We start from the raw sequence: 144179 nt of genomic DNA, 5'->3' as shown, positions 1-144179 counted from the left end.
ACTGGGCCCATCTCCATACAAACGGCACCAGCCGATAACACAGCGGGACTCCAGTATCCATCGGATTTGAGCTTAATAAACACTCCGCAACCTGAATAATACTCTGATGTATTTAAAAGAATGCCTGACCCATGGCAGATTATATAATCAATTATATCCAACGCATCAAAGTACTGTATGATGCTAAGATTTTAACATTGCTGGAGTCAAAGGCCTTGGAGCTGTTGGTTGGCTTTGTGCATGGGTCTTGATACTGTTTTGACAGGTGGTGGAAACTAGGATTTACACTTTGACACAAACTTGTACCTTGGATCCTGCTTTTACTATCTTACTGATCCTGTCATGTAAATTTAGTAAAATAAAAAAATGTTAAGTTTTTTTTCTTTAAGCCTGCTTAGTTACCCGCTCACAAGCATCCGACAAGCCCAATGGGACTCATCATAAAATATTAAGCCTTCCAGCCAATCGAGATATCTTTTTTTTTTTTTCCAGATGAATCAAGTCCCTCCCAAGATAGCAAAAGAACACTTAGTGATGCCATTTGCATGATAAAACTTCCTACTAATTAGTGTCATGGCTCCGGCATTTGCCGGTTCATTCTGTTGTTTGTTTGTTCTCTCCCTCGTGTTTCACAGGTGAAGTCAGTGAGTGTAATCGGCATTTCCATGGGAACGCTGATTGCTCCAGGGGAGGCGTCGATTACGGTAATGATTTTCTCACACGCTCCACCTGTCTTCCTCTGATTGCACACCCTATTTTATCCCATGTGTTTCCTCAGTTTGCTTGTTGTTTGCTGTACCACTCATGTTTGTCTCCTGTTTAGAGTTGGTTGTGCTGTTCTCAAGGTGGTGTTTACCCCACAGATTGCCGTTGGTCACTCCTGAGGAGGATTCCTTGGATTACCTATCCCACGTGTCAGGGAAATTGTGACTTGGGCGTTGCTTCGCATCTCACCTATCATCAGCGGATCTTTCCAGACTTCCACTACAACACCTACTGACAAACACTCTCCTCGCCCTCCTGGCTTTATTTTGAGCTTGACCGAGCTGGCGCTGAGCACTTTGTTTAATAAAACTGCCATTTATCTCTGCTCTTGGGTCCTGTTTTCCCTAGCGTACTGACAAATTAGTTTGTTAGTTTTAACACAGAAAATGCATTACACATTATGAAAAACATAATTGTCAGGGTTATCATCTGTATAGGATGCATTTGTCCATATTTTTTGTATAATCCTACACATGGCTGTGTATTTGGATTATAGTGAAATAAAAGTCTGTCAAATGTTTATGAATTAAGCTTCATGTGAGCTAGAAACATGCTTCATGATTAGTATAATAATTTCGAGTGTAGAGAGTTTGTTATATTGAACAACAATGGATTTAATGAAGTTAACTTTTTAATTATCAATTTGTTTCTTACAAAAACCTATCGATTTGCTTCAGAAGACATTACTTGATCGACTGGGGTCATGTGGATTACTTTTATGCTGCCTAAATTTGCCTTTTGGACCGTCACGCAGCCTGATGGCACACGTTTACTTGCATTATATGGACAAACAGAGCTGAAATGGGCTTCTAAAATTCTTCATTTCGGTTCTGCTGAAGGAAAGTCATACACATCTGGGATGGCTTAAAGGTAAGTAAATCATGAAAATTTTCATTTTTGGGTGAACTATCCCTCTAACTTGTACTGAACACAAAACATTCCTTTAAAAGATGATTAACAAAGTGATATAAAATTTACCTCAGAAAATTCACAAAACTAATTTGTGAACTTGTGGTTCTAAGTAGGGCCCTATGAAATCCGTTATGTATTCTTTCCAAATTTGATTTTATTTTTTCCCAAATTCTGTTTTCCTTATTTAATTTTTCTAAATTCTGTGTTTTAAAGTTTAATTACATGTTATAATCTAAAAATGGTCTAATCAAATGAATTAATAGAATTTTAATCAAATGAAACGCAATATTTCTTTTGTCAAATACAGTGCTGCAGAGCATCACAGTATCATTGAAAGCATTGATGAAAACGTTTATTCTGTACAACAACAATCTTACTAGTGAGATATTGCTTAAATATAAATATTAGTTAATATATTATTGTTACATTGAATATTACATATGACTATATAGTAGTAATATATTTCTGTCTTTTTTATTTTATTTTATTTAAAAAAAATTATTTCACACGTCTAGTTTAATTTTTTGGTGGAAAACCAGATGAAGCACTTTTAGTTTGTATGTTTTTAACGACAGATTCTAACCTTCGGATAAGCAGTTCGCTATATGGCCTAATGTGCTCGTTAAACTGCAAAAGGCTGCAATTTAATTATATGATCTGCATGTGCAACGCGCTTCATGGTTAGTGAGCTCTCTGCTCTCATCTGTTACAGACAGAGAGCACGATATGTTCATAATGGGGTGTTATCAGCGTATAAGTGGCCTGCTTCACACATTCACTTTGAAGCATGCAGCACATGTAGACTGTTTATTTATTTAATAAAATCTCAGCCTTTTGTGGTATAATCATTACACTAGGACAAATCACAATTGTAATTTTATTTATTGTGTATTTATATATCATATTATCCCAATGTCAAATGTCAAATTCCGTGACATTCCACATTTCATAGATTTTAGTAGTTTCATAGTTCAGTTTTTATGACTGGATTCCATGATTTCATCAGTTTATTACACATTGCGGAAATCATAGGGCCCTAGGTTTTAAGTCAAAACCATTCTCTGACTTTCTCCTATCACTCCTTAATATGCAGCTATAAGACAGTGATTTACACAGGACATCAGCATGTTGTTTTTCGAGAGTTTCAGTACCCAGGATTGGCCAAATTTTGCTGACTCAGTGACAAGCAGCAACAACACTTACCGCTTTGGCCACTGGGTTCAGTGTTTTGAATTTCGGCAAACCCAGTCCAATTTTAGCTAAAAAAAAAAAAGTTAACCTACTGTTTTTGAGTACACTGTAGATCAGTCTCGCCAGACACAGCTTTAAAAAATGATTAGCAGTATTATCTAGATTTTTTTTTTTTTTTTTTGCTCTAGCAAGCACCATTAATGAGAGAAAACTTCACCTTTCTCCTGAAAGGCAGTCTTAAAATCTCAGCAAAAACAGCAAATTCAGGATATTAAAGGTTGAAAACAGAAGGGATATGCTCTTCTTTTGGACCGTTGTCTCCAATTAAAGCCTCCCTATGATTAATTGCATCTGCAGGGTAAAGTTTCATACCAGCATGGTAGTTCCAATGCCAGTCATATCCTGAGCTCAGAGGGTGGGTATGCTGACTCCAACCTGACCTGACACAAGATATATAGAGCCCAACAACAACTGCTCCCTATACCCTCTAACATTATTAATAGTTTCCACTTTCAACACAAGCCCTTTTCAAAGCAGTATAACACTGATAATGGATTTCCTATTTGACTTCTTTAGGCTGTGATACAACAAGAAAAGAGCAAAATCAGCCACATTAATATGATTGTTCTACTGTACTTCATTTCATACAAATGTAATATAAAAGCAATGGCATAATCCTTCTAAAAAAAAATCAACTAACTATAAATTACAATGAGCAATACTAATTTTCAGCTGCTTAGAGTGATTAGTCTCTTCATGATAAAGTGTCAAAGATAAGACAGGGAAGATGCTATGCAAATGAGCTATTATGTAAAAGCCACTTAGAATTGCCTAAATGACATTAAACTGTAACATTATGTTGTGTGATTACAAAGACAAAGCACAGATTCTTTTTTAGAAATCAAATTAAATCAACAGAGTGGATGGGGTTGGTGAAATAAATCTCGTCTCCTGGCAAGCGCGGAGGCTCTGAGCGCAGACACATTTTTCAAATGTGGATAAATCCACTGCTGGCAGCAGGCGCTTTACAGGGCTTCGCATGCCTTCACAGATGGCACTGCCACTTTCATTTGTGTTGTTAGTTTTTCTTTTATATCAGGGTTTGTTGTTGTTATACATACTGGTTGTGTGTGGTTTCATGAAGTATGTAATGCAATACAAAATGATAACTGATAACTGCAATGTTTGGTAAAAAGATAAAGAGCTAAAGTTTTCGTCTTAAGAATCAGAATCAGAATCAGCTTTATTGCAAAGTATGCTTACACTACAAGGAATCTGTCTTGGTGACGAGCTTCCAGTGTACAACAATACAAAAACAATACAAAAACAGCAGCAAGACATAGAAAATAATAAAAAATAAAAAATAAAACGAATTATACACATACGTACAGACACACGCATACATACACACATACACATGGGTAGTGCAAATCTAATACAATCTGTTATGTACAGTGTAAATACAAATCTGTTATGTACAGTGCAAATGTTTTTTTTTTGTTTTTTTTCAAAGGAATTAAATGGCAGAAGAGGTTGGATGTTTTGGATAAATATAAAAAAGTCTAAACTGTGTATTGCACATAGTTATTGCTCAATGGGGCAATGGGGAAAAAACTCTTCCTGTGCCTGACGGTTCTGGTGCTCAGAGCTCTGAAGCGTCGGCCAGAAGGCAACAGTTCGAAAAGGTAGTGGGCAGGGTGAGTGGGGTCCAGAGTGATTTTTCCAGCCTTTTCCCTCACTCTGGAAGTGTATAGTTCTTGAAGGGGGGGCAGGGGGCAACCAATAATCCTCTCAGCAGCCCGAACTGTCCTTTGTAGTCTTCTGATTTCATAGCTGAACCAAACCAGACAGTTATTGAAGTGCAGAGGACAGACTCAATGACTGCTGAGTAAAACTGTATCAGCAACTCCTGTGGCAGGTTGAACTTCCTCAGCTGGCGAAGGAAGTACAACCTCTGCTGGGCCTTTTTCACAATGGAGTCAATGTGGGTCTCCCACTTCAGGTCCTGTGAGATGGTAGTGCCCAGGAACCTGAATGACTCCACTGCTGCCACAGTGCTGTTTAGAATGGTGAGGGGGGTCAGTGTTGGGGTGTTTCTCCTAAAGTCCACAATGATCTCCACATTTTTGAGCGTGTTCAGCTCAAGGTTGTTTTGACTGCACCAGACAGCCAGCTGTTCAACTTCCCTTCTGTATGCAGACTCATCGTAATCTCGGATGAGGCCGATGACAGTGGTGTCGTCTGCAAACTTCAGGAGCTTGACAGAGGGGTCCTTGGCGATGCAGTCATTGGTGTAGAGAGAGAAGAGTAGTGGGGAGAGCACACATCCCTGGGGGGCACCAGTGCTGATTATAGAGGTGCTAGATAAAAAGATGGCGCCGAGTATGGCTGCTGTGTTGCGAGCTCCGACACAACATAGTAATGTTTTGTTTGTTTTGTTCACAATTATTATGTTTTTTGTTTTTTTTTGTCTTGGATGTTGTCTGCCTTATTGTCTACGACAGACAAACACTTTTGGACATTGGTTCAGCAATCTCACACCATAAACCGGACTTCACATTCCTCAATGCCGACCCGCTGTTTACAAACACGCAAGCGGAGCCCTTTGTCTGGGCAGCACGGCCGCGGAAACGCAGGAGGAAAAGGGGAAACAGAGCCGGCGTTCTCATCAGAGTAAGATGCCGCACAAATCGACCCCCGCTACCCACTATTCTACTGGCAAATGTTCAGTCTCTGGATAACAAGCTCTGCGAGCTGAAAGCGCAGATCTCTTTCCAACGAGATACAAGGGACTGCTGCATTATCTGCCTAACAGAAACTTGGATGTCTGCGGAGATTCCAGACTCAGCCATTGAACCCGCGGGGTTCTCCGTGCACCGAGCGGACAGAGCGAAAGACCTCTCAGGTAAAACTAGAGGAGGTGGTGTATGTTTTATGATCAACAAATCCTGGTGTGATCAGAGGAACGTACATTCTGTCAAGTCTTTCTGCTCTCCTGATCTGGAATTTCTTATGCTTCTGTGTCGACCATTCTGGCTACTGAGGGAATTCACAGCGGTCATTATCACTGCTGTGTACATCCCCCCACAAGCCGACATAGACCGGGCACTCAAGGAACTGTATGGGATTATAAGTGAGCAGGAAACCACGCACCCTGAGGCCACGTTCATTGTGACCGGGGACTTTAATAAAGCCAGTTTAAAATCAGTCGCACCAAAATACCACCAGCACATTAGTTTCAACACATGAGGGGACCGGGTTTTTGGTTTTGGACCATTGCTACTCTCCGTTCCGGGATGGCTACAAATCCCTCCCCCGCCCACCATTTGGCAAATCGGACCACTCTTCCATTCTGCTTCTGCCCGCTTACAGGCAGAAATTGAAACATGAAGCACCCACCCTCAGAACAATCCAGTGCTGGTCGGACCAATCAGATTCTACGCTACAAAACTGTTTTGATCACACGGACTGGGAGATGTTCCGGTCCGCCTCTGAAGATGACATCGAGCTTTACGCTGATAGCGTAATGTGTTTCATCAGAACGTGCGTAGAGGACATCGTTCTGACCAGAACTGTACGAATCTATCCGAATCAGAAACCTTGGATCAATAGCGATGTTCGCGCGGCACTTAATGTGCGGACCTCCGCTTTTAATTCCGGGAACGTGGAGGAGCATAAACAAGCCAGTTATGCCCTCCGAAAAAACTATCAGAACCGCAAAACGCCAGTACAAGAGTAAGATTGAAGGACAGTTTAACACCACCAACTCTAGAAGCATGTGGCAGGGAATTAACATCATCACGGACTTTAAAGGGAATAAAAACTCCGCCATGAACACCGCTGCCTCTCTCCCGGATGAGCTAAATACTTTTTATGCTCGTTTCGAGGGAAATAACACCGCCCTCGCGGAGAGAGCTCTCGCGGCTGAAGCTACAGAGGTTAGTTCACTCTCCGTCTCTGTAGCGGATGTAACCCGATCCTTCCGACGGGTGAATATCCGCAAAGCCGCTGGCCCAGACGGCATTCCGGGCCGCGTCATCAGAGCGTGCGCAAACCAGCTGGCTGGTGTTTTTACGGACATTTTCAACCTTTCCCTCTCTTTGTCTGTAGTCCCCACATGCTTTAAAACATCCACCATTGTGCCTGTTCCAAAGCAATCAAAAATAACTTGTTTAAATGACTGGCGTCCTGTTGCTCTGACCCCCATCATCAGCAAATGCTTTGAGAGACTAATCAGAGATTACATCTGCTCTGTGCTGCCTCTCTCTCTTGACCCGCTGCAGTTTGCTTACCGCAACAACCGCTCCACTGATGATGCCATTGCATCTACAATACACACTGCTCTCTCCCACCTGGAAAAAAGGAACACTTATGTGAGAATGCTGTTTGTAGACTACAGCTCAGCATTCAACATCATAGTGCCCTCCAAGCTAGATGAGAAACTCCGGGCTCTGGGCTTAAACAGCTCGCTGTGCAGCTGGATCCTGGACTTCCTGTCAAGCAGATGCTAGGTGGTTAGAATAGGCAGCAACATCTCCTCATCACTGACCCTCAACACTGGAGCCCCGCAGGGCTGTGTTTTCAGCCCACTACTGTATTCCTTGTACACACATGACTGTGTGGCAACACATAGCTCCAATGCCATCATTAAGTTTGCTGATGACACGACGGTGGTAGGTCTGATCATTGACAATGATGAAACAGCCTACAGAGAGGAGGTACACACTCTGACACACTGGTGTCAGGAGCACAACCTCTCCCTCAACATCAGTAAGACAAAGGAGCAACTGACTATCAACCGACAGCCTGAATGTCAATACAGTACAATACTGTACATTCTATATATATATATATACTTTTTTATATATTTTTATTTTTATTGAATAATGTGTCTCTATATAGTGCGTATTGTATACTGTACAGTGTATGTTATTATTTGTATACTGTTGAGTGTAATTATGTGTATAACAGATGTTTAAATTGTGTTGTGTTAATTTGATGTTATTGTAAATTGGTATATGTCTCATCACTGTCACGACTGCTATGTTGATCGGAACTGCACCCAAGAATTTCACACACCATTGCACTTGTGTATATGGCTGTGTGACAATAAAGTGATTTGATTTTGATTTGATTTGATTTGAGAAGTGAGTTTCTCCTGTCTCACAAACTGCTGCCTGTCTGTCAGAAAGCTGGTAATCCACTGACAGATAGATGTGGGAACAGAGAGTTGGTGTAATTTAGTCTGGAGAATAGCTGGGATGATGGTGTTGAAGTCCACAAAAAGGATCCTTGCATATGTCCCTGGTCTGTCCAGATGTTGCAGGATATGATGCAATCCTATGTTGACTGCATCATCCACAGACCTGTTTGCTCAATAAACAAATTGAAGGGGATATAGAAAGGGTCCAGTGATGTTCTTCAGGTGGGCCAACACCAGTCTCTCAAATGATTTCATGACCACAGATGTCAGGGCGACAGGTCTGTAGTCATTAAGTCCTGTGATTTTTGGTTTCTTTGGGACAGGAATAATGATTGAGCATTTGAAGCAGCATGGGACTTCAAACTGCTCCAGTGATCTATTGAAGATCTGTGTGAAGATGGGGGCCAGCTGGTTAGCACAGGATCGAAGACATGCAGGTGAGACGCAATCTGGGCCTGAAGCCTTCCTTGACATTTGTTTCTGAAAGACGCAGCTCACATCATCTTCACAGATCTTAAGTGCAGGTTGAGTAGCAGGAGGGGGGAGGAGGGGGGTTGCAGGAGGTGTTGGTGTTTGTGTGAAGTGAAGGTCAGAGTGGGTGTGGGGTGTGAGATTGGGCCTTTCAAATCTGCAGTAGAACACATTCAGGTCGTCAGCCAGTTGTTGGTTCCCTACAGGGTTGGGGGTAGGAGTCCTGTAATTTGTGAGTTGTTTCATGCCACTCCACACTGATGCAAGGTCGTTAGCTGAAAACTTGTTTTTCAGCTTATCAGAGTATCTTCTTTTAGCCACTCTGATTTCCCTGTTCAGTGTGTTCCTGGCCTGATTGTACAAGACTTTATCCCCACTCCTGTAAGCATCTTCTTTGGCCTGACAAAGCTGCCTGAGCTCTGCTGTAAACCACGGTTTGTCATTGTTGGACTTTAAATAAGTCCTAATAGGAATGCACATATCCTCACAGAAACTGATATATGATGTAACAGTATCTGTGAGTTCGTCCAGGTCTGTGGCTGCAGCCTCAAAAACACTCCAATCCGTGCAATCGAAGCAGGCTTGTAGTTCCCGCTCTGCTTCATTGGTCCATCTCTTTACAGTCCTTACTACTGGCTTGGTTGATTTTAATTTCTACCTGTAGGTTGGAAGAAGATGAACCAGACAGTGATCAGAGAGTACCAAAGCTGCTCTAGGGACAGAGCGATATGCATCCTTTATTGTTGTGTAGCAATGATCCAGTATGTTCATGTCTCTGGTGGGGCATGTAATGTGCTGTTTGTATTTGGGCAGTTCACGTGTGAGATTTGCTTTGTTAAAATCCCCAAGAATAATAATAACTGAGTCCGGGTATTGCTGTTCCGTGTCTGTGATTTGATCTGTCAGCTGTTGCAGCGTTGTGTTCAAACACGCGTTTGGCGCGATATGCACATACACCAGAATAAACGAGGAAAACTCCCGCGGCGAGCAGAAAGGCTTACAGTTAATAAAGAGCGCTTCCAAATTAGGACAGCACATCCTCTTTAATGTTGTTACATCTGTACACCAACTTTCATTGATATAAAAGCATGTTCCACCGCCTCTCGTTTTCCCCGTTAACTCCGTGATGCGATCCGCTCTGAACAGCTGAAAGCCCAGCAGATATAACGCGCTGTCCGGAATAGCTTCACTCAGCCAGGTTTCTGTGAAGCACAAGGCAGCAGAGGTTGAAAAGTCCTTGTTTGTGCAGGTGAGGAGATGTAGTTCGTCCGTTTTGTTAGGAAGAGAGCAGAGATTCACTAAGTGAATACTCAGCAGCGTTGTTCGAAAGCCCCGCCGACGGAGTTTGACCAACGCACCGGCTCGTCTTCCTCGCCTGCGTCTCCTGAAGAACAAAGCCGTGTCTCCAACTAAAATGTCTAGCAAAACGTCTGAATATTCAAAAACCGGGAAAAGACTGTCTGGTACATGCTGTTGAATGTTCAGCAGTTCGTCTCTGGGAAAACTGACTGGAAAAAGATTACTGAACAAACAAACAAAAACAACAAAACAACTGAGGAGCTCCATACTGAGGCAGCCATCCGCGGCGCCATCGTGATGATATTAAAGGTGCACGTCAGATTAGGGATTTAACCATGCAGGGTCTTAAGAATGAAGATAACAAAAAGAAAGTTTATTCTGAACCAAAACCTAAAAGAATATTAAGATACATATTTCTGGAGTTATAGGCACTACATAAAGTGTCCAGCAACCCCCATTTCATTTTTATCTATTATTTTAAGCATTATTAAAGGAAATCATAAGAGTGAAAACAAGAAATTGGATGGGAAAAAGAGTGGGACAATCCATGGTCGCTAAGACAACAGTACACATTCACACACCGACTTTACACCCCACGCCACTGCAGAGACACCTGTTGTTTGGTTTGTCATATATTTCTCTGGTTCCACCAGACTATTGGGGTGCAAATAGCTGCCCTGTGTGGCAGATGCTATTTACACCAGGGTGCAAATAGACACTCCAAAAATGAAAAAGAGCGATGTTCTGTTAGTGCTACAGATTTTACAATTTTTGGGGGAAATCATCCTAGGAATTACTTAAAGTTATCTGCCCAAAATTAAAACTTAGTTGTCAAACTTTATTTTTCGCAAACTTTAATTCAGTGAGATGCTTATCTTATGTTCTTAGCAAAAAGTTGTAGATCACTTCCAACCATTTCTAAAGTTAAGAAACATCATATTAAAGATAATTTTAGGATAAGTATCACATTTCAAACAAAACATGTTTTAAATGTGAGTGCTAGAATAAACCAGTCTGCTTGGTTTCCTTTCATGTCGAGATGCGCACCCTTTCTGGAGCACCAGAAACATTATTGAATATTATTGAGGGTACATAGACAGACAAAGACCTTTGATATGTCTTCCTGTTTCTCCGCTGTCAAGAAAGTACAGAGCCTCTATCTGAAACAAACACTTTCTGTTTTGACTGTTTCTTCATTGGGAAAACACTTCTCCAATGATTTTATTGCTCTGACTATCTTTTTCATTTCTTCACACTGTGTACCTTCCATTCCTGGCAGGATTTCAGATACTGTAACATTGCAAAAAGTGAAAATGTGCAGTTGTTATCTTAAGGAGCCATGCCTCTACCTGATCTGACCCTTATAAATTACTTTCATTTGGTCTAACACAATGTATTAATGTTTATCCAGTAGGTAACATTAAATAACTTATTTGACTTGAAACCAGTTGATTTATATGTTACCACAAAACATACATAAAGTCTTCTTTCTAAAGCCAAGTCCATACCTGTTGGTTTTGGTTGACATCTCTGTTTTCATGGTCATCGTTTTCCAAAGTGTGTAGTATAAGAGAGCATTTTCGAAAGTCTCTATTCTCAGTGGAGGAAAATGTAGAAACTTGTTAGAAAACAGTCACTATTTTTGTAATACTATTTGGTGCAGTTTCTGGTGCAGAATTTTACACTCTACATTTTAGAGCATTTTATCCAGTACGTTGCTATTGTTTGAACAGCATGTTTAAATGCACACATACAGATGTACTGAGACAGATGTTTATATACAGAGACAGATGTTTAAGGCTGACAAAAAGTGTTCTTTTCGGTCATCAAAATCCACTTTAGGCATATGCTCACTTTTTTCTTTTTCCCTTGTGGACTGTGAATGTTAAAAAATTCTTGCAAAACAAGAATAATAATTTTTCTTTGCAAAACAAAAAATGTTAAGCTGTCATTAAAACACTAAAAAAAAAATTTTTTTCCCCATCTGATTGTTTCTGTGATAAACACAAGAAGATGCTTTCATTTAAATTTGCATTTGATTTAACAGATACATTTATCCAAAATGACATACAATCCAATCAAACTATTCATTTTATCACTAAATCAAACCTGTGATTGTGGTATGTAGTACCATGCCAAGTCACGTTTCAAAGACACGTTTACTTCAGTGATGAAAGTTCCTAAAGCCCCGAAGGACTCAGTTTCATGGTAAGGGCAGGATTTCCAGACTCATGAATATTAATTTGTATTAACAAACCAGAGAGAAGCCATTTCTATCTTGGATGTGTGTGTAGCTTGTTCCCCTGTCAGATTCTATGGCTTTAGGGTTCGTTTTGCTTTAAAACTTAATTTGCTTAAGCCCAGCATGTCATTTATCCTACTTGGACGGCTTGTTCCTGAACATCAAAGGTGCTTCCATTGAAGGTGCTTGCACACGCGCACGCACGCACGCACGAACACACACACACCCACACACCCACACACAGGACACAATTCTACAAAATGTCCATCTTTATCTTTGAATGCAAAAACACATTTCATAACAACTTGCACGTAATTGATTGTCCACTATTTAAAAAAAATTCAGGAATTTCCACATCTACACACTGTAAAAATGCAACATGTAACATAAACATGCAGTTGTTACCATAAGAAGCTATTACTACCTGAATTATTAAATAATAATTTAATATGACCGAATCTTAAGTACAATACTGTACATTCTATATATATATATATATATATATATATATATATATATATATATATATATATATATCTTTTTTATATATTTTTATTTTTAATTTTTATTGAATGATGTGTATCTATATAGTAAAAAAAAAAAAAAAACAGCGTATTGTATACTGTACAGTGTATGTTATTATTTGTATATTGTTGAGTGTAATTATGTGTATAACAGATGTTTAAATTGTGTTGTGTTAATTTGATGTTATTGTAAATTGGTATATGTCTCATCACTGTCACGACTGCTATGTTGATCGGAACTGCACCCAAGAATTTCACACACCATTGCACTTGTGTATATGGCTGTGTGACAATAAAGTGATTTGATTTTGATTTGATTTGATTTGATCTACTTTAAGATTTTCTATGTTAAAATACTTTCTCCTATTGCAGCTTATTATATCAAGAAAGCCATTTCTAGGTTGAGTCCCCGGAAAGTGTTAACATGCACTATTAAAACAATGCTCTGTTTGATTGAGCATTCAGACCAGCCCCACACAGCTACACTGGCTCAACAAATGGCGTGAGTTTAGGGCGGTGCTATTTCTTTGTCCAACAATTGACAAACGGGGGATTGTTCGGGAAACCTATTCGGCATTATTGCTGGTGATTGAAGTAGTGCAGAAATTACACATTTCATCTAGGGCTACACAATTAACTGAAAAAATAATCCAGGTTATGCAGGTGTCACAATAGCTAATAGTGAAAAGTGTTAATTATATCAGTCCATGTAGGTTTACTCATGCTGCGACAAAATTTTCTATTTCATTTTAAACTCATGTTTTTGCAATGGTTGATCATTTTAACCAATCAGAGACATGTTCATTACTCGCTTCTGTGTATGATTTATTCAAAATTTAACAGCTTTGCTTTTTATGCTTCAAAGGGGGCCAATGTAAATTCCCTAATTTCACCATTTATTTGAGGCGCAACAAATAAATTATTTTTATAGCATACAAAGTAGGGGTTTCCTGCACTGAAAAGCATATTTAATAATATTCATCTTGTGTTCGGCGCTTTACAAGCACTAAATATGCTTCACATGTGAAACACCCATCTGTGCGGGGCGATTGAAGCCTAGGAAAAAATGGGCCTGTCTGATATGGAGTAGGCAACAAACATTTTTCACTGTTCACTGTTTCACTTCACTCTCACAGTTTGATTTCCCATTGCAGCGGTTGAAAAAAAAAACAAAAAACTGTTGAATTAAAAAGGTTCCAGATGCTAAGATGATCAAACTTAACTCTAATCCAATACAAACATGAAATGCAACTATATAACTTATTAGGTTAAATAATAATTAATTGTAATAATGTGTTAAACTTTGTGCTTTTGGATGACCGTGTACAGCAGCCTCCATCAAATACCCGGGAAAAACCCTGGTAGAGCTTTGAAAGTTCTCTTTTTTTCAAAGAAAAAAGACACAATGGTGTAACAAGTTCATAATACTAATTCATTTTCTCTCAATAAACTGTGCCGTCAGTCCTGAGCTTGTTTTTAGCCATGACAGAGTGCCCAGAAGCACAGTCTAAATTTGGCAGGTCTATCCTCAGTAGTGTGTTTAATCTCACAGAATCATCCCTCAACATCAACCTGACAGCAGCCAGTCAGCAGGGGCTAAACACAAATGAAGGTTAACTTTAGCCGGCGTAAATTAAACGTCCCTGAGCAATTTTGTGTTACTATTCATTTGACCTGTTTCATAGAACTGTTGTTCTATGAACTCTGTCTTAACCCTGTTCAAAAACATCATGAACATGTGCATGCTCAGTATACTTCTGCTCTGATTTGGACCTATTGATCCATTTCTCTTCCATTTTTCAATTATCTTGCTGCTCACTAAGGAAAAGTTTCCTCTGTTTAAAATGCATTGACCTATTTAGAAATCATGTGCGAGTTAATTATTCAGATTGGTTTTCCTTCACTGTGCCAGCTAAATGGCAGACATAAGTCATATATTTCACACAGTTATGTTTAAATTACATTTGTATTCAAAACTGCAGACTATCTAGAAGGGAACTGCTTTCTGTGTGGCACAGAGATCAGCCTTTGTAGCACACTATGAATTTTGATCAGTTTGTAAGTAAATCTGATTAAAAGGAATGTTTCAGATTCCAACCAAGTTCTACCAACAGATTCTGTGGGATGCTATCAGTTACAACAGACAACAATTTCGACTCATCTTGTGGCTAAACCTTCAAAACGGTGTTTATTTTAAAAAATGTTCTAGTGCAATACATTGCCCCATAGACTTCCACTTTAAGCTTTAATGTAAACACGATTTATGCTTGTTTTTATAATATGAGAGATTAGTCAAAATTATATTCACTATGTCCTGGTAAATTTTTTCTAGTAAATTTGTCCTTGGAAAAAAATAGCTTGATCTCATGAAAATTCTGTGACTGTGGCAACATTTTTGCAAAATGATATTATATGATTGCTTACACTTATCTCGGCAGTTCTGAGGTGATATATCCACTGTGTGGCGCTAAAACTGTAAATTTTAACTTAAACAGATGACGTTTTTTTTAAGGTTAATGATCTATGTGTCGACTTGCATACTTTTCAGGACTCGTACCCCTGTCCTTTGCATCACAAGCGCAAAAGTCAATCAGTTGAGCTACTGCACAATTTGATCACACTGAAAAAATTGTTTTTAAATGTAATTGGTTATGTAATGCAAATATTAAAATTTATCACCATAGGGCATTCCAAATTGGGGAGAAAAAGGGGATAAAATAAAAAAATTTAAAAAAGTGATTGTTGTTGTAGTGCCTCTAGTGTTCATTTCACCAGGAAAGAGATGAGAAAGTGTAAGCAAGCACTTAAAGGTGCAATATGTAATAAATGTACTGTACTAAAGCATAAAATTCTCATAATATTTTATCAGAGATTTAGGAAACATGCTAAATTGAAATACTGGCTTCTCCGAAAACAATGCTACAGCCAGTATATTCTACTTTGAAATGTCTGCTCTGGGCCGGAATTTCTGTTTGTGTTTTGGCCTGTGTGATCCTGCCCACTGCCCATTTCCCAATAGTATTTTGACATCCCGGGTTGCCAGATTTGAAACAAGTTAGCGGGCAAACACAGTGCGCTGCCGCCATGGAAGCCAGCATTACATCTAGCTAACATTGACAGAGTTATAAAAATCCACATGAGCTGGTTTATAATTTGCAAACAATAAAAACACTGCAAACGTATACATTAGCTGATCAACTAACAGTGTAAGGCTCGTCGCTTACCATTGTCATTTTGCTCGTCCTCAACCTGGCAACCCACGTGAGCTTCGGGGAGGAGGGGGCGGGGGAGACAACTCTCTCCAGTATTTTGAATTTTTGACCCAATTTTTTTTTTTATGTTGGATTTTTCCCCTTTTTCTCCCAATTTGGAATGCCCAATTCCCAATGTGCTTTTTAAGTCCTCGTGGTCGTGTAGTGATTCGCCTCAGTCCGGGTGGCGGAGGACAAATCCCAGTTGCCTCCGCATCTGAGATCGTCAACCCATGCATCTTATCACGCATTGCCATGGAGACTTAGCGCATGTGGAGGCTTAACGCCATCCACCGCAGCAACCACGCTCAACTCACCACGTGCCCCACCGGGAACGAACCACATTATAGCGATCATGAGGAGGTTACCCCATGTGACTCTACCCTCCCTAGCGATCATTTAAGTTAACAGTCACAAAGAATATACAACTTGTAAGATATAAATATAGACTACACGATACAACCTATGTTATTCCTCTTGTAGTAGTAAATCAAAATACGTAAAGTATGTTCCTTACAATAGGTGCATAGAAACATATTTTGTACTCTAATTATAGCAAATCCCTCACTGGTGCTCTTATTAATTTTATGTTTGGCCATCTGCCATTGATTTACTTTGTGATGAACTGATGAACAGCAGGCTGCCTGTTTCCTGGGACCTCTGATTAAAATGATGACAGTAAGAATACACTAAACACTGACCGTGGGCAGGTGAGAGAGTGCAGCATTAGTGTTTTCATGGGTGCAGATTCTATTCATTGAGATGGAAGGAAATATTTTAATGAATGTATAATATGTTGCTCTGAGGTCAGCAGCTTGAAGTTTTCAGGTGTAATTACTGGTAGGCAGGGAATGTGTTCATAAGCACAGCGGTAGGAAATACAAATGTACCTAGTGATCCTATTTGCATAAAATTTAAATGCTGGGAGTGTTTGCACTCTATCAAGCTTTTTTTTTCTACACGCGTCTTGACCGTGAATAGCTCTTATACAGACAAAGTATCCAAGTGATAATTATGAGAATGCAGTAGCAAAGGTGTAATCAATCATTAGAGAAATTTTAGGTCTGTAGTTTATGTAATTAACACTGTAACATAATTACATCACTGACATCTTGTACCGAAAATAGCTCATGTAGCTAAACAAATGTAGAGTGAAATACAATGATCGTTGTCAAACTTGATACAAGTGTAGCTCTATTACAAACTAGAAAAGGAAAATGGATCAAGATATACTTTGAACGTTGGCTTACCAAAAAATAAAAAATAAAAATTGAAACGTTGTTAAGTCTGAAGGTTAGGCTATCTCTCAGACGCTCCAACTGACATGCACTGCACAGGTATTTTCTCTGCATTGTGAATCAGTCCATTTTAATAATATAAGTAGGCCTATGTACAAATAAAATATTAATAATATACATACTTAAAATATCATCCTATTAACTATCTTAAATAGCCTATACAAATTAATATCTATTTTCCATAAACATCTTAAGTAATTTAGCAGAAAGATCCCCTCTTTCAGGATTGCATCTATTAATGTTCATTGCATTTTAGCAACTTTATTCTGGTAAACATTGACCTAAACTCTTAAAAGGATATCCTAAAATTAAAATTCTTCATAACTTACTCACCTAATGTTTTAGACCACAAAAGGAGATTTTAGGCAGAATGTTAGTTTCGGTCATCTTTCACTTTGATTGTATGGGAAATAGATAAATGAAAGTGAATGGTGACTGGGACTAACATTCTGCCTAACATTGTGTTCCATTTGAATTTCTCTCATCTATGGGCTTGGAACACCATGAGGTCTGGTAATCATAACAGAATTTTTGGATGAACTGTTATTTTAACTACCTGTTTATGTATTTGTTAAAGGTTTGCCAAGAGCAACAATATAAATGTATGTCGGTACACAATTGCATCATGTCTTCCTGGGAAACGAGTGACTAATTAAGAATATTGATGAGAATATTGCTTGAGAATAAATGATATTTGCAACACAATTAAAAAAAAAATTATAATTTTTTTCTCTCTGGACAATTAAAGTTTTTACTCTATGGACAAGTGAATGACCAATGTATTGCCCAAAGGACAAGCACATGACAATGCTTAATGTCATTAAATCTGAATAAAACTAGAGGTAAAAATTGAGAAATGTTAACATCATTCCTCATTATGCTCTGCATCCAAAGAACTCCAGAGGACAAGATTGAGTTCTGCTTCCTCTGAGCGTAAACAGTTCAGATGAGTTTTCCCTCTGTAATCTATGGCAGAATTTACTGACCCCAATCAATGAACTTTGTACAACTAGGCAAAATTTTTGCGTGTGACAAAAGCAGCAAATTTGCGGTTAATCTCCTTCATTGCAAGCTAGCGGAATTTTCATTAACCTGACATTGTGTCCACAGCAGGAAGCAAATGAGATGTCATGCAACCTGGAGCACAGAGTCCTAAATGGTCCAGTGACAAATTAATCATTAAAGGAGAAAAAAAAAAAAAAGTGACTGAGCATTTCTGAACAAGAGTAGCAAGTGTTTAAAGAATGTTCTTGCCACCAGAGCGGAAAAAGATGCAATGAATGTGAATGGTGACTAAGACTAACATACTATGAAAATGATGACAGACTTTTCATTTTTGGGTGTACTATCCCAACAATGTTACCAAATGAAGCAAATTTTTAAAGTTGCCTGACAAAAAGTTTTACAGTGTAGAAGCATAAAATATGTGCTACACATGAATGACATCTCAAATTATGCGGCTTGTTGAGAAAAGGTGTGCTGTTACTTTTCTAAGCAATCAGACTTATGCTTTTCACATAAAAGATGTCCCATAGACTTTAAGGCACTGAAGGAGGGACTCAAGCTCTATGGTCAGTGGATCTATGGATCAGAATAAAGACTTGGGGGTGGACTCTTTTGAATTGGTCCAGTGGGTAATCATCTAGAAACCACCTATATACCCTAGCAACCTCATAACAGCACACTAAAAACTACTCTGAACAACTTAGCAATGCCCTGGCAACTTTGGAAATTTTTTTTTCATGCTGTCCTTAATGAGGGTCACATTTTAAAAACAAAGTTCTTATTAGGACTTTTATTACAAAGACAATCAGACATCACTCATGTCTTTACAACAGTAGCCATGCGATAATACATGCATGCCAGTATGCAAGTTCAAATACAAGCAGTGTATGGAGGAAAAGTCCTTGCTGAGCATTGTTAATATGCAAAGTCCTGCTGTGGCTATTTCATAGACATTGCACTGCAGCATATTCTTTTCTCTGACCTTAATCTCACTGTGCCTTTCTGTATTACCATAGTAACAGACTGAGACCAAGTTCAGGCCTGAATTACATTCATCCAAAGAATAATGAGAGAACTGGCTAAGCCAGTAAGTGTTACCAGACAATGGATTTGTTTTCGATCAAACCTAGTCTCACGGAATGAACGTTAATATAAATTCTTTCAAACTGAGATTTTTGTTCTGCATTCTACATTTCGCCATAGTTTCCTGGTGAAATTAACACTAGAGGTGAAACAAAAACTGTGCGTTTTATTCACTTTCACACAAATCACGAGTACAATGGCTGATTATAAACACACAGTATTTTTCACTCTATTACTCACACACTGCTACTATATGTTATGACATCAAAACACTTTTAATCTAATGCATCATTTGAAAAACAATACATTTTAATGCTTGTATTACAGACAAACCTATATTTACACACTTATTCCTACTTGATTAGCTTGTGCGGTAGCTCACCTGATAGACTCTTGGACTTTGGAGACCGAGGCTCGAGCCCAACCAAGCATACAAGCTGACACTTGAGACGAAAGTTTCATAGAAGTGACACAAAATGATGTGACTGCTTCATAAAATGTGTTTTTCATGTCACATTTGCTTTTAAGACACTGTCACGGTTTAGGTTTTGTCTCATTTGTTCACATAACGGTTAGGTATAGGGTAAAGTTTTGGGTTAGGGAGGTACGTTTTACTCTTTAAAACCTCCATCTAACATGCACCTTAAAAATCTCATCTGATTACAACACCATTTCACTCAATATAATGTTTAAAATGACATGAGGGTGAGTAAATCATGACTGATGAATTTTACATTTTTGGTGAACTAACCCCTGAATGCAATGATTATAATCATGAGATCGGGTGTACAGCAAATTTACCTGGGTTATCCTAGGTGATTTGAAATTCCTGGAGTTCAAATTGCTCTGGGCTCTGAAAAATGAAACTTAAGTACTTAAGAAGTAAATAAATATTGTATTTATTTCTATCATATCATAAAGAGGCATAGTGGTACCTATTTTCAAAGACAACAATAAATCTCTCCACAAACTAAAGTTCTGAAGGACCATAGAAACTTACAGTAGATGGCATTTCACTGACAAATGCTTAATTTTAAGACAATGGGGTGCATCTAAAGAGCATTAAAAATGAATTGAAAAACACAATTTGATACAAAACATTTAATTTGCATTTCATATTAACAACCTGTCAAGTTTTTCTGCAACAAACTTGTAAATCTGTCCAATAACCAACAACAAAATGCATCAGTAAGACATAAAACTCAAGATAGTCCCAGTAAACTCATGAAGCAGAGAGGAGGAAGAAATTTTACAACCACTGTTCTTGTTTATAGTAGGCCTTAAAGCTTTCAGCTGTATCTTGCCTGCATCTCTAGAGCTATTCATCACTGCAGGCATAACGGTTGCCTTAAAGGAATATTCTGGGTTCAAAACAAGTTAAGCTCAATCAACTGCATCTGTGGCATAAAATTGATTACCACAAAAATTTATTTTGACATGCCCCTCCTTTTCTTTGAAAAAAAAAAAGCAAAAATCTGGGTTCCAGTGAGGCACTTACAATGGAAGTGAATGAGGGCCATTTTTTTTTACGTTAACACTGTTTCAAAAGTATATCCACAAGACATTATCAACGTGTGCAAACATGATTTTAGTGCGATAAAATCACTTACTAACCTTTTATGTGTAAAGTTATAGCCAATTTTACCACTTCGTTGCCATGACGATGTAATGTCAACAAACTCTAATACCCAAAAATAACTGTAAAAATTACCATTTAAACAACTTAAAATTTGGCCACATTTACTTCCACTGTAAGTGCCTCACTGTAACCTCGATTTTTGCCTTTTTTAAAGAAAAGGAGGGACGAGCTGAAATAAATTTTTGTGGTAATCAACATTATGCCACAAATGCTGTCGATTGAACTTAATTTGTATTGAACCCAGAACATTCTTTTAAGACTGGGTTGTGTACTGAAACTATTCTCTATGATGCTGTTTACATGGGTAATGAAAATAAGCATTAGTAATACAGCATAATTAATATTAGCTATCTGTATGATTATGAATGTGTATGTGTTCTTAGATCGTATTGTTTTTTTCTGTTTATGTATTTATATATTTAAGCTTCACTAATATTATACAACAATAATTAGACACCTTTTACCTTCTGCAGAAACAAATCTCATGATGTCATGCTGAAGAAACAGTGAACTTCAAAAAATCTTCTTGTTGTGACAGTGGTAATCTTTTGACACAGACACGTGTGTCACAGACGTCCACAGAGACGAGCTATGATCCTGTAAAGCTCATAAATCTGCAAATACTACATCCATAAAACTGTACATTATTGTGGCTGATCTCTGTGTATTTAATAGACAACCCTGACACCTGGTGGAATACACGATAAGTCACAAGCTGTGTCCCAAACGACACACTATACACTATGCACTTACAAAATATACTATGCACTCAGCCATGTCCAAATGAAACACAACATTTTTACTACATGGAAGCATTTGCAGTTAGCTGACAGAAGTGACGTTTCAAACACATTTGGAGGTAGTTTGAATTATTTTAGCGCTCCTTGGTTTGAATGGGAGAAACAAGCCACCATGTTTTCTAAATTAGTATTTTATTCTAAAATATTTAGAGTTTTTCTCAAATCAAATTTGAGAGACGTTCCATGAGCAATGTGTGTCAACAGTGAGGAAATCAAAACTAATCGTTCTCTAGCTATCGTTAGCTAGATCGCTAGCTAGCAACCTAAAATGGAAATCATTCAGATTTGCCGTCAGTTAACATGAAGGAATAAAAGAACACTGGCAAGGAGAAAATAGCATTTGCATTAGCACTGGACATTAGTGCTAGCTATTCAGTCTTGCTAGTTAATCGGTTGTTGGGGTTAGCAACTGCTTGTTTATTTACTAGCTAGCTAATCAAGTGTGTAAAGCATGTGATTTATTTAAAGGGGTCATGAAAAGTTATTTCTTTTTTTATTATTATTATTTTTTTTATAATTTAATAATTTTATTATCTTCCCTGGGGTCCACTGATAATATCAGTAAAGTATATGCACCAAAACTGTCATAGTTTAGTAATAAATGATAATTTTTTTACCCTGTCTCTGGTCCTATGACTGAAATGCTCAGTTTTGGAGCATTTCAGCATCTCCTTAAACTTCAATGTAAACACCCACCCATGTTCTGATTTGCTAACATTGTGCAACCCCTCAAATTCAGCCATATTTGAACCTCAGTTGGAAGAGAATAAACAAGCTCTCCACAACATTATAAAACTAAATTTCCACACATCCAACACATTACATCCGAATAATTTAAACTTCACTCAAGCACATCAGCAGCATAACTATCAAACAATCATATGAAATAGTTTACTCACAGTTTTGCTGTCAAGTCCAAGTGTTTTTAACTGCCCCGTTCTTCAATAACAGTTCCTTTGCAAAGCTTGAATTGTATTATGACTGGTTTACAAGCAGTCCATGCTGATATTACTCACACATTCACAGTCCATACCACGGTGAAACACGATGCTCACACATAGGTTTACAAAATGAGACATTTCAAAAAGGTGGGAACTATAAATGCTCATTTTAGACTGGGGAGGAAGTTTTGAGTTCCAAAATTTTCAGTATGTTTTTATAGTACAGTTACCTCTTATACTATATGTCTAAATATCAAGGAAAATGTATTTTCCATTTCATGACCCCTTTAATAGGGTTCGTCACAAGTATAGCAGACTGCAGTGTACCTAACTTTTACAAAAAAGTACTGTGGCAGTGTCATGGTACATTGATGGCATTAGATGTTACTTTGATATAAACCATTACCATAGTTTATATCAGGTGCTATGGCCAGATAAAATAATACATACGTAACATATACAAAAAAATAAATAAAAATAAATAGTGCTACTTCATTGAATAGCCAATTTTACATGTATTTTGTGTATTTTCAAGATACAAAATACTGTATTTTATTTTGATTTTTTTTTTTTCCACACAGTATTTGGAATTTTATTTTGATACATTTAAACTGACATATTTTGTATTTTTATTTTAAATATATTTTCATGTATTTGTGCCCATCACTGTACACATCGGAACTGAAGAATCGACTGCCAGCCCTACCTGGGATACCGGCGAACATTAAAGAAAAATACTAATTCATACATTATATGCACCTAAGTTATGCATTAAAGTAGATTAAAACAGGTATAACAGTTAATTTTAGCACTTTAGTTGTTAGGTTAATTTTTAATACATTTTAAGAGGTTCAAACTCCCTTCGCTTTCTTTTACAAACTGCCACTGAAAATGAGTCCAAAAGCACGAATGAAGTATTGTTTGTACATATGTCATAACTGCTTTTAGACTGTTTGGTGGCTGCTCTTTGGTTAGGCCAATAACAAAAGTACTCTGACAAAGGTCATAAATATTAATAGGCCACGCTGACTTTGTTTGGTAACTTCTTGTAGCTTCAAGTCACGTAAAAGTATTCTTTGTCAAGCCTTCACCATAGTAGAATTCATTGATTACAATTTTTTGTCTTTCTTTTTTCCCTTTTTTATATTATTTTAGTTTTTACACAGTTTTATACATAATTTATATAACTTTTCATGTTTATAATTATGCAATGTAATGTTGATGTTTACTGAATAAAAAACAATCGTTGTTTCCAGTGCAGATTCAGCATTAAGCTGTTAAATAGCGCCACCTGCCGAACACCCGGAAATTCACTATGCGCCCGTTCTGTGTCTCTCTCTCTCTCTCTCTCTCTCTCTCTCTCTCTCTCTCTCTCTCTCTCTGTGTGTGTGTGTGTGTGTGGGTGGGTGGGTACTAAGAGACTTGTTCAAGAATTTGAAAATCTTTATATAGCCATATATTAAATAATGATATTACAAAAGCAAAATCATTTTGTGTGCATAAGAACAGCTTAAAAACAATAATCTAGCCTGGGTGCAAATAGTCACTCTGAAAAGAAAATCTAATAACATTGTTAAGCTTTCATGCAAACACTTTTTATAGGTTAGTTTCATTTAAACAAAATAACATTATAATAGTATGTGGACGTTAAACAACAGCAAAGTAAAAACACTAAGATGTTTTTGTGTACCTACTCTGAGAAATTAAGTATAAATATACAGTATTCTGTACAATTTGATGTTCTTGCACAGTTGCTGAATGAGCAATACACTTGCCTACAATAGACTGTTTAATAAAAAATAAGAGCATTGCAATTTATTGAGTAGTATAATCTTGGCAAATGAATACAAAGTTTTATACGTAATAATGTAAAAAAAAAAAAAAAAAAAATCATAAAAATAAAAGCCAAGCAAAGGATTTTTAATATATTTAACTTGATACATGAGCCACAAATCCATCTTATCTACTGTAACTTCCATTGACTGAGCAGTCAGGCTGTTAGATCACCTGGGGAAATAGTTCAAGTAGGATAGTGTGACGCTCTTGTTCTACCCACTCCGTACGGGACTTGAACCAGCATCTCCAGCATGGGAGGCAGTGTGCTAACAAGGAGGCTAAAGGCTACAGCCTCTAGCATTAGTCGCTAGTGCACCTCTTGAGGTCAGGAGAGTGAGGTTATACACATTGCACAGCTATCTATCAGCTGGCCACCGTTACACAAGCCATATATGCAAATACATATCCTGCTTGTTTGACTTTAAGGCTTTTCCATTACATAAATGACAAAACATGCAAACTTGTTGCCTTCTAGTCTGTTTGTTGTGTTTATGGCAAAGATGTACAGAGAGCTGAGAGGTGTGGGGGAAAATGCAGGAAGAACATGAGGAGGATTCTCCACAGATATAGTTCCAGCAAGCATATTTACAGCCCTGTGCTATACCAAATTACAATTAGCAAAGTCTTTGTGGAGTTATAATAGCACATTCCTGCCATCTGCTGTGTGTATGGGTTAGCAGCAAAAAGGGAAGTCTTGGTATTTCCAGAACTCTATAAATAGTACTTACGTCCCACATGCTGTACTACACTCTGCCACACTCTGCCTGAACACAGCACCAATTCAGACTCCTCCAAAACAGGATGTGATGTCATATCCTCTCACCCATACTGGGCTTTTGTCTCCTAGGGAACAGGTTTTTGGGGGAAATGTTGTAGTTTCAAGACTTGTGAAGAAGATGACTCACTAAAACAAGAACATAACATGACACTCAGACATTCTGCCTAACATCTCCTTTTGTGTTATATCAAAGAACATAAATAATACATGGTTGGAACAATATGAGTGGGTAAATAACAAGTCATGAATTGTTTTTTTTTATTTTATTTTTTTATTTTATTTTTTTTGGGCGCACAAATCCATTTAATATCAGTTCCTTAATAGTTTCAGAAGGAACGTTGCAATTTCTCACAGATCAGAAGTTCTGCTTCCTATTTCTTTATTCGCCTTAGTCTTTCCATTCACTCTTTTACAGTGTTTCTTTCCCTTATGTAAAGAGCGTCACACAGAGGAATGTGTGTCTCAGCACTCTGAGCGTGTGGTTAACGCTCCACACATGTGCAGGCCTGCTCTCACTGAAGCTCTGCTGACTTATCCTGTGAATAAAAGACCCACATGAATACAATTCATTCAGTCACGGGAAACAAACCAACTGGATAATGCTTTAAATGAGAAAATTAAACAATTTGCTTTTTATGACACTTTCAGTTAGGTTTTGGCGTAAAGGGTTAGTTCAATCAAAAATGTAAATTCTCTCATCGTTTTCTCATCCTCATGCCACACCAGATGTGTATGACTGTTTTCTTTAGTAGAACACAAAGTTTTTTTAGAAGAACATCTCTGTAGGTCTATACAATGCAAGTGAATGGTGGCCAGAACTTTGAAGGTCCAAAATGCAAATTGAAGGAATAGTTCACCCTAAAATGAAAATTCTCTCATCATTTATTCACCCTTATGCCATCCCAGATGTGTATGACTTTCCTTCTGCTGAACTCAAATGAAGATTTTTAGAAGAATTTCTCAGCTCTTTTGGTCCATGCAATGCAAGTGAATGGGTGCCAAAATTTTGAAGCACCAAAAACCTCATAAGTCAGCATAAAATTAATCTACAAGACTCCAGTGATAGGTGTGGGTGGGAAACAGATCACTTTTACATTCTTCTTATTGTGTTTTTGATGATTCACATTATTCATGCACATCGCCCCCTACTGGGCAAGGAGAAGAATTTCAAGCAAATTACTTAAATATTGATCTGTTTCTCACCCACATCTATCATATCACTTCTGAAAATATGGATGAAAAGACTGGAGTCATATGGATTACTTTTATGATGCCTTTATGTGCATTTTGGAGTGTCAACATTTTGGCACCCATTCACTTACATTGTATGGACCTACAGAGCTGAGAAATTCTTCTAAAAATCATACTTTGTGTTCTGCAGGAGAAAGAAAGTCATACACATCTGGGATGAAATGAGTGTGAGTAAATGATAGAATTTTCATTTTTGGGTGAACTATTCCTTTAATGCAACATAAAAGTAATCCATACACCTCCAGTGGTTAAATCCATGTCTTTAGAAGTAATATGATAGGTGTAAGTGAGAAACAGATTAATATTTAAGTCCTTTGTTACTCTAAATCTCCTCTTTTACTTTTACATTCTTCTTTTGTTTTTGGCATTTGCATTCTTTGTGCATATCTCCATCTATTGGGCAGGGAGGAACAATTATAGTATAAAAGGACTTAAATATTGATCTGTTTCTCACCTCCACCTATCATATATATCGCTTCTGAAGACATGGATTTAACCACTAGAGTCATATGGATTACTTTCATACTGCCTTTATGTCTTTTGTGGAGCTTCAAATTTCTGGCCATCATCGTTCTTCTAAAAATCTTCCTTTGTGTTCAGCAGAAGAAAGAAAGACATACACATCTGGGATGGCATGAGTGTGAGTAAATGATGAGAGAAATTTATTTTGGGGTGAACTATCACTTTAAGGATTAGGGTAGGAAGGTTGTTTTTGTTGATTTAAAACTTTTTAGAGCATTAACCTTAAAAACCTGTTAGGGAGACAATTTAACTTGCTTTAAGCACCAAAACTGCCGCGATATGAGTAATGAACCACTTAATACAATTTGGCAAAAATGTCACCACTGTCACGTACTACAGCCATATCTATAAAACTAAATAAAGCCATAAGTCTTGGCCTGCATATTATAATATGCAACATGGTTTTCATCAGTTAAAGAAATCCATGTGTTTCTGTAAACAAATTTGAATGAGTCTCATGAAAGGCTTTACCCCACTCAACGTTACCATGGGGGAATCACACTGCTTCCTGTGCTCACCATATGTCACTATCAGTCCATAATAATGAAATCTAAGCTAGTATTGAATGTAATATAAATGAGTCCATGCATTCTCATTTTACTAAAGCTCTCATAGTTGCAGCCAGAATGAGTTAAGGGCTTAATCAGATCGATAAATTCAGTTCACATTGTTTGGCTCTCTCTCCACCAGATTTTAGACATTTGGTGACATCTTAGAGCAGTAGCATAAATAAAGGGGGAAAATTTTGTTGATTTACTTCCAAAAGGAAAACATTTTACAGCGAGTAGAGAGTAAATCTTGTTGCATGTGATGTTAATAAGCATCAATGATTTTCTTCTCTGTGGTTTATCTTCATGCTGAATGTACTGTACATGCAGATTAGTTTTCAGCAGAGATGTGCCCACCATTTATGTGAATTCCCATCAGTTATGACAACTTAAGAAACACTTTAAAACATTCACTCACAATTAGTTTCCTTGCTTTTTGCACTCACTTGGTATCCCTCCTAAAAACTGCACTAAAAATGGACCACAAGCAGCCAATATATTTTCAGTTCATTGTAATTGACCCACCAATAACCAAGACAAAAGTGCATTATATTGTGGTTTGAGTGGTGTGGTATGGCCTCTGTCCCTCATAATTAAAATTATTTATGAAACCTCTCATTTTAAGGTGAAGTGTGTTATTTATGTGACACTAGGGCACTAACAAATTATTGTTTTCAAACAGGTTTCCCCAAACACCCCCTTTGTCTTCCATTGGACTCATACAGATAGCCTCACCCCACAATTGATTGAGCCAAAGTAACTTGGTCAGGATGCTCAAACAAACAGAGCAATTTTTTAATAGTGCAACATAGCCATAGTGTTTTCACTTTTTGGGGAAATCAGCCCTCAAATGGCTTACTAATAGTTGTCTTTTCATATTAAGCTGGGATAGAAAAAAGTATTATTACTTAAAAAACATTAAATACTTCAGCTTTGAACATAATAGAAATACAAACACAGAGATTAAATTTTTATGTGCTCCTTGTTTTGTCTTTTTTATTACCTGTTTGATGGCTACACATTACACTCTGTACATCAAAACTGTATTATACTGTATATTTTACCTCTTTTAAATGCTAATCAAGTGGAGATATTTGATGTGATTCATATTAGGATTGCCAAACAGTAATGTACACCAACATGGTTTATGAAACACACTGATGAGTCAATAAAGCAGGCACTGTTTTATGTCTACATCATCAAAAGCTAAAATAACAAAACATGATGCTACAAAGTTGCAAGGTATAAAATACAAAAAATAAAACTTTACATTGATTAGTATATAAAACCCCGAAAGCACAAAAAACATACAAAAAGTGTAAAATAGACTTCTATGCATGACTTCAGAAGGTAAAAAGCTCTTTAAATTATCTAAAACTGTATAAAAAGCAACAAACCCTGAAAGCCTGAGATAAGGGATCAAACACTCTGCTTCAAGAGAAAACACTTACAAAAAATTCCTTGTCTTGCTTTCCAGTAAACATATCTAAACATCCTTGAGAAACTAAATTGTTTAAGATTTTAAGAGATCTTCAATTAAGCACATTTTCTTACCCCATTGGCAAATAGTTTTTCTCTTGCTTTAAGCATAAATCTAATGAAATTACAGTATGTGAGGTTTATGTTCAAGATTGAAGATAATTTGAGATACCTTCTTTGAAAACAAGTCTTATTATCTGACTCAGTTTTATTTCTCAAGTGAACTGATCTTGTATTAAGGATGTGTAGATATCTTTACTGGAACATAAGATAGTTGTTAAGAAATTTCTTGCTTTGAAGAAATGTTTTTCTAATCTCCAAACGCTTGCCGAGTTCAACCAGAGCAAAAGACCCCACCATCTCTCAGTGACAAGGTTTCCTGTGAGGAATGCTGCTGTCTCTAACTGTCTGCCGCCTGGGATTTTCACGTTCACACGACAGTCTGTTCACCTCGACATTTCCTGCAGCAGCCGTAGATAGCCGAGGGCAGATAGACACTGGCAGAGAGGCAGGCGAAGACCGAGGCGGTGAGGTAGACCTTGTACAAGCAGTGATGTTTGTAGACGTCTAGGTTACAGTAGGAGTTCTTGTCGGTTTTGTAGATCATGATTCCAATCGCTGACAGATACAGCAGAAAAGCAGCAACATCATGTATCACGTTGCTTAACAACCAGCGTTCTCCTCCTACGATAGGAACAAGGTCTTGTTTGTCCAGTAGAGTAATGAGGAAGATGGCTAACGTCAGGAGCCAGAAGAACACAGCCACGAAGAGTACAAAGTGAATGGAGCCCTCATACTTGTTGGCTGCGATGGTGACCCAAAGCCCAGCTCCAAGCAGGATCTGGAGGACCCGTACAATCCCGACAAAGCTCTTGAGGAATTCCAGGAAACTTCTCTTCACCTGTGGCTGTGGGGGCATCTCCTCTTTGTTGAAGAGATCTTCTCCTGGTGGTTAGGGTGGTGGCTGCTTGCCACAAAGGGAGAAAGGATAACAAAGAGCAAACAGGAGGGAAACAAGCAGCTGACAGGGGTTCTAAAGAAAGATAGCGTGGCTGAAAACACACAGAGAGTGGAGCTTCAGCACGGCCCCGGGGTTTTGAAATTACTTTAGTCTGTTTCGTCTATTCCGTTTCCTCTGTGGTAGCTGTAACGTTGTGTCTCCCTCCCCCTCTTTTGCAGCAGAGACCAGGAGGAGGGACTGGACAGGGGGCTGGACTGAAACTCTAACCCCTTCCTTCTCCTTCTCCTCCAGTCAGTTAGTGAAAGAATTCCTGTGTGTACATATAACATTCTCTCCACACAGTTCAAATGGTTTAGCACAGTGGTTCTCAGCTGGTTTTGCTCACAGATTTTACATTGGACACCATCACAGTACCAAAATTGTTTAGCGTACAAAAGTAAAGGAAAATAACATCTCCTTTTGTGTTCCAAGAAAGAAAGATACACAGGTTTGGAACAAAATTAGGGAAAGTAAATGTTATTTTTTGGGGTTAACTATCCATTTAATATTACCATGTGTACAGGCCCAACAATATGCAAAATTGTTAACATGACATGCTGAACTGGAGAAATTACTTTGTAGTTTACATTGTGTTCTAAATGTATCTTAAATTTTGATGGTTTTATGCTCTCATTCCTATTTATTTGGCTAGCCTAACTACAGTATGCACATGTACAGTATATGGTTGGTTGCAAGCAATATTTGTATTTAACCTGATCAGAACAGACCTGCGACCCATTTTTGGGTCGTGACCCATCGGTTGAGAACCACTGACCTAACAGACAAATATACAGGCAGGTGGCACATGCAACAATTACTTTTAGACTTTCAAAGTAAAACAAGCTTAAAAATCTATAATTTCCCTAATAAGCCAAAATATTGTGAAGTTTTCAATCTCATGTTTTAATGACTTCAATTTGTGACTAACAGTGTTAGGGTATTTTTAGATTTAAAGGTGCACTCATTTATTTTTCCCCATTAAAAAAGATTTATTCCTAAAGAAATGAATTGTAATTTTGAAACATATGTATAAAATCATGGTCACTCACATGAGATGAGGACACTAATCATATCAGTAACCTTATAAAAGCTGTTTTATTCTGCATGGGGCCGGGGTGTTCTCATGCGGGCTGCCATTTTGCATCACATGACCAGCTGAATGCTACTCGCTTAATCTCAGTAACCGTCTTGTTATTGGACAATTTCACTCTTGGATGAAATTAATCATGGCTGATTGTGAATAGTGAATTTCTACAATGGTGAATTTAAACAAGTCCAAGATGACATGAGCAAAAAGTTACTGAGTGTACCTTTAAAAAAAGTCTCTCAAATTTTTCCTATGTTTCCTAAACTCTCTCATCCAAAAATAGACTTTATTCCATCTTTTGCATGGAAATGCATGTGTAAGGGAATCAATGCAGCATTAACATTCTCCATATTTGGGCTATAAATGTGACAAACACAGCATCAAATTTGAATTGTGTACTCCATGTGACAGAGCAGAGGCAAGAATGTGGAAAATGTTAGTCTTTTAGAGCTTTATCACTGCTGGTGTGCGCTTCTGTCCATGAAACCAATGTTTTTTTTTTTTGTTTTTTGTTTTTTTTCTGACCATGACCAAAGTCTGACAGCTGAGATCAGAGGCTGGATGTTGTGATGTCAATGCAAACAGATATAGCCTGCGAACTACGTGACCTAATATGCACAGCCCCTTTAAAGATTCTGGCCACACAGGAACCTAGTGGGTGGGGTTAATATATATATATATATATATATATATATATATATATGTATTCTCATTAGGTGATTTATGTTTCCTGTGGGGGCCAAAATACAGCCATACAGCTGGGTTGCATCAACATGTGTGATTTATAGAGATCAGACAGATGCATAGTCGAGTAAGTGTGGAAGTGTGGTGTGAAGCTACTCTGGTTCTGTATTTTGAGATGTTAGTTGAGTTGTAAACCACTGCACAGTGTCTTTTGTACATCTGTATAGTCATTTTTGTCTTTATTTATTTTTTTATTTTATTTTTTTCACTTGATAAAAAATGGTTGATTTGAAAACTGTTATTCATATACATGTCATATAAAGGTCATTGGCAGTGTTGTATAAAGTATCCATTTGTCATACTTGAGTAAAAGTAAAGATACCTTCATGGAAATTGACTCAAGTAAAAGTTAAAGTAGCTCATGAGAAAATGACTTAAGTAAAAGTATTAAAGTAACTGATTTTAAAGTATCAAAAGTAAATCGCATAAATAATGGAACAATTCATTAAACCTATGTCAACTTATTTGATTGGTGGTGCTCATCATTTACTCACCCTCAGTCTTGCCATCCCAGATGTGTGACTTTCTTTCATTTGCAGAACACAAACACAAATTTTTATAAGAACGTTCAGCTCTACAGATCAATTCAATGCAAGTGAATGGTGGCCAGACATTTCAAGCTACAAAAAGCACATTAAGGGAGCATATAGTTATCCATACTACTACACTGGTTAAATCCATGTCCTCTGAAGCGATTCAGTTGGTTTTGGGTGAGAACAAACCAAATTGTAACTCATTTTCACTGTATATCTTGCCATTGCAATCTCTAGGCACGATCATGATTTCAAGCTCAATTTCACTTTCTAGTGCTTGATGCATTTGCAGAGCCCTAGATGGTGCTATAGGAAGTGTAATCGAGCTTGAAATCCTGATTGCCAAGGAGACTGCTAATGTCAAGATTTATAGTAAAAAAAGGAGTAATTTTGGTCTATTCTCACCCAAAACCAATTGGATCCATTCAGAAGACATTGATGAACATCTCATTTGGATTACTCATATGCTGCATTTATGTGCTTTTTGGAGTTTCAAAGGTCTGGTCACTGTTCACTTACATTGAATTGACCTACATAACAGCGATATTCCTCTGAAAATCTTTTCTTGTTTGTGTTCTGTAGAAAAAAAAAAAAAGAAAGTCATACACATCTGGATCAAATGAGGGTGTGAAAATTATGAGAGAATTTTCCTTTTAAAATGAACTATCCCTTTAATGGTGCATTCAAGTCACATCTGAATGATCATTTTTATGGGATGAGTGTAAATGGACACCACAGTTCATAAATACTGGAACACTGAAGGAGGCAGTTGAGTCATATTAGTGACCAGAACAGAGACTTGTGGGGGTGGGCTCTTTTCATTTGGGCCAATAAGCAACCACCCAGCAACCACCCAGAACACCCTGGCAACTGCATAGCAATTTCCTAAAAAACAGAATAAAAACAGCTTAACAACAGCATAGCAACAACCTGACAACCTCCAATAACACCCTGGCAACTGCAGAGCAATATGCAAAAAACACAGAAAACAACTTAGCAACAGCATAATAACAACCTGGCTACAACATAGTGAAGCAATGCGCTAAAACACAGAGCAGATCACCTTGACAACTGCATAGCATGTCCTAGCAACCATCCAGAAAACCCTAGTAAGCACATACTGTAGCATAAATGTGCTCCAAAGCAAATATAACCTTAGCAACCACAAGAAAACTAGTTTTGCTTAGGCAAAGACCATTCACATAAAATACAACAAAATAAATATTGTTGGACATTTTCATGAGCGCTGGTAATTATTCATACACATCATACCTTGTTTAAATGTAAAATGTGAACGCATGTGATTGACTTTTATATGAACAGGTCTCCTGGAAAGGCAGCAGACTGATCGCACATAACTTCATTATTTCACAGTCAAAAAAATAAAAAAAATAAAAATAAAAATAAACTTACATTAGCAGTTTCTTGTCTTCCCCAGTGCAGGGAACACGTAATCTGGCGCGCTTCGCTTGTGATTTTGATTCAGATTCACGATTCGCAAAACGAATCATTCAGACCGCGTTTTGAATCGTTTTGTTCAGTTCAAAAGAATCAAATGTAAAAGATTCGAATCAAATGATTTTTTTTTAACGAATCACACATCACTGTCGCTGACCTGCACCATTTTTGTACATACAGCTGTTACTTTTTTGCGATGTTATGTGGGGTAAAAGTATCCATTTTCTCTTCAAAATGTAGTGAAGTGAAAGTGAAAGTCCAAAGAAATATTTATACTCAAGTAAAGTACAAATATGAAAAAAACTGTACTTAAGTACAGTAACGATTAGTATACACCTCTGGTCATTGGTAAAAAAGCTTTCCTGAAGGTCCAGGAAGATGGCTGGATCAGTTCATTTAAGTTCAAGTTCTGAATTTCTTGAGAAAAAAAAGCTAGGCCAGCACATGCATGGATGTGCTGCAAGAAAAGGACAAAAAAAAAAAAAAAAAAAAAAAACAATTCAAGAATGAAGAGTTTTACAATTCCCCCACATTTCTGTGATCAGGTTTGTGTTTATCATGGATCTTGCCACTAGATGGCATTCCAAGCAAATGTAAACTAGCTGTTTTCCAAATAGCACCTGTGATGATCTACTAAATTTGTCTCAAATTTGCCCCTCAGCTGTTAGTGTAAGTGTTTCAATACAATAAATTGATGCAAATGCAAATTTGATACTGTCCCCCAAACCTTAAAAAAAAAAAAAAAAAGAAAAAAAAGAAAAAAAAATTGCACATGTAAGTATTGATCGTATGTCTTGTTATGCATAGATCAATTATTTTGGTAGGCTATCATCAAGTTCAGATTAACCTATCACCAACCGTCATGTAAAACCAAAATGTAACTGTGGATTTCGGTCAGACAGTCTCCTCCTGTCTAAGTGGGTGGTTCTTGGCCAGAATAAATTGCTAAATCTATCAGACTTTAGGCCAACAGTCAAAAATCTGCCTATGCGAGACTATTTTTTTTAATTATTTTTTTTTATTAGTAAACAGTAACATTTACAACTGTGTAAATATAACAATAAATATTATTCAATAAGATTTGCATTTTATAATATAAATATACAGAAGTATATAAAAAGGAAACAATAACAAAAAATAAGTGAATAACTGAACAGAAAAAGCCAGGGATGAAAGAAAACTATACATAAAAGTGTCATAAGAAAATTTAAATAAATATATTGTAAAGCTCGTAAATGCTCATAGTTTTTAATGCTTTCTTATTGAAAGAGTCTCTAATATTGTTAATGTACATCTTGATTTCATTTAGGAAAACCATAAAGTTGCGACTATGGGAGAGTTATCAACGGTAATGATTACCTGCAAAATTATTTGATGGGGAGATACTGACCTCTGGTGGGGAACTTGGGAAGTTGCTAGTGTAAATGTAATCGACTAGAGCCCAGGGCTCTTTGGTGGCTCCAAGCACCTACTTTCACTGACTTCTTGATCAGCCCCTGAGCCTGAGAATCAGGCAGTCTGGATGAGTCATTTTGATGGAAATGAGATATAAAAGATCTAATATATCTTCAGGTTGAACCCATGGCTGCACTTCTGGTCTGTAGCACTTCTAGTCCACCAATTAGACTGATAGATGCTTTAGTGGTGCTTTGAGTGAAATTGAAGATATGCTGTACTGACTACCTCATTTCAACACAAATAATGTATTGTATAGCATTTATTGGTGTGTAATAAATATTATACACTGTCACCAGTGGTGGCTCAGCAGTTAAGGCTCTGGGTTACTGATCAGAAGGTCAGGGGTTCAAGCCCCAGTTCTGCCAAGATGCCACTGTTGGGCCCTTGAGCAAGGCCCTTGAACCTATCTGCTCCAGGGGTGCCATATCATGGCTGACCCTGCATTCTAACCCCAGCTTAACTGGGGTATGTGGAAAAAAAAGTATTTCAGTGTTAACTTATTATTATCAGGTCAATGAACAAGCACTTCTAAAAATACAATTTGCTTTTAAGAAATGTTCTCTTTCTGGTTGAAATCAGGATGCACATTTCTCTTCATTATATTTGTAGATGTTTAGTAGCCCAGTTTTACATCCATGTAAAAAATGCACACCACACATATAATTTAAACAGACAGAGAGAAACAGTACATATTGAGTAACAATGAAAGATATCTAACTTTTAAGATACCCAACTTGTCCCTTCTTTTCTTAAAAAAATAAATAAAAAAAGTTACAGTGAGGCGCTTACAATGGAAGTGAATTGGTAGACATGTGAAGCTTATAATTTTATTAAAGCACTTACATCAATTGTTAGAACTCAAAAGTTGTTAAAAATTTGATATAACCAAAGTCTTTCTAGCAAGTCAGTCCTCTGTCGGCCATCTTTGGAATGCTCTCAGGCAGCTATTTCCAGTCATGACAGTGCAGCTCCTATCTACTTGAATGGAGAAAGACCAAAGTCTCAAATACGGTTTGTCAAGATTACGATCAAAGAACATATTTCAAATCAGCAATAAAATCTGATACCAGTATTGGTATCATAAATTGTGATTCTTTAACTCATATTACACTAAAAAAAGCAATTTTCCCGGTTTGTATTGCTAATGCGCATGCGCGTTCTAGAGTTGATTGACAGGTGATGTCTGTATCTAAAAGGTGATTGGCTCTTTTAACTGTAAGGCAGGACTTCCTTTCTCTTCATCAGTTGACCGTTGGGCTTGGTGAACGTTCCAGTTTCTCCCATTTATTTGAATAGAAGTGGCCCATCTCTGATATAACTTTACACAGAAAGTGTATCAAACTCAAATCACATTAAAACACATATTCTTTACATCTTGTGGCTATACTTTTGAAACAGTGAGTATAAACGTATTGGCCCACATTCACTTCCATTGTAAGTGCCTCACTGTAACTGGGATTTTTGCTTTTTTGAAAGAAAGGCAGGGACAAGTCAAAATACATTATTGTGGTAATCAGCATTAGGCTATGCTACAAATGCTGTCGATTGAACTTACTTGTATTTAATCTGGACTAAATCCAATTTATTATTTTAAGTTTCTGTGCCAGTATACAGTATGTGTGAAAGGAAATACAGTGAATAAGATGGGAACCTACACTTCAAAGACATCGTCTAGAAAGCCCATTAAACATTTACTCCCTAATGGTCGACTGATCTCTGATCTACCAGAGGCTGGTATAGACCCCATAAGGTGCTTTCCCTCTCTCGCTCACTCTCTCTCTTTTAGTTTCCCTCTGTTGGTGGTAGAGGAGGTCTGTATTTAGCCTATCCTAAGAGAGAAAGAAAACAAATAAAAGAGAGAGAGAGAGAGAGAGAGGAAACTGCAGGAGGCCTGCAGTGCTAAATACATCCCTCCAGTTACTTTATGCCAATGTCCTGATTTCCTTACAGGAACAGAGAAGGGCAGAATGAGGAAGAATAATTAACGTTTTCAAGTCACACGATTTAAATGTCCAAGCAAGGACCCTGTGTGTAATATCTCTTATCGACTTTTCCAAATATGTCATCTAATACAGTATGTGTATTGCTCAGGGAATAAAGCATTTATAAAAACGGGGAATGAGAAATGTAAGTCAAAATTAGGCTTTGTGGATTTACGGAGGTGCTGTGCTGGCTGGGTAAAAGATTAATTTACACATGTGTGCATACATATTTCCACCACATAGCCACGCATGCACACACACACACACACACACACACACACACACACACACACACACACACACACACACACACATGTTGGTGCAGCTATCATTATGAGGACTCTCCATAGACATAATGATTTTTATACTGTACGAACTATAGATTCTATCCCCTACCCCTAACCCTACCCCTAAACCTAACCCTCACAAAAAAACTTTCTGCATTTATACATTTTCAATAAAACATCATTTAGTATGTTTTTTAAGTGATTTGAATTATGAGGACACTAGAAATGTCCTCATAAACCACATTTATAGCATAATACCCTTGTAATTACCAATTTGTAACCTTAAAAAAAATCCTTGTAAACCACTTAAACCTGCCCACACACACACACACACACACACATACATTCTTGTGCCTCTAGTATCTCGGAGAGGAGAGGACAGGAGAGAAGAGAAGAGAAGAGAAGAGGAGAGGAGAGAAGAGGAGAGGAGAGGAGAGGAGAGGAGACAGATGAAGACATCCTGAGCTGAGTGCCATGTGGTACCATACTGTACTATGAGCCTTTCAGGGAGACAAACACTAAATCTTGGGTTAACTCATGTTACCATAGCAACATCAGCACACCGAAAAAGTAGCGTGCAAATCTGCTGCAGAGGAAAAATATTTAGTCAAAATAATTTGATGTGATGCTCAGACTTCACAAAAATACAATAATAATAATAAAAAAAAACAATCATCTCCCTGATAGTTTTCTGTCTGTCTGTCTGTCTGTCTGTCTGTCTATCTATCTATCTATCTCTCTATCTCTCTATCTACCTGTCTATCATTTGTCTTGACAAACTTTCCTTTTCTAGTTCTCTTTGATTTATCTTTTGATCTACATGCATTTTGGCTCTGGTACCAAATTACATGATAAAAATATGACTGTTTAGTAGGTGATGTAATTCATTTTTTCTTTTTACTTGAGTCTTTGCAACGTTTGAAAGCTTTTACTTAAAGGCGTAGATTGGTCAAAAATGAAAATGCTGTCATAATGAACTCCCCTTCATTTTGTTCCAAAACCATGTAACTTTCTATCTTCTGTGAAACATTCACTACAATATCATATAGAGTAAAGGAAATACACTCACAGTTATTTCACTTTCAGTGCCCAGACTGTGAAACTCCACGGTTCAAAGGTAATTTTCTCTTCTGAGTCGCCACTCAAACCTCTCACACAATTATGCCCAAACACCCAAATACATACTCATTTGCTTTTCATACACACCACAACTCTCTTGTCACAGAGCACAACTCACCTCTCCCCTCTCTTTGGTACACACACACACACACACACACACACTGTCAAACGTGAGCACATAATTTTCGCCAAAATGTAAAGTGCTGTCTGTGAAATTGGACGATGTCAGCACAGGGAGAGCATTTGGACACGCAGAGCTCAAGGCTCGGAGCAGGGAGTCCAATTATCCCCCAGCCGTCCCTGACATATCAGTATAAGACTATGCAAAACAGAACTTTGTGACGTTTTGGCTAAATTCCCACTGCTGAGAGCACCATGTTACCTCATGTCTGTCAAATCTTGTACTCAGATAGAGTTCTGAATATACATTTTCCTATAACTAAAGGCATCATTAAATGAAGTTCAATTGACATATCTACAGTAAGTACTGTATATCCATATCACTTGTTAATTTCCATGCATATACACTAATTTTTTAATGCAATTTACTTAAAGTAGTGTGAGTGATCACTTTCGAAAAGACATTTAATCCTCTAGAGTCAATATGCTATCAAGAAGGACATAGGTTTCTGAAACTTACTGTCTAACAGAGAACAAGTAGTACTTGAGAAACACTTGAGAAAAGGTGTTGTAAGCAGTGTTTTTTTATACCACACATAAAATGAATTTACAACCTCTCTTTGTGACAGTACGTCATCTGCTGTGCTTAGCTTAGCATCGCTGACACTTGTGAATCTCACAGGGGGGAATCAGTAGTGCAGTGATACCTATCGGCTCTGATACCCACTATTCTGCTCTCAATTTTTTACATTCATCAGTCTCTCGAAGAGAGTTAAGAGGCCTGTCACTGTACCTCTATCCTTGCATTAAATATTACAAATTAAATATTCACACAAGTTAAGTGTTTACATTATGCTCCTGAAATATGTGGAGTCCTCTGGAGAAAAAACATTGCTTGAAACATGCAAGGCATTGTTTATACCCAATGATATGTGTATGAAATGTGGGAAAGATTTTTATTTTATTTTATTCAAAGCAATAGTTCACTGAAAAATGAAAATTCTGTCAATATTTACATTATTAAAAGAAAATATGTATATATGCATAGTTCTTAAAGTTCAGGGCTTTACTTGTCAGTGTTCAGCAATGTGAAAGTCTCATTATGGTTGCTCTCAGTGATTGCCACAAGCATTAGAGTTGAACTTTAAATTATTTCAGTCAGAGTAGTTGTGCAGTTGTATATATGATGCATGTTTCCATTGCCTCAGAGCTGAACACGGTCTTAGACTCAAGGGCTAACTGAAAGCCCACCTGCAGACAGTGTCTTTGGTTACATGGCAACAGGGAAGCTGCTGACCTAAATACAAGACAGACCAGCCACATCAAGAAATGTTGGACGAAAACACTTTTCTATCTTTAAACATGATTATAAGGTTCTGAAAAGGGGTCTGCTGTGATGAATTTTCAATTGAAGAGAGCAAAAAAATAAAAAAAATAATGAAACAGTACATAGAATATGAATAATGAAAGCTCAAGTTACTGTGTAGTTGTAAGTGTACAATGTTTCTAGTTCTGCTTACCAGAAGCTGCCTCTATAAACTTAGATAAGGTATTTTTGCTTTTTACTGATTGGATAGCTATCCTATCATGAAGAGACCCAGAATAAATGCCCCAAAGGAGCACACAAGGAACTCTTAGGCAGAATTTTAGCCTCAGTCAGCATTCATTTCCATTTTAGAAGAAAAAGATGCAGTGGAAGTGAATGGTTACTGAGGTTATATTCTGCATAACATCTCCTTTTATGTTCCACAGAAAAAAAAAAAAAAAGAAAAAAAAAAGTCATAATGGTTTGAAACAACATGAGGATAAGTAAATGATGACATACATTTCATTTTTGGGTGAACTACCCCTTTAAAATAAGAATGAGGTTGATAGGCTACTTTATTACTTTATTGTATTTTTCTACAATGTATTGCCAGAGCTAAATTGACCACAAACAGAAGCAATGTTACTATACTGGATAACAGTCACATTTCTGAAAAGTGCATGTTCATTTTTTGATATACAGTATCAGAGGATTAGAACTTCAATTACATCTGTAAATTTGGTTTTTGGTAGGTCAGAGGGACATACTATATATATACAGTATATATATATACAGTAGAAGCAGATCTATAATTAGAATTATACTGTTTTATTCTATGCTAATCACACAGGTGAGGTGACAGAAATTTTGCATATTTTGGTGAGGCAAGTGGCTTATTGTATACGATAGACAAACACTTTTGGACATTGGTTCTGCAATAGCACACCGAAAACCGGACTTTAAATACCTCAATGCCGACCCTCTGTTTTCAAACGTGCCAGCGGAGCCCTTTGTCTGGGCAGCCGGAAAAGGGGAAGGAGAGCCAACATTCTCATCAGACTAAGACGCCGCGTAAATCGACCCCCGCTATCCTGTATTCTATATATGTTCAGTCTCTGGACAACAAGCTCTGCGAGCTGAGAGCGTGGATCTCTTTCCAATGAGAGACGAGAGACTGCTGCATTATCTGCCTTACAGAAACTTGGATGTCTGCAGAGATTCCAGACTCAACCATCGAACCCGTGGGGTTCTCCGTGCACCGAGCGGACAGAGCGAAATACCTCTCAGGTAAAAGCAGAGGTGGTGGCGTATGTTTTATGATCAACAAATCCTACTGTGATCAGAGGAATGTACATTCTATCAAGTCTTTCTGCTCTCCTGATCTGGAATTTCTCATGTTTCTGTGTCGACCATTCTGGCTACTGAGGGAATTCACAGCAGTCATTATCACTGCTGTGTACATCCCACCACAAGCCGACACAGACTGGGCACTAAAGGAACTGTATGAAAGTATAAGCAAGCGGAAACCACGCACCTTGAGGCCGCATTCATTGTGACCGGGGACTTTAACAAAGCCAACCTCAAGTCAATAGCACCAAAATACTACCAACACTTCAGTTTCAGCCCATGAGGGAACCGGGTTTTGGACCATTGCTACTTTCCCTTCAGGGATGGCTACAAATCCCTCCCCCACCCACCTTTTGGCAAATCGGACCACTCTTCCGTTCTGCTTCTGTCCACTTACAGGCAGAAACTGAAGCAGGAAGCACCCGCCCTCAGAACGATCCAGTGCTGGTCGGACCAATCAGATTCTATGCTACAAGACTGTTTTGATCGCGCGGACTGGGAGATGTTCCAGTCCGCCTCTGATGATGACATCAAGGTCTACGCTGATGTGCGTAGATGACGTAGTACCAACCAAAACTATATGGATCTACCTGAACCAAAAAACATGGATTAATAGCGATGTTCATGTTGCACTTAATGCGCGGACCACCGCTTTTAATTCCGGGAATGCAGAGGAGCATAAACAAGCAAGTTATGCCCTCTGCAAAACTATCAGAGCAGCCAAATGCCAGTACAGGGACAAGGTTGAAGGACAGTTCAACACCACCGACTCTAGAAGCATGTGGCAGGGAATTAATATCATCACGGACTTCAAAAGGAATAAAAACTGCACCGTGAACACCGCTGCCTCTCTCCCGGATGAGCTAAATACTTTTCATGCTCATTTTGAGGGAAATGACACCGCCCTCGTGGAGAGAGCTCTTGTGGCCGAAGCTACAGAGGATAGTTCACTCTCCGTCTCTGTAGTGGATGTAACCCGATCCTTCCGACGGGTGAATATCAGTAAAGCCGCGGGTCCAGACGGCATTCCGCGCCACGTCATCATTGCATGCACGAACCAACTGGCTGGTGTTTTTACGGACATTTTCAACCTTTTGCTCTCCTAGTCTGTGGTCCCCACATGCTTTAAAATGTCCACCATTGTGCCTTTACCAAAGCAATCCAAAATCACTTGCTTAAATGACTGGCGTCCTGTTGCTCTTACCCACATCATCAGCAAATGCTTTGAGAGACTAATCAGAGATTACATCTGCTCTGTGCTGCCTGCCTCACTGGACTCACTGCAGTTTGCATACCGCAACAACTGCTCCACTGATGATGCCATTGCATCTACACTTCACACTGCTCTCTCCCACCTGGAAAAAGGAACACATATGTGAGAATGCTGTTTGTAGACTACAGCTCAGCATTCAACACCATAATGCCCTCCTATCTTGATGTGAAACTCCGGGCTCTGGGCTTAAACAGCTCGCTGTGCAGCTGGATCCTGGACTTCTTGTCAAGCAGATACCAGGTGGTTAGAATGGGCAGCAACATCTCATCACTGACCCTCAACACTGGAGCCCTGCAGGGCTGTGTTCTTAGCCCACTCCTGTGTTCCCTGTACAAACATGACTGTGTGGCAAACCATAGCTCCAATGCCATCATTAAGTTTGCTGATGATACGACAGTGGTAGGTCTGATCACTGACAATGATGAAACAGAGAGGAGGTGCACACACTGACATGCTGGTGTCAGGAGCACAACCTCTCCCTCAGTGTCAGTAAGACCAAGGAGCTTGTGGTGGACTTCAGGAGAAAAGACAGAGAACACAGCCCCATCACCATCAATGGAGCACCAGTGGAGAGAGTCAGCAGCTTCAAGTTCCTCGGTGAACACATCACTGAGGAACTCACATGGTCCGTCCACACTGAGGCCATTGTGAAGAAGGCTCACCAGCGCCTCTTCTTCCGGAGATGGCTGAGGAAGTTTAGAATGAACCACCACATCCTCACACGGTTCTACACCAGCACTGTAGAGAGCATCCTGAATGGCTGCATCACCGCCTGGTACGGCAACAGCACCGCCCTCAAAGCCCTGAAAAGGGTGGTACGAACTGCCAGACACATCATCGGATGTGAGCTTCCCTCCCTCCAGGACATCTATACCAGGAGGTGTGTGAAAAAAGCTTGGAGGATCATCAGAGACACCAGCCACCCGAGCCTTGGGCTACTCTCACTGCTACCATCACGCAGGCGGTATTGCTGCATCAGGACCTGCACCAGCTGACTCCATGACAGCTTCTTCCCCCAAGCAATCAGACTTTTGAACTCTTGATCTCTCATGATCAATATACATCAGCACTGCACTTTATTAATCTTATGCTGGTCTGTCATAAATTACATTCTCTCTTAACAACACACTGGCAACTGACTATCAGCCGACCGCCTGAATGTCAATACAGCACAATACAACCTACTGTGTATTTTATATATACTATTTTTTTATTGTATACTGTGTATTCTATATTGTGTGTATTGTATACTGTACATTATTATTTGCATATTGTGTTGTGTGTAATAATTGTTACATTAGATATGTAAATTAAGTTGTGTAAATCTGATGTTTATTGTAAATTGGTATATGTCTCATCACTGTCATGACTGCTATGTTGCTCGGAATTGCACCCAAGACTTTCACCCAATGTTGCACTTGTGTATATGTTTGAGTGACAGTAAAGGAATTTGATTTATTTTGGGTTTGTTTTTCCAGACCAGGTTGCTTGTTTCTCATGCAAGACCTGGAAACACTGCAATTGGTATCTCACCCACCCCTTAGTGCAGAGTACTGTCATTTAAAAAACAACATTATTAACTATTCATTTATTTTGTTCTAACTAAAACCAAGTCAAGTCAAGTCATTTTTATTTGTATCGCACTTTCCACAACACACATTATTTCAAAGCAGCTTTACAGAAAAGTATGCTTCAACAGAAAAAACTGTAATATAGTAATATCTTCGAGTCATAATAGTGCGGTTTAAAAAAAAAGAAAAAAGACATGATTATAATTTGTGCCTTAAAATAAATAATAGAAAATAATTATATTTATGTTTCGACCCCCAGTGAGTAAGCTTAAGGCGATTGTGGCAAGGAACACAAAACTCCATAAGATGTTGGTTAAAGGAGAAAAATAAACTTGGGGGAAACCAGGCTCACTATGGGGGCCAGTTCACCTCTGGCTAAACAGCATGAATATAATGCCAGTATTAGTTATTTATGTATAGTACAAGTCAAGATTTAAAATTAGTAAACTAAGTAAGTTTTAGGGGCCAATGTTTATTGTATTAACTGTAAGATTAATGCCTAAAGTCTTAGAATTTACATTCTTAATTAATTGCAGAAGTGCAAACAGATGAATTGTCTATTGTTATTTGGCTGTTGAAGGCTGCAATTAATTTATTATCTACGTTTTCCATTTTAAGAGTGTAGTCCATCCTTTGACCAAGGTGATGCAGGCAGAGGTCAGTAAGGTGCACTGGAGTTCGACTGTAAGCTTGTGGCAGATTAATTTCCGGTGGAGTCCATCTTAAGTCCAAGTTTCAGGCAGTGTCCAGTGAAGTGTCCCAGGTCTGACGGTTGGTGCTGGCATCAGTTCATCCTTTGTGAAGTCCATCGTAGTAGACTGAAGTGATATCTGGCTGGCACAGACTACAGTTAGTTGTCATCACTCAGCAACACATAGAAGTGGGAGTCGGACATCATGCAGGACCAGAGCTGGATCTGGCAGGCTCTGGTAACCTCAGGATATGTAACCCGAGGTTAAGACAGGGAAACAAATAGAATAATATTAGCGTAGATGCCATTCACTTTAAAACAGGATTATAGAATATGAGATGTGTTTCCGGTTCTGGCAGACCTAACTAAGGCAGGTGTACACCTGGCTGAAAAGATGAGTCTTTAGTCTAGACTTAAACTGAGAGAGTATGTCTGAGTCCCGAACCATATACGGAAGACTATTCCATAGTTTAGGAGCCAAACAGGAAAAGGATCTACCTCCTTTTGTGGATTTTGATAATTTAGGTATTATTAAAAGGCCATAATTTTGCGATCTTAGTGAACGTGATGTAATATAGCGTGATAGAAGGTCACATTTCCCATTTGTAAAGGAGGCTGTGGAACTTCTGAACCGGAACTAAAAAACACAGTTTTTGCTCAGAACGATGCGAAATTAAAAACATTTCGTTTTATTCCCTTGATGCAACTATTGTGCAAGTTCTGTAATCATGCAACTGATACTTCATAATCATTACCAACCAAAAACAAATAACGTTATTTAAAACGTTGGTTTATGGCTTATTTCGATAAATACCCTAAACGATTGATTATTTAATGCGAACATGAATCAATTTCCCACAAACTCAACAGCTCAGATAACCCTGCAGCACCAGACTGCATCCACCGTTAGATGGAGCTCTGTTTCTGAAAACTGCTGGAGCCCAAACTATCTTGGTACAAATCTGTCAAATGCCACGGCGAGAGTGAGTGTGGGAGAGAGAAGGACCATTCCAGTCCGTATGACTTTCTTTGTGTGTAAGCAGTGATCTGCTGTCATTCATGGGGATCATGTATGGAGATGGAGACCGGCTCGGACCCCCCCGAAGGGATTGCATTTGTTACCTGGGACCACCGACCACCTTGATGCCCATGTAAGAACTTAAAACACAACATATGCATGAGCAGAATGTGTGTTGCAATGAAACGCAGCTTCACTCAGCGTCACTTTTGAGTTAACAGCACTTATGAGTCGTGACAGATAACAGTAAAGTTGTATAGTGTAAAACTAACATATTCAGAGGAATGAGAATTTATTGCTATATTGTAAAAACCGTCTCTCTCTCTTTTGTTTTTTTTTTTTTTTTTTTGTAGTTGCGCGTAATGCGATACACGTGCGTAAAACGCATTCAAAAGAATCCGGTGTTTAAAACTGTATACTAACGTAAGGTTGTCACGATTCCTCATGAGACAGGAGTTGGTGCGTAAAACCGAAATATAAACGCCTCCCGGTGGCCATGTAGACTGCAGAATGAAAACTACCTCAACTAATTTGTCATACGCAGTCAAGTCTTTTGCATTTACATTAGTTCATGCCACTCTTGCGCATGTAGCCTAAGTGCCAGTCTATGGCATTGTGCGCATCTATGCATGCATAAAGGTGCTTTGGGGTGGACAGGCTAGAACACTAAAAAAGATTTTCTCTCTTTTTCGAGGCAGGTTTAAGCAGTTAAATTGCGCATTCATATACTGTATCTATTCTTTGCCCCCAATTGAATCGTGGCCTACTGTACCAGTAGAATGTTATGCTGTTGTGTTACTGTACTGGGCGCAAGTCGTGTCTGGTTATCATCTCTACGTCGCTCTGCCTCCTCCGCGCGTAACGCCAGTGGAGGGTGAATATTCGCGCATCTACCCTCCGAAACGAGCCATACCGCGGGGCTGCGCGCTTGGAAAGACGTTTTAAGCGTATTGTTTGTTGAGATGTGTTTAACAAGCACCAATTTCTCTCTCTGCCCACGGAAATAGGCTATCACAATCCCCATGTAATGCTTGTTTGTGTGCCACGCTCTCACTGGCACACCTCGCCCTCAGTGCCAAGCCCTCGAAGCCAACGCGATTCCAACTTTGTGTTCTTGTCTCCAGCGGGATGCGCAGATCCCCCGAGGTGAGTCCCAGAAGGCTCTCCGACATCAGCCCGCAACTCCGCCAGCTCAAGTGCCTAGTGGTGGATGAATCGATTAAAGAGGACCTGAAGTCGTCTCGATCTGTGGAGGACATAAACAGCGCGTCCATCGAAGAGAGAATCTTGAGAATCACAGGCTATTATGGTTACCAGCCGTGGAATGCCGTTTATAAGAGTAAGCAAATCATTTTTACGTTTGGATTTATTACTGTGTTGAACAGCTGTGGCATGTTGAGGATCTCCTAGAAAATGTATTTCTCAGAGATTGCTCCTGGAATGCTCAGGAGATTATCAGTTATGTTTCTTTTACGTTTCAACTTTGTCTCATATATGTCTCCTAAAATCCCTTTGGAGAAATTATAATACACATAAAAGAGACAATTGATGATGTACAGTAAAAGAGCTATAAATTAATGTGGATATCATAGCTCGGATAATTTGGTCAATTTGATGAGAAATGAGTTCTTACTGACAGTGGCGGACTGACCATTGGGAGAACCGGGAATTTTCCGGGCCCGCCACGAAATGGGGCCGCATGGGCCGCCGCGTTATGCAGAAGGCGCCACAAAACGCCGCCGCGATATGCAGAAAAGGACAGCAACTTTTGGGCAAGTTTCTGTGTAAAATCCCGGGGCGAATTTTCTTCCCAGTCCGCCCCTGCTTACTGAGATCTTTGACTTGGATTGCAGACATAAAGAGCTCAGCACATCTGAGAATAGTTTGACATTGTTGAGATCTCCTCTGAAACTCTAGAGGAGACACATGTGAGATAATTTTTTCTTAAGAGATAAATCGGAGAAGCAGGAGACTTAAAGGAATAGTTCAAAAAAAGATCTCCTTAATATTCCAATTGTTTCTCCAAGACAGCAATGAGACAAAGTGGAGAGCAGATGGAGACTTTTGCTTTTAAACCCAAAAATAAAAAAAAATCTCTCATCATCTACTCACCCTGCTACCCCACCCCCCGATCAACAAATTTTGGGCTGGATTTTATTTCAAATCCATGGCCGATTTTTCTACCCAGTCCGCCCCTGGGGTTGGGGGATGATACGGTAGTGGTTAAAGATTTTGGTGGGTCACCAAAGTCACTAACTTCCATTATCACTATTGTGCCCTTGAGCAAAACACTGCAACCTTAGGCTGCTCTAAGAAGTCTCTGAATTAAGTGTACTGGAACTCACTTTGGATTAAATGTCTCCCAAATAATCAGTGTTTATTGAGTGGTGCTGTTATTGCTAAGCGATATATGTATATGCAGAATCCAGAGTCCACATTTTCTTGTGTGTCATTCAGTTGGCTTTCTGTGTTGTGTATTTACTGCCCAGGCAGGCGTGAAATGAGTCCTTTGATTTAAGTGGATGTGAATTATGATTGCTAAGAAAGGCTTTAGGACATTAGAGTCTGATCTACTGTCTATTACACTGTAGAAACTTGTGAAATGCTTCTGTTTTATTATATTTTCTACTTTAATTTTTTTCCAATACCAGTTATATTGCATGAAAAGTTCCAATTAAAATTTTCCAGATTTTTCCTGAAAACCTGATGATTACATATATGATTATTCCAACATGATCTGAGAACATTACAAAGAGCATCTTTTGTCAATGGGAGCACTTTAGACCTTTTGTACAAAGAAGTTAACATGATCAATGTCACAAATTTGCTTGCATTTTATTCGTGACCTACTGCAAAATTTTAAGTCATACCTTTTCTTTATTTTAAATTATTTAAAATCCTAAACTTTCTGTTTATGTTCAGGCTTAAATAAAAAATATATCAGGTTTATTAACTGATTGCTAAATATATATATATATATATTCTTTATATAAATATATCCTGTATATTCTTATATTAAGAATATATATATATACAGTATGTATATATATATATATATATATATATATATATATATATATATATATATATATACATACACACACACACACACACACTACTTTCTTGTTTAGCACATAGTTAGCAAGCTACTGAGTAAAGGAACACAGTTTGCTTGCCTTGGTTGATTTGATGGAGCTCAGAGTTTTTCCACTCTTGACAGCCTTGACTATGATAAATGCTTTCCAAACTCACAAAACACAGTGGAATGTCCCTGTTCCCAATCAGCACTCTGGAGTAACACTATCTCTGCTCTCATAAAGTCAGTTTCTGTAAACACTTGCTGCCTGTTACCAGTTACTTGTGTACTGCAGGGCTTTAACTTTGTGTTAATAGTGGCTGGAGTGTGCGTGAGCACAGGACCAAGGCATCAAACCACGTTTTAGTCTTTACTTTTTAATGTGCGTTTTAGGCCACTTCTGTGTGTTCTAAAAATAAATAAAATTGAAGTGAAATATAACACCCTAGCAACCACACCAGGACACCCTAGAAACACAGAACACCTTAGCAATGGATCAGCAGATACAGGGAAAGTCATAAGGACAACTCCAAGTTTTGCACGGGCAAATGTTTAGATGTGGGCTACTTTACATTGTAAGTAATTTTAATATGTTGCCAATTTTCTTTACTTAAAAGGTTAGTTCACCTAAAATGGAAATTCTGTTCCATTCGGTCCTATCGTTCCAAATCTGTATAACTTTCTTTCTTCTTTGGAACACAAGAGGAGAAATGTTGAAGAATGTGGACGCTGCTCTTTTTTCAATACAATGAAAGTGAATGGTGAGGTTTGGAACAACATGAGGATGAGTAAATGTGGCAACATTTTGGGTGAACTATCCCTCTAAGCCTATACATTTTGTTATAATGCACCATAGTACACATTTTATTAGGGCTTTAATATTGAACTCTTCAGATGGAGTGTGTGAAAATACGACAGTACTTTTTAGTTGTAAGTGATATCCTTGACCAACATCTGTCACATATGTCATTCTCACCCATCAATCAAACAGAATTTCAGGGAATGAGAATAAAATTGGCTACACTCTGCTCCAGGGAGAAAGGCCTTAATGGTCCTTATTTAGAAGGGCACATCTGGCACAATATGACAGCAACTCAAAGTGAAAATACAGACTTTCAATTCCTATTTAGCCCCTGTCAAAATCATACAGGGGTTGGAGAAAATGACAACGCCACAAGAAAAAATTCTGAAGCAGCTACATCACAATTACAAAAACACCAGCAAAAAAGTAGAGACTGACCAATATTGCTTTTTATATATATATATATATATATATATATATATATATATATATATATATATATATATATATATATATATATATGTATATATATATGGTGTATCGAATATTGGTCATTTTAACGTCTAAGTCCTGATAAAAGGTATGTAGAATATGTTTTTAATTCTTGTTTTATTTCTACTTTTGTTTTTGCACATTGTTAACTAAATAATCATTATACTACAACAATGAAGATATAATATGCATAAATTTATAATTTTTTTAATAATTGTTTTACACTCCCAAAATAATTTTAAGATTTATGCATTTCAATTTAATACAATTCCATCCAATTGAATTTAGCAATCTTTAACAAATTAAAAGAAAAATGAAATACTTTAAGTTTATTAATTTAATTTAGATAAAAATTACAAAATTAAATTTGATGGAATTTTTTTTATGAATTTAAATCTTTAAATTTGGCTGAAACAATATTTTGAATGTAACCATAAGCATTTTATTTATGATGAGAATCAATTATGACAAAATGGAATGTTTCAAAACAAAGATTTGGAACACAGTTTTTTTCATTAATCTCTACAACAGCTGAAAATGTTTGCGATTACAAGACTGTGTGCTTGATTTTCTTCACCTGTTTGTAATGGGCGTAGCAGAAATTGATAGTCCAGTTAAATAGGAGGAGGTGTCCAAAGACTTTTTGGCCATAAACCGTTAAGTCACATCGGGTATGTTACTGTTTCTTTGTGAGCTGTAAATGAGGTCTAAAAAACAGCACTTCTCTTCAGTTTTCAAAGCAACTCATGGCAACAGAGTTTCAAAGAGGCCAAACAGTCCGTGTCTGAAGCGCAGGTACATCAGTCAGCAGGAATATAGAGGGAGTGTTTTGATGTAGGTTCTGAGACAAGTTTTGTGAGTGTGAAGCCCATGAGATCATTACCTTTGTACTGTACAGGAAAACTTGTTTAACTCCAACAGTCGGCTCTGCTTTATCCTCCTTGACTGTTGCTCTTGGGTCTGGCTTGCACTGCCATGAAGAACTGGTATTCCAGAATTATATTATTATCATTCTTAAGTATTAAAGGTGCACAGAGTAATTTTTTCCTTATTAAAAAATATTGTATTTTTAAAACGTATGTAAAAAATCATGATCACTTACGTGAGATGAAGATTCACACATAGCATGCATGCCGTAAAGAAGCCGTGCCATTCTTGTTAACTCCTGTTAATATGCGCTCAACTAAAACATATCCATGTACGGTACATAAACAGTATAAACTGTATAAATGTATATAGATATAGATCATTTCAAGGTCTGTTCGCTGATTTAAGGAAGTGATGTCTTTGCTATGCATGCAGTCATATCAGTAACCTTATAAAAGCTGTTTTATTCAACATGGAGAAGGTCTCCTCATGGAGGCTGCCATATTAGAATCACATGACCCGCTGAATACTATTGCTTCATCTCAGTAATAGAGCGCAACAGTCTGTTTCCAGAAATAAAAATCCCATTAATTTATTCAATAGACAAATTGATTAATAATGATAACTTATAGGGGCCTGGGTAGCTCTGTGAGTAAAGACGCTGACTACCACCCCTGGAGTCACGAGTTTGAATCCAGGATGTGCTGAGTGACTCCAGCCAGGTCTCCTAAGCAACCAAATTGGCCTAGTTGCTAGGGAGGTTAGAGTCACATGGGGTAACCTCCTCATGGTCGCTATAATGTGGTTCTCGCTCTCGGTGGGGCGCGTTGTGAGCATGGATGCCGCAGAGAATAGCGTGAAGCCTCCACATGCGCTATGTCTCCATGGTAATGCGCTCAACAAGCCACGTGATAAGATGTGTGGATTGACGGTCTCAGACACGGAGGCAACTGAGATTCGTCCTTCACTATCCGGATTGAGGCGAGTCACTATGCCACCTAGATCTTATTGGGAATTGGGCATTCCAAATTGGGGTAAAAAAAAAAAAGTAAAATAAAAAAAAATTACGATACTTTATAAACCTTTAAACTCAGCTCAACTCAGCTTTATTTATATAGCACTTTTTAAACATTTACGTTATCCAAAGTGCTTCACAATGTTTGGGGAACAACAATAAAAAGGAAGAAAACAACAGAACATCAGAGACATACCTTTACAAGACACTTGAATATTTCTTCACTCACTTAAATATTCATTCATTACTCAGACTTAAAAGCTCATTCAAAAAGATAAACTTCAACTTTGATTTAAATATCTCAGATGAAGAGGAGGACCAGATGTGAGTAGGGTGATCATTCCATAACTTGGGGGCAACCACAGAAAAGGCTCGATCACCTTTAGATTTATGTCTAGATTTTGGAACTGCTAACAGCATTTGGTTGCATGATCTCAATAGCCTAGGGGGATTATAGGGCCTAAGAAGGTCATTGATGTACTGTGGATACTGGCCATGTAGTGCTTTAAAAACAAACAATAAAATGTTAAAGTCGACTCTGTATTTAACTGGCAACCAGTGAAGGGAAGGCAAGATGGGAGTAATATGTTCCCTTTTCCTGGTGCCAGTCAGTAACCTGGCTACTGTATTCTGCACCAGTTGTAGAGGGGATAACTGCTTATGACCAATAATCCCGAGTAGAGGGACTTACAGTGGTCGAGGCGGGATGAAATAAAAGCACGAATTATCACCTCCGGGTCTTTAAATCGAAGAGAAGGCTTTATTTTAGAAATAACTCTCTGATAGTAGCTGCTTTTAACTATTGAATTTATCTGCTTATTTAAAGTAAGAGCTGAAACTAGTATTGCATCCATTGTTTTATATTTGATTATGTCATTCACAATGCTTAATGGGATTGTAGTTCGTGCTCTTGAAAAAAATGGTAAATCCACAGTCTTGTACCTTTGTCTTTTTGTCCGATTTTCAAATATTTTTTTGCTTCAAAACAATGTTTGTAGTGTTGTGATTCACATTGGGGCTGATTGGTTTGGTTCATGGTTTAGAACTCTTTAAAGACAGAACTACAGTGAGCTCCGATGGCATATGCTTCAGTTGAAGCCATCAGTCTGCATTATTTCAACTTCATTGTTTAATAATTGTGTTTAATAATGGAGTTCCTGGCGAACAACTACACTACCCACGGTCCAGCAGAGAAAGATCCACCAATCAGAGAACTGCGGCGAAGAAAGGCCACCAAACAAGCCAAAATAAACATAAACTATATATATATATATATATATTTTAAATCAACAACCTAAAATCAATAGTTTTATACATATCCATTGTTTTATATTTTATTATGTCATTTGCAATGCTTAATGGAATTGTAGTTCGTGCCATTGTAAAATACGGTAATTCCACAGTCTTGTATCTTTGTCTTTTTGTCCGATTTTCAAATTCTTTTTGGCTTCAAAACAATTTTTGTAGTGGCAGGATTCACATCGTGGCTGATTGGTTTGGTTCATGGTTTAGAGCCCTTTATGAAGGATTTTATGAAAAGTCTGTGGAAGAAATGAATGGGAAAAATACTTCTGGAACCCTGCCGGCTGAAAAAGTGGGCGGGCACTGTTGCGCCCTATTGCCCTGTTACTGAACACTTACTTTCATGGATTAAATTAATCATAGCTGACTATGAATGGTGATTTTTACAGTGGCATTGGAAAGCTGCATTCATGACCCTATGTGTGAGTGTAAGTTCACGACAATTTACATAAAAAATTACTGAGTGCACCTCTAAAGTGTAGTTCTAGCATATGTACATTTCCTTATGTTTGGATAAACACTGATACATACAATATGAATGCATTACCAGAATCTAAAACATAAATCTTTTTAGGTGAGCACAACTTTAGGGACAAACAAATGTTTACGAATCCTCATCAGAATAGGTAGTTCATGGAATTCGTAGGATAATTTTATTGTATTTATCATAAATGAGGTTAATTAAATATGTTTAATGACATTACATTTATTTAGCGTATTAATGTATTTACATACATGTGGTGATGGGGGCGTGGTCAAGCAACGTCTGTGGAAAGCGAGGCCTAGAGAGTGAGTATGGTAAGGATTGACACCTGTGGGAAATCACCTCTAACAGCTGTTTTGTGTTTGCAGTGAGAGCGGAGAGGGATTTAAAGGGCAATCCAGACCGCTGGAGGGGAGGAGAGCCGAGCCTGAATTTGTGTGTGTGTGCATTTTTGTGTGGGCTGAAAAGCAAATCGTTTGACTTATGCTGAAAAGCATTGTAAAAATAAAGTATTATGAGAAGTGTTCACCTGGCCCCCGCTTCCTCCTTGAGAGAGAACAAGAACCTTGCCACACTGGTGCTGAAGCCCAGGACAGAGGAAGGATACGCTGCTATGGAATCCTCACCGCTGGGAGAAATCATAAGGTCCCTCACCCTCATCCAACAGGCCCAATACCAGGCCCTCATGGAGCTACGGAAGGAGCAGGAACACTGCTTTGAGGCACTCCTTCAGGCCCAAGCGGAGGACCGGCAGGCGTTGCGGAGCTTGTTGCCCCAGGAGGATGCTTCCGTCGTGACCCCGGTAGCAGCGGGCCCACACGTGATGCTCGCTAAGATGGGAGCTCAGAACGACGTGGAAGCATTCCTGAAGCTGTTTGAGCACACGGCCAGAGCCCAGAAATGGCTACGAATGCAATGGACGGTCCATCTCTTGCCGCTGCTGACCGGGGAGGCACAACATGCGGCCCAACAACTGCTGGTCACCAACCTCCTGGACTTTGCTGACTTTACTCGGCCGCAGCTGCCAGCAGTTCTGCACCCTGACGCTGAGCAAGGTTGGCCGCCCGTTCGCCTTTGCACAACAGCACCGCAACGCCTGCCGACAGTGGTTGCTGACCGAGGAGGAAGGCGACGGCGATGACATCATCAACCTCATGGTGCAGGAACAGTTTGACTCTCGGCTGCTGAGGGGAATGGCGGAGTGGGTCCAGTGCCACCGTCTGGCATTTGCTGGATAAAGCGATCCAGCTGGCCAAGGACAATATTGCGGCATATCCTCTTCTCCTTTCTCTCACTCTCTCTCTCTTCCTTCCCCCTCCCCTTCCCCTCATCCTGTTTCCTGGAAATGGGGAACTCCCTTACCAAAACCGGTTCCCTGGTCCTGTGGCCTGTTCATCACATTGGCTTCCCCTAACCCTCTCCATTCTCCCCCACAGGCTGGTGAATCCACTGCTGCGGTTGTAGGCATGAAGTCTGGGCCGGTCTGCTGGAGCTGCGGGGAACCTGGGCATTTCCAGGACTGATGCCCCACGATGGAGGTGGAGAAATTGGTCCGGGACCTGATGCGTCACAGGCTGCCCCCAATCGAGCAGGAGCGTACCAGATAACTGAGTGTAAAGGGGGGTACATATCAAGACTTGGTGGATTCAGGTTGTATTCAAACCTCCATTTACCAAAGCTTGATTCAATCCGAGGCTTTGGATACAAGCCGGCGGGTGAAGGTAAGGTGTGTGCACGGGGATACTCACGATTCACGATTAAGGTATCTGGGCTTCCACTTGGGTCATGTATAGGTGTGGCCCCAAATTGATAAGACTGCAGCGATTGCAGCCTGTCCAAAACCTAAGACCAAAAACAAGGTGAGACAGTTCCTGGGGCTGGCTGGCTTTTTTTTAAGGTTTGTGCATAATTATTCGACCGTCACCAGCCTGCTAACTGATCTTACTAAAAAGGGGGCATCAGATCCAGTCCAGTGGACAGAGCCATGTCAACAGGCATTCATGCAAGTGAAAGCTGCACTTTGCGGCGGACCGTTATTGCACTCTCCTGACTTCTCTCCCTTTTATCTTGCAAATGGATGCATTGGACAGGGGGTTGAGAGCAGTACTGTACCAGATGGTGGAGGCCAAGGAACACCCTGTGCTGTACATTAGTCACAAGCTCTTGATGAGAGAGACTAAGTACAGCACAAGTGAGAAGGATTGTTTGGATGGATTGGGTGGTCCTCACCCCCTTGTACTATCTGTTGGGACATGCTTTCACCCTCTGTTTGGACCACACCCTGCTCCAGTGGCTGCATTGGATGAAGGATGTGGATCACCCATTGGTATCTAGCTCTTCATCCATTTAAGTTCGAGGTGGTCCAAAGGCCGGGGGCGCAGGTGGCTGTTGCGGATTTCCTCTCCGGGGGGGGGGGGGGTGGGGTGGTATAAGTGACCGGCCAGATGGCTCCCCAGCCTGAATCGGGCGATGGGGGAATGTAGTGATGGTGGTGTGGCCAAGCGACGTCTGTGGAGAGCGAGGCCAAGAGAGTAAGGATTGACATCACCTCTAACAGCTGTTTTGTGTTTGCAGTGAGAGTGAAGAGGGATTTAAGGGGCAATCCAGACCGCCAGAGGGGAGGAGAGCCGAGCCTGAACTTGTGTGTGTATGTGTGCATTTTTGTGTGGGCTGAAAAGCAAATCGTTTCACTGAAAAGCATTGTAAAAATAAAGTATTACAAGAACTGTTCACTGGGTTCCCTTTATTCCTGAGAGAGTACAAGAACCTTGTCACAATACATAAATCAGTAAATGAGTGAAACACATATTGGCGTTACATTGTAACATTGGCAGTGCTTCACATGTATTTCATACTTGTTGTATTTTAATGATAATTATAATCAGCTATTCAAGGGTGTAAATTACTTTACTTTAATTAGTCCCATCAGGATTTCAATTTCAGTTCTGACCAGTCTTGACTGAGGATTCCTCAAGATTTGTATATCCCTTAAATTGAACATACCCATAAGCGCTTATGTTTTAGATGGTGTCAATGCGGTGATATTGTGTGTTTTAGTGTCTATGCAAATGTACAAAAAAGTATATGTGTATACGTATGAATCCTTATGAAAATGAATGAACTCATCTTAGGTATTGACAGTATAAACTATGAAAAACTAAGAAGAAAGGTTCTGCTCATGTCTAGATTATAAGCAAATTGCACACAAGCCCACCAGAAACTAAGCCCTATCTAGCACTACACTGCAATTATATGTAAAAAGCATCTACAGGTAAAAAACAAAGTAAAAAGTTCTCCTCACAAACATAATATGCAAATCAGAGAGAGAAGAAGAGAAACATTCTTCTTACAGTTCTGCTTTACCTTTTTTAAAAGTGATCTTATTGGGTATTTTTGGCTATCTATTTTGCTTTTGGTTGTGTAGTAGTGTCAAAATGATTTATCAGCTGATTTTCTACCTGTATTCTGCAGTCAAAGATCGGCAAGAAGGTGAACACTTTCATTAACCTCAATAGAGTCTCAGAGGAAGAGGAGGTACATTTGTCTCTGTAAGGGTGGGTTACGTAAGGTGAGCTCAATGAATTATTTGCAACATGCATCTGCCACTTTGCATTACCCATGCAGCATACATGAGCCTTTGAACTTTATATTGAAATTCTAGCTTTTGCTATACCTCACCAAACTTTCTTTCTTTACTTTAGAAGAGCTTTTGAGACAAACAGGACAAAGAAACAGTTCCACATTGGTTTGGTTTTGATGTGTGGTGCTGGCTTGTGTTGTAAGTAACACAAACCACATCATCCAATTAAATTTGACCATGTTACACAAACCAAGTATTGATCTCTGTTTAATTGTTTTTGTCAGTTGAACAACTGATATAGTATTACTTGCTCAGGCTGCTCTTACTTAGTATTCTTAGAAATTAAGTGATAAACTTTGATGCATAATTTGTCCATTACCACTTGTGCTACAGACATAAATGATACCTCAAATCAAGCTGGTTGAGGAGATTTGTGCTGTTACTTTTCTGTGACTTTTAGCCTGGTGGATGATAAAACAGGAGATAAAATCCCATAAAATTACATTAAAGGAGGAACCCAAGCCGTATAGGTTCCAGAATGTCACAGAGACTCGAGTTTCACCCCTGGAGCGCCATAAAGGTACGGTGGCTGGTGGTCGCAATAACGACGGCCATGAGCACTGGATATGTGACCCAGGGAATGAGGAAACCACTCCTTTTCTGAACGTGTAGGTGCCACAGCCCTTCGGCCATGCAGCGAATCAACGTAAAGGCAAAGAATTCTCCTCCCGGCCCTCCACCAGGGAATGGAGTGGTCTGCTTACCATCTCTAGGCCTGCAGCAGGTCTCGACGTGCCTGGGTCGCCCGTTTCAGGTGCGCTTCGAAGCCTTCCTCGGGTTCTTGGCGGCTGGCCGTGAGACGGGTGGCGTTTGCTTCCTGCGGGTGGCTCCACACTGGGGCCGGGCCGCGTGGGCGGGCTGCGGCAGAGCCGGTGTTGTTGCAGCAGGAGGACGCCCTTGGCGATGAGCAGACGAGGTGTGAGGTCTTGAACCACGCTGATGCAGGATGTGCTGCATAGCCTCCGTCTGCTGTTTCACCACCGAGAACTGCTGAGCAAAGTCCTCGACAGTGTCGCTGAACAGGCTGACCTTGGAGATGGGGGTGTCAAGGAACCGTACCTTGTCAGCTTCCCACATCTCGACCAAGTAGAGCCATAGATGGCGCTCCTGGACCACCAGGGTGGACATCAACTGCCCGAGAGTCCGCGCCGTGACCTTTGTCGCCCGGAGAGCGAGGTTGGTTGCCGAGCGCAGCTCCTGCATCAATCCCGGGTCAGAACTATCCTCGTGCAGTTCTCTTAGCACCTTGGCTTGGTGCACTTGCAGGGAGAGCCATGGCATGCAGGGCAGAGGCGGCCTGTCCAGGGACACCGCAGGCCTGGGCAAGCATGGCTGCCAGCTGCGCATTAGGCTGCAACTGGGCAATTGCACCCGAAGGTGGGAGCCCAGTCGAGTCCTCAGCGTCAGACTTGACAGTCCGCTCTCCGATGCTGCAATCGAGAGCTCATCCACTTTGCGAGCGCCGAAACGAGATCGTGAACTCACCCTGAGATGAGCCGGCGATCTCATCCCAGCGGGGCAAACGAGCATACTGGGGAATGGGAGGTCCGTGGGGAGTTACCTGGCAGAGTGGCTCCCATTGGGGTCCCCATATCGCCCCCAGTGCTAACCGACACGGCCTCAAACCCGTAGGTAGAAGGACTGAGGCAGGGAGCCACTGGGGCTGTCTTTCCCTCTAATGAAGGAAAAACCGCGACCGCAATGTTGCCATGGTCCCGCTCTCGCAGTGAGAACATGACCTGTCCACGAACGCTGTCTACGCATGGGCAACGCCCAAGCACGTAAGACCGCGATCGTGGCCATCGGAAGCGGAGAGGTAACGACCGCAACCAGGAAATACACACAAACGGAGAGGCATCTTTAAAAGAGGCTCTCTGTTAATGCCACTCTTTTAGAAGGGTAAATATACTCTTTCAGTAGGAAGAATATTCTCTTTTAGCTGCTGAAGCGCCCAGGGGTGTTCTCTGCACTTCACCAGTGCAAGAGGGGGAGAAGCCGCTGTAATGCGCCGTAAATCCAACAGCTTTTCGAGGTGAATGGATCGGCAGAGTAATTCAGCTCGCTGCTCAACACCGCTCGGCTCCGAATAGAAAATCTGAATGAGTGGTTGCGAGCCAGCTCCTTTTATACCCGTATGTCCGAGGGAGTGGCATGCAAATTCCACTCGCCAATTCCCATTGGCCTTTTTTCAAAATCAGAGGTGTTTGGGGCTCCCAAGAGTGACCCCTAGTGTCACTACATCGACACAATGTCGAGTGAGTGACAGATAGGGAACCAAACCTTTACTCTCAGCATGCAGTGAAATGATCTCAGTGCTGAATTTCTTTTCCACTATGCTACTCAATTACTGGCGAGTGAAATCTGAAAATTCACCAGCCAGTGGCTAAAATCACAGACCTTTTAGTCGCAGAGCGCAAGTGATTTTCTCGCATTGTAGATTATTGCACATAGAGTAAAAGATCGATCTTGGGATTTTAAGAATTGATAAGTTGAATTTGTTGAATTGATCATAATTAATTGTAAAATCAATATTTTTACCCAAACCTACCTAGCAATGATCCAGAACACCCAAGTAACCACATACTGTAGCAACAACCAACAACACCTCTGCATGTGCTAGCACTTCAGAAAATGAACAAATCTAGAGCCTGTTGAGTTCCTAACTCTTTTCTATCCTACTGTGGAACTACATCTAATTGCACAGTTTTTGATTGCCATTATCAGTTCTTGGTTTGATGAAGTGGCATTAGTCTGTGGGAGAACTGGAGTGCTAATTTAATCACAGTCCTATTGCAGTGATGCACTTGAGCACAGCAGAATTACTCCAGGGTGCACTGGGGGAAACCGTCCTTGCAATTAGTGTACTGTTAGTCACTTTGGGTAAAAAGCATTCACTTAATACTAGCTAACAAGCTGATGAGAGACTAAATGCAAAATGAGTTAAATGTGTCATTAGCAATTATGTAAACAAATAAAGATGCCAAGAGAAGTTATATTGGGTTTACAAATACATTTTAGTGCATGCATCCTCAGTAACATAGAAAGGAGAGACAAAAGACCATAATGTATCACCATAAATATATAATTCACAAGTCTGTGATGATACGTATGAGTTCATAACCCAAAAGCTGTCTGCATGTAGGAGGGTGATTCTCACCAGAGTGATATATGACTAATAATGTGAATCATTCTGGAGAACAGAAATCATCTTTTTATTCTGAAAAAATTATGCTCTTAAAATGATAAATTATGTAATCAAAGTTTTGCTCTTGCCTCAGAATTGACCTGAATTACTGAACTATATATTTGTTGTCAAACTATGTGTAATCAACTGGCGGTTTTTTACAGTTGCATGACACAGTGTCATGATTTGCACTCATTGAGAACTGTGTTACAGGACTGGTTTATCTCTCTTGGCTCATATGATGTAAAATGGTTTATTGCTAAAAATGAAACAGCTGAAAATTGCCTCAGATAAGATTAACTTGTACGTCATTAATTATGTACTGAGATCTGGAGGGATTAGACTGAGAAAAGATTATTGCATGACTTCATGTCTCTCATATCTTGGGGCAGTTTGGGGAGATTTTTTTTTTTTTTTTTTTAACAAACTTGAAAATGTAATAGTTAAAAATCTGTTTTAGAATTTTGGAAATGTGCAGAGACAACACTAAGTAAGCCATTCATTTAGGTTGGTTTCCCCGAAAAATGTAAAACTGTGGCTCTGTGACACTATCAAAACATTGTTCAATGTTGCAACCAATGGCATTAATTTGGGGTGGGTCTCTTTGTCTGATTAATAACATTCATAATTTTTACAGTTTTGTTAGTTGCCTCTAATGCCGCAACAATTACACACTGTTTTTTTTACTCAGGTATGTTGTTGGCTTATGGAACCCCTGAGAGGACAGGAAGGGAATTAATTTTCTGAAATAGTTTTGCATTCCCTTGTAATACCTTTATTCATCGCTTATAAAAATTAACCATGGTTTTACTACGTAACCATAGTGGAACTACTGCATGATATTTGTAGTAAAACCATGACCACAAAATGTACTATGGTTTAACTACAGTAATTATAATTCAACTATGGTATATATAGTAAAATCATAGTAAGCACAAAATTGACCATGGTTTTACTATAGTATCCATATTTTAACTACGATATTTGTAGTAAAACCAATATAATATTACAAGTTAACCAAGTCAATACTAATTAAAATAATAATAATTCTGCCAAAAACAACATGGTTACTACAGTTTTACCATAGTAACACCACGGATAATCTGTGGTAAAATATGGTTTTTAAAACCATGGTTTCCACCAAAAAAACATGCCCTCATGAAAAGCAACCATTGTTATTATTGTAAAACTGAACACTGATTTAACTTACCATTGTTTTATATTTCCTGTAGTATTACTATGGTTTTACCATTAATATAATTGTTAAAATATGATTATTGTAGTAAAAACATGGTAAATGTTATTTAGTTACAAAAACTAACAATACGTAACTATAAGTAACCATAAGTAACTATGGTTAATTAACAATAAGTAACTATGGTTACTGTAGTAAAACATGGTTAATTGGATAAAGGTACTGCAATGGAACAAAAATTATTGCAAGGGAACACAAAACGAATTGCGAGAAACACAAAACTATTTCATAAGATAATTTCCCTCTATAGGGGTTCTGTATTGGTTAGATACTTGGACTTTTAATTAATTACATTTTTGAGAAAGCACCACAATTCTTTCATGTGGGTGGTTATGTGTTAATTTTAGAAGTGGTCATCTGTAAATGAAGTTTCTGGCACTTCCAGCTGTTAAGTTAAATGAGGGAATTTCATCAGTTCTAAAAGTTACAGTATGTTTTCAATGTACATTGAACCCCTTGAAAAATAAAAGGAACATTTGCATTCTCATTATACAATATGAGCCCTTTTAAAAATGTACTTTGCTTTATGGAGTTTTCATTTGACAACATTGTTTTTTTTTGTTTTCATTCTCTGTTTGCGCTGGTCTCACGGGATGTGGCCCAGGGATGTAATTCGTTAGTTCACAGTGTCTTTCCCTCCCTCTGTGGATTCATGATTGTAGAATAGGGTGTTTGTCCATCGATTTGCCCCTCCAAAAGTTCCAGCTCTTCTTTAAGCAGGTCACACTGATCCCCAATGAAACTCTCTCTCTCTCATTCACTCTCTCTCTCTCTCTCTCTCTCTCTCTCTCTCTCTCTCTCTCTCTCTCTCTCTCTCACACACACACACACACAATCACACAGACACATATACTTTTTCTGTCTCTCTCTCACTGTCTTTCTATCAATCACTTGGTTTATCTCTCTCAACAGCAGCACAGGGTTTAAGAGGAGAGGAGATCTCAGCTTTTCCTGCTGCCACTGCAGTGAAAATCCAAGTGTGTTTGGTGTGTCGTCCATGATTAATTTGAAGTCGAGACCTGTATCCGGGAAAAACAAATGAGATAAAAAGACACCTTGTATCCCTGGAGGAGATTTTTGTGTAACTTGGGTTATGTATATGAAGATCTATGGATCTTCATACTCTTTATACTTACTTTTTATTGACAAAAGAACAGTATTTACTGTAATTGCGTGTGTGCATGTTTTACAAATGGTCTTGAACCATACAGCATGTACGATGTTGGGAGTAACTAACAAAAACCAAAGCTACTAAACTATATATTTTTTACTACATTGCAGCTATTTTCAAAATGGTGTATCTTTTACAACAATGCGCTATTTTATTTTTCAGCTAGTAGCATTGTAGGTTGATAAAACACTACATCACTGTTTTTAATATCTTATTGTTTTACACACACAACTTTGCAACCGAGCAAACTGAGGCAATAATCTTACATGGTCGAACTGTCCTCTTGGTCTTATGTAGCTGTAGAAAGTCAGATTTATTTTAGTGAAACAATTTGTATAGACCATTCATGTAAATGAACAGATTTTGAAAAGTGTTTCACTGATTTGAGTCGCAGTGCAGCATTTTAGGCTTTCTTTATTCACATTATAATATTTATACAGTATGTATGAATTAGGATGTAATCTATTTTCTTTTTTTAGTTTTGAGTGTAGCTTTATCTGTTCAAATGTTTGCTGTCACTAAGACTTGGTAAAAATATACATTTTCAGATAATTTGCAATCTTTATTTGAATGATCAAAATATTAATTCTTTAAATTCCAAGATCTATCTTTTACTTCTAGTTTGCTCCAGGTTACTTCTGGATGTAGTTTACTTTAGTTTTTGTTGTGTTGATTATAAAAACAATTAAACTGCATAGTTTGGGCCCTGTTGTTAATTTTTAAAATGTATATTTTCGTAATGTACCAAGTTAGATGGTTCCCTGTATAACTTACAACATGAGCTGAGAGGGAATTTCTTCCATATGTAAGCAAAATAAACATTATACCTGAAATGTACCCAAATAAATCACAGTCAAATCTTCTTGAAATTTAATCGAAACCTTGTGAATCGGAATCTAATCACATTGGGAATCTGTATCGCTACCCAGCTTTATATCGATACCCAGATTTTGTGCCAGATAAATACAGCTCTGATTATATTATATTATAATTTATCATTACATAATATTATGATATCATTAATTATGTCATTAGATAGTTATAAATACTATATTAGCCCCTTAAGTAGCTTTAATATAGTTAGCTACATTTTGTTAGCAGCCTGTAGTGTAGCTCAAAACATTTACAAAATGTTACCTTGACTGTAGTTTAACTGCTTTAAATTGACAAGCTACAGTTTTTATAGTACATCCCCAACACTGACCATATAAGGACAGATAACTATTTACCCTCAAGAGATTCTGTCTAATTGAACAATTTTTCCTTAATCAAGTAGTCAGAAATATTTCTGCATGCAGAATCGTAGTCTCATAGAACGAACATTACTGTACAAAAAGTTTTGCAAACTGACTTTTACATGCCGAATTCTATGTTACATCATAGTTTCCTGGTGAAATTAACACTAGAGGTGCTACAACAACTGTGCGTTTTATTCACTTTCACACAAATCACAACTACCACGGCTCATTGTGACTTTATAAACATGTATTTTTTGCACTATTACTCACAGACTGCTATGTTATGATATCGAGGAACTTTTACAATAATGCAACATTTAAAAAACAATACATTTTAACGCTTGTTTTACAGACTCGTCTACATTTACACACTTATTCCAATGTGATTAGCTTCCGTGGTAACACACCTGGGGTGCATTTGCCAAAAGCATCATTAGTCAACTATAGTCACAAGTTCCATCTTTACCAACATAGTTTAACGATTTGTTTTTTTCCAAAACCGTAGTTCCAACGAACATTCGCAAGCAGCGTCATACAGTTTTGTGGTTGGAACTACAGCTCTCAGGAGCATAGTTCCTTGTAAGTTTGCTGTGTGGACATCATTTGACTTCGCTGAGGCTTCCATTCCATATATATCTTTTCCTTCTGTCACCATGTTTACATGTATTTAAGAAAACAACTTATTCCGGGGTTTTGCAGAAAGCGTGTTGTGAAACATCATGTAAATGTAAATGCAGTCGTTTAAGGGATTAAAGGCTGTTAACAGAAAGCGCTTTATCACACACAGTTTCTGTCAGTGTGCACAGCTTTCATGTGTTTATTTTAACACATAAGTGCTGTTTAGATGTTTTTGCAGAGTGTGCATATGCGTATGTGTTCAAGTGCGTTGGAGAAACAGTGATGTAGAGGGAAATCCATCTATTGCAGCGTATGCATCTGTCGCATTACAGTGCATGCAGCTTTCCTGTCTTCAGCAGCTGTCTTGCATTTAATGGCTTTCTGGTGTACGTGTTAATAAGCTTTTATAAATTAATATTCATGGAAGTTATTACTCCACGCCCTGTGTAATGCCATTAATGACAGCTCTTTGTTGTTGAACCAACGTTGTTCAAACGATGGAAGTGTGAAATAGTTATAGGGTTTTGGGAGACAGTCGTGACTTGCTAGTTAATTTCTCCAACGATGCATTGTACTATGGTGGTTAAGCAGTGAACTCTGTCATTTTATGGGAAACGAACGCCTGATAGAGTGTTGGACTTTGGACTCTGCAGTACATGATTCGAGACCAGCCAAGTACACAAGCTGACATGTGAGACGAAAGAGTCATAGAAGTGACATGAGATTACTTGATTGCTTATAAAATGTGCTTTCAAGTTTTAGGTTAGGGAGGTACATTTTACTCATTAAAACCTCCATATAATATTCACCCTAAAAGCCCTGTCTGATTACTGTATTATTTCACTTGCTTTTAGCACCCCACTCTGGACATTTCACTGGGAAACTGCAGGAAAATGTGTCATGAAGCATGTAATTTCATTTTACAAAAATGTTGCCACGGTCACGTAGTGTTCATGAGACCAGGCTGGCATGTTTACTTATGGGTGTTATGTGTTCATAAAACCAAACAAGACGATGAAACAGACAAATACACACAGGACACGACCACTAAACCAACCTCTTTCACAAACTAACATTTGCTGTCAGAGTCATTTTGGTTTACAATGAAAGACTAACACACTTGCACACTCTATGGGTGTTTAAACTTCCTACTGTGCTGTGTGTTTGATGGTGACCAGCAGAGATTGACAGTCATTCAAGAAAGGTCATTTAAGCATCAGAAAAACCAAACCTATGGAACTAAATGCTGCAATTCAGAATAAAGCAGTAGGAGAGGATTTCAAAGAGATGTTCTATCTCTGAACTCTCTTTTCTGTCCCCATATCTCACCTCCATCTGCACAAACACTTGATGTTCCAGTAAGCCTGAAGTGTCGGAGAAACACCTTGCCTTGTGAACTTTCTCTTTTTCTCTCTATATTCAGAATAATAGTGTCATTGATCAAAGAGCTCTGTTTGGGAATAGTTCACTGAAAAATTAAACTTCAATTAAACTGTCAAATCATTTACCTCCATATTCTGTAATTTTTGTCTGGGGAACAGAATTAATTATTGTTAAATTATTTATTTGCAAGCAGCAGCAGTGTGCGGGATTTGTTTCTTGTTTATTTACTTAAGTTAATTTTCCCACGCACCTGCTGATGATTTATCAGGTGTGCGGTGGTTTTCTCTTCTTTTTTGGGGAACACAAAATGAGAATTTTTGAACAAAGTTGATGCAGTTCTTTTCCATAAAATTACAGTTCATTGTAACCATAGCTGTCAAGCTCCAAAAAACACCATAAACTTAGCCCATATGACTTATGTGCTATGGTCTAAATTTTCTGAAGCCATATGAAAGTTTTGAGTCAGACTTACATTTAAATTGTTGTAGTACATTGTAGAAGACTGAAAATATAGTGTATGGGTTGTATTGACCTGTTTCATGTGACGTCACTGTATGACCGCTCCATCATATTTGTGACCAATATTCCATATACAGTACCTTCATTATGCTGCACTGTGAGATGCAACAAAAACCTTCTTGAGGATTTAAAAGTAGCTCTTACATTCATACAGACGGGATCATCACAGACGTTTTTTTTTATACTGTTGTAGCAGCCAATAATGTAATAACTACCATTAATGTAATAACTGCCAATAATGTCATACATTTATTATTATTTTTTTATTAACCCAGCCAATAATGTAATAGCCAGTCAATAATGTAAGAACTTATTACATTATGGGCAAAAAGTTATTACGTTATTGGTTCAGAAATTTTATTACATTATTGGTAAGTTATTACATTATTGACTTGTATTACATTAAGAATGGAACATGTGTTACGTTATTGGCAGTTATTACATTAACGGTAGTTATTACATTATTGGCTGCTACAGCTGTGACTATATCAGACCAGAAAACAACACAAAAAACATTTGTAACTTCTGAATGAGAGATGTTTACGGTAATGTGCCAGTGTGTGTGTGTACTTGCCGGACACATATCAGACTTGCCGGTGTCCGTGTATGAATCGTGAATAAAATATCTTTAAATGTCTGCGAAAGTTCAATTTGGCAATATTTGTGCTGTCTTCAGACCTGTATGAACTTTTCCTGGGATTTGGTATGGATCAAAAGCAGTTTGTGATGTTTTTCTTGATATCGTTTTTCGGGTGTTTTTCCATTCACAGCCATTGTTTCCTCCCACTGATGGTCACAGATATGGTGGCTGTGGGGAAAAATGACGTCACTGAAACAAGTCAATAGACTACTTTTATGATAGTTTGTGTTTTACTGGGGGTTTTTTGTAGCCGTTGTCTCTAAGAACTGTAGTCACTTCAAAAAAATCAATAATAATAAGCCATTGTTACCTCAAGAATCTATTTCTACCTGATCTAACCTTTAAAATTTGTTTTGTTGGTGTAGGTGTCCTATAAATATGTTTTCAAATGTCAAATAACAGTAACTGTAAGTGTGAAAATATTCCCATATTGCAACTACCTCTTTGTAATTCACTAAATTGAAATGCACAAGCATTACTGTTAATTATATGCATTAAGGACACCAGCAAAGTGGAAACTTATGCTTGAATGTATAGTAAGTAAAATGCACAGTGGGAAACACATTTTCTTCCAAAAAGGACGTTAAGGTTTAGAAATCAACACTCTTAGTAATTATGCAAATTTTCTCTGTGTTCAGAAAAGGAGAGAGCTTATAGGTAATCCAAAAGTCAGAGAGAAAATGTATTGGAGACGGCTCAATTATTACTCTGTGGTTATGGCTGGTGGATGAACTTTAATTGCATACCTGTGCTTTACTCTCAGCATCATCATTTTGTGAAGAAAGAGAGACTGTTTTTCTGCCTCTCCCTTTTTTTTTTTTTTTTTTTTTTTTTTTGTCTGTTTCATTTCTTTCTTGCACTCGTGGGAAATCGTGGGTGATTGCTACAAGCTGAAACACTTGATTAACGTTAAGGTTCAAATGCTTCTTCAAAATGCAGCCAGCTATTTTAGAGTTTTGGAGAAAGTTTTGAGGCTTGCTGTAACTGAGTCTAGAGAATGTATCAATATGCTTATAATGACAGAAAGTGAAACTTCTGTTTGAATCACAGCTATTTTTCCATGTCACAAGAGGAGATGTTAGGATGAATGTGTCTCAGTCACCATTCACTTTCATGGAATGGAAAAAAGATGCAATGTAAGTAAATAGTGACTGAGGCTAACATTCTGCCTAACATCTCATTTTGTGTTCCATGAAAGGAAGACATACAGGTTTGCAACAATACAAAGGTAAGGAAATAATGACAGCATTTTTTTAGGTGCTATTCCTTTAAGAGTCTGAAAACACGCATAATAAATAGCCAACTGACTCCTGTGCAATCTCGCGTTTCTTATCTTGAATTGTAACATTAATGTATTTAACACCATCAAGCACAAGGGCAGATGGTTGGGCCACATTGAACACTGATTAGCAGAAGAAATTAACAGTGCTTTAAACACAAGCCAGAAACCGGCCTGTAAGGACACGCCAGCAAGTTCTGACCATCATGTCACTGTGCTTAAAGTCAGGATGCGTGCAATACCCACCATAGCCAAGCTTCATGCGCACAGGAAAAGCGGCAATTAGAGCAACACTGGTGACATATCCAACAAGACAGCCAATGGGGGAGGGTGCAAGAAGAGATAGAAACAAAACATCCCCCCTTACAGAGCCCTCTCAGGCAGCACTGCCCATGCCCACCCTCTCTCATTCTGCATTAGTGTCCTATCTTTCCATCATCTTCATCATTAACATAACCCATAAATTAACCCCATTTTTAAATCAGACCAACTGCTGCCATATGTCAATGTGGTTTTGAAATATCCTGTGGCATTTTGAAAAACGGCTTGGAGGACAAGTCACATTTTAGATCTCCCTGGCTTTTCGGCGTTGGAAAGGTTGTGCTTGTTTATTGACAGAATGGAATCGAACTGAGAAAATGAATTTAAAGGGATAGTTCACCCAAAACATTTCAGAATTGACCAAACCTGTATGACTTTCTTCCTTGAAACACAAAAGAAAATGTAAGGCAGAATGTTAGCCTCAGTCGCCATTCACTTTCATTGAATCTCTTTCCCTTACAATGAAAGTGCAGCCCCAAAATTAGCATTAGTTTAGCATCTGTTTGGAAGTCAGGGAGTTTAGGAAACTGTTCAATAGCAGGCATTTTTATTTATTTTTTTTTTTTTTGCAGTTCCTTTGGTGACAATAGTGGCAAAGAAATTACACACATCATCTTTAATGAAGCACAAAATATGGTAATGTTAATGTGGAAGGAAGACAAAATAAACATAAATGTTAATTTAATTAGCATATTTGTTAAGATCAAAAATTTTCAAAGGAAGTTTTCTGAAGGAATTTACAGACAGAAGGAATTTCTGAAGGAATTTACGACTGATTGACACTGCATCTTCATTTTCACCTTTTGATGGTAAGATATAATTCTTCTTTGATTTATGATTGTTGGTACACCAACACTTGAAATGAATAAAATTAAATCATTGTTTGTCTTAAAATTAAACAGTTGCTAGGTTCATTAGTATGCATGCAGTTAATACACACATAGTTTTGCTGGTGTTTATGTAATGCTAAATGTTAGCTCACTATCAAACAGTAACAGTAACTATCCAGGCCATCAGAGATAATAAAAAAATTAAAAAAAAAGTGTGGTTTTGGTAAATTTGCATTGTGGTGGGTTTTAAAGGGATGCCCCGAGAGCTCTGACACAATTTGAACAATGCATAAAAGTAAATCCAATTCTAACAGAAATGTTCTCAGGTGTGATTGATTCTTATTTCAACAGACAGAAGTGGCCATATAGACCATTGGAGATGTTCTCGAGAACACATCATTTGACCTGAAGAACCCTGGCTTTGGGGTCCTCAGCACTGGACACTTATCATGTCTAAGCTTTCATGGATCTTGAATAAAACATAGTGGCCATCCTTCCTCTGTCACCAGTACAGACACTCAGTCTAGTTTAGTTTCAGAGTCAAAATGATCTTGCCATTACATATTATTCCGCACAAGGTAATGGATTGTAGAATCATTTTGATGTTCCCCTCTCCATCTTTTCAAGTGAGAGTATGAGCACACCTGCTCCGGTTCTTTTGAAAGCAAGCCAAAGGCACCAGCTGTAGCGGAGGAAACACAGCTTTGTATGCGTGATTAGAACTCAGCTTGATCATTGTTGAAAGCACTTGGTTTGAACGGCAAAACAGAATCAGAGCATTGAAAGAGAGATCAAAGAAGCAAGGGCTAAGCAAGCTGCTAGCATTCAAAACTCTCTCCAAAATAACTTCTCTCACCAGCTAATATTTGCGATGTTGACTTCAGAATGCTAAAAAGTTGCTAAACAGAGATGGCAACAAATACGTCAACAAACATCAAACTAAACGAAAAACAAAAAAACAACTAAACTAAAACCATCAAACAAAATAAAAAACAAACACGCAAACAAAACAAATAAAAAAAACAACACAACTAAACTAAACAAACAACATGTTCAGAAAAAATAAATAATAATAATTATAAGGTAAATTAAAAAATGTGCTACATCTAAATTAATTGTGTTTATTCAAGTCAAACATATTATTCAAGTGGACTGTCAATATCCACTCCTGTATTCTGAGTATACCAATACTTTAACTATTCATTAAAAATGAAAAAAGCCCTCCAAAAAAGCATTTTGCTTGTCTGTTGGACCATTTTGAATTCAAAACCTCCTCAGCAACACTCCAACTTTGCCAAATTGAAATTCTGAAATTCTTATGTAATATTATTTATTTTTCCACCTTATCCAATGTGTCTGCATCACTGCATTAATAGTTTCCTCACTGCTATATATAACAGAAAAAGGCATTGTATTTTCCTTTGTGACAGATGGCCATAAGTCATTTAGAATGAAAGTGACCAGAGGAAGAGAAAATGGCATTTTAGACCAGGCGTTCAATTATTTTTGACATTATTGTTACCCTTTCAGACCATTTTTGGTTAATTTCTGGTCACTTAGAGTTCAGTTCTGAATTTATGTTTCTAGTGCATATTGACTGGCCCTTAATAAACTGAATACAGTAGATGACACACATCAGTGCTCGACCAGAAAACACCCCTCTGGCTAATGCCACTGCATCAAAACGCTCATGCTTTCATGGCCAAGTGATGGCAGCGATCAAAAACTGCTGCCCATTAATTCGATTTCGTGATACAACAAGGTTTATAATCAATTCACATGTTAGTATCAAGTGTAGAAGAGTGCTTTTGAAAATGTAAAAGTATAATCTCTGGATTTTAGCTACCAAGTTAAGGAGATTAGTGACATCAAATCTTTGAAAGATATTCAGACTTTTGTTTCAGGTTAGCATATAAACTGGATATCCACAAGCATAACTGTGTATTTTGCTTTGTTTCCTGATTTATTTCTATGAAATAACTGGCATATATTACTTTTGTATGCCAAGTGGACTGATTTGCATTAAAGGGGCTTTAGTGATAATCTAATGACCATGGAAATATTTAGGAACTAAGAAATATCCTAGTTCATCCAGTTGATTGATTACAGTGGTTTCATACTGTGTGTAATAGAGTTTTGAGCAGCAATCCACAGGCTGAGTGAGCAGCAGCAGGACATAGATGGCTGCTAATGGCAGAACTGAGGTGTCAGACTCTGATAAGCAAGCGAACAACAGATAGTACAGTAGAGAGTGGGGTGTGGGAGCCCTACTGTTCTCTGCCATACAGCTGCAAGATTTATCAAAGAGGAGAGAGTGTCCCTGGAAATATACAGTAAATAGAGAAAATAAAAGGATGGAAAGAAGAGAGGAAGAGATGGGCAGATGTGTAGTAGGAATTCTCTTATGGTGTCCCAAGGAGTGTGCATTAGAGAAAGTAAAAAAATATGCAGAAACTTGACAAAGAGAATAAATATAGACATGTGCCGTTGTGCTTTGTGCTATTGTACAGTATTGAGTTACTTTAGTCCATGTACACACTTGACAACCACATGGGGATAGTTTGCCCAAAAATAAAAATAGTCATCATTTAGTCACCATTATGTCATTCCAAACATGTATGACTTTCTTTTGCTGAACACACTGGGAGATAATTTAATTATAATTGAGTCCAGTCCTGCTGGCTGAATTCAATACAATGGCAGCCAACAGTGACTCACTCTTATGCTTAATAAAGCACTCAAAAGTGACATAAAAGTAGTTTGTGCATTATATTTGATGTCTTCGAAGGCATACAATCACTTTGTATGATGCACAGGCTGTAGTTTAACTCGATATTCACCCTCAAATCAAATCAGATCATTGATAAACTCTGTAGACAGCGCTATACCCAATAGTTGTAGAGGACAAATCCAAGTGATCCAAGGAGTGACAACTGTAATTAGCTTTAGTATGGATGTGGCCTTTGTAGCATCCCCTCATTCATTGTTTTGTTTTCATTTTGTGTGTGCATGTGTGCATTTGTTTGCAAGTGTAAAAGGAGACTATATACTAATACAGCCTTTCTCCCAATAAACTCTGTTATAAATATCCAGAAAGTAATCCCGGCTCTTTCTCTTAATCTTTCTCTCTTTCTTCACTGTTTCTCAGCAGCTCCACTACAGCATATCAAAGCACAGTCACACTCTTTTGTCCTGTTAAATTAGAGCCATCCATTGCTTAATCTTTCTGTCTATTTTTCTCTCTCTCTCTCTCTCTCTCTCTGCTGTGCTAGTCTTTTTGCCTTCACTGCCTCTGTTGCTCTGGAGACATGAAACAATGAGTCCAGAGAGCCCCCTACTGCTCCATCAGTGAAACGAAAAGGAGTATGTTTAATTGAGGGTGTGATCTTTGCTAATTGGAAATAAAGAAAACAAATGACTGTAACCCTTGCAAAACATTCTGTGGCACTTAAAGGTACTTTAAAGAATGGAGATGAAGATGTCACCATGATAATATTACCGTAATACTGCTGTACGTTTTGTTAACGAAGTGCTCATTTCAGCATGGCTATTCTGTCCTATCTCATTCTTTTTTCTTTCTCAGACAAGATTTTCTCTTTACACATAGTGGCATTAGATCTCAGGCTTATATTCAAATTGGTTTGTGTATGTTTAACTATTAGGGTTAATCTTACAAAAAAAAAAAAAAAAAAAATGAACATTTCACTTCTAAATAAAACAAATAAATAAATTTGTCATTTACGGCAAGGTGGGCCAAATCAAAGGTCATCACAGGCATCTCTGAAATAAATAGAGTAATTAATTAATACATTTTTTTATATCTTATTTTTATTTATTTTTTGCATTGTGAAATAATTTTCATGACAATTAAGCACATATACCCTCCAAATTATCATCCTATACTGCGTCCTGACATCTTTACTTTTTTTTTTCTTTACTTTAATTCGGTACAAATTACGGCAATGCAATTAATTTTTAATTGAAATCAGCATAAAATCATTACAAATACTGCTATGATATATAAAGTAATTTACAATTTAATAAATATTTCATTGTTATTTTTTGTGTATTAGATATTTCTTTCTTTCATTATTTTTTTTAGTAATTTGCTAATGAGAATTAAACAATGTTTTGTTGTACACAGAATCATTTTGCAGATTTCACAGTGCACTTATTGGACTATTGAAACAGTTGTTTATACACCCACAAGATGTCCCCCTTGTGTTTATGGTGACAGTCTTTAACCTGTTGTTTATAATGTTACATAACATTGAACTCATTGTGTTTTATTTTTTCCACAAGAGGAGAATATAGTTATACAGGGAAGCAAAGAAAAAGTATTACACAAATAAATACAGACAATAGACAAACGGAAGCTGTTACATTCCCTAAAAATGTCAAAGAAAGTAATTGTAGTGTTTCATTAAAAGAGCATAACTCAGCATTCAGTAGTGGTGCATATGGCAGTGTTATGTTCTCTGTTTGTGATCTGTGCTCATCTGTATGTGCATAAAAGCAGTAATGAAGACAGGAAGATTACAATGATTCACCTTTAATAGTTTTTATGCAATAAAAGCTGACGCATTTGCAGAGTAGCCTGTTAAATATGGCTCAAAATTCTTTCTAGTGGTGTTGTTTAAATAAAAGGTGTAACTCAATTCAAATGGATTACAGCTTCATTAGAATTCTCAACTTTATTCTCAGTTGATAAATGATGTTTCTCTGTCAGAGAACAGGAAGACAGAGCCATAATTTAACAGCTTAGAAAGACGATGTACAATTGATTGCTGATATAATTGTTGCCATTTCTATCTAGATGGATTCCCTGTGCAAATGGTTACAATAAAGCCATCTTCCATTATTTCAGCAAAGCCTTTCAAAATCAACAACCATCACATCAAATGGAGGTAGAGAGAGAACCTGCCTCAAAGTTCTCTTGATCATCACATGTAAACACACGTTTATTTTCATGTCTTGAAAACCTTTTGTTAATGAGATACACTATATTGCCAAAAGTATTTGCTCACCCATCCAAATAATTGAATTCAGGTGTTCCAATCACTTCCATGGCCACAGGTGTATAAAATGAAGCACCTAGGCATGCAGACTGCTTCTACAAACATTTGTGAAAGAATGGGCCACTCTCAGGAGCTCAGTGAATTCCAGCGTGGTACTGTGATAGGATGCCACCTGTGCAACAAGTCCAGTCGTGAAATTTCCTCGCTACTAAATATTCCACAGTCAACTGTCAGTGGTATTATAACAAAGTGGAAGCGATTGGGAATGACAGCAACTCAGCCACGAAGTGGTAGGCCACGTAAAATGACAGAGCGGGGTCAGCGGATGCTGAGGCGCATAGTGCGCAGAGGTCGCCAACTTTCTGCAGAGTCAATCGCTACAGACCTCCAAAGTTCACGTGGCCTTCAGATTAGCTCAAGAACAGTGCGTAGAGAGCTTCATGGAATGGGTTTCCATGGCCGAGCAGCTGCATCCAAGCCATACATCACCAAGTGCAATGCAAAGCGTCGGATGCAGTGGTGTAAAGCACGCCGCCACTGGACTCTAGAGCAGTGGAGACGCGTTCTCTGGAGTGACGAATCACGCTTCTCCATCTGGCAATCTGATGGACGAGTCTGGGTTTGGCGGTTGCCAGGAGAACAGTACTTGTCTGACTGCATTGTGCCAACTGTGAAGTTTGGTGGAGGAGGGATTATGGTGTGGGGTTGTTTTTCAGGAGCTGGGCTTGGCCCCTTAGTTCCAGTGAAAGGAACTCTGAATGCTTCAGCATACCAAGAGATTTTGGACAATTCCATGCTCCCAACTTTGTGGGGATGGCCCCTTCCTGTTCCAACATGACTGCGCACCAGTGCACAAAGCAAGGTCCATAAAGACATGGATGAGCGAGTTTGGTGTGGAAGAACTTGACTGGCCTGCACAGAGTCCTGACCTCAACCCGATAGAGCACCTTTGGGATAAATTTGAGCGCAGACTGTGAGCCAGGCCTTCTCGTCCAACATCAGTGTCTGACCTCACAAATGCGCTTCTGGAAGAATGGTCAAAAATTCCCATAAACACACTCCTAAACCTTGTGGAAAGCCTTCCCATAATAGTTGAAGCTGTTATAGCTGCAAAGGGTGGGCCGACGTCATATTAAACCCTATGGATTAAGAATGGGATGTCACTTAAGTTCATATGCGTCTAAAGGCAGGTGAGCGAATACTTTTGGCAATATAGTGTAGCATTCATATATTCATATAAATGTCCTATTTTTATTTTTATTATTATTATTTTGAGGATCTTTGGAGAATTAAACAAAAATTTAACAAATTTGATTGTTAAAAAAGGCTTATAAATTGGCTAAATCATGTTTATATATATATATATATATATATATATATATATATATATCAGCCGCGGGCCATGCATTTTAAGTCTAGGACTTCAGTGCGATTCATGCCATTAAGAAAACACAGCTTCACAATGAATAAGACGCCATAAGCCTATCATACATTACATGGCAGTCAAGTAATACCAACTGACATTTTAAAAACACGTCCACGCATGAAAGCCAGAACTTGAAATGACACTTAATGCTCAAGCAAGCCTAATTTTAACTGCAGAATGACTGTTTTGTGAAATGAACATCAAAAATCATAATTTTTCATATGAATCTAACAAGGAGGTCTATAATATCTGGAAAATTCTATCAAATAATATTTGCGATTTAAATGTTGCTTGCAATAAATATTGTTTCGTCAGGGTACACGGTTATGCTGCGTTCCATTCAAGTTGGATGAGGGATATTCCTACTTGATATCTCCGATCTCCGACCATAAATGCATTCCATTCCCTGATATTCGGAACTGCAATGCTCCCATTAGCTTAGCAGGAGTTTGACACTCATTACAGATGTCTCCTAGCAACACAACTGATAAACAATGCTGCAGCGCTAGCATTTGTGCTTCAGGTGTACAATTATCAAAAGAGATTATAATTTACCATGTCTTATACACCTGTTTCTGCAGGTGTTTGTTAAACAATCTTTAATATCATGTAATGTGGAAACAAACTAATTTATCGATATTACTTAATAAAGTGAATGTTTATCACTTACTTTGTATATCTCCCTGAGTGTCGACATGTTTGTGTGACATCATGCCCCTGCATCTTGGCAAAATCAGAGTTGAGAATTTCTGCACAAGCCTACAAGTTGTAATTCTGATTTAAAGATGCATTCCACTGCACTTATCCAAGTAGGAAGTTGTAAAATCCGACTTTCCAAGTTGAATGGAACGCAGCACTATTTTTCAAAATGTAATCCGACACTGAATTCTTAAGCAGCCTAATTTACACTTAGAAAACTCCTGATGTTGCTATATACATAGGCAAAAAGGTGTTGAGAATGAAAGGACGAAAAATGTTTATTTATTTGGCATGTTACGCCAGCAGAGAAGGCTTTGCTGGCCCTGAGAATTCGCCACTGATATATATATATATATATATATATATATATATATATATATATAGCAGTTTATGATATTTGCAGTTTAGTGAGGTCCACTGATAATGTTAGTAGTAAACCACGTTGGTTCAACAATGTGGAGCTGTCGTTAATTAAGTTTCTCAGGGGGTGGAGTAATAACTTCTGCAGAGATCGAATGGATATCAAATTATAACAGCTCATTTACATGGACAGAAAGCCGTTTACTGTGAAAAAACTGCTTAAGACACGAAATAGACATTTACGTTTATATGCACTTTGTAAGTGCGTACTTTTTACTGCAGTATACAAGCAGTCAGTAAGCAGCTCTACAGCAACATTATTTCCTCGCAATGCTGCTGTAAATAGCGAACATGGCATCTGAAGACTACTTCTGTTATTTTCTGTTCTCCGTTGTTTCGCGTTATTTTGACATGCCCCTCTGTTGCTGGTGTGTTTGTTTTCATCACAACCTCTCACAGCAGTGAGCTGCAATAGTGGGGTTTCCCTCTTACCTCACTTTACCACATTTGAGCACATACACATGCACACTTTTCAAAAACCAATAAGAATGCCACTTTTATTCTTGATACAACGAAAGATATAGAGTTAAATATATATGGAGTGAAAGATACAGACTGGGTCTGGCAAATGAACAAGGTTATTTTCGTAAACTAAAACTGAAAACTAAAACTATTGATTAAAATCTTTTTCGTAAACTGAAATAAAATAAATATTTTAAAATAAATGAAAAACTAAAACTAAGCGAAACTAACAGCAGTTATTAAAAAACAAACTGAAATAAAATAAAAATGATCAAAAATAAATGATCGTTTTCGTAATCAACGAGCTCTCATCACATGGCGGAAAAATCTGACCTGTGTGTGTGTTTGAGATGTTCTTCAGAGCCACAGAGTCAGACACTATTGGGCTGTTGAGGTGAACAACTGCAGGTGGCGTTGTGGCATGCACATGAGGTTAGCTGATACTGAAAGACTGATGTATGAAGACGTCTCGGACACGAATTATGGCTGGTAGGAAGTCTTTATTTAAAACCAAGTATAAAAACATATTAAAACAATATTTTCAGGTCCTACTGTGGCGAAGGCTGTCATACTGGGGTAACAGGTGCAATATGGCAAAGGCGCTACCGTTTACATTAGCGCATGTAAACATTACAAATACTGTAATTACACATAATCTAATGCAAATATCTTACTTTCAATCATCACTGCATTGTTATAACAACTTCATTTACTGATTTCATGTGGATTCCATTCATAGAATGAAACAGAAAGCATAATTTTTCTAGAATATGCAGTATGTGCACACTTTTTTTTTTTTCAGCACTACAGCGGTCTCTGGCTTCCTGGTTTAAAGGATAATATATATATATATATATACAGTCCCACCAGGATTTCGCAGCACTTTTTCCTGAATTTTGCGGCCCATAATGACTGAATTTGCTGCGACTTTTCTCAAATTTTGCGATGCAATTTGAGGCATTTTTGGGGGTTGTTTTGCAGTGAAAATGCACAAATCATAATTATACACCTCTATAATTGTGTTAATTACATTGCAAATGCAATAACATGTAAATATTTTAGTGCACAATAACTCAATATGCTGTTAGCAGGCAAAAAAAAACAAAACAATTACACACACACATACACACACACACACACACACACACACACACACACACAAAACATACAAATCCTGTGGATATTGGAAGACCCTTAATTATTTTTTATTAACATGTTCTGCCTCAGACAATGCAAGAAAACTTAAGGTTAAAATGGACATGCAATATATCGGCTAACTAAAAAACACAAATGAGGATTCAATAATTATGCCTTTTACAATTATTACATTGTCTGATTTATTGCCATACAAACAAATACAATTAGAGTTTATATATTTGAGAATTTATGTACAAATTTCAATTCCACAAGTGTTTCAAAAAATTGTACAAATAAAAAATTGCATACAAAAATGTAATTTTTGTCAAATTGTTAAATATATGTTACATACATGTATGTATGTGATCAGTAAAAAACATTTATGAACATTTAGTGTCAGCATAAATTGCCATTTTTAGATTCGTAGCATACTGTATTAAGCAATTCAAATTCTAATCACATTTTTCTACACCTAATGGGGGTTTTAAGTGAATGCTAGGGATTCTAAGTATAAACCTGGTTTTTGTGTCTCATTCGCAGCATACAGGGTGAAGATTAAAGGCTAGCTGTGATGTAGGCTAGGCTATATGTGCTGTCTGCAGTCCCGCCAAAGTTTAGAAGGATTTTGCGGCAGCTGTGCATTTGGATATGTTGCGACTGCATCAGGCTTTTCAAGCATTTGTTTTGCCGCTGTCAAACATGAGGAAAGCGATGAGATTCCCTCAGATTTACGTTTTTTGCTCTTGTGCGGAAATTACAAAAAATGGCAAGCTACCGCATATAATCGGAGATTGGTTGAATTTGCTAGAATTCTTGCAATCACAAGATCGCAAAATCCTGGAGGGACTGTATATTGAACAGATGACCACAGATTTCAAGATTATACGAGACACGTATCATATTGTATGCAGTAAATGTAAACATACACTGGCTGCCAAAAGTTTGGAATAATGTACAAATTTTGCTCTTATGGAAAGAAATTTGTACTTTTATTCACCAAAGTGGCATTCAACTGATCACAATGTATAGTCAGGACATTAATAATGTGAACAATTACTATTACAATTTGAAAAAAAAATTCAGAACTTCTTAAACTACATCAAAGAGAGTTCTCATCAAAAAATCCTCCATGAGCAGCACTGACAGCTTTGGAGATCCTTGGCATTCTAGCTGTCAGTTTGTCCAGAAAATCAGGTGACATTTCACCCCACGCTTCCTGTAGCACTTGCCATAGATGTGGCTGTCTTGTCGGGCACTTCTCATGTGCTTTACAGTCTAGCTGATCCCACAAAAGCTCAATGGGGTTAAGATCCATAACACTCTTTTCCAATTATCTGTTGTCCAATGTCTGTGTTTCTTTGCCCACTCTAACCTTTTCTTTTAGTTTTTCTGTTACAAAAGTGGCTTTTTCTTTGCAATTCTTCCCATAAGGCCTGCACCCCTGAATCTTCTCTTTACTGTTGTACATGAAACTGGTGTTTAGTGGGTAGAATTCAATGAAGCTGTCAGCTGAGGACATGTGAGGTGTCTATTTCTCAAACTAGAGACTCTGATGTACTTATCCTCATGTTTAGTTGTACATGTGGCCTTCAACATCTCTTTCTGTTTTGTTAGAGCCAGTTGTCCTTTGTCTTTGAAGACTGTAGTGTACACCTTTGTATGAAATCTTCAGTTTGTTGGTGATTTCAAGCATTGTATTGCCTTCATTCCTCGAAACAATGATTGACTGAGAAAGCTGTTTCTTTTTTGCCATTTTGATCTAATATTGACCTTAAGACATGCCAGTCTATTGCATACTGTGGCAACTCAAAAACAAACACAAAGACAATGTTAAGCTTCATTTAATGAACCAAATAGCTTTCAACTTCGTTTGATATAATGGCAAGTGATTTTCTAGCACCAAATTAGCAATTTACATTTACAGAGACCTTACTTCTTATTTTTCCCAAGCCACAGCATGAAAACTATGAAAAAAAAATAAACAGCATGAAAGCAGCCTATTTTAAAACCAAAAACCCATTAACAGATGAATATAATAATTTGATAATCAAATTAAGCTGTGCCCTATTACTTTCACAAATCAGTAATGAAACACTCACATTTAGCTAGTTAATTTAGTTGATTATTATCCACTACGGTGTTTCTATCCATTCCTCAGGTACATCAGTAGCAGGTGTATTAATGACTCTCCTAATAAATACAGTATCTATGTGTGTATCAAATGCTCAACAATGGTGGCTTTACAAAGAATCCTACTGCTTGTGTACAGAAGGTGACGCAGAAGTCATTTATTGTATATAAATGCCTACATAAGGACAAATTTCTCCCCACTTTGCTGTTACAGCTTATGAACACCATGCTGATTTGCCCCAAAACTCCTCAAATCCAGTCACAACATTGCAGTCACAGAAATTTGTTCAACTAACTGAGGAGGAAGAGGGGGTTATGCTGGTACTGCTGATGATGAAGATGCTGCTGCTACTGATTATGATGATCCACTGAACCCACATCAAGGCAGAATGCATCCTGCAGGAGCATAATTCAGAGAATATTTAATTCAGAGAATGTTTGGTTGCTATTTTTTTTTTTTTTAAATACGGTTTGGTTACTGTATTTTCTATTATTTCATCTGACTGACATAACTTGTGTTAAACATTTTGTGTAATTTCCTACTTGGTCTATGTTTTGTTCTCCCTGCAAACATTAATTGAAAGACTTCTGCAAACAAGAAGTATACATCAGGGCTCCAGATTGTGACTAAAATTGTTGCAAATGCGACCAAAAATAATTAATTGTGACAATAATTTAAAATCTAGTCGCCATTGGCGACAGTCGGGGTGTGTGCGGTCATATGCGGTTTCGTTGCATCTCGTGCTGCTTTTCACCCGTTCTGATTCTGATGAGCTTACTGCACCGCACACAACAACAATCCCAGCGTGAGGAGAGGCGGTCCAAGATGGCACCCCAAGGACATGTGTGTTTATGAGCTCAGTAATCCCAACCTTGTTTTATAGTAGTTGTAACGAAACTTGAGAGGATCTATTGAGAAATTACCCTTCTGGATGTCCTGAACTTTGTTAACAACAACAATGGGAGGATCTGAAAAGAGAAAAGGCACAAAGAAGTCAGGGAAAACAGTGTCGGATGCTCTGGCTAACTCTGATAACAAAGTTAACGGTAACTTACAAGCAGCGGAATGTCGTGATAATACTTCTGCAGCCGGGGTGTTGAAGGATAATTTGCACAATTATCACAAACAAAATGATGACTCTGAGATTATGCTGGTGGAGGAGGTAATTCCGCAGCTTCCTGATACTCTGTGCAATTCTCTGGCCTTTAAACCTCGGAGAACAGATCAAGTAGATACAGCAATTATCTCCACACAACTCTCTGAGCTCTTGCAGTTGGTGAAAAACAGATCAGACGGGTTGGAAAAGTTGATTGCCGAAAATTTGTGGGTGATTAAAGAAATGAAAGAAGAAATTGGCAGGAATACGGAACGAATCTCTGGAATGATGGAAACCATTGAGTTTGTCTGCAGCGAGGTCAAAAGTTTGAAAGAAAGAGTTGATTGTATTGACTCACACACAAAGAAGGAAGAGGTTAATTCCGCTGAGTGAGAAAAACATCTGGCTCATTTGGAAGCCTACACTCGTAGATGGAACCTGAGAATCCACGGAATTCCAGAGAAAGAAAGAGAGAATGTCCGCCAGGAGGTTATCAACGTGTGCCAACGCCTTCTACCACAATTTAAGGATAAATTCCCCGATGTAGTTGATGTGGCAAATCGGCTTGGCTGTGTTAATCCAAATAATAAAGGCAGAGGAATTATCTTCCAATTCACCTCGCATTTTTATCGAGATGCTGTCTGCCGTACCACCAAGGATGCTGATTTTCTGACCGAAAACCGCCTGAAAATCACAGAAGACCTGTCACCGGCCGATAGAGCGAGGAGGATTAAGCTATGGCCCGCAGTTGAAAAAGCCCGAAAAGAGAACAAAAGGGCTTTTTTCGTCGGTGGACGTGCATTTGAGATGGTACAGAAATATTTCCATCTGTCTAAATTTTAGTGGAACTGATTTCCACTTTGACTGCTGATTTGCTGACATGATCTTGGGATTGATATGCGCGTCATTTCTAGGACTTCTATCGTCCTGATCAAAAAATCCTTTTCTCCTCCTTTTAATGGTACGAAAGTTTTATTTATTAATGTTTTTTTTATTTTTTTTATCATATATGACCAATTTAAGAAGGAAATAAGACTCTTTATTTAAGCCTCTCGACGATCTATGTAATCAATGTGAATTATTTCATCTCTAAATTGTTTTCTAAGGAAGTTAATAGTTTTTGTACTACAATGGTACATTTTGATCCTCTAGCTATATGAAGGGATTGTTGTCCTCATCCCTTACTATAAGTTTGTTCTGACCGGTTGGGTTTTCTGTCAAGGTGATACTTAATCTACATACTCGTTCTTAGGTCTAGTTCTTTCTTCAATTATTGTTCTATTTGTTCTAGTTTTTCTTTCTTTTTTATGTCCTTGTTTATTGTTTCTTTAAATTGTTGAGGGCTACGTAACATCCTTAAGCTTAAAGCAGTTTTTTTGTATCTTAAACGTTTCAACACGGACTTTGCATTCTACAAGAATCACATTCAACTATACAAGATGTCAATTATGGAAATCAGAATGGGGGTTAAAAATGTGGATGTCTCATGGAAATGAACATTCTGCCAGAGTTTATATCTTAAAAAATCTTTTTAGTGGAAAGATTCTGGCTACTGATTGTGATATTTATGGTAATTACATCATATTAGCTTTTCAGTTTGCAAATTTTACATGTATTATTGCCTATTTTTATGGGTATAATTCACCAAAAGATAATAAGATTTTTTTTTTTTGATAAATTAGAAACTCATATACTTTATATGTTATCTAAATTTCCAAATTCTTCCTTAATATTTGGTGGTGATTTTAATGTAGTTTTGAATTGTACTTTAGATAGATGCCCCCCCCCCCCCCAACCCACTAATGCTAATTCTGACTATTTGTTATCTTTTATGCAAAGATTTTCTGTTGTTGATGTGTGGCGAGAAACTCATCCCTTGCAAAAAGCATTCACATGGAACAATAACTCACTTTCTAGTCAACCCCGACTAGACTTTTGTCTGACCTCGGCAGAATTATCAAATATAAAGACTGACATACTTCCCTCACCATTTTTTGACCATAAGGCCATTCTTATCTGTATTCCATTTGTATCCTCTGCCTCCTTGAGTAAAAGATTCTCGTATTGGAAACTTAACGCCTCAATTCTTCAACACATCGAAGTTCTCTCTAAAATTGATAACTTAATTTCCTTTTGTTGGGATAAAGCTAATAAAGAGGATATGTATTGCAGTAATTGGGAACTTCTCAAACATAAAAGTGGGAAGTATTGTCGGAAATACTGTAGTATGTTAGTGAAAATAAGAAGAAATGATGAAGATAAAATTATGGCTAGAATTACTGCTTTATCACATAAAAACGTGGAGGATCTTACAGATTTAGAGAGAATTGAGCTTATTGATCTGAAACATCACTTAGAGGATATATATATAAACTGAAGGCTGAAGGTGCCTTCATGAGATCTCATCAGAATTGGCTAGAGGAGGGTGAACAGAACTCCTCCTATTTCTTTAGGTTGGAGAGGCAGCGAGCTAAAAATTCTATTCAGCAACTGTGTATTGATGGGAATGTAACTGATGACTTTAAGACAATTGCGGACTTTTGTGCTAAATGTTATAATGATTTATGTTCTTCTAAATTCTGCCAGCAATCTGCCACATAATTTTTTGATTCATTATCTCACATAAAACAAATTAATTAAGAAGACTGTAGCCTATGTGTTGCACCTATTAGTCTTTTAGAAATTGTTGACTCAATAAATAATCTAAAAATGAACAAATCTCCAGGTACTGATGGGCTATCTGCAGAGCTTTATAACGCATTTAATCAAAGATTGGCACCTTTTTTACATTAAATGTTTCTAGAGAATATTGAGAAAACAACACTTCCTCCCTCTTTATGTCAGGGGCTAATAACATGAATTCCCAAGCCCAATAAAGATCCCCTTTTAATAGAAAACTGGCGTCCAATTTCCGTATTGAACACTGATTATAAAATGATTGCCCTAGTCTTAGCAAAGAAGCTCAAATTTACTCTAAATAATATAATAGATGTGTGTCAATCAGGTTTTATCCATCAGAGACATATTTCTAATAATATACCCTTGATTTTAGATATGTTCGATTATTCAGATCTTATTTCCACTGATAGTTTTATCCTTTTTCCTGACTATTACAAAGTGTTTGATTGTTTAGAACATGAATATATGTTACAGGCTCTGCACAGAATTGGCTTTGGTAAATATTTTTGTGGATGTGTTAAAATGCTTTATTGTAAAGGGAATAGCTCTATCTGACTCAGTAATGGCACTTCTCCTAGATTTTCTTTAAAGCGTGGTGTAAGACAAGGTCTCCCCATACATTTTTCTAATAGCTACACAATTTTTAAATCTACATATTAAAGAGAGTCCTGTGAAGGGAATTTCCATAGACGGTATGGAATTAATTATTAGCCAACTGGCAGATGAAACAGCGTTGTTTCTATGAGATGCCACTCAGATCCCAGTTGCTTTAACCTCCCTTCTATCTTTTTCAAATGCTTCTGGCCTTGTGCTTAATATTAATAAATGTGAGTTACTACAGATTAAAAAATGTGCTACATCCTCTATCTGTAATATTCCTGTTAAAGAGAGCGTCACGTATTTAGGAATCCAAATAACAAAAGATACTAAATTAAGATGTCAGGTTAATTTTAACCCAATTTTCAAGAAAACACAGAAAAATTTTAATCTTTGGTTATTAAGAGATTTATCCCTGAAAGGCAGAACTCTGCTTACTAAATCAGAAGTTATCTCCAGGTTGTCCTATGCTGCTCAGTCCTTATTTGTGGATAAGTCTACTTGCAAGTTGATTGATGTAATGTTGCTTAAATTTGTATGGAAAAATAAAACTCACTATATTAGAGAATCAGTTATATTAAATTCCTATAATAAGGGCGGCTTAAATGTTATTGATTTTGACTCCCTTAATAATACCCTAAAAATCAATTGGCTTAAACGCTTCCTCCACAATTAATCTTCTATTTGGAGTGTAATCCCACGATATGTCTTCTCTCAATTAGGAGGTATATATTTTCTTTTAATGTGCAATTATTCTATTAGTAAACTTCCTATTAAACTTTCCAATTATCATCAGCAAATGCTTTTGGCTTGGAGACTTATTTACAAGCATAATTTCTCACCACACAATTTGTTTTATTTGGAATAATTGTAATATTCTACATAAGAGGAAATCCTTGTTTCTTGAAAACTGGTTCAGTAATGGAGTGATGTTAGTGAACCAGCTGTTTGATAATGATGGTAATTTATTCAACTACTCTGATTTTATTTTGAGATACCAATTTCCAGTATCTAGGAAAGACTTTAATCTAGTTTTCAAGGCCATCTCTTTGGAAATTTGTATGCTCTTCAGAAAAAATAATAGTGGCTCAATGATTTCTGTTTGTCCCCCCAGCCCTGAATCCACTGTGGTTGGTTCTATGTGTTTCTCTGTACAAAAATCCAATTACAAAATCAGGTCTTTATTTTTGAACCTTGTTACCTCATTTCCATCCATTATCTCTTATTGGAACAATGTTTTCGAAGTTAAAGAAATATCTTATAAAATTATTTACAGATTTTATCCTGTCAAGCATTTTTTGCTTTTTACAAAAGAAGTTACATTGATACATCCTGCTCTTTTTGAGAAGTTTCTTCTGAAACTGTAATACATTTGTTTTGGGAGTGTCCTTTTGCTCAGTCTTTCTGGAGTAAAGTTAATGCCTTGATTGTCCAAAATGTGTTTTGAGATTTTTCCTTATTTTATAGACACATTCTTGTTGGGTTTTATATTAATGACAAGAATTTAATCAAAACAAGTTTTTGTATAAACCTTCTTTTATTCATTGGAAAGTTTTATATCCATAAATGTAAATATACAAAAAGTAAACCCCGCTTTAACATCTTCAAACAAGAATTAAATTTGTATTTATATACAATCTCAATGTCTGTTAATAATAAAGCTATAAAAACATCTAGAATTTTTACCATGTTTAATATTCTTTCGTAATATGCTTTTATTCATTATTTCTTTTTTCTTTTTTTTTTCATTTCTTAGAAAATATTTTTCTATAGGTTAATAATGCTTCTTTATATAATTTCTCTTGTTGACTATTAAGCCATAACTTGTTTATTATCTGAAAGATTGTTTGTGTGTTATTGTATTCTCTGTTTGTTAAAATTGCAATATTAATAAAAAAATAAATCCAGTGTGAGAGAGTCGTGACCATATGACTCTTTTGAATCGGGTCTTTTTCATAAATCACCTGAAAAGAACTGAGGGTTTGAACTCAGGAGCTCAGGTTAGCACTTTGAATCAGATTCACTTTCTCAGCGAATCAGCCGTCAGTTTGCTCACAACTGGGAGTGCAGACATTTTAAAATAAGAGTCCCATGTGCATTTCGGGCTTCTTTATAATGAAAAGTCCCATATTGTGTAGCACTTTTTTTTTTTTCTTCTGGTAATTATTGATTGGGATTGGGAGTAGCACAAAAAACTGCATCTTGGATTTCATTTAATTTGCACTCTTGTAGTCTCTGTGTCTGGGCAATCCGGTAACAGTATTTACAACAATATATATATATATATATATAAAATCAAGCTATTGACACTTAGGACAATAGACCTTTTTCACAGACTGTAATGACGCATTTCCACCTTATTTAGCAGTGTAAATTTTTAAACTTTTAAACTTCTAAAACTTTTTATATGATTTTCTTTTTTTTTTTTTTTTTTTTAGTATTGAGTGTAAGTTTATAACATTATGCTCTGTGTTATATTACCTTGGAATTAGTTTAAAAAAATAATTACCACAGCTGCGAGGGGGTTTCTATTACAGCTGCTGAGAGAAAGTAAATTTGGAATCTTCTCCCATCTGATTGTCTTAATCTACCACTCTCTATTTATTTTTCTTATGGAAAGTCATTCAAATGTAATATTGGATTTCTTCTTTTGCTCTTGGGGCAAATGGGTAAGTGAAAATAAGATTTGCTGTGGTCTCCCATTCACCGCTGTCGAAGTTTACCCTGCAAACGTTTACTTCCGCGTTTCAAAACCCGGAGTGTGAAAAAGGTCTATTGAGGGACTTGTACACAACTATTACACAAGGTGCAAACATTCATTGATGCTCAAGAAGACAACACACTACTACATGCATACTATACTTTATGTAAATATCTGTAATGTAGATTCTGAAGAGCAGTACTAAATAAAAAAATATTATCTCATATTTATATAAATTATGAAAGGGGTGTGAACATTTATGAGGCAAAAGGGAATGCAAACATATTTTCTCAACTATATATACAGTTTATTAAACCTTCGATTAATGGTTTATGAGTTATCATACTTTTCTTCGGCTTTCTAACTTGTTTCTGAACAGCAATTAATATTGAGCAATTCTGTGATCTGGTGACTAAAAACAGCCATTGGGCTCCTTAATGTTTCAGTTTAGGAGCCAATGGCTCCTAAGTAATTTTTTTAGCCTGGAGCCCTGTACATTTGTTTTCTATAACATAGCCTATTGAGAATATTCCATATTCTACTTCTGTGAACACCTCACAATAAATACAAAACCAATTACACAAACATGTTATCCCATACAGAAATCAGATATATGGCCATACATGCATATTTCTACAATTACTGTTAATTTATTTGGCCATATTGGCTATATAAAATTACACTGTGATTTGGGAAATTATGTTTTACATATATGAAAGTATAATATTTTGAAATATGTAAATTAATGAACAGGTGGAGAGCTGTAGTTCCAACTACGCAACCTTGCGATGCTGTTTGCGAATGTTCATTGGAACTACAGTTTCAGGAAACAGCAAATCGTTGAACTATGTTGGTAACGATGGAACTTGCGACCATAGTTTGCTAACGATGCTTTTGGGAAACACACCCCTGATTGGTTAACATTGTGCAGCACCTCAAATTCAGACATATTTGAAACTCAATCGGAAGAGAATGAACACACTCCACAAGACTACAACATTTATAAAACCAAATTTCAGGGTTTACACATAACGCGCATCCAACAAATTGCATCTGAATATGTAAAACTGTTTATCTCAAGCACAACTGTTAACACTCACACCCTGCCTACACCAGATGAGAGAGTCATGTCAAAAGCAATTGAACCCATTATAATCAATGATACTATCTACCATGGAAGTGTCCATTGCAGCGCATCGCGCCGACAGTAAACAGATGTCTCGTTCCATTTGGCGCTGCACGCACTGGCTTTTCCTGCTCTCTTTCTCTCTCTCTCTCTCTCTCTCTCTCTCTCTCTCTCTCTCTCTCTCTCTCTCTCTCTCTCTCTCTCTCTCTCTCTGAGGACAAATTGAGCCCCAGTGGGCAGGGCCAAGGGTGCGATGATGTAAAGAAAGCGTTGATGTTGTTGCTGTAGAGGCAGTCACGAATTAATGAATACCTTTGTGACATCACAATATTACAGAAGTAGAAAATGAAAATTCACATAGAAAGACATCTTATTTGTCAAAATATCAAGGAAAATTGTATTCCTCTTGACATGACTCCTTTAAATAAGAAAGATGCCATCTACCCTGAAGAACTGATGTAGGAGTTAACAGAGAGAAAAAGAGCCAGAGATCCAGAGGGGATGTGAGCCAGAGCTTAACCCAATGTCAAAACCACTTTAATGGAACAACATAGACTTTATTGCCTACCTCCTTTTCAGGGCCAGGATCTCCAGTTTATGGAAGCAATCCTGTACATTTTCAGGTCAGTATGACCTTTTTTGAAAGAGCTCCAGTCATACAGATTTGGAGTAAATAATAATTTTTATTTTTAGGTGAATTGTTCTTTGAATAATAAAAGTTAATATATTACTGCATCTGGCCAGTGGTAATGTATGATAAAATAACATATGCACTGCTAAAAATAATCCCCTTACACATTAAACTGCAACAGTTTTACTCAACCTTGACTTGCAGAGTACGCTGCTAGCAATGCCAAGGTCATGGGTTTGATTCCCAGGGAACACACATCACCTACTGACAAACTGTATCTTACATTGTAAGTTGCTTAGGAGAAATGCACTTTCCAAATGCATAAATGTAAATGTAGGATAAGAAAAGCTAGCGCCAAACATCAACAAAAACAGAAAGCAGGCAATAGGGATGCAGATATTCATGCCCACACATTTGAGCTCAGGAGGGGCTGTGTGCGCTTTTGGCACTGGAGTGTAGGAGGCTGATGCTGTATGTTTGATGTTTTGCATCCTCATCCATATTACTCACTGGGATCTGCCTCTCACAGTCTCTCTCTCCTCTGCACTTTCCCCCCTCTCTCCCTCCTCTCTCCCCCATCTTTATCGCTTTCATTAGTTATGCTAATGAGTACATTTTCAATAAAGACTGGACACGTTTTTTTTTTTTTTTTTTTTGTGATAAATGTATTGGTCTCAAGAAATCTGGACTCATGAGAATGAACACTTGCAAGTATGCACTCATGAAGCCTCTGAGTTCGTTCTTTTCTTTTCTGTGTAGTAAATAATAGATTAGCTGTTGTGACCAAGCAAGGCTTCCCTCCACCCACTCAAATAATGGTAGTTTCTGGTGTTTGCTTCATAGCAAACACATTCACTTGACACTGTAACACACACAGAATTTCCTCACAGTTACAATTTATTTATTTTTTTCTAAACCCCAAAACTATTTCTGATATGCTAAAGTGACCCCATGAAGTGGAGTTTTGTGGCACTGAGTCCATGTTTGTTAGCTTTTTAAAGGAATAGCTCACTCAAAAATGATGTCATAGCTTTCGTGTTTTTAATGCTAAACAACGCAAGTTTGAACTAGTCAGCATGTTGTTTCCAAGAGTCCCAGTACCCTAGGATTGGCCACATCATGCCGGCTCACTGACAAGCGGCATATCCTATCAGACATTATTCCATCAGCTCCAACATGTTTACCTTACCTTGTGATGCGACCAGTAGCTGAAAACAACTCGCTTCACAACTTGCTTTTGTCACCCTTTGATCTATTTCTTACACACACCTAGCGTTTTGCTTCAGAAGACATTAATTAATCCACTGGAGTCATATGGATTAATTTTATGATGGCTATATGTGCTTTTTGGAGCTTCAGAAATTTGGCACCCATTCACTTACCTGCAGAGCTGAAATATTCTTCCAAAAACCTTCGTTTGTTTTCTGCAGAAGAAAGACATACACATCTGGGATGGCATGAGGTCCACGTCAGGGGGGTGTCCTTTCCCAAAGGGAAAACACCACGGAGATCTCACCCTGCCCGAAGGGGAGGTAATTGTGTGGAAATACGTCACATGGTCATACCGAGTCTTGTCGGCAGTGTCGCATGTGGGGAAGTCCCTGTGGTAGGTCCTACCCAGAGGGAATGGAGCTCTACAAACACGGCGACCTGTGGCAGAGGGGGACTCTGCCCAAGGAAGATGCATCAAATTTCTACGCGAACTCGCCTGCCACAGGGCTAAGGAGGAAGGACATCCAGGGTTCACGATCTCATGAGCATGGCTGGGGGGTAAAAAGCGCAGGTCTCCCCCTCTAGGAGGGGAAAGGCACTGTACGCAAGTGGTACACCTGGCCAGTTGTCCCGCAAACTTACCTGTTTGTACCTGACAACACATGGGATGAAACCGGCTCAACCTGGAGATTGTAGAACCTCGTGGAGGTATTGGTGTTGCCCAGCCCACTGCTCTACAGATGTCTGCTAAAGAGGCACCATTGGTCAGGGCCCAGGAGGCCGCCACACTCCTGGTAGAATGTGCTCGTAGCCCCAATAGGGTGGCACACCCTGGGCGTGATATGCCAAAGCGATGGCGTCACTGACTCAGTGGGCGAACAGGAGTCTGTGCAAGGTCTGGTTCAGTACTCGCAGGTCCAAGATTGGCCGCAACCCACCACCTTTCTTTGGTACGATGAAGTAGGGGCTGTAGAACCCCTTCTTCATCTCGGCTGGAGGGACAGGCTCTATTGCGTCCTTCCGCAGAAGGGTCGCGATCTCTGCACGTAGGGCAGCGGCTTCATCGCCCTTCACTGAGGTCAAACGGATGCCGCTGAATCCAAAGGGATAAAGTCCTTGACATTGTCGCCGAATAGGCCAACCTTGGGGTGTCAAGGAACCGTACCTTCTCAGCCTCCCTCATCTCGACCAAGTTGAGCCATAGGTGGCGCTCCTGGACCACCAAGGTGGACATCGCATGCCCGAGAGTCCGCACCATGATCTTCATCGCCCGGAGGGTGAGATCAGTTGCCGAGCGAAGCTCCTGCATCAGTCCCGGGTCAGTACTACCCTCATGCAGTCCCACCTTGGCTTGGTGCACTTGAAGGAGAGCCATGGCATGCAGGGTGGAGGTGGCCTGTCCAGCGGCACCATAAGCCTTAGTCGCCAGTGACGACATAAACCTGCAGGCCCTGGACGGGAGTCTCGGACAGTTCTGCCAGGTGGCGGTGCTTTGCGGGCACAGGTGCACTGCAACCACCTTGTCCACATGGGGAATCGCCGAGTACACCCTGGCAGCCCCACCATCAAGGGTAGTGAGAGCAGAGGAGCTCAGAGATCGGGTCAGGGCAATGAAAGGTGCCATGACTTTGTGAGCTCCGGGAAGAAAGGGACCGGGGTGGGGTGTGGCCGTGAGCGATGCTCCGAGCCCAGGAACCAATCATCAAGCCGCAAGGGTTCAGGGCAGGGCTCCGCGTCGGCCTGCGACTGGGCGACTGCACCCGAAGGTGGGAGCCCAGTCGAGTCTATGGTGTCAGACTGAACAAGCCCGCTCTCCGATGCTGCTAACGAGAGATCATCCACTTTGCGAGCCCCGAATGAGTCCACAAACTTACCCTGAGACGAGCCGGCGGTCTCATCCCAGAACTCAACCGGGGCGAACGAGTGTGCTGTGGAATGGGAGGTCCGTGGGGGTTTACCCGGCGGAGTGGCTCCCATTGGGGTCCCCAAATCGCGACCGCAACGTTGCCATGGTCATGTTCTCGCAGTGAGAACATGACCCATCCACGAACACTGTCTCTGCATGGGCAGCGCCCAAGCACGTGAGACAGCGATCGTGGCAGTCGGAAGCAGAGAGATAACGACCGCAACCAGGAATTAAACACAGACGGAAAGGCATCTTTAAAAAGACGCTCTCTGTCAGTGCCACTCTTTTAGAAGGAAAATATACTCTTTTAATGCAAGAATATATGCTCTTTTTGGCTGCTGAAGCACCCAGGGGCGTTCTCTGCAATCCGCCGGTGCACGAGGGGGAGAACCCGCTGTAATGCGCTGTAAATCCAACAGCTTCCAGAGATGAATGGACCGGCAGAGGAATTCAGCTCCCAAAAACACAACCGCTCGGCTTCGAAGAAAAAATCTGAATGAGTATATCCGGGGAAGTGGCATGCAAAATCCACTCGCCAATTCCCATTGGCCTTTTCTCAAAGATCAGAGGTGTTTGGGGCTCCCAAGGGCGAACCCTAGTGTCAGATAGGGAACCATATTTCTAAAAAATGCTATACATGTCTTTATGTGTAAAACTTTTTTAATTAGCAAAAACTTACTTAGTGCACCTTTAAAGGTGAAGTGCGTAATTTATGTGCCCAGATCTATTATGCTTTTCATTTGGCGGTCTAAGCAGTGCACAATGTATGATGATGGTATTAGAGTATGATGGAATGGATGTTAATACAATGAACATTTCGGTGACTCATGATGGGTCACAGGTATATACTCCTCTCCAGAGATCCAGTTTTGGTCTCCATCACAAAATTAAATCACAAACCATGTCCGTTTTAAATTATGTTGAGTCACACCAAGCTTTAAACACATGTCTAGCTGTGAGAAAAAAACAGGAGTGGAAAATGGTTCAGGGCTGTGGTTAAAATATCGGTTAGCACAGACTGAAAAACTTTCGACCTACAGTCACCGAATTCACAGTGTTATCAGTCTGAATGAACACAATTCAAGCACATCAGGATGGCAAAAAGTATTTATTGAAGGTATTTGCCAACTAGGGAGTAAATACTTTAACAGTATATAGAGGTCATTGAATAGTGAAAACAGTCTCTGGTTAGGAGTTTCTAAATTCAGTAGTTGATATGACATGTCAAACTATAGCCTACTTCATCTAAAACTATTTTAAACAACACTGTTCTTATTATTTTATAATTGATATAGGGGAGGTGAGGACTAGTTGTCACATGGGGAAGTGGTAATAGGGGCTAAATTTCAATAACTCAGTTTTAAGTTAAAGGGATAGTAAACCGAAAAATGAAAAGTCTCTCATCATTTACTCACACAGATCAAAAATGAAGATCTTTAGAAGAATATCTCAGCTCTGTAGGTCCATACAATGCCAGCAAATGGTGGCCAGAGTTCCAGTGTCCGGGTGAAATCACATAAAGGCAGCACAAAAGTAATCCACACAATCAGTGGTTACATCCATGTCTTCAGAAGCTATATGATAGGTGTGGGTCCGAAATAGATAGACATTTAAGTCATTTTTACAATAAATCTCAACCTTTTACCAGCCCCTATCAGTAGGTGGCGATATGCATGAAGAATGCAAATCGGCAAAAAACAAAAGGAGAATGCGAAAGTGAAAGTGGAGATCTGTAGTAAAAAATTTCTTAAATATTGATTTGTTTCTCACCCACACCTATCATATCGCTTCAGAAGATATGGACTTAACCACTGGGGTCATAAGGATTACTTTTATGCTGCATATAAGTGATTTTTTGAAATTCAAATTTCTGGCCACCATTGACATTGTATGAACCTACAGAGATGAGATATTCTTCAAAGAAATCTTTGTTTGTGTTCAGCAGTAGAAAGAAAGTCAGACACATCTGGGATGGCATGAGGGTGAGTAAAAGATGAGAGAATTTTCATTTTTAGGTGAACTATCCCTTTAAAAGTTAAATGTGTGTTTGATTAATAGTAGGCCTATCTTTTTTTTTCCTGGTCAGTAACAGTGGAAATATTCAATCTATATATATATATATATATATATATATATATATATATATATATATATATATATATATATATATATATATATAAATCTCAAAAGAAATGGGATGGAGCCCCCCACCTCACCAACTGCAACACTGTGACTGTCCCGAATGGAGAATGAAGGAGGATACCGCAGAGTGGGAGGGCAGCGCAACCAACGTGAGGAGAGACCAGGAGTAGAGGAAGCGCAGGATACACTGAGAGCTTGGAACAGTTCATGCAGTTTGGACAGAATCAGCTTTAGGGATGTAGTCGATGCGGCTGGAGCTCTGTCTATCCGAGCTCGTCAGAATGAAGAAGCATTCGGCCCGGGTCGCGCCGCTGTCCGCCTGTAACAGTCCGGTGCCCACCCTGACCAAATTGAGAGGTATGTGTGCGCGGCGGGGCGCAACCCGAATCGCGATCATTCTGAATGCCTGTCTTTTCATATATTTCTTACGTGAAGTTCAGTTATGCTCAGCTCTTTAAAATAGTCCAAATCATTTTGATTAATCTAAAGTGCGTGCGCAAAAATAGCGTTATGGTACGGGTGAACACAGTATGTGTCCTTTACGCATCACCGGTGCAGATGTTTTGCTGTAGAACTCTGCGCCTTTTTGCGCATGAACTATCAATTTAAACATATATATATATATATATATATATATATATATATATATATATATATATATATATATAATAACAAAATGCATATGACCCAAAATGTCTGCATTCATTCCCTTATAGAAATTCTAATAAAGTAATGCAAATGGGTTTATATGGGTTTAAATAAGAAGTTTGAATCCTGCTGGATAAACTGAATTTTGGAAAATAATAGGCTGACATTTCTCAATTCTTTTATTTGTATTTTTTTTTTTTTTTTTTTTTAGTCCATTTAGTACTTTGTATTCTTTCTGTTCCATTCTTTTATTTTCTACATAGTATTATCTGCTCTTTCAGTAGTTATAAATCATACTTTCAATCCCGATTATGCATAAAGATCGCTTATGAAGTGACAAGGGCATGAACTTGTTATTGCAGACAGAAACTTCACACACAGTTACACACACTTCATTTAGTTAATGGCTCCCTCCCCTTGAGTGAGTCAGTTTTGAAGCATTGAAAACAGGTCCTGCAGACTATGAGCAGCTGAATATTAGTGTTACTATGATTACTATTAATCAAATATCCGTCAGATAATTAGTAATTGCTATTGGTCAGATTTAGAAGTGACCTTATTCCTGATTTCATGGGCATGGCAGTGGAACCACCCAGGAAGTTTTGAATTTCCTGTTGAGCTGTATGGTACATCAAGTTGACTACATGTCTCATTCTTTCCTTTCTCAGTGATGGATGAACCCCATGTTATGGGCATGGAAGATGTGTGTATGAGTACATTTAAGGATGCTTGGGTATGTGCATGTGTGATGTGTGCTCTGTTTATTTGTAAATTCACTTTTCTACTGGGCAGTTATATAGTTTCTAGATGCCTATAAAACAGATAAGCTTTAATCTTAGAATGCAGGACATTTTATTTGCAGCTGAAGCTGTTGTTTTACAGTCTGTATTTGCAAAATTACAATTTGCACATTTGTATTGGCATAAACTGACATTTCAGCAGTTTTTGGTTAAGCACGTCATAATCTCAGGACATTGTGTCAACCATCTTTGTCACACCCTGACATCTCGTTTATGTATGTTCTGGAGTATGAGTAACTGACTTCCCCAAGTGACCAGTCTGAGATGATGACCAGCATAAGCTGGAGAAATAGACTATAAATCTGCTCTGAGCTCCTGACAGCATCTGTGCTTCAGAGACAGTTTACCACTTGCTGCTGGTAATCACTTTCTTGTTCTGTTTGGTTCACTGCTCTCTTGATTTTCCAGTTCATTCCTCTGCACACATATCAGGGTTCAGCAATAAGGATGGGCCTATGACCAGCATTTTGAAGCAGTTGATGGAATTGTTATATGCCCTATTGGGCCAGTGCTGTATTTTTATGCCTTGCAAACTGAAAGTAATATTCCAGGTTCAATACAAGTTAAGCTCAATTGACAGCATTTGTGGCATAATGTTGATAAAAAAAAGCAAAAAAAAAAAAAGCTAACATTTGGGTTTCAGTAAGGCCCTTACAATGGAAGTGATTCTCACTGTTAACAAATTATAGCCACAAGACGTAAACAATATCACTTACGAAATTTTTCATGTTATAATAAACTTTTAACAGAAGAATTTATGTAAGTGGTTTTATAAAATTATAAGCTTTTAATTTTTGCCTTTAAACCCTCAAAAAATTGGCCCCATTCACTTCCATTGTAAGTGCTCCATTGTATTAAAGAAAAGGATGGGCAAGTTGAAATTATTTTTCATGGTAATCAACATTATGCCACAAATGCTGTTGATTGAGCTTTACTTGTATTGAACCTGGAATATTCATTTAAGAATTTGGTGTTGTTGGGAACTCTGCCTGAGGTAAATTTGTCACTAAGGCTATCTAGATTTTGTCAAAATTCAGAGAATGACTTGAAATAATAATGTATGTATACAGTATATAGGGTACAACAGGGCTAAAGGCACCCCTTAAGGAAGTTTTGCTTTTTTCTTGTCACAAAATGTATCAAGATCGAAAATGTTTTATTTATGTTTATTGAAAAATGATGGAGCAACATACATTTTTTTGAAAAGTAATAATAACAGAAAGTTGTTTTGATTAAAATTCAGTGAAAAAACAAAACAAAACAACAACAAAAAAAAAGGTTGTGAGGGAGCCTTTTAATCCACACTTGGGGTAAAAGGCCCCAAGGGGGTTTAAAGTGATATCGTGTAGATAACGGGGCAATAGTTATAGGGCACAATTTGTCAACAAATGCAAATTGTTTTGAGACAGCAAGATGCTTTTTTGAGTAACAAATTAAGATAATACTTACTCAAAATGATTACTTCAGAAAAGGTTTACAGGTTTCTGTTAATTTCAAACACATTTGGCATTTTATAACATCTCAATTCTATAAACAAACTAATCTCTATTATGATTGGATGAGTCAATGTGAGCCCACTTTGAACATTTTTCATTACAAATCTATTCGCCCCACTTTAAAAAAATAAAAACAACGTGTATACATGGGGCCTTTAACCCCCGCAACAAAAGCTATCCTTTCACTTATGGGAATGACCTTAAACAAAAAGTATTTTGTCTCAAATTTGTTAATTTCCGAGATTTTCATTAGCTACATAAATTTACAGCATTTAAAAAAATATAAAAAAATTAGATCAAATTGCCTCAAAATCAACCTTTATACACCACACGCAAAGATCTCATGGATCAGGAAAATCTTGCAGTGTATTGTGACAAACAGGTGTTTAGAAAAGTGCTGAGGTAGTTTTTGATGCTATTTAGTGTTTTGGGTTAAAATAAAATCAAGGAGCCTTTTACCCCGGGGAGCCTTTAGCCCCATTGTACCCTATATAGTAAAGATAAGGTAAGTGTCTGGTCCATAGGCTGCAGAAGAATCAGTGCAATCTGGTGTACACTAGAGTATGTTTATTTAGTAAATAAAGTGAGGATATTAAGCAATCAGTGATCTTTGGTTTCAGCTCAGGCTCAGACCCAAAGGGCCTTTTCTTTCTGTTCTAGCAGTTTTGGATTGCCCACAGCCAAATTCTGGCAGCTTCTTTCATTACTAAAAGATGTATGTTGGCAGTTCTGAGATCTGTTGGGTCTTGTGGATTTCCTTATAGAAAATTCAGCAAAATACTTTAAAGATGATATGAGCAATATTTGACATTACAATACTTTCTCCCATCCCAGCAAAATATGCAGAAACAACTACAAGTAAGCTATATGCATTTCAGTTGCCTTAAAAAGTTTAAACACCAAGGACATAGCTCAGCAAATGGCATACGTTTGGGGTTGGACTATTTGTATTTCAACCAAAAGCAGACAGGGGGATTCTAAAAAAAAAAAAAAAAAAAGGTTGTGAGTGCAGTCTCCATAATCATTATTTTTTAAAAGTAATATTTGTACTTTTCCAGTAATCAAAAACGACTGGAACAGTCATGGGAATCCATGGGTCAAAAGGTGTGGGAAGCCTGCCTGTATATATTTAGATGCATTTTAATCTAAAATCTTGATTGTAAAAAAGTGACCTGGCTAGCCCGATATAGCTACATTGGCGCAACAAAATGGTTCGTATCTGTTTAAGCCAGGGCTTTTCAAACTTTTTGATGCGAAGGACCCCCAAATATGATGATCCCCTTCCTATAATAATAAAGGCAGCTATATATTGTCATGTATAAAGACCCATTTACATTGCATGAGAAAAATTATAAGTGTGATCTTATAAAGACAACATGTTGTTTGCCAAATTAGTTAGCTTTTATATTGTAACTGTACTAAACATTTTAAATTCTAATGTTTAGAAAGTAGAATGAAACAGTAAATTGAAATTTTTTTCTCTAAAATTTTCCCCCCTCTCTTGCAAACCCCTGGTTTCACCGACCAATGTCAGATGGGTGGAGCATTTAGGAAACCTGTTTGAAAACAGTCATTAGGACTATTATTGCCACTAGTGTCACTGAAAGTGCAAACATCACATTTCAGGGCTCCAGACTGCAACTAAAATGGTCACAAATGCAACCAAAAACAATTGATTGCGACAATAATTTAAAATCTAGTCGCCACTGGCAACAGTCGGGTTATGTGCATTCATATGCGGTTTCATCAGATATCATCTGGTGAGTTATGGAATATATTTATAGAACACGCACAACCAGTGTGTCTCATGCTGCTTTTCACCCATTCTGTTGTGATGAGCACGCTGCACTGCATGCAAAAACAAACCCAGCGCGAGAGTATCATGAACATATGACTCTTTTGAACTGGATCTTTTTCATGAATCACCCAAAAAGAACTGAGAGTGTGAACTCAGGAGCTCAGGTTAGCAGTTTGAATCAGATCCACTTTCTCAGCAAATCAGCTGTCATTGAGCTCACAACTGGGAGCACAGTCATTTCAAAATAAGAGTCCCATGTGTATTTCGGGCTTTTTTTATAATTAAAAGTCCCTTATTGTGTACCACTTTTTTCTTCTGGTAATTACTGATTTGGATTGGAGTAGCACAATAAACTGCATCTTGGATTTCATTCAATTTGCAAATATATATATATTTAATTTAATTGTTTTAAAATATTGCCTTAGTCTTTCTTTACTGTTACAGATATTTACATAAAGTATAGTATACAAATAGTAGTGTGTTGTCTTCTTGAGCATCAATGAATGTAATTGTTGTGTAATAGTTTTGTACAAGTCCCTCAATTGTCCTAAGTTTCAAAAGCTTGATTATATATATATATACAAAATCAATTGAGACAATTGAGGGACTTGTACACAACTATTACACAAGGTGCAAACATTCATTGATGCTCAAGAAGACCACACTACTATATGCATACTATACTTCATGTAAATATCTGTAATGTTGATTCTGAAGAGCAGTACTAAATAAAAAATATATATATTTTATCACTTGTATAAATTATGAGAGGGATATGAACATTTTTGAGACAAAAAGGAATGCAAACTTATCTTCTCAACTATATATACTGTTTATTAAACCTTCAATGAATGGGTTATCAGCTGACTTCCTTTTCTTTGGCTTTCTATTTTGTTTAGAAAGAAAATCTGTGATTTGGCAACTAAAAACAGCCATTTGGCTCCTTTCAGTTTAGGAGCCAAAGGCTCCTGATTCATTTTTTTTTAATCTGGAGCCCTGCCTTTACTGAAAATAGAATGCATCTGTTTTGCCTGGTAAACAACCACACAGCCACCCACTCAATGCTACATGAAGATATATTGTATTTAGTTATAACTTATAAGTAGTACTGATATTCATTGCAGCTCACACATTAAGCCAGGGGAATGTGTAAACCCGAGCCGCTACTCCATCAGGCGGTAAATCTAATGCAGGCTGGCAGGAGTAAGAGACTGTAATAAACCTACGGTGTGTCATTACACTGATGTGATTCACACACTTTCACTGCCAAAACTCTTTCTTTTCAGTTCTTGGCTTTGGTAAGGACTATATGTCCTGATTGGAAGCCAGTGGGGCATTTTAAGTTTTTTTTTTTTTTTTTTTTTTATTTTTTGGTGCATACCCAGCACTTTAATTCAAGCGCTTTAATCAAGTAAACAGTATTTCACACCAGTCAGCCGCAACACATTATGTGTGTTATTCTGTCTGACATCCTTCAGCTTGATTGAGAGCATCAGTCTATGAATAACTTTAGCATGTTGCCAGTGATACGTGTGCGTTTGGATGAGCGTAATCCCTACTAAGAGGCATTTTTCAAAGAGTGGAAATGGGTGCTTTGTCTCTGTTCAGCACACAAGTGAGGAGAAGAGATCTCAGACAGACTTAGAAATGACTTTAAATGTTTACATTTTCTAGCTTGGATTACTTTTTTTAATCATCAGAAACATCTTTCTTTGTTCCTACCAAGAAAGCCTCAAGAAATACCTAGTTCCTAAACAGTAGTATACAGCTCAACAATGTTCCCTCTAATTTATTTTCTTGCTGAGCAAAGCATATTTAAATTGGGCAGACCCTTCGGCAATCTAACAGCCCATGTATTAGACCTGTACCGTTCTTTATAAAGAAATTATATAAAGGTAAAAACCATCTTATGTAGAACAGGTTATTAATTAAAGGAATATTCCGGGTACAACACAAGATAAGCTCAATCGACAACATTTGTGGCATAATTTTGATTAACCACAAAAATTTATTTAGATTCGTTCCTCCTTTTCTTAAAAAATAAAAATAAAGGTTACAGTGAGGCACTTACAATGGAAGTGAAAGAGGACAAGTTTAGGAGGGTCTAAAGTCAGAAATGTGGAGCCTGTAATTAAACTGAAGCACTTCTGTAGATTTAATTCTTTTTTCAAATTGGATATATTGTAACATACAGCAGTTAGTAAGCAATTTTATCACACTAAAATCATGTTAACACGCATGTTTTTTAAATCTAGTGGCTGTACTTTTTAAACGTTTTTAACGTTTAATGATTGGCCCCATTTACTTCCATTGTAAGTGCCTCAATGTAAACAATCATACAAGGCAGAAATGCCCTTTAGTGTTTAATTGATTAATTGAGTTTAAGCACACTTGTCTCAGTCTTTACAGAGTGATTTGAATTAGTTTATGTTCTTAAGTGGATGGTTACTTGCTAACTGTCAGATTGCTTGAGGACTTGACACTGTCAGTACATTAGTGTGGATAGCTGTGTTAGGGGAGACACTTTCTGCGGAGACTCATCAATTAGATTCAGTAGGGGAACTTACAGTCCATCTATTATGCATTGATCCAGAGCAGGTAAAGATGGCGTGACTCCAGTCTGTTAAACTGCGGTCTGTCTTCTGCAGGAGTTCGAGGCTGTGTTAAAATAAATTAATGACCAACTTCATGAAGTGCCACCACCTTCAATGGTCTTGAAGGAGTTTTCAAGTTTGCTGGCCACTTGTTGTCTGCTTTTCCTTTACTCTCTGATCCAACTTATTCATTTGAAATAAATCAATAAATTAATAAATTATAATTTTGTAAAGAAATTAATGCATAGGCACAATTCACTCTATATTTGTCTTCAAATCTAATTTCAAGCATTAAAACTAAGCCTATAGATCGAAAGGTTTTTAAAGCTGATGTGAGGCACATATTCCTCTCTGTCATGTCGGTGCACAGTTAGCAGGGTCACAATAGAGTGGGACATCGCAAGCATCTGTCCTTCCAACTGGACACTGCAGGGTTCACTGACCAGCTGCACAAGCACACACATACTGTGCAGAGCCACTTGTTTTCATGACCAGGGATTGGCATGAGTACTGGGATGTGATAGCAATGATTGGTCATAAAAAACAAAAAACATTAAAAAAACACCACAATAATTGTCTGACTAAACATTTAATGAGTACCCATTTGATGTATTTGACGAGTAGACAAAATGACCAAAAAACACTCTAATAAATGGATGTGGATTTACCTCGATAAGAATGTTCGGATAGATTAAGAGACATTTTTGTGTGTGTGTGTGTGTGGGGTGGGGGGGGGCACAATTCCCAATGTGCTCTAAGTCCTCGTGGTGGCATAGTGACTCACCTCAATCCGGGTGGCGGAGGACGAATCTCAGTTGTCTGAGACCGTCTATCCGTGCATCTTATCACGTGGCTTGTTGAGCACATTACCGTGGAGACCTTGCGCGTGTGGAGGCTCACGCCTCACAACTCGTCACACGCCCCACCGAGAGCGAGAACCACATTATAGTGACCACGAAGATGTTAACCCAACGTGACTCTACCCACCCTAGCAACCGGGCCAATTGGTTACTTAGGAAGCCTGACTGGATTCACTCAGCACGCCCTGGATTCTAACTTGCGACTCCAGTTGTGGTAGTAGGCATCTTTACTTGCTGAGCTACCCAGGCCCCCAGATTAAAAGACATTTTAAGTGTTTTGTTAAAATAGTGTCCTCTATCTTTAAGCTTTGTCTTACAATGCTGAATAATTTCCTTTAATTGTATATGGAGACTTTTGGTGCACATTGAAAACTTGGAACTGCATGACTGCAGCGTGCAAACAGGGGTTTGAAAACATATGGGCGGTGTCAGCATAAATTAATGTTAATTTATGAGGGCAATTATTGTTAGGCTGCAGCAAAGCATATGCCACTCATAGCAGTTCCAGGTAGCTGAAATGCAAAAAGCTGCACCCAACGACAAATAAATGCAGTTTACCACCCAAGTTTTAAAAGTATAATGCAAAAAATAAAGATGATCTGATAGACATAAATGTATTAAATGCAAGTTAAATTATAGTCTTGCCAGACTTTTGCAGTCCTCGTTGCATCTTTATTCTGCCCTAAATCTGGCCATTTAAAAAGAAAGAGATCATCTGACGATATGTAAAGAGACCAATCACAGTACTCTTTGTGTAACGTTATACAGAAAACACACATATACAAATATATAAATGATGTTTTTTTCACAGAAATATCTCAGTTGCTTGTGGATATCTAGTTAACTTATCAAGTGTCTCAAATATAAACTCTTTCAAATATTTGATGACACTAACCTAACAAACTTTGTCAAAGTTCCAGTGAAATCCAGAATTTCATCCTTGAAAGCACTTGCATTTCTTGCCAGTTAAAAAACAAATTATAATAATAAAAACAAAAATTGGCAATTTCAGCTTGAGTCTGGCAATTATATGTGCAATATGAATCAGACGGTCAGTGTATACACTGGGAGCTAAAGGCATCTTTGTTGTGCTGGCAATTACCAGATAAAATCATTTCAACCTGGTATGTAGGTGCGTAAAAAAATTAAAAGTAAAAAAACAATTTACAATGGACGTCTATGGGAAAATTTCAAGTTTAAATACTTTGTTTTTATAAACTGATGGGCAAATCAAAACTATTTTCTATGGTAATCAACAGCATGCCTCTGATGCTTTCAATAGAGCTAAACTTTTTAATCATTTAATCTGGAATATTCCTTTAAAGACTTTATTCACACTAGTGCCATCTTTGATTTTTAACGAGAATGAAAATGAGGCTGTGAGCGATAAACTTACCATCTCTTTAATGCCACATACGGTATAAAGCTCAATAAAGTTCCTAGATCCCATCTGATTTTCCACAGCCCATGTTGGCTGGAGTTTTTGTCAACTGAGTGTGGTTGGAAAGATATTTTTTTTTTCAATGTTTTGTCTGCAGAACAATCCAAAAACACTTTAAACTGCAGTCCAGCCCGTTGAAGACACTGTACATCTATCCCTCACAGCCTCGTTGTCATTCCCGTCAAAAATCAAAGATGGTGAATAAGTTACTGTGAATAAAAATGTCAATTCTGTCAAGATTTACTCACCCTTGTGTTGTTCCAAACTTGTATGACTGACTTTCTTCCGTTGAATACAAAAGGAGATGTTAGGCACTTACAGTCTCAGTCACCATGTATAGAAGAAAAATGCAATGGTGTATATAATGGTATATAAATGGTGACTGAGGCTAACATTCTGCCTAACATCTCTTTTCATGTTCCATGAAAGAAAGAAAGTCATATATATTTGAAACAACATGAGGGTACATAATGACAGAATTTTAATTATTTGGTGAACTATCCCTTTATGGAAGATTTAAAGAGTGTAGGGAAATCCACTTAAAGCTTACAGATTTATGTGCTCTTCCCAGAAACCATGGGACATTGCACTGCAGAGCTGTACCACTGTCATCCAGATGGCAACACATTTGTATTTCTTCTCTGTTTGAAATCGAGCAATGGTGTCTCACATTCTCCTCACACACTTATGACTGTCATTACAAAATAACATGGACCAGTTCCGTGTGTGTGTGTGTGTGTGTGTGTGTGTGCGTGTATGTGTGTATTAGAGTGGAGGCAATGTTTTTAGGTGGAGACAGAGGACTGTGCTCTTTCATGCTCGTTGAGCTAACTGAGGGAGAGAGAGAGGTGGGGGGAGCACTACAAAGAGAGTTGGTGCTACAAAGACCTGGCAGTTATCAGCAAAAGAGATCTGCACTGCAGAGACAAACATAGGAGAGAGCAAAGCTATGGTAGACTAAATGGCTCAGAGACTTATTCAGAATATGTAGAAAAATGGCATGGAAGTCGGTTTTCCACAGTAGATAAAGGAAACCAACACTGGGTCTTTGCCAAATGTGCAGAATTTAGAGTTAGTTATAAAGGATGTCTGCTAAGACTTTAAAATTACTTTGTATTTTGTATTCAGTGACTCTGAATTGAAAATTACACTAATTGGGCAAAAGGTTTTGGACACAAGGCACCACACCCATGAGCTTGCTGGGCATTTAATTTCAGAAGTTATAGGCATTATTAGGGAGTTTGGTCCTTTCTTCTGGGAAAGTTTTGTACTATGATGGAACATTGCTGTGGGGCTTTTCTTCCAATGTAAGTTTATGGGATTTATCTCTCCTGCTATAAGAAAAGTCCGACCAGTTAGAAAAGATATAGTACACTAGGCCAGAACAGTGTGAAGGTCTGTGCCAAGTTTGTTGGATGTAGATTTAAAGCTGTAGGAGGAGTTACAATTAATCATTTTGGTCTTTGTTTTGGGATTTTGAAAAAACCCTAGCTTAAAGGTATGGTACACCCAACAATGAAAATTCTCTCATCATTTACTCATCCTCATGCCATCCCAAATGTCTATGACTTTCTTTCTTCTGCTGAACACAAACAAAGATTTTTAGAAGAATATCTCTGTAAGTCCTCACAATTCAAGTAAATGTTGGCCAAAAATTGTAAGCTCCAAAAGCACATAAAGGCAGCATAGAAGTAATCCACAAGACTCCAGTAGTTAAATCCGTATCTTCAGAAGTGATATGATAGGTGTGGGTGAGAAACAGATAAATATTAAAGTCCATTTTCACAATCAATCTCCACTTTAACTTTCACATTCTTGTGTTTTTGGTGATTCGCATTCTTCATGCATATCGCCACCTACTGGGCAGGGATGTCTCCTGCCTACATAGATAGCTGTCTTCTATGGCAGCATCCTTACTGAAATGATGCCTCATAAGAGTGCAATTTGGAATGCTCTACATAGGCAGCAGCTCAACGCATCATTCAAATAGCGCTCATCACACGCAGCACACGGGACACTCGACTCGCAACTGATTTCAGTACAGGTGATGTGAGGGAAACGACGCAATTCTCTAATGAGCACAAATACACACAGCACGCACACGTTTTGGATAAAATAGTTGGTTTTGTATCATATTAAACTGTTATATATCGATACTTTTAGTACTGAATGGATTATAAGAATATTTATAATCTAAATTTCTCTCAATTCATCCACCATCTTGGATTTATTTTTCTGCTGAGCTTATCACAATGCATTCTGGGATCGCCTACCCAGGGAAGGATACATCTGACGCAACCTTTAGAATTTTGAATCTTAGAAGGCAGCATAATTAAGATATTTACCTTTTGGGACAGCCTTCGCATCGGAAGCGCATCTATGATGTCTTAAAATGCTGCCTCCAGAGGATGCTCATTAGGTTTTGGAACAGACCCATTGATCTGTTTCTATTGTCCACATACTTTTGACCATGTATTCTATGAGTTAGTTCAGCAGAATAAATGAGGGCATTATTGTTCTCGAAAAGGGAATCATTATTAGGGGTAATCTTGTGAATCTGTACTTGTAAAATAAACAAATTATATGGCAAATGTACAAGCATACAAAGCAATCATTGAACCTAATGACCCACAAGAGGGCTGCAGCTATTATGATGGATAATTCACCATTTTTAAGAGTCAGCAATACCATTTTGGGCTGAAGGCAGCCTATGGCTTTTTCCAAATGTAAACCCATTCTGAAGCAGGAAATATGGTGAGAGATAACTCATTAAATCATATTTTTGATTGCTCATGGGTTCAGATTTTGTGCTCATTATACCAGAACCTACCAGAAAAAAAAAAAAAAAAACAGATCTGCCACTTTTTGTGTGTGAGCTCACTGTGTCACCCTGTCTGGGTCACAGAGGTTTAGATAAAAAAAAAAAAAAAACATTTTTGAAGCTGAATTTCTGTGGCATTTTGCAACTGGCCTCATTGCCAATGCACTTTGTTCATGGTTGGCATATGCAGACATCATTTGTTAGACTGTTCCTCTTGACACACTGAATCATTTTGTAACATTTTTTGTGAAAAACATGCTCCAGCCTGATTCCGCATCAAGCCTCTGGCGCAGACAGATTTTAACCTGCCTTGTCAAAAAAGTCAGAATGAAAACTCACAAGAGATCACAAACAAGATCTCTTTAATTGTCCAGTTGTTTCTCTAATTGACAATAAGATTAAATCGAGAGTGAATGGAGACTCCAGTTTCTTACATCAGTCTGATCTCATGAAAATTATTTGACTGTGGTGACATTTTTGCAAAAATCCCATGTTAAAATGCAAGTTCGATTTCTCCCAAACAAATGAGATTAAGGTTAATAATCTATCGAGTTTTAAAATAACAAAACCTACCTCCCTACACTAAACCTTAGACCTAAACCTAACAAAAAGTGTCATAAAAAGCTAAATGCAACTGCTGAAGCAACTACATCATTTTGCTTCTTTGACACTTTCACCTCGCGTATCGACTTGCATAAAACAGCCTAAATATCATGGGCGTCGCTAGACTTCAGTGTCATCTAGTGCTTAGCCCACTGGCCATATAGTAATATAAAAATAAGAAGAATCCTTCCTTCCATGACTTAAAAAAATGACCACCCTACCTGTCAAATAATAATTATATTAAGTGCAACACTGACACTGGTTCAGAACTTTATATAAGCAAACGTCAGGCGCACAATAAACAGATCAAACATGTTTTAATTTAAATTGTGGAGGATCAAAGTGAGAATTACAACTTGTCGGCTCATTGTTCATTGTGCAGAAATGAACGCAAACAATAAAACCAAAGTAGTTTAACAATTTAAATTTGCAATTGTTATTTAGCATAATATTTGAAAACGAGATGAAAGTCAAAGCATTATGAGATTGAAGTCGTAATATTTTGAGAATAATCGAAAGGAAAGTCATGTGGTGGACAACAGCAAAGTGGAGCATCTGGGTCTTTACATACAACATCACTGACCAGGGAGATAACTTGGCTATGCAACTGAGCTGAATTTGTGGGAAGTTTTTTCAAGCTCTCTGTTCATGAATGAGGTGTGCATTAGTACAGGAGTATTCAACATGTCAAGGGAGGCACGAGATATAGGCTTGCACTCAAGTGAAGCGAAAAATATTTGGAATTGCTGTGAATTATATAAGTCCATATCAAGGTATCGTATGTGGTAACATCCCCTCAGTTACAGTATTGTTTAGAAAGGAAAATCCCAAAACAATGCCGAGCGGGACTGTTCAAATCTGTCTGGTTCTTTCTCCTGAATAAAATTATTTTCCTACATAACCACTGCAGTGGCCAGATACTAATAACTGATGCGCCAAAAGACCAAAGATTTCTTTATTGCTAAATCCTAAACTAAAGTATGTTTTAAGTACGTCCTCCACATCCATCTCTTGCATTAACAAAGCTGCTGGCTCTGCGTCCGTTCTATCGTTGTGATAATGATCCTCTTTTTAGCCTAATATTGAGATTTGTTTCTCTAATATTTCTGCTTTATTCACACAATATACTACTTTATTCTCACAATGCTAAGACTTTATCCTAATAATTTTTACTTTATTCACAAAATATTATAACTAATCTCAAAAGTCTATGAATTTATTCGAATAAGTTTGACTTTGTTCTCATTCGAAATGTAATATAATGCTACAACTTTATTCACAAAATACTATGACTTTACTGTCAAAATCGTAATTATTATATTTTTGTTTAACGTGGCAATAAAACGGCATCGTGGGATCGCCGAGTAAAGTTAAAAATAACTTTAATTTTCACACCTGGGTGGGGTTTCATGATTGTTAGGCTATTAAATATGATTCCAGGTTGTTTTTAACAAAGCAAAGTTTCAACGCTGGATAAACGGTACAAGTGTTTTTTTCCCTTTTGCTCTGGTATGCAGACTTAAGTTCAATAGTTTGACAAGTTCAATGTCATTTGATTTTAAACCATATAAAAATCAAGGCACCCCAAAAAGGCTATTTAAACACAGTAGTTTAACTCCTCGCACATAACATGGAAATGTGAATGAATGAATGAACGTTACATTTATATAGTACTTTTCTGACAGTACACTCAAAGCGCTTTACACAGTGAACAGTGGACTCTCCTCAACCACCACCAGTGTGCTGCATCCACCTGGATGATGCGACGGCATCCATAGTGCGCCAGTACGCTCAACACACACCAGCTATTGGTGGAGAGGAGAGAGTGGAGTGAGAGAGCCAATTAATGGATGGGGATTATTAGGAAGCCATGATTGATAAGGGCCAATGGGGGGAATTTGGCCAGGATACACCCCTACTCTTTTCAAGAAGTGTCCTAGGATTTTTAATGACCACAGAGAGTCAGGACCTCGGTTTAACATCTCATCCGAAGGACGGTGCCTTTTTACAGTATAGTGTACCCATCACTATACTGGGGCATTAGGACCTACACAGTCCGCAGAGTGAGCACCCCCTGCTGGACACCCTAATACCTCTTCCAGCAGCAGCCTTGGCTTGTGAACAGCACAGGTAGAGTGCATATACAGGCAGTCATTTTTGTTTGATTTTGATATGAGATTTTATCATTTTAAGACCTATTAATTGTGATATTTAGGCTTATAGCTCACTGTTCTGCTATTTTGAGTTGTGTCTGAGGAAATTCCATTGCAATAAACATTCTTTGTTCCCACGTACCGACTCCTGACTAAACCCGCATAACCAAAAAAGATGACTGGAGCATGCATTAAAATCTACTTGGTGTGTGGATTGTTAAAAACAAATGAAGATTAGAAATTAGGCTTATAGATTATATATTAAGAAATAAGGCTTGCATAATAAAACATCAGTGCCTCTGGTACAGAAAACTGCACCCTGTGAGAGAAAACAGAAAGTTCCCACACGAGGCATTAGTAACGATTCATCTGATGAACTTGAGCACGAACAGCAGGTAAAAGTCAAAGTGCGAACTGTCAATTAATGCAAGTTGGGCTTACTGATCGGAATTAATTTACATTTGAAGCCAGAATTGAAGCCTGCCTTGTTGCTTTTGTACCCTGATATAATTAACATTAACTCTCTCTCTCATCACAAAAAAACATTCGGGCCTATTAACAAAAGATCCGGGGCTTCAGCCCTATCAGCTAGGGTCTAGTTACGCCGCTGCTATAAATATAATATATAGACCACTACAACCTTTAGCACTTCATTAAACCCCCGACTAAATTACATTAGAAGATTTTCATCTTGAAACTTTTGAATCCATTTAAATTACGTTATGAAGGTCGATACCTTAGCCATTAGCAGAAAATTACTTTCTCATTCAGACTCCATCAGTCTTACTGAAGACATCCATCTAATGTCAGGAGTCAAGGACCTGATCACAATGTTAATTACACAGAATATCCTCACAGAAACTGCCTATCCTGCCTATCCTATAAGAACACTTTATTATTGATGGTAGTTTTATAAGCATCCTTACAGCAGCTAAATTACATGCTTCTAGTTTCCCTACGTGCTCTCATGAGAATTCGTATGTTCTAGCAAACGTACATTTTCTCACATTTGCATAGACACCGAAACATACAATACTGACATATTGACAGCATCTAAAACATAATTATTTTACACACCTTTAGAAATGTACAAATGTATACTGATTGAATTGATGAATATTGTATTCATGGAATTAATTAGTTAATTTCATTGCATTTATAATCAATGAGATTAGTTAAACGTTAAATGCCATCACATTTTTAAACACAGTTGATGCATTTACTTAATATATAATATATTACTTATACAAATATATTTATAATGGATTCATGTATTCAAACATATTTGTAATGGATTAGTATGTATTTTATGTTTCTAAAGCTGTAAATACATTAAAAAATTATATTTTAGATGCTTAGCTTGGCATTTAGGGGTTGATTGGTCCAACATGCCAGAGTGTTTGGATGATTTAGCTGACCACAGTGTGGAACATTGGCCAGCAACAGCAGAGATGGCCTGAAGGGACATCTGAAGGTGAGATTAATTCATGGCTAGAAATATGTTTAATATTGTTATCAATCCCAAACACTTAATATGTGAACTTTGCATATATGTGTGTTTTGTGTATGAATTTGTGACAATGGCTGCATACGAAAACTGGAAAATGCTGCCTTCTATGGAGTGGAGTCTATGGAGGGAGGATGAAAATAAGTTTCCTTAAGAGTTCCATTCTTTTGAAAAACGCTGTCGGTCAAGCCATTAACTGATTAAGCAGCAAGTATGCTGCCTACAGTATGTATTCTGCTGCAGCCCATGTGTCTCCAGAGATCCCTATCTGCGTCATACTGATTATCAGTCACCATGGTTACACACGCTTGTTGCTTTGAGAAAATTACCCACATGTTAAATACACAGTGATAGTGGTAGTTCATTATGACGGGACAGGGAAGTGGTGTGGTTTCAAAGCATTAGCAGTGGCAGAGTTGTACAGTAAATTTTTGTATCCATTACTTTGAAAAGGGCTTCACAGAGAACCACCCAAGCCTTCAGTTTGCATTTTATGGGTACTTTAAAAGAGGTTGGGAGCAAGGTCTGATTCCCTTGAATAACCTTGGAAAATTCTGATGATGTCAGCAAATGTTTGGCTGTTCGAGCTGTTCAGAAAGATTGAGAGCACTTGAATATTTGCTGGCAACCCAAAGGTTGTTGGTTCAAGCCTATACATAACCTTCAAAACATTTCTTTTAATTGTGGAAAGGTTGCTGTGATAACGTTTTTATCATATTTTTTACAACATTGCACATACATTGTTATGACATTGTTACCATGTCCTGTTAAACCGCTTTATCTTGCTCAACCTGGTACTACATTTGCCATTTTTGCTACATTTATTTTTAAAAGCACATAACTAACTGTATAACTTATTTTGCTATTCTGAATTCAAATTATGTAATAAACGACATGATGTAGAAAAATTATGTATATTAACAGCACCCTAGTATTTTTTAATAATAATTTTTTAATCTGCATTACCTGTTTTGTTACGGCATCACTTTCATAGTTTTTTTGATAAATGATATCAATTGGAAGTCATTGATATACTGTAGTTAAGGTGTCTTAACTCTGAAAACTCTAAGGCCAATCCACACGAATACATTTGAAAATACATACATTTTGCTATGTTTTCGGCTCTCATTTACATTGGAACCAAGAATGGCAGACTTTTGAAAATGCTCTCCATAACCACATACTTAAGAAAACGTTGATTTGGAAAGTGAAAATGGAGGTTTTAAACAAAACGGATTAGTGTGTTTTTGTCAGTTTTTGTAGCCTTTTTTGCGCAAAATAAATAAATAAATAAATAAATATGTATGCACCCATTAAGTCTCTTCCATTCACAAAGCTGAAATAATATGAATTCTGTAAAATTCCTTTTAAAACAATCCAAACACACAGGATTTCCATAGACTTACATTTTAATAAGACCAAAAACTTGCCTATTTATATGGCAGAAGGCAAAAGTTGCTGGAGTAGGCTTGATCAGTAATGTTTTAAAGGCATTAAATGTGTGATTTGTGTGTTGGGGTTCATTTCAACCTGATCACATGGGAAGTCTGCATGTTGTTTCTGAGAGTTCCGGTACCCTAGGATTGGACACATTATGCTGACTTACTGACAAACGCAATCTCCTATCAGACATTTTTGTGTCGGCTCCAGTGTGTTTACCTTCCCTTCTGGTGCGACCAGAAGCGGTCACTGGATATTCAAAGCTTAGCCCAGAACTCTGTGGATACTGTACATTGGGGCTATCCTTTAATGAAATATCAAAATACAATGTCAGTTCATTTATGATAAAAGTTTCAATGTTACATCTGTGAGATTTCATTTATATACTAAACCTTTAAATATTTCTGAAATTAAACTAAAAGGTCCCACTAACTTTAGTCTCAGCTTCAGATACGCTCAAAGATTAGAGATCCCCAAACTGTATTTATTCCTCTTTGTTTTCAAGGTTATATATCTAAATATTTGGTACTTACTGCATCTGGATGGACCAACTCTACACAGTTTCCAATTTCTTGCCAAGACAGGAATGTTGACCAAACACACCAGCCGCAATCGCTTGTTGCAAGCGCTCTTTTTGCAATAAGCTGCCAATAAGACAGCGCACGTGTACTGAGTTGAGTCTGTATTTGGTGTTAACAATACTGTAGAAAGACAGGTATCATTCATGGCTATATATTACTTAATATAAAAAATATTGTTAAAATATTCAAATAATATGTTTTTGTATCAACTTGATACTGAAGCACTGGTACTTCTGACATTGCTACAAGATGATAAAAACATTCGGGGCTTTACGGAACACTTTACGGAGGAGGGCGGGCCTTGTCGTTAAGATGGACGCCTGGCTCTGAGTTACCGCAATCAGCCGGGAGAGGGATAAAGAGAAGCCGGAGACACCAGTTCGAGAGAGAGAGGGAGGTGCCCACAGCCGCTAAACGTGTACATCCCGCCTGTTGGACTGAAAAGTCATCAGAATGAGAAGCACATGGAGCTGTGTGTGCATTATGGTTTTGTTATGCTGAAAAGCAGTTTTTTGTTATGTTGAATTAAAAGTCTTTTGGTTGTAAACCCGGTTCCTGCTTCCTCCTTTACGATGAGCAAGAGACCTGTCTGCCACAGTGTTACAGTTTTGTTTTGGTGTTTGTGTGGTGAGGGGATGGGATAGTTGAGTTGGATTTTATAATTTGGTTTCTGTGTTTCTTACATCAAAGTTAGTCAGGAGAAAGCATTACAGTGAGAACATAATCTAAACCACATAAAATACAGATTTAAGCTGTACTGTATACAGTGTAGTTTGTTGTATCATTATATAATTCCTTCATGTAAATAGGTGCTGGTTTACAGTGTTCACTCAGGATATCTCTCAGTGTGACATGTCTCTGGGTTGATGGCTGATTGGCTGTAGATTAGAGGCCTTTAAAGAGGAGCTTGAAATCATCTTTTACTTTGAAACAGACGTGCAAGAAAGATTTAGATCCAGGCTAGTTTGTGATATAATTAGGCCTGCAAATGAAATGACTTTCTGCACATGAATATATGATAATTGAGCCTTCATTGTCTTGCATTTGAAATGATCCCTGCTACAGTATGCCATGCATCTGTAAAAGTCTAACTGTAGAAGGCTTGAATGTTCAGAGAGTGATAGATTAATATTGGCCTCATTATATCTGTATTCTGTATATTTGTAAGGGCATCATATGGAAAAATACCACTTAAGGAATTCAGGGATGTCTTAAAAATACTTTGTTTTAGACAGTTTACAAAGGTGTTCAAAATGTAATACTAGCTTACTATTTACCGAACACTGTGCAGTATACAATGTATACTGCATACTTAAAAAAATAATAATAATTCTTTGAAACAGTAGGGATTGCTTTATTCTTTGAATTACAGTTATCAACTTTTTTTTAAACTAAAAACTAGTAACAGTCCAATCAAATAATTTGTCAGAAATTTGATTTTAATAACAATTACTTTAAATACTTCTGGTTCATTCATAACACTTGAAATGGAAGATTGCGTTGAGAGCATTGCATTGTAGCCTAGGATACAGTATTTACTGTAATCTGCTCCGTTGCACAGTATGCATACTAAATACTGAATAAATAGTAAAAGTAGAATGTAAGCATGCTTCTTGAAACATCATTTTAAATGATTGTTTAACTCGTGAATAACTTTGTTTTTGGTGAAGGAAAAAAAGCTCCCTCAAAACCATGATAAGTATCTTCTTAAGTATCTTCTCGTTAAGTATCTACTCTTGTTTCATAGATCTCTTGAAAGTAATCAGACGCTTCAGTATTGAGGATGCAACTTTTTCTCTTTCTGAATAAATAAACCAATTGAATCCTCCGCAAGGGACCAGCGGAGTAATTACTGCACTCGTTTATTCTGCATGTGAAGATGAGGAGCCATTAAGAGTGTTTATGAATGGATGGTGAGCACTGCTTGAGGTGTGCGTATCTGATCTAAACAATAGCATGGCTGTTCTTGAGAAATTAATCTTGACAGATTCAATCCAGGGTGTCTGCATCATAAAGTATCCTTGTTTTTCTTTTTTAAGTGTTTCCCCTTGGCAGTTTCTGTGTTGAATGAGTAAACATTGCTATTGATTTCCTCTTGAATGTTTCAGGGAACGCTGGTGAGAACTGATGTTTCATTTCTTTGGAGAGAGAGAGAACATTTATAAGTCAGTGGATTAAATATGGATTTAATATGCTTTAAAAACTGTGGAAGAACTTGTAATACTGGAACATGAACATACTTTTAAAGGGGCAGTGTTTAATTTCTGTGCTACTAGTGGCACCTAACAGAATTGCAATCTGTTTATTTGAGTGGCCCAACTGGGCATGCCACAGCTGATTAAACTGGGAGGCTATCTGGTCTCCCAGCCTGACCAGCTAAGAAGTGCCCAAAATGCCTCTAATACCAGCCTACTGACCAGCCTTTTTAGCAGGGCGGGAACTCTATTGCAGTTCAGTTGGGAAGAAGTGTATTTTGAACACTCTTTAAGTGATCTTATTGTTCATTATGACTGGCCATTTGCAGTAATTGTGTTCCTTGATGCAGCCAAGGTGCTTTGCACAAAAGCATAATAATAGTGGAATGGGAGTCTTTCTAGCTGTAGTTACTCCTTTATCGTACTAACCTTTTGGCTAGCAGCCCAAATCCTTAAAAGTGCTATGTGAATTTTTTTGTCTTATTCCAGCTTAATATGCAGAGACTATCTGTTTGGTTGACCAATGGCAGATGAGGGGAATGTTCGGAAAACCTGTTTGAAAACAAGAATATTTTTTGTTTGTTTTTAGGAGAAGACCGGCCGCGGGAGAACATTGTGGGTACCGCCGATGGACAGGCGATGGTGGGTGGTGCAGGGGCAGAGTCAGGAACTGGGAGGCAGAGATTATACTGCTGTGTGCGAGTGACCGCCGTCCAGGCGCGAAAGGCAATATGGGGTGTAGCCATGGTGATGTGCGTGTGCACGTCTTGGGCAGGCTCCACCCAGCTGGCCAAACTCACCTTCAAGCAGTATGACGCACCATTCACTCTCACGTGGTTCGCCACCACGTGGAACTGCCTCTTCTTCCCTCTGTATTACATCGGCCACCTGTGCAAGAGTCCAGAGAAACAGACGCCAAAACAGAGGTTCAGGTAAGAAAGGACAGAAAATGTGTTTGGACACTTTTTGATGTCATTGCATTAGACACAATATATCAAAACAAGTGCTATTTCTTAAAGGGGTCATGACATGTCTTTGTTTATTATTATTTTAATATGTTCCTTGAGGTTCACTTATAATATTAGTAAAGTGTGTGTCATACTGTATATTGGTAAAACATGATCCTTTTCCACCCTCATCTGACCCTCTGTCAGAAATGCTTGGTTTTGCTGCGGCTTCTCCTTTAAGACTTGACAGCAAACACCCATTGTTATGATTGACTCGCTGCTCTTGACTGACCTGCTCTCTCCTTGCCATCTATTGGGCGGGGCAACGGAAGTAATAAGGTAAACTAGGGGTCCTACGCACCCTGGAAAACCTGGAAAACCAGGAAAACCTGGAATTTTGCAATGCAGTTTCCCAGTAATGGAAAAGTCATGGAAAATTATAAAAATACCTAAATGACCAGGAAAATAATTATTTATCATGGAAAATATTTTAGTTTAATAGAACTGTTTGACTGTGTTGCTAACAAAGTTTTTGTTACATTTACAAAAACACTGTAATGATCGGGACTGAATAGGAGTAAAATACACAAATATGTATCATGTTGTCACTGCCACCGGCTGCGCATTGTTAAACAACGACAACGTTTAACTGTCATGAACGAATCCCTGTCACATACTTTCTCACCTGCTGTCATCTCTGCTTTGCTCCGACAAAATAGTTTATGTATTGATATAGTACAAAATATGTTTTTTTTTTTTTTATTCCAACATTGCTGTTGTGTTAACCACAAAAACATTATTAGTGAGTTATAAGAGTTATAAACTTTAGACAGCGATGACGGTCGGACCCAAGGGCTTAGATTTGGCTTGAATATTGGGGGTTTGCAGCGTGAAGCATCTACATGTTTCCATTGATCATGGTATAAATATTGGGGGGGGGAGTTTACTTGCTTGTTTTGATTATTGGGGGGGTTGGATGAAAGTGAATGTTTGAATGCACAATTAATCAAATTTAAACTGCTAAAGTCTGTATTTTAATTCAATATATAATCTGCAAGTGATGAATGTGTGAAGCCATATGCTCATACACTGAAAACACCTCATTATGATCATCTTCTTATGTATGTGAGATAACAGAGAGCAGAGCACACTGAAGAGTACAACACATACAGACTATGTATTTATTTAATTAAATCACAGGTTTACGGGGATAAATAATCACACTGGGCCATGTAGTGATCTGCTTATCTGGAGGTGAGAAACTAATATCAAAAACACACAGAAACGCCAAAATAAAAGCTGAATTAAAATGGACGCATGTATTTTTGCTTAAATATTACACTTGTTGGGCACATAAAATGTCCTGGAAAATTGTGCCTTGAAAAGAGTGGGAACCCTGTAAAGTAGGCGTTGATGTTTTATTGTGGAGGCGGTCAGATGCATATGTCTATCACATAAGAGAACAAGCCATTTTGTCTGCTTGGTTTCAACAAATGTTTTTTTTTTTACAGTGAGGTAGAAGTTTTAAGTTAATGACCTCTGATATGTCAAAAGATCAAGGAAAATTTGTTTCCTAATGTCATGACCCCTTTAAAACTAACCACTTTTCCAAACCATTTTTGCAATGACTTTTAACCAACTGGTCAACCAAAAGTTTTTTTTTTTTTTTTTTTTTTTTGGATATATGAAGTCACACAGGTTACCTAGAAGAGTAACCACAGGTTAAATATGCACTAGGTTCAACACAATAACTATGGATATGTTCCTCTAAGTTTGACAACCATAACATGTCCAAACACTTTTTACTAACACTATTTTACTCATTGAAACAAAATTATTTTTGTGAAATGTTTTTTATATTTGTTTTTTTCCTGACAGATATCACTGTATTTCAGTGATATCTGTCAGGTAATAGGCACATTTTATGTATTCCAGAATGATCTGATAATATGTACAGTAACTTTTGATTTGGCAAAAAGACAAAGATTCAATGTAATACAGTTAGAATATTCAGCTGTTACATTTAATGAAATCCCTTGATCTGACACTGAGGTAATTCCGGGTATGTCTGGTACTGTACTGTATCATGGGTTGTAATCCCTCGGATAGGACCCCTTGCAGAATCTCTCCTTTTATTGTTTGTGTCCTGAATACGAAGCAGTTTTATTGCTATTTAAACTGGCTTGTTGGTGAAAAATATCTTCCTGCTTTGTCTTGGAAGCCCAGTGCAGTGAAATATAAATTCTAGTGTAATGCTTCAATTCTGTCCAAAGCCTAATGTTATTCATAAGCTGCCGGTCTTTGAAATGCAGTCCAGTTACATGCGCTACATGGACGGCTTATACGGTTTTGCACTGTCTCCGTGTTTACAACAGCGTCTCCCGCTGAAAGTGTTTACACGCGCTCCTCCCGCGACCATGGACGGCGGAGAATAGGGTGGCGGACTCCGCAAGATGGGCCCCCCTGGGAGTTGTGGGCCCCTGGGCTTCAGCCCGTGTAAACTACAATTTTAATGTAACTAAATCCATGCAAAGGGTGGCTACTTTGATCAAGCTGAAATATAAGATGGTTTTGATTTGTGTAGCATTTTTGGGTCATAAATGTTGATTGGAAAGTATAAATTAAAAATTTACTCTGGTCCTAGTATGATGTCTTTTGAATTTATTATTCAACAATACATAAGACAAATCTAGTCTGCATGATTTAGACAATGTTTTATTTATGTCTGTATGGTGTTTTGTAGAGAGTGTTGTCGGTTCTTTGGGGACGATGGACTGACGGCAAAGGTGTTCTTCACTAAAGTGGCTCCCTTCGGGCTGCTGTGGATCCTGACAAACTACCTGTACCTGCAGGCGCTGAGGAAGATCAACACAACCGATGTATCTGCCCTCTTCTGCTGCAATAAAGCCTTTGTTTTTCTCCTCTCCTGGATTGTGCTGCGGGATCGCTTCATGGGCGTCAGGGTAAGTGCACGGACCATTGGATAGATGGATGAAATTCAAGACATCGATTTGTCATGCACTTTTCATAATGCTTGATCGACTGACTCAGAGTGATAAATGGATCAAGACAGAAATACACACACACACACACACACACACACACAGTCAATGCACATTTTGGGAAGTCAAGGTATTTAGATGTACCTGCAGCAGTGGAAGTTATTTTGGTTGCCATCTAAAGAACATGATGAGAGATGGTCTTAAGACTGTGAGCATGAACTTTCTCTGTGTTGGGTGAGTCAGAGGGAGTTTAGTTCACGATGCAGTTTACATATGTACGGTGCTGCTCATTTTTGCTGCTTTGTTACATAAGCCTGCAACAGTATGAATGAATGTAACAGATTTTGCAGTCATTTGTAAGTCTACTATTTAAATGTGCTGTAAGCAATGGTCGCTGTTCTAGAACTTCCATGAGAATTAGCCATTGAATTAGACACACTCCCTCTTTCTAAAGACATGTAGACACAAGTATAGACTTGGAGAACATTATAATCAGAGATGGAGCAGGAAAGCATCTCAATTTCACAAGTATGAAGAATAGGTTGCACTTTATATTAGGTGACTTTAACTACTATGTACTTAAGTATTTGATACAATGTACTTATTATGTTCAGTACATACAGTACATGTTGTTGCATTGTAGTTACACTGTTAACCCTACCCCTAACACAACCTTTACCCTAAAACATCTAACCCTAACTCTACTCCTAAACCTACCTGTAGTTAATAATAGTAGTTAAAGACACCTAAAATAAAGTGTGACCGAAAAATAAATATGAAATTTTATGTCAGCAAACCCAAACAGTTATATTGACCATGTACAGGTTCTAGGACGCTAGTTGTCAAAAGCAACAGTAGCAAAATGGTGTTCTCACGTGACAAACGGACAACTCTCAAATTGACACTCTCAGTTTCCTTTTGCCCATATATGGGCTGCACTGTGAATGATTGACAGGCAGAAAGTGCTTCAGAATATTCTGATTGGCTACAAAGAATCTGACCAGCTGTTTACAGAGCCTAGGGCTGTTAAAGAGACAAGTGTGATATTAAATGACATTTATTTCAGTGATATATTACAGGTAATGAGGTGTGTTGTTTCATTAAAAAATCACTTACAGCCCCTTTTATCATGTGGTTGAATTTCAAAGGACATGTCCAAGTCACATTATGTTCCAAATTTACAAGAACATAAATATGAAATACCATTCATTGAAGCCTATTTTTAGGCCCATATTTGGAGTGTGACATTTTTGTTACAATTAATAATTGGAGAAAAAAAAAATCACTGTAAAATCATGTTTTTTTATTGAAACTAAAAGCAGAACAACATATACTACCATGATGTATAAATAATTTACAATTTATATAATCTTAATCTTACAAAATAATATTCTTTATTTAATTAGCAGTATAGTAGTGAGAATAAAATATTTTGCATGACGGTAATGAAAATTGGGGTTTTGTGCCTAATTGTAAATATAATCATAATAATAAAGTTACACTGAGCCCATTTACATGCATGTACTTACACCGATTATTCTTAATAAGCCAAGTCATGTGTGGTCATGTAAACACATTAAACGCTGTTCCTTTATCGGTGTAAGGTCACAAACAGCGTAAGAATAAACCGATCAACACGGGTAGATTTTTGCCCATTACGCTGATTTCGCGTTGCATGTAAACACCTTAACCAGCATTCTTACCGGCTTATCCAATGTGAGCATGTGTTGTGCGCATGCCTCTTCACGGTTTGATGTCAAAAGCGGAGAATAACATAACTATTTCAAATATCATGTAAACGATTTCTTTCTTTGTCTGATTTTTAAAATCTGATTTAAGCTGATTTTTGAGAGTAGTCAACGTATTGGTTTGCATGTAAACGGGTTCAGTGTCTGTGGTTCAAAGAATAGGCTTCATTTGCTTTATGAATAATAGTTCTTAATTATATATATATATATATATATATATATATATATATATATAAAAGCAGTTTGCTATTATATATATATATATATATATATATTATTTTATTTATTTTTTGGTTCTGTAAAACATAGAGCACTTTGATTTGTTTTTCCCCGTAACAGAGTTGAATTATTAAGCTTAAAGGGATAGTTCACCCAAAAAGGAAATTTCTCTCATCATTTACTCATGTCATCCCAGATCCAATTTTTTTCTTCTGCAGAACACAAACAAAGATTTTTAGAGGAACATCTCAGCTCTGTAGGTCCTCACAATGCAAGTGAATGGTGGCCAGGCCTTTGCAGCTCCAAAAAGGAGATAAAGTCAGCATAAAAGTAATCCACAAGACTCCAGTGGTTTAAAGGATGTCTTCTGAAGCGATCCAGTTGGTTTTGGGTGAGAACAGACCAAAACATAACTCCTTTTCACTGTATCATATTATTATATTATCATTATTATACATTTACAACATCACTTCTATAAAATCAGCCTGTTGCAGGTCAACATTACTGCACAATTGCCTTGCAAAATGTACATACTGCCAGTCAGACTGTTGCTGCTACCACCTCTACATCATATTCATACTTTGTACATACAGTATACATTTCTTCTTTCTCCTATTTTATTGTGTATTTTATTGTGTTGTAAATTGTGTTTTTTAATTGTGGTTTTTACTTCTATTTCTACTCCTCTCTCTCTCACTCTCTCTCTCTCTCTCTATAAATATATATATATATATATATATATATATAATTGTATCATAAACTGTGGGGAGAAAAGTCGTACCAAGAATTTCACTACATGTCGTACTGTGTAAGGTTATGTATGTGACCAATAAAATTTGAAACTTGAAACTTGTATCTTGCCATTGCAGCCTCAAGGCACGATCATGATTTCAAGTTTGACTACATTTCCTAGTGCTTGACGCATGCGCAGAGCACTAGATGGCGCTATAGGAATCGTAATCGAGCTTGAAATAAAATCGCCAAGGAAACCGCTGTCAATATATACAGTGAAAAAGGAGTTATATTTTGGTCTGTTCTAAACCAAAACCAACTGGATCACTTCATTAGACATTGATTTAACCACTGGAGTCTTGTGGATTACTTTTATGCTGACTTGGTCTGCTTTTTGGAGCTTCAAAAGCCTGATCACCATTCACTTGCATTTTGAGGACTTACAGAGCAGAGATATTCTTCTAAAAATCTTTGTTTGTGTTCTGCAGAAGAAAGAAAGTCATACTCATCTGGGATGGCATGAAATGTCAGTAAATAATGAGAGAATTTTCAATTTTGGGTAAACTATCCCTTTAATGAGGCCAATATACATTTAAAAATAATAAAAAATACTGAAAAAGGTTAGGGTTAGGAACCATTTGGTCAGAAATTATGATTTCACTCCCTCCAATACAGTATGATATCAGGAAGATCAAATCATTATTATAAGTGAAAATGCATAACAGCATAACAGGGTTGAACAGAAAAGGAAGCATGAGGACAGATACTGCGTTTTAGAAAAAAGTAGAAAATGGGCCACCTTTCTGCTGTTTGAATCAACACATTGTATAATGACAATGTGTTGTTTGTATATTTTTTTTTCCTGTAATAGAGTTGAACTATTGAGCTTGACGAGGCCAATATAAGTGCAAACATAATGAAATACTGATAAAACTTTTTAGCAAAAAGTGGAAAACCCTACTGTGCCAACTCTCTGCTGTTTGAATGAACACATTGACTTTTATTTTGTTCTTTTACTAGATTGTTGCAGCAATTCTGGCCATAGCTGGAATAGTGATGCTGACCTACGCTGATGGGTTTCACAGTCATTCGGTTATAGGCATCACATTTGTAGTGGCCTCTGCGTCCGCCTCGGCGCTGTACAAGGTAACCTCATTTCAAATAGTTATGACCCTTTTCTTATTGCTGTCCATTGTGTGTATTTTAGCATTATGTACTTAATCTTCTTCAGTTCCGTCATGTCATTTGGTTCTGTCTACAGTTCTTTGTAACTGAAACTGTGTTCGTCAATAGCCTCCTTACATTGAATAACATGTCATGGGAGTGCAGTGCTCTGCCTTGTTTTCTGTAATTAAAATGACCCCTGCTAATCTATTAGCCTTGATTGATTTACGATGTGCTTTCAACTCTTGGAGGCCATCTGAAAAGGACAAATCAATAAGGAAACTGGACAGAAAGATCAGTTTTAGCTTTTTATTGGCTACCATTTCTAGCAGGCTACTCTATTCCTTCACCTAAGATGATGAATTTTCTTTTTTACTGTATAATTATCTTGTCTTGATTTTTCTTTTCCCCCTCAGGTGCTCTTCAAGCTTGTGTTGGGCAGTGCCAAGTTTGGAGAGGCCGCTCTGTTTCTGACAATTGTCGGAGGTGCAAACTTTGTCTTATTGAGCTTTGTGCCAGTTATACTGTACTTCACACATGCTGAATACTTCACATCTATAGGGGATCTGCCTTGGGCCTACATTTGTGGAGTAGCTGGACTTTTACTAGGTAATTGCAGACAGACCGAAAATAAAGGATTATATTGTGACACATTTATTATTGCTGGCTCAAGAGATCTAAACACAAATGTACTGACTTCACTGTTTATCTGTTTTTCCTCTATAGCATTTAATATTCTGGTGAACTTTGGAATTGCCATTACATACCCAACGCTGATTTCACTTGGCATTGTGCTGAGCATCCCGGTCAATGCAAGTGAGTTGATTTCCATCAGAGTAAACTTTGCTGCTTGTATCTATGGAAATTGTTAATAGAAAAACAATATTTTGTGCCACTTATTGTTTTAAAGGGATAGTTCAGCCAAAAAAAAAAAAAAGTGATGACAAAAATTTACCCTCATGTTGTTTGATACATACGGAGGCCCCTTAGAGGACAGGGAGGGAATTTATATTCTGAAATAGTTTTGCACTCCCTCACAAAAAGTTTTGTCTTCCCTTGCAATAGTTTGCATTCCCAATCATTTTGGGTTACCTCACAATACCTTTATTCATCCCTTGTGGTTTTACTACAGTAACGTAATTGAACTATGGTAAAATCATAGTAACCACACCATTTACCATGGTTTAACTTTAGTAACTTTTGTTCAACTATAGTATTTGTAGTAAAACCATAATCACAAAATTTACGATGGTTTTACTAGAGTAACCATATTTATGATATTTGTAAAACCATAGTTTTAGAAAGATTTTGGAAGATTATGATTTTTATAACCATAGTTTTTGTTTTCCTGTATTATTACTATGGTTTTACCACAGATATCATATTTAAAATGTGCTTACTGTAGTAAAACCATGGTACATTTGTGGTTATGGTTTTACTGCAAATTCCACAGTTGAACTGTAGTTTCTGTTGTAAAATTGATATTCTAAGCCTTAAAAAGTCTTGGAAATTAATAAAATCTAAAAAAAAAAAAAAAAAGAGTGATAGAAAAGGCCAGGAAATGTATATGATGTATATAAACATTTCAAGTTTTGCTAAAATATTTCATTGACTAGAAACTCTTTGTGAGTGCTCTTTAAAATAATTTCTAAAAACCCTTATCCAAACATCACAAATTATGGGCAAAAGCATGGAAATTCATTGGTCAAAATGTATGGGAACCCTGTGCATGTTGTTCTTTCTTCTATAAAACGCAAAATTGGATATTTAGCATAATATCTAGACTTTTCTACAAAATGAAAGTGGATGGTGACTTACACTGACAAGTTCCATAAAAGTAGTCCATAGGACTTATGCACTATTTTTGAAGACTTCTGAAACATGCAATAACTTCAATGTTCACTGAAAATTTGTTGATGAAATATTGATGAAAACTTTTCCTTTAAGTGTAACCTTCACCCAGACCATTTGAAGTGGTGGATATAATTTGGCTCTAAATGTATGTTTTGTGTGGGTTGCAGTGGTAGACCTGTATACTTGTGATATCCACTTCAACACAGTGCGACTCATCGCTGTGTTCATCATCTGTCTGGGATTCCTGATGCTGCTGTTACCAGAGGACTGGGATCAGTGTCTGATCGAGCTCGGCACCAAACTCAGAAAGCGTGAACAGCCTGTAGAGCCGACCGAAACTGGAACCAGCTCAGGACTAAACTGGACCCGACGGACAAGGACCTCCATGTCCACGTTTTCACACTGACACACTCTCACATTCTCCCATTCATGTAATTGAAGGAAGTTTGAAATATGTCAGGAACAGAATTCGTTCCACGATGTTTTCAGTCAGCAAGACTCTGTGGCCATACACATTATAAGAGCACATTCCCAAAAGCAAACCGTTTTTGGCGGATTCTGCCTACTGTTAGTGGATGTGAACAACAACTTTGTTCCATTATAAGTTGATTGATTTCTTGACTAATATTACAGATAACATTACAGATTCCTTGCAGATCTGGAGATGGTTTCACTTTCTTCAAAGAACATATTTGTTACTTTACTGCTCTTAAAGAGATAGTTCACCCAAAAATTTAAATTCTGTCATTATTTACTCGCACTCATGTTGTTCCAAATCTGTATGATTTTCTTACTTCTGTAGAACATCAAAGGAGAAGTTCAGCAGAATGTCTGAGCTGCTAACTTTCACACAATCAAAATGGACGAGGACCAGTGACTGTAAAACTTCAAAATGGACAAAAAAGCACCATAAAAGTTGTCCATATGACTTGTGGGCTGTATTGCAAGTCTTCTTAAGTCATACGATAGCTTTGTGTGAGAATCAGAACAAAGTTAAGTCATTATTTACTGATAATATTCCCCTACTGTGGGATTTTAACTGCTGCGACAGGCTCATTGAATCAGTAAGTTGAACTCCAGACTTAAATTTTATCATATGGCTTCAAAATTTTTGAATATAACACAAGAGTCATTTGGACCACTTTTATAATACTTTTTATGGTCATTTTGGAGCTTGGCAGCCCCAGTCCTCATTCAGTTTCATTACATGGAAAAGAGTGGTCAGGATATTCTTCAAAAATGTTTCCTTTTGTTTTCAATGGAAGCTGTCACACAGGTTTGGATTTGACATGAGGGTGAGTAAATGTATGACTCTCACTGACAAGATCCACAACAGGCACCCATTAGAACATGTGCCAAACATTGAAATGGATATTATGAACTGCAACTTGTGCTTCTTTCTCATACAACAAAGTTCTTATGGGTCCGTCTGAGCCCCAGAGGGATTTTGCCTTCCAAACTGTGAATGATGTTTTTGGAACTCATGTTAGTTAACAGCAATGCCCATGGTCTCCTAAAGGGGGCGACAGGAATTCAAGACTGTTTACACTGAGGCGATTTCTCTTGTCTGTCCATGACATTTTTTTCTGAATCACATACTAACCACTGTGAGGACACTTCAAGGTCAAATTGAAAAGGCGTTTTTCAGCAAGTTGCGTTACCGTCGAGGGGGCTATGAGCATCCTGTGAATGTATGACAATTTCTGAAAAGTGCACCTACACTCAAGGGCATAGATTTGGCTTGAACATTGGGGTGGAGGTTGCAGCGTGAAGCATTTACATGTTTCCATTGATCATGGTACTTGCTTGTTTTGATTAATTCCCCCTGGAATTTAAGCCCCTGCCTACACTATATGCTTTGCAAAGGTGGTGACTGGAACTGCAGTGCCACCTTTACAAACACAAAACACACATTCTGCACTTCATAAGACTTAAGTCACTTTTCTCGAACACAAGCTGTCAGAATGAATTTTTATTTTTATTTTTTTATTTCTAAATCTTATGGACTGTTCCATTTGAAATGGAATTAGATCTACAGCATGCAGAAAATGACAATAAATGCTCACTGACGGTTTCACTGCCTTCGCATTGATTTGTAATAGGATCTCATCAGCACTGTCTCCCATTGTCATTGCTATGATGACAATAAATATAATATTGTATTCCTCTGGAATTATCGCTAGACATTATTGTAAACCTTTGTAAGGAATGATTTTTACACTGAAATGCATTATGATCACATTTGAGGAAAATGACATCAAAACAAATAAACGAAAATGCATTTTAATACATCTGTTTTGTTTGTTTTCAAAAAATCAACTGTACCATGTGGAACTTTACAATTCTCTTCAGTTTATTTGAATTTTGTTTAAATAAAACTGAGTTAAAATTTTACTAGAATTATGTAGAGACATGAAACATAATTTAAGTTAAGCTCTATCAACAGAAAATAATTTGACTCAACTAGAGCCTGACCGATACAGGTACCAATTTTAGATGGGGAAAAAAAAAATCACCGATTACCGATATGGTGGCCGATATACTTAATTTTTGAGCTGGTCTCACTTTCAGGTGAGACCACAAATTGGTGGTATTCTTTTGACTGGATTTGCTAGATCCCTGGCTTATCTTATTTTTGTAGGTATTGCAGACAACTACATCACCTTTGGAGAAGTAGTCCCACACCTTACTGCCCGTTCGCTGTCGCTTTTCAGCCATCTGTAGGTGATAGAGGAAAGAATATATTTATTTAAGATGGGCATTTTTATGATGGGTATTTTTTAAATGTAGAGATAACAGTTCATTTTAACTGATTATATATTTTACATATAAAATATTGATCTGAAAATTAACTAGTAACTATAGCTGTTAAAAAATAAATGCAGTGGGAAAAGTACAATATTTACTTCTGAAATGTAGTGGAGTGGAAGTATAAAGTAATAGAAAATGCCATGGTAATACTCAAGTGAAGTGCAAGTACCTCTAAATTGTACTAAAGTACAGCAATATTTTGCTGTTAATGTATAACGAAACAGTCATAAACAATACGGTGTTACACCACATTCTGCTATACAAGTTCAGGGGAAATGGCGGAAAACCAGACTTTTAAATATTACATTTTGTAAATGCAATTGTTCGGTTGAAGGGGGTACCAAACTGCGAATCCTTAACAAAACAGTTTGGTAAATACATGTTTGTACATTAGCCTCCACTCAGCTGACAAGGTCTGAAAGTAGCTATGTGGTTAGCTAGTTAGCTGTAAGCTCGTTTTCATGGAGAGTCAAAGATGGACGTTGTTTATTTACTTTCCAGCATTGTGTCTCACCAATTAGGTAACAATGTAGCATGAAATCAACACTCAACAGACACAGTCCACCACCGCACCGTTATCTGCTGAACTGCAAAAAGATGCTCTGATGCTTACCTTTCAATTTGCTATGTTACTGACTGCACTGACAAACTATAGCTGGCTAACATAGCAAACAGATGTGATAAACATGAGTGACATGGTTGTCAGGGACAGTGTTAATGTTATATTCGTTTTATTGAAAAGGGAAAATTATGCAGTCATTGTTTATTCTAAACTTTCCAGTATGTATTTCGCAAACTAGTTAACAACTTACCGTGAGGACGCTGCTTAACTCCACACTGTCAGCAGAACCACCGTCAGCTCAGCTCTGTAAACAATGAAGTCGGAGCGCGCTCTGCTGGACAAACTACGTTATAACACCAATTCTAAATCACCCCAAGCATTGTTTTCTGCATTATATGTTCTGAAATAGTTTTTTTTTTTTTTTTTTTTTCATATCTGCACATATCGGAAAACATATACGGCGATACAATCTGTGAAAGGCTAATATCGGCCGATAATATCGTCAGACCAATAAATCGGTTGGGCATTAGACTCAACCCTCAAAATCATACAGTAAGGTACATATAATGTAAGTAAACATAGACCAGCAATAAACATTATGATGTACACTTTCAAAATTAGTTACAAGTCCTAATCATTGTAAATGTTGATACTAGTGTGATGGAATCAATTATACACGGCTCTCAGGAGTCTTCAATTCTGATTGGTCAGTGGCGCCATCTAGCAGTCTGATATTGCTCAGTAACAACCGCCCATCCACGTATAAGACCTCTCAAACAGGTATTGCAAGTCATCGTTCCTGCTTCTCGGATCACTGTTCGATTTCTGCAAGCTAATAAAATAATTTAATTTAAACTCAAATCAATGTTTCATGTGCCTTTATTTATTTAATTTGGCAAGTAGTCTTGTATTAAGTTGCATAATGAGCTGTCAGACAGTCATTAATTTCAAAATAAACACCAACAAAAATGGAGGTGGATTTCAGCTATCCAGTGATTTATTTCTTCTCACATAATTACATAATTTCAATGCAAATCAATATTTAATGTTCATGTATTTATTTATTTGGTTAGTAGCCGTGTAATAAGCCGGATAATGTACAGTCAGCCCTAAAGGCTAATACAAGATCACCCTGTCTGGGTATATTTTGCGATGACATCTGGCTGACTGTACATTATCCCTTACTTATTGACCTTATCTGTGTAAAGTTCTATCCAGGCTTTTAGCTTAAATGTCATGACCACATAAAATTGACATGCACAATCTTACATTGATAATGCTTAATGGAACATTCCACCTGGTTCAACAGAAGTTAAGCTCAATCGACAGTATTTGTGGCATAATGGTGATTACCACAAAATTATTGCGACTAATCCCTCCTATTCTTAAAAAAACTAAAATACAGTGTACAGTTACAGTGGGGAATTTTCAAAAGAAGTTAACAGGGTCCATTATTGGAGGGTTTAAAATGCAGAAATGCAAATCTTACAACACAGAGTAGTTCCTCTGTTAAAACTTGCATATTATTTGAGCTGTAAATTTGTTTAAATAATAATTTTCAAGGCACACTACTAAAGTACTGACATTACAGGTTATGACTTTAAATTTACGCGACAAGTTGACAATTTTATCACACTAAAATAATAAAATATTGAACATGCATATTGTTCACAAACTGTGGCTATATTTTTTAAACAGAGAGTACTTTAACGTTTACAGATTGACCCACTTTACTTCACTTCCATTGTAAGTGCCTTACTGTAACCCAGATTTTGTATTTATTTATTTAAGAAAAAGAGGGACTCTTCGAAATTAACTTTTGTGGTAATCAACATTATGCCACAAATGCTGTTGATTGAGCTTAACTCGTACTGAACCCAGAATATTACTTTAAAGGGATAGTTCACCTTAAAATGAAAATTCTGTCAACATTTACCCACACTCATATCGTTCCGAACCCATATGACCTTACTTCTTCTGTGGAACACTTAATGAGATGCGAAGTAGAATGAAAGAAATCAGTCACCATTCACAGTCACTGCATCTTTTTTTTTTTTTTCCATATAATGAAAGTGAATGGTGACTGAGCCTGTCATTCTGCAACATTTCCATTAGTGTTCCATGGAAGTAAAAAAAAACATACAGGTTTGGAATGACATCAGCAAATGATGAAAGAACTTTAATTTCTGAGTGAACAATTAAATAGTGATCAATATGCAAAATATTATGCAAATTGCAAATGAGTTTTCAGTTACAAAGGACAACATGTGAAATGCTTAGCAGATATCATGCTCTACTCGTACTGTAATCTGTCCATAAAAGAACGTCGCTTGTTTCTTTTTAGTTGCAGCCGAGTAGGGGAGTCTATTCCTCTGATGTTGTCTTGAGGGAACCTGCAGCTGCTCAACCATCTTAGAGCCATTTCCACCACATTTATGACAAACAGGGTGAGAGGAGGTAGCCAAACTACCAGTTGGAAGAACATTACTCAGTTGCTCCCTAAAGTTGTTGGGGAATGTCGATCTGAAAGTTAAGACAGAGGAGTATGTTGACTCCAGAGGCGCCCCATCATTTCTTAAATGCGGTGTGGAACTGTGGATTGTCACATTAGTGGGTTCACTTTCTCCTCCACCTCTACTTGTAGGTCTCTCAACTCCTTCTCGTCCAACAAAGCTCGCCAATCTAGTTAGGATCTTCCATCCCAAACTCTGGAGAGCCCCCTGGAAGCGCTTGCTGAGGAGCGCATACAGCAAAGGGTTGATATCAGAATTGAACAAAACCAGCAAGTAGGAGAAGGTGACCACCGATGGAGGAACGAGGCTCGTGGTGCGAGAAAGGGCAGTTTCGGTGGCCTGCACTAGAGCTACACTAATGTATGGCGTCCAGCATAGAAAGAAAGCAGCGATTACTAGAAATAGCCTAAGGATGCCATGATGCTGAGGTTGGTTTGGATGTTGAGGACTGCTATTATGGAATTGAGCCAGAAAGGAGTTAAGACGTCCACCAGATGTCCTGGAAGAGGTCTCTCCTCCAGATGGTGCATCTGGAGATATTTCTCCAGGAACATCCAACTGAGCATCAGTCACAAACCTACCACTCACATAATACACCAGCCTGGAGGGCATGTAAGTTTCCATGTCCGTGGATGAATTTTGAAGATTCAAGATAGAAGCTGAAGTGGGTTTGATCCTGTTACGCTGGAAATGTTCTTCCAAGCTGTGGATTCTCCTAGCGTGGTGCCGGGCCACACGAACAATCTTCACATAACAGAACAGGATGACCATAGCTGGTAGAAAAAAAGATAGTGTAGACATAAAGACGGTGTAGCTGAGGCTCTTTGCCCAGTTCACAGCGCAGCTGAACATGGGAGCCACAAAGCTTACGTTGCTCCAGCCGAGGAGAGGAGGACAGCTGGTCACCATGGCTTGCAACCAGATCCATAGCACAGCCATACTTGTTCTCCATATTGTGCAGCTGGAACTGTACTTCAGGCAGTCAACGATGGAGAAGTAACGATCCAGTGCGATAGCAGCAAGTGTTAAGACAGATGCAGTGCAGTAGACGGAGGAGGTGTATCCGACATACATGCACAGATGCTGCAAAACCACGAAAAAGTTCAAAATGAGCATAGATATCTAAACTATAACTTGAAAATTTTGGAACTTCAAACATATTAAAGGAACAGTTCACCCAAAAATATTACTTCTGTAATTATTTACTCATTCTTATGTCATTCCAAACCTGTATGACTTCCTACTGTGGATCAAAAAATTTGATATTCAACAATTTGAAGAATTTTCATGCAGGTCTTTCCTGTACGATGACATTTCATTGTGGTCATGGGAAATGAGTTCCAAAAATGTTTAAAAAAAGCACCATAAAATTGGTCCATGTCACTGGATCATTGAGAACATTACCTGTACATGCACACCAATACACTGATAACTACCAGAAATCAGCTTATTAAATAAAAATCAGACAACGTAAGAAAACCACATTTACATGAGATTTGAAATAACCTGATTGTTCTCTGCTTTTGACATTAAATCGTAAACAGTTACAAGCCAGTAAGAACGCCAGCAAAGGGGTTTACATGCAATGTGAAATCGGGGTAAAGGGCAAAAATCTTTGCTTAAACTGTTTAGGATATTACACTGATGAAGGAGAGACGTTTATGCCATTTACATGACCACACACATTGTTGATTTATGAAGCATAATCGGTGTAAGAACAAGCATGTTAATGCTCTCACTGAGTTAATCTTGAGGACCGGATCACTCTGATTTGTGAACAAATCATTCAGTGGTTTGTGAATCAGATCAACCAACTCACTGATAAGAACTGTCTCAAAAGAATGTCTCATTCATGAATCTGATTGACTTGGAGTGCAACTCACTGATTTAATAATCCTGTTAAAAAGGTTCTCGAAGTAACAGCTCACTGGAGAGGAAGATTATCAGTGAACAACAACTGAAATTACAATTATATATATACAGGTGCATCTCAATAAATTAGAATGTCGTGGAAAAGTTCATTTATTTCAGTAATTCAACTCAAATTGTGAAACTCGTGTATTAAATAAATTCAGTGCACACAGACTGAAGTAGTTTAAGTCTTTGGTTCTTTTAATTGTGATGATTTTGGCTCACATTTAACAAAAACCCACCAATTCACTATCTCAACAAATTAGAATATGGTGACATGCCAATCAGCTAATCAACTCAAAACACCTGCAAAGGTTTCTTGAGCCTTCAAAATGGTTTCTCAGTTTGGTTCACTAGGCTACACAGTCATGGGGAAGACTGCTGATCTGACAGTTGTCCAGAAGACAATCATTGACACCCTTCACAAGGAGGGTAAGTCACAAACATTCATTGCCAAAGAAGCTGGCTGTTCACAGAGTGCTGTATCCAAGCATGTTAACAGAAAGTTGAGTGGAAGGAAAAAGTGTGGAAGAAAAAGATGCACAACCAACCGAGAGAACCGCAGCCTTATGATTGTCAAGCAAAATCGATTCAAGAATTTGGGTGAACTTCACAAGGAATGGACTGAGGCTGGGGTCAAGGCATCAAGAGCCACCACACACAGACATGTCAAGGAATTTGGCTACAGTTGTCGTATTCCTCTTGTTAAGCCACTCCTGAACCACAGACAACGTCAAAGGCGTCTTATCTGGGCTAAGGAGAAGAAGAATTGGACTGTTGCCCAGTGTTCCAAAGTCCTCTTTTCAGATGAGAGCAAGTTTTGTATTTCATTTGGAAACCAAGGTCCTAGAGTCTGGAGGAAGGGTGGAGAAGCTCATAGCCCAAGTTGCTTGAAGTCCAGTGTTAAGTTTCCACAGTCTGTGATGATTTGGGGTGCAATGTCATCTGCTGGTGTTGGTCCATTGTGTTTTTTGAAAACCAAAGTCACTGCACCCGTTTACCAAGACATTTTGGAGCACTTCATGCTTCCTTCTGATGACCAGCTTTTTAAAGATGCTGATTTCATTTTCCAGCAGGATTTGGCACCTGCCCACACTGCCAAAAGCACCAAAAGTTGGTTAAATGACCATGGTGTTGGTGTGCTTGACTGGCCAGCAAACTCACCAGACCTGAACTCCATAGAGAATCTATGGGGTATTGTCAAGAGGAAAATGAGAAACAAGAGACCAAAAAATGCAGATGAGCTGAAGGCCACTGTCAAAGAAACCTGGGCTTCCATACCACCTCAGCAGTGCCACAAACTGATCACCTCCATGCCACGCCGAATTGAGGCAGTAATTAAAGCAAAAGGAGCCCCTACCAAGTATTGAGTACATATACAGTAAATGAACATACTTTCCAGAAGGCCAACAATTCACTAAAAATGTTTTTTTTATTGGTCTTATGATGTATTCTAATTTTTTGAGATAGTGAATTGGTGGGTTTTTGTTAAATGTGAGCCAAAATCATCACAATTAAAAGAACCAAAGACTTAAACTACTTCAGTCTGTGTGCATTGAATTTATTTAATACATGAGTTTCACAATTTGAGTTGAATTACTGAAATAAATGAACTTTTCCACGACATTCTAATTTATTGAGATGCACCTGTATATATATATATATATATATGGATTATTAATAAGCCATGTTCACTATGAACTTTTGTAAGGAAAGGAGCTGCGTGAAGAATCTGAATTTTTTATTTTATTTTTTTTCACAGAAAAAACAAAACAAAAACATAATACAGGGTTGGAAGAACATGAGGTAAATAGTGACAGAATTGTATTATTTTTTTTATTTTTTATTTTTTTGGTGAATTAAGGTATAAAATGTTGGGTGTAAAGTGATACTAACATTGCAGCTGATCCATCCGTTGTTTATAATGGAAACAGCCACAAACGGCATGACGCCTATTCCGACTAAGAAATCACAAATGGCCAGATTAATGATGAGGACAGAGGTCACAGTGTGGAAGGTTTTTGTGGCGGCCACAATCACAATGACCAGAACATTTCCTGACAAGAGGGCACAAAACCACAAAAGAGCAGAACACATTTTATATGAATTTAGTAAAAATAAATACCAATTTTAGAAATTAGGTTTGCTTGAAATGTTAGGGTAAAGATGGGAAAGAGTTTTCAATTCTGAAACTTAAGACATGTTTTCGTAACTGTTATTTCAAACCTTCAATAACAATTCTATTTTTCATTATTCTGTTTGAACCTTTAAAATGCTGGTACTGCATAAACATCAAATCACCAGTACTAACATGAAATTGAGTCAGTTTCATAAGATTTGCAACCAGAGATTATTTAGCAGAGACGGGCCACTTCTATTAAAATGAATGGGAGAAATTGGAACACTCAACCAAGGAGCTCTGAGCACCCAATGGTCAACTGATGTAGAAAGGAAGTCCCGCCTTACAGTTAAAAGAGCCAATCACCTCTTAGATACAGACATCACATGTCAATCAACTCTAGAACGCACATGCGCATTAGCTATACAAGCTGGGTAAATTGCATTTTTTAGTGTAATATGAGGTAAAGAATCACAATTTATAATTCCAGTATCATCAAATTTTATTGCTGATTTGAAATATGTTCTTTATTGTAATCTTGACCAACAAGATGGTTCAACAAGGGGGGGGGGGGGGGGCGGATTTTTCCCCTCAATTCCCAATTTGGAATGCCTAATTCCCAGTGCGCTCTAAGTCCTCGTGGTCACGTAGTGATTCGCCTCAGTCTGGGTGGCAGAGGATGAATCTCAGTTGCCTCCGCGTCTGAAACCGTCAACCCGCGCATCTTAACACGTGGCTTGTTGAGCGCGTTGCCACGGAGACATAGCGCGTGTGGAGGCTTCATGCCATCCACCGCGGGAACCACACTCAACTCACCACGCACCCCACCGAGAACGAACCACATTATAGCGACCACGAAGAGGTTACCCCATGTGACTCTACCCTCCCTAGCAACCAGGCCAATTAGGTTGCTTAGGAGACCTGGCTGGAATCACTCAGCACACCCTGGGATTCGAACTAGTGAACTCCAGGGGTGGTAGACAGCGTATTTTACCACTGAGCTACCCAGGCCCGAATAAACATATTTGTTAATTATTATATCACGTAATAATGTTAACTTCTGTTAGAAGTCATTTTGTGTTGGCTACCTGTGACTGAATATAGTTTAAAATGTTTCATTTTCCATTTTACGATTAATACATATTTAAAGGCAAAATTCACCTAAAAGATAAAATCATGTCATAATTTACTCATTCTCATGTTGTTCCAGACCCATATGAATTACTTTCTGTTGTGGAACCCATACTGAGAAGCATATTGGCATAATTTTAATCTTAGTCACCATTCACTGTGCTTGCATTGTTTTTTCTCTCCATACAGTGAAAAAGAATACATGGTGACTGAGCCTAACATTCTGCCTAACATCTCCTTTTGTGTTCCAGGAAGACAGTCAGATGAGGTTTGGAACAGCACAAGGGTGTGTAAATTATGACAGACTTTTTTTTTTTTTTTTTTTTTTTTTTTTAAGTGATCTATAAGTTTGTTTTTGAGTAATTTTATAGCTCACCCATCGCTGCGGCCACACTCATGAGCACCATCAGCGTTTCCAGCATCAGACGTGCCCGAGGCGACAGAAGCGTCGAGTTCCTCACTGCAGTCCGCATCTCCAACTCGGGCTCATGCGAATCAAACCACTGATTCATCGAGGGCTCCATTTAAAACAATAAAAAATGTAATTAAACCTGATATGGAAACGCTCTGTATATCCCAATTCCTTGGTGCATCACATTCAATCTGGCCATTTAAAATATACAAAACAACATTCCTATATTATACCAATGCGAAAGGCCGATTTAAAAATCTATTATATTTTTATATTATTACTAAAACAATAACTTATTTATCCTCACAGCAGACAGTTTTCGTCATGCTCCTCTCTAGCTCTACATACATCTGACCCTGCGTACCTGAGAGTGCAGTGCAGTTTGGTGTCTCCAGGGTCCAGCCATCAGCCATCAGTTTATCCACAGCGATGACAGCATGGAAAAATCAAACACTTGACGATGTGAATTACACCGTAAGACTGAGCGAACAGACTTGATGAATGTCTGGTTCATTTGTAGCAATCAATAAATGCGTATGGTTAGTTTCTCAAGACATTACAATGGCTATGGTTTGTAGCTCATTTTAACCCATTACAATTACATTAGAAAGCTTTTTCTTTTTCATGTATTGGTCACACTTTATATTAGGTGGCTTTAACTACTATGTACTAACATTAAATACATACAAGACTATGTATTTACTGTGTAACTCCATGTTGTTCTGCAAACTTCCCACATTTGCTGCTACTGAGGTTGAGATATGGGAAGGTTTAGGAGTAAGGGTAGGGTTAGGGTTAGGGGTTAGAGTTAGGTTTTGGGGTTAGGGTTGGGTTAGAGTTAACAGTGTAACTACAAATGTAATTAAATGCAGGTACTTTAATTGTAATTATAACGCAATAACATGTATGTACATAATAAGTACATTGTATCAAATGTTTAAGTACATAGTAGTTAAGGACACCTAATATAAAGTGGGTCCCATGTATTTATAACTTGATTTTAATACACTAAAAAAAAAATTGCCTATTTTTAAGATTTACGCATTTCAATTTTATAATTCATTCCATCAAATTCAATTGCATAAGCTTTAACCAAATTAAATTAATAAACTTGAATAAATGTACGTTTTATTACAAAGCAAAGGACCTTGAGAAACACTGGTGCTCAGCTGAAGCATATACACTTTTCGATAAGTATTTAGTTCTGAGGAATTCCCGAGATGCATTTTTCGACTAATTTCACCTCAATACAGGTGTATTGGAAGTATCTTCCAAATACTGACAATACTAAATGTTTTCTGCTAAAACACAAAACGAAATGTTCTGCGAGTCCAATGCCGAGGGACTGTAGTGGGTTACTATCCAGTGCTTTGCCCTAAATGCTGTCTTGTATATTCCCACACCAGCAGGGTAGCACTCACATGCACGTTGAGGTAGCGAGTGACACAGTGCTGAGGATTCTCCACACAGACGTCCACCAGTTGCAGCAGGTTTGCAGGAATGCCTTCCCTTTCATTACTGTCCAGAAACAAACAAATAGTTCTTTGTCATGCACCATGCAGAATTTTAAAAAAATCCACCCCAGTGCAATATGCTTAGGTCGCTAATTCAATTTAAAGTTAGTCAACATGAAATCCAAATTGACACTATTTACTTCCTTAATGCATACTACTGGTCTTATTGTGAATTGCAATTGTTTGTCTTCGTACTTCGTAATCAAAATGTGATAACTAGCTCATGTAGCCCCTTCAGAGGCAGAGCGAGTGACATTGAGATGAATAACAATGTGAACAGATGGCACTCTCCATTTACAAGAGACATCCTTGGCTGCGATTCTCCCTCAAAATAAATGTAAAAAATGTGAAAAAAAAAAAAAGATTCTCTAGATCCCATTTGGACCTGTTGATGAGGTCAGCCAAAATGTGCAAATGTGCTGATTGAACTACTCCACAGCACCAGGGGTAAACCCATGCTTTTAAATAATGAGACTAACTTTACATCTGTAAGATAATCAGGCATAATAATGCATTGATTAAGACGCCTACTGAGCAAGAAACAACAGGTGCTTTTATGCCTTCAAGACAAATGATGCAGCGAGACCAATCAGGAAAACAAATGAAAAAGTCTCATTTTGATCATAGTACTGTATCAGTGCTGCTTCATTAAAAAGCATGACACGTTCGTTAAATGACATTCTTATCAAAATTATCCTTTATAAATCTGAAAGGTTTACATTGCTCTCCTTGTGAAATATCTGATTTTTAAAAATCCCTTATATAGATCCATGATGCCTTTTCATATACAATTGTCTATTTACACATAAAATATTGGTTTATTGTTCTCAAATCCAAACTGTTTTACATGGACCAAGATTTATTGCATGAAAAACATCGAAATATAAGATCACGCTGCTTTGCAGAACGATTTGGACATGATAAAAATGCTACATCACTGATCTCAGACTAAAGGAGGGTTCATGTGTTTTGAATGATGTATATTGTGTGCGTGTGTGTGTGTGTGATGGGTGGTTTTGCTGATGAGCGCTCGGCATGTCAGGACAAGCATCTTTCTCTTGCTCTCCCTGCAGCATCATTCAGAGGTGTGGAAATCTCACAGGGAGACAAACATCAATTAGCTTGACAACATTAATCTGCACCATCAGCACCCACTGAGACGTTTCTATTGTCACGTTCCCTATCTCTTTACAAAGACAATCCTGCTCTTCATAACAATTTAATCAAGTCAAAATATGCCTGTTTGTGAGTTGTTCTTATACTGTGGTCCTGTAATCCGTTTAAAAAAATATAAAACAAGTGGCATTTATATATATATATATATAACACACTTTAAGCAAATATTTTACAAAATAAGTTTATTGTTAAATGACAACACAATAAATCTACTGTTCAAAATTAAGAAGATATTAAAAAAATTGGGGGATTGGGCAACATTGATTGTTTCATCGTCATTTTGGGGGGCAAGGTGCCCCTTGATCGTTTCGCTGTCAGTCAGGGCAGAAGCATCAGAAGTTTCTGGGGGGGGCTCAAGGCAAATCTAGGGGGAGCATGGCTTATCATAAGTTTTAAGTGCTGCTTAGGTGTCCTTAAACTTTTTGTACAGAGAGACAACGTGGATAGTGAGTTAGAGTTTGACTTTTACCCGAGTAGTAAGAGGCTTCTCTCAGGAAACGTGTAATCTTGTAAACTCTGGCTGTTGGATGTTTGCTCCACACCAATTACCCAGTATCCCTCGCTCTTCTTCAGTGGCAGGAAGTCTGATAACTCTGCAGGCTTCACCTGGGGAATTTAGCTAGATGACTTTAGATTTCTGAACGGCTTCATTAATCATGACAGATACTTTCAATATTCAGAATATTATGGTAATACTCTACAGTTCTCCCCACAAAACAAGGATATAGTTTCTTACAGTTATGCATAATGCGTGTAATTGGCTGATAAAATGCATGATTATAAAGAATTACATCTCTGGGCTGGTTCAGCCTACACTCTGATTTAAAGGTGGAAGTGTGCAATTCCTGCACCGCTAGCTCCACAATATGTAATTTTAGTCTGATTGTTTGAGCGGCTCAGATACAACAACACTGGCTCAACCTACAGTATGGCATGAATTTGGGGATGGACTACATGCTTGTCCACTCTGTTTGACTTGAGAGAAAAAAAATATTTTTGCACACCTGTTTGGACTGTCACTTCATCTTTAAGTATGTTTTTGAATAGTTTTGGACAATGGCAAGATCAAACAGACAGGGAATCAATATCTGGGTATCTACCATAAACACTCACACACCTCCAGTACCAGAGCTTTGGCCCTGAAGATCATGTCCAGCATAGACCTGGAAAAGACATGCAAACACAAAGGCACTATTATAACAAGGCCTGTCAATTAAAAAACTCACATTTACTCTCTCTCTCTCTCTTTTATTTTATTTTTATTAATTTTTTTTTTTTTTTTTTGCTGTTACTGCGTTAACCCATTTAACATTATATTACCACATTAAACATATTTATCAAAGCGTTAATGCATTACCTCTGACAGCCCTTTGTGAATAATTATCAAAAGATCAAACACATTCAAGAAATGTTATGAATAAGTAGAATATCTCTAATCTTAAAGCTGAAGCGAGTAATTTTGCACCACTAGTGTCAGCAAATGGAATTGCAAAAATAATGAAGGCCTTCAATAAAGGTTTCCTGTTTCTCACAGGTTCACTCTTAATATTTAATCAATCTGCTGTTTTCTCTATCAGCCATTAAAGGAATAGCTCACCCAAAAATGAAAATCCTCTCATCATTTACTCACCCTCATGCCATCCAAGATGTGTTAAATCCATACCTTCAGAAGCGATATGATAAGTGTGGGTGAGAAACAGATAAATATTTAAGTCCTTTTTTTACTATCAGTCTCAACTTTTGCATTCTTTTCCTTTTGTTTTTGGTGAATCACAATATTCGTGCATATCGCCACCTTCTGGTCAGGGAGAAGAATATATAGTTAAAAAGTACTTAAATAAGGGGGGCCAGGGTATCTCAGTGGTAAAGACGCTGGCTACCACCCCTGGAGTTCGCTAGTTCGAATCCCAGGGCGTGCTGAGTGACTCCAGCCAGGTCTCCTAAGCAACCAAATTGGCCCGGTTGCTAGGGAGGGTAGAGTCACATGGGGTAACCTTCTCGTGATCACCATAATGTGGTTCGTTCTCGGTGGAGCGCATGGTGAGTTGAGCATGATTGCTGCGGTGGATGGCGTGAAGCCTCCACACGCGCTATGTCTCCGTGGCAACACGCTCAACAAGCCACGTGATAAGATGCACGGACTGAGGCGAATCACTACGTGACCACGTGGACTTAAAAGCACATTGAGTATTGGGCATTCCAAATTGGGAGAAAAAGGGAAAAAAAAAAATAAATAAAAAAATAAAAAATAAAAAAATAAAAAAATAAAAAGGACTTAAATATAGATCGGTTTCTCACCCACGCTTCTGAAGATATAGATTTAAACACTGGGGTCTTATGGATTACTTTTATGCTGCATTTATGTGCTTTCTGGAGCTTCAACATTTTTGTCACCATTCATTTGAATTGTGAGGACCTAAAGAGCTGAAATATTCTTCTAAAAATCTTTGTTTTTAGCAGAAGAAAGAAAGTCATCCACATCTGGGATGGCATGTGGGTGAGTAAATGATGAATGTTTATTATATAATAATTAGAATAATTTATTCATGAAATGCAAAAGAGATAAAACTGACAGGAATGAAAACCATATGTTGAAAGTATCTGTTGTGCCTGCAATGCTGACATACTAAGGAAACAAAGAAAAAACAGCGCAAAATATTTTTTTAGAATTAGACTGAAGGGAAAGTACATCAATTTCTCCTGTGTTATTTCTCATACAGCCAAGACTGGTGGGCTTGTCGATGAGAGATGCGACCACCAGAAGGGCGCTGGTTAGTTTGCCCAAGTGTGCTGCCCTCTGCTGAGCTACGAGCTCAGGCTCCTTCTTCTGAACACTCAGCTTCCATGGGGTGATTTTCTTCTGAACTTCTGCCCAGCACTCTTCCTGCTCCATCTCACCTATCAGACATCCAGACTAACAAATTAGGATTTGTTATTGATTGTATTGACATTAGCAGACACTATTCACTATCTGGTCCAGCTCTTTTGTACTTTATCACGGCTCTGTATAAACATTAGGCATGTGAACGAGTAATTGATTAATCGAGTACATGTTCAGCTTTAAATATTCGACTCGTAAAAACACTACTCGAATATTGTAATTTGATTTTCCTTTGTGCCTTTGCCTGGCATGGTCAACATTAAATTGCTTCACTCAATGGAATCTTGCCATTACAGCTCAATGTATTGGTTGGCGCAGTGCATGTTGCATGACATGGGATAGTTAAAGGAACAGTTCACCCAAAAAAGAAAATTCTGCCATTATTTCAAGTGATTGCATTGCTTTAGAAGACTTTTAATGTATGTTTCAATGCAAATGCTTGTTTTGTTTTTTTGGCATTTTTGAATCTAGATGTTTTTGTTTATGCATAGTGCTCATTTTTCATAAGAAACACAGGTTCAAAGGTTGGAGGATGAATTAAATTCTTAACTTCAAGTAATCAATTACTTTTTTTTTTCTTTTTTTATGTGTTAAGAGTACTTGACTACAAAATTACTCGAAATGCCCATCCCCAATAAACATCAGTGCTATTGTAGACCAGGGCAACTCAACTTGATTTTTTTTTTTTTTATAGTTATAATTATATAATACTGTACATATATATATATATTACACACACACACACACACACACACACACACACACACTGGCAGCCAAAAGTTTGGAATAATGTACAGATTTAGCTGTTTCTGAAGAAAATTGGTACTTTAATTCACCAAAGTGACATTCAACTGATCACAAAGTATAGTCAGGACATTACTGATGTAAAAAAACAGCACCATCACTATTTGAAAAAAGTAATTTTTGATCAAATCTAGACAGGCCCCATTTCCAGCAGCCATCACTCCAACAACTTATCCTTGAGTAATCATGCTAAATTGCTAATTTGGTACTA

General features: G+C 37.9%; 3 protein-coding genes across 4 annotated transcripts; 1 reads left to right on the top strand and 2 right to left on the bottom strand.

Annotated features, from left to right (window-relative positions):
• Positions 1–28522: 28522 nt before the first annotated feature.
• On the bottom strand, positions 28523–30890 carry LOC127414079 (MARVEL domain-containing protein 1). The gene has a single exon (XM_051651812.1). The coding sequence runs from the start codon at positions 29955–29957 to the stop codon at positions 29469–29471; it is 489 nt and encodes a 162-aa protein (XP_051507772.1). The 5' UTR covers positions 29958–30890; the 3' UTR covers positions 28523–29468.
• A 15076-nt stretch (positions 30891–45966) lies between these two features.
• Positions 45967–128395, top strand: LOC127414068 (putative thiamine transporter SLC35F3). Of its 2 annotated transcripts, XM_051651782.1 has the most exons (8): positions 45967–46165; positions 47157–47371; positions 117058–117400; positions 120159–120378; positions 124137–124262; positions 124697–124889; positions 125007–125096; positions 126302–128395. In XM_051651782.1, exons 1-8 carry the CDS (start codon positions 46074–46076, stop codon positions 126538–126540), a joined length of 1518 nt encoding a protein of 505 aa, XP_051507742.1. In that variant the 5' UTR covers positions 45967–46073; the 3' UTR covers positions 126541–128395. The 2 variants fall into 2 exon arrangements, with proteins under 2 accessions (XP_051507742.1, XP_051507743.1); XM_051651783.1 differs by lacking the exons at positions 45967–46165; positions 47157–47371 and adding an exon at positions 95749–95888.
• Positions 128396–131783: 3388 nt separating this feature from the next.
• On the bottom strand, positions 131784–137660 carry LOC127413806 (5-hydroxytryptamine receptor 1D). Its single transcript, XM_051651220.1, has 3 exons — positions 137558–137660; positions 135828–135988; positions 131784–133103 (listed from the first exon to the last, which is right to left on the bottom strand). The coding sequence occupies exons 1-3, from the start codon at positions 137652–137654 to the stop codon at positions 131784–131786; spliced, it is 1578 nt and encodes a 525-aa protein (XP_051507180.1). The 5' UTR covers positions 137655–137660.
• Between the last annotated feature and the right edge of the window lie 6519 nt (positions 137661–144179).

This window comes from Myxocyprinus asiaticus, chromosome 23 (genome assembly GCF_019703515.2).
Source record: "Myxocyprinus asiaticus isolate MX2 ecotype Aquarium Trade chromosome 23, UBuf_Myxa_2, whole genome shotgun sequence".
NCBI lineage: Eukaryota > Metazoa > Chordata > Actinopteri > Cypriniformes > Catostomidae > Myxocyprinus > Myxocyprinus asiaticus.
The sequence above is the reverse complement of the archived record's forward strand: the minus strand, read 5'-3'. Positions and strand labels throughout refer to the sequence as shown.

Coding starts and splice junctions, on each gene's coding strand:
- LOC127414079 (XM_051651812.1), bottom strand. CDS start 29,957: ATGCCCCCACAGCCACAGGTGAAGAGAAGTTTCCTGGAATTCCTCAAG.
- LOC127414068 (XM_051651782.1), top strand. CDS start 46,074: ATGGGGATCATGTATGGAGATGGAGACCGGCTCGGACCCCCCCGAAGG. Junction 46,166..47,156: donor CCGACCACCTTGATGCCCAT/GTAAGAACTTAA, acceptor TCTTGTCTCCAG/CGGGATGCGCAGATCCCCCG. Junction 120,379..124,136: donor ATCGCTTCATGGGCGTCAGG/GTAAGTGCACGG, acceptor TTCTTTTACTAG/ATTGTTGCAGCAATTCTGGC.
- LOC127413806 (XM_051651220.1), bottom strand. CDS start 137,654: ATGCGGACTGCAGTGAGGAACTCGACGCTTCTGTCGCCTCGGGCACGT. Junction 135,989..137,557: donor GAGTGTGGCCGCAGCGATGG/GTGAGCTATAAA, acceptor CCCTCTTGTCAG/GAAATGTTCTGGTCATTGTG. Junction 133,104..135,827: donor ACGGATGGATCAGCTGCAAT/GTTAGTATCACT, acceptor GTGGTTTTGCAG/CATCTGTGCATGTATGTCGG.